This window comes from Gymnogyps californianus, chromosome 1 (genome assembly GCF_018139145.2).
Source record: "Gymnogyps californianus isolate 813 chromosome 1, ASM1813914v2, whole genome shotgun sequence".
Classification (NCBI taxonomy): Eukaryota; Metazoa; Chordata; class Aves; order Accipitriformes; family Cathartidae; genus Gymnogyps; species Gymnogyps californianus.
In genome coordinates this window covers 45,352,546-45,496,724 of record NC_059471.1, presented here as the reverse complement: position 1 = coordinate 45,496,724, position 144,179 = coordinate 45,352,546, and positions in this window count along the sequence as shown.

Below are 144,179 nucleotides of genomic sequence, written 5' to 3'. Positions count from 1 at the left end.
CGATTTCAGGGAGGGACATATATTCATATTTTGAATCTATTTCTCATGAATAATTGAATATTCTCAAGAATGTAATTTCTGAAATAATTAGAAGTAACCTGTAATCAGAGAATCTGAGGAAGAGGAGCAAGACTCCCTCCCATTAAACAATGTTTAACAGCGCTGAACACTGGTCTGCTGTGTCTCAAATCCAAGAGACTGTGTTTTGCCTGTATCATTCCTAATATTCCTCATGCAAAAAGTCAGTTATCTACAAACAATCAATTTGAGACTGCTAATAATTTGAAAAGAAACTAAATCTCTTCCACTTTAGTTAACTTTTTTTTTTTCCTTAGTATATAAACCAGTAGTCATGAGTTTTGGATCCTATTTGTGTTTCTGATACGGACTGGGTGCATGATTTAAAGCTAAACCCTCTCTGTGCCTCATTTTATTCCTTGCAAAAAGAGGATTAATGGGGCATAATGAGGAGACTGTACACTGCAATGGGTGCCTGCAACAGATGTTATGGAAGTGCAGGATATTTGTGATTAATAAAGAAGACGACTCTTGTGTTGCCAACATGTTATTCAAAGTTTTGCTTATCCGATTCAACAACACCTTGAGGGCACACACCACCAAAATGGTGTGCAAAGACCCCCTTCCCAACATAGGCTGCTCCCGAGGTGGATTAAATGGGCATAAAGTCCCGTCTCCTCCATCATCTTCCCTTGGCGACTGGGGAGTATTACTTGCTCTCTTCCGTAAGAAGGTCACAATTTTTCTTGATCCTAAACAGGGATCACACCACAGGAAGGGCTCAGCCAGTTGGTCTGCTCATGCCTCAGACCAAACTGAGCTCCCAACTTCTTATGGAACATGTTGCTTTCCATGCACGATACAACATCCATTACAGTGATATCCTTTCCCCTCTTCTTGATTTTTAATGCAAAATTTAGAAGGAAAATAGCCACGTAACTGTTCATTTTGCACATGGATAGGTTTTCATTGGACAGAGATGAAGCTCAGCAATTTTAATTATTTAGTTTCATTAAGGATTTCATTGTGATTAGCACAACTTCTATTTCAAATAAAGTTGGAATTTACTGCGCAGTGAAAAAGTTTTGAATGATGTGACACTACACATGTATTTTTTATCAAAACATTTAATTGCACATTAAAAATGCATTATATTTGACAGACACAAAATAAACTCTGGAGAATAAACATACTGATTTGTTTAGTGTATCTTAAATGAATGTAAAGCATGACTCCAAAACATTTGTTTCATCTTGGTAAGAGACGGGGAAAGCTACTTCAGTTTCGCAGCTCCCTCTGTAGAATAATTTCGTGACAATTTTGGTGGGTGTGAGGAGGTGCATTCAGGCTGTCTCCTCCTGTTGTGGAGATCCTGGATAGCTGAGGGTTTAAATCACCCTCTGGCACTTGGAATACTTGTCTGTGAGTGTAAGGCTATGTCTATGCTGTCAACTAAAACAGGGCGAGGGAACATTTTTGTGTCCTGAGGACAAGGACCACTGCCTGGCTGCTGTCCAATCTATACAGCGCTTGGCCATAGGTCTCCCCTAGGCCCCATGTGGTGTACATCTGGACCCAGCACATAATTATTTGTTTTTATGTATATTTTTCAGTTCAAATAATATAAGAGGCAACAGTAATATAAGGGCTATGTTGTGGCTTATTAGAACAATGTTTAAGTATCATGAAATTGAGGACATGTGTTGCATATCCTGGTCTGTGATGTGAAGGTACCAAGGGAGCTTTGAGGATGTACATCTTCTGGAATAGCTTGGGAAAACTATCTGAGAAGGATGGAACTAAACCTGGTTCAGTCCTATCCTGACACAGAGAATGGCCCTGGCATGTTGCACTCCTCACAGGTATTGCTTGGAGAAGAGCTTATTCGGTTTGTACCAAAACCATGCCAAGAAGCATGCTAACACTTCAGCCCTGTGGATAGTCAACAAGCACAGTGCTTACTCCAAAGTCCTTTTTTATTTAGCAGGCATAAAGAGAGCCAGTTTAATATGGATTTTGGTCTTCTTCCCTGCAAAGTTCTTACTTCTGTTATATAGACATGCCCATTTGGGTGCAGTAATAGTACTATAAAACTGCTCTGTATCAGCAGAGATAGTCTTGTATATCAAGGGGAAAAGATATACTGATCTAACTGTGTCTGTATTAGGGGCACTGTACTGCTTTAACTGCTTTATCAGTATATTTTAAGAGACATAACAACGTTCCCACTAAGGTTTGTAGCAAGGTAACTTTAACGGCAAAAAAGTCAAATGTTTACTAGATAATAGTCATTACAACTTTCTTAGTGCTGTGCACACTTGCTGCTTGTGAAGTCTTGTGCGCTAAGCTATTCCATGATGCAGCAGCAGACTTTGGCCTATTAAGTCTGGTTTTTTGGTCCATCAGGCTTCTCTCTGGTGGACAAAAAATTATCTGGAGCTTTGTTATCCACCTGGTTTCCACAGTGGCCTCCTGACAAAGTGTATTGGGTTTACATAGCAAGGTTTTGGTAGTGGGGGGGCTACAGGGGTGGCTTCTGTGAGAAGCTGCTAGAAGCTTCCCCTGTGTCCGACAGAGCCAATGCCAGCCGGCTCCAAGACAGACCCACCGCTGGCCAAGGCCGAGCCAGTCAGCAACAGTGGTAGCGCCTCTGGGATAACATATCTAAGAAAGGGAAAAGAAGTTACAGGGGAGTAGCAGTTGCAGCCAGAGAGAGGAGTGAGAAGACGTGAGAGGAACAACTCTGCAGACACCAAGGTCAGGGAAGAAGGAGGGGGAGGAGGTGCTCCAGGCGCCGGAGCAGAGATTCCCCTGCAGCCCATGGTGAAGACCACGGTGAGGCAGGCTGTCCCCCTGCAGCCCATGGAGGTCCATGGTGGAGCAGATATCCACCTGCAGTCCGTGGAGGACCCCATGCCAGAGCAGGTGGATGCCTGAAGGACGCTGTGACCCCATGAGAAGCCCATTCTGGAGCAGGCTCCTGGCAGGACCTGTGGACCCGTGGAGAGAGGAGCCCACGCTGGAGCAGGTTTGCTGGCAGGACTTGTGACCCCATGGGGGACCCACGCTGGAGCAGTCTGTTCCTGAAGGACTGCACCCTGTGGATGGGACCCACGCTGGAACAGTTCGTGAAGAACTGTAGCCCGTGGGAAGGACTCACATTGGAGAAGTTCGTGGAGGACTGTCTCCCATGGGAGGGACCCCATGCTGGAGCAGGGGAAGAGTGTGAGGAGTCCTCCCCCAGAGGAGGAAGGAGCGGCAGAAACACCCTGTGATGAACTGACCGCAACCCCCATTCCCCATCCCCCTGCTGCTGGGGGGAGGAGAGGTAGAAAGTTTGGGAGTAAAGTTAAGCCCGGGAAGAAGGGAGGGGTGGGGGGAAGGTGTTTTTAAGATTTGGTTTTATTTCTCATTATCCTACTCCGATTTGACTAGTAATAAATTAAATTAATTTTTCCCCAAGTTGAGCCTGTTTTGCCCATGACGGTAATTGCTGAGTGATCTCTCCCTGTCCTTATCTCGACCCACGAGCCTTTCATTGTATTTTCTTTCCCCTGTCCAGCTGAGGAGGGAGAGTGATAGAGCGGCTTTGGTGGGCACCTGGCATCCAGCCAGGGTCAACCCATCACACAAAGAAAAGAGATGCTTCATCTTACTTGAAAGGATATTGGCACAAAATACTTATCTTCAAATTCACTGAAGCCAAATGTATCTCTCAACTTCTCATAGAGCGGAGTCTCTATTATAGGCCTGTGAATCTTTTCTCCTCAATCTCAGGGCTTCTGCATGTTTTCATCTTAGGAGAAAGCATATATTCGCAGACTCAAGCAACACAGCACATCATGCCATTTTCATGTATGTCCATAGCAAAGGTTGAAGCACATACCAAAACAAGCCTACTTTTCAGACCCCTCTCCCTTACCTTAAAAAAAGTTTTAATGGTTAACGTTAATATATTACACTGTTTTAAAGAACTGTAAATAGACTTTGGTAAGATTTTTTCCATGTGAGAATCTGTGAAAGAATGTGTTGATTTTAAAAATATTTTCTGACCTCAGAGGAAACTCCCTCAGACTATTACAGAGTCTCTTCTCAGTCAGATGCTGGGAGTTAGTTCAGGCTTTAACCAAGTTTAAGATGTTTCATGCAAACATGCTCTTTAAAGTAAGACTTAATGCTTCTCTTTTTTGTCAACAAAAAATTGTAGATGCCTGAAAGAAATCAGAGCTCTAAACAAGATTTTATCCTGTCAAAAACAGTCACCCCAAATATAAAATGACAAGTTTTTATTGCTCTTTATGAAAAGAACCTTTTCTCTGAGACTAGTGGGTGCTCCACGAAGCAGCAGGAGCTTCAAGGGAGAATGACAGGTACTTTGATTTGAACAAGAAAAATGAAAGATCTTAATGACTCCAGACACTGTAGGGTCCTTACCTCATAAATATGTCTGATTCATATTCATTGCTTTCAGCAGGACTGAATCTTTTCAAGCAAAATGATTGCAGGAAAAAAAAATCTGCTTTTTCTCTTGACTGTTGAGTGGCATCACTCATTCTTGAAAACATTTTTGTGTGAGTAGAAAAATTTTCCAGGAGACCTGTGGAGTTGTGGGCGTGGCTCTCCAAATCATTCTCTGATGATGTTAGGGCTCTGCACATGGACTATATTGCAGAATTGAGATCTAAGGAGTCTTAGTAAATCTTTAATTTCCACTAACGTCATTGAAGGCATGTCATTTCCTGGAGAAGGATTTGTTGGGTCCCGTATAAACCCTGCCTACCAGATATTGTTCTGAGATTTTCAGAAGACTTTTTTCCTCTGTCCATCTCCTCCAGCACCATGGAATCATCCAAAATACTTATTTTAAAAGTTATTCTAGTGGTTGTTCTTTCGATGTACATTGGATGCACATTCTTGCTTAGTTTGTAAGAAATCATTTTCTTGAGAGGAAAATGCTTACTTCAGTCAGAATTTTGTGACTGACAATTGCATTAAGGCTCACATCTTTGATCAGGAAATCCTCATAACAATTTTTCTCTCTGGCAATAATTCTTTTTTTTTTTTTTTTCATTTATCATTGAATCAGAAAGTCTTGGAAATTCTGTTTTCAAAAAATATTCAGAATTTGGGGATGCTGAGTTGTTTTTAAATAATTGTATTTAATTGCTTTTGTGAGGTCCTTATTAAGCAATGCTTCTCTGGGCTGGTCTCATCATTTGGACATTGAAAGGGTCCAAGTGGACCCTTTAGGGTTGATGAGCCTCCCTTCACTAACAATTCCAAACCATGAGAAATTAATAGCTATTATAATAAAATCAGTTATCTAGTTCTCTTTGGTACCAGGTCTTTGTCATACCCCTTTTTCTTCCTTCATGTTTGGAGATTTTCTTAGGGAGATATTATTACTTGAGCAGAAATAAATATTTAATACATATTATTGCACTTTAAGGTTGTTCTTCTCAAACATTATTGATCCCGCAGTAGAATCCATTACAGCTTAAGACAATAATTCATATATCCACACTTAAAGCTTTAGGCCTGTTTAAAACCCATGTTGCTTTACTCGACTGCATGTTATTCTTAATTATATCCATGCTAAATTAGAGCAAGTCTGTTTAAGTCAGCTGAGAATAGAATCTGGATTTCTGTCATCTGTATTCAGGAAGTTTCCTCATTAATTTTTGTCCTTTTCCTTAATGTCAGAGTTCCTTCCCTGTCCCCTCCAATACTTTTAAGAAATGATCACCTATCTGTTTCTCAGGATTGTTCATTGGAACAATGTTTGTCAAAGTGTCATTTTGCAACTTGGATTGCTATTAATCTGTTGAAAATTCTGTATTTTTTTTTAATTGTTGGTTGTAACATTTCCTAATAATGAAGGAGAATGTTGCTGCCAGCCAGAAATGTAAGGATTCTTCTTTGGCCATAACAGATCATTTCCTATTCCATTCAGAAAAGTGATGCAAAGATCCTTTTTCCGTGTTACTAGTAAGGTCACCCCTTCATTTTCCTGCCTTCATGGCTTCCTGGTCTATACTGAGGCAAAAATAAAATAATTTGTTTCTGCTTTAAAGACCACACATGATCTAGCTCCACCCACCTTACTGCTTCTGTCTCCTTCACTACTGTGAGATCATCTACCCCTGCCAATCAGCCAAGTTTGCTAGGCTTCATCATTTGGTTGTTCTCTTTTTCTAAAATACCCTAAGAAACCCCCCCATGCTTAGACTGCTGTCATGTTAGGAAGGTGATTGGTAAAACTGCCCAGATTTGTCTCTTTGGTTCCTTAAACTTGCTTTGTATGTTGTTTTCTCTCATCTATGCTTAGATGATAAGCTGTTTAAAACAGGGATGTTGCCGAAGCAAAGACTCTGGTCCCTGGCTAGATCCATCAGTAAGTAAGTAATAACTCCTCCAGCAGAAGCAAGAAGTTGAATAATATAGTATAGATAAAATGTAGTAAAAACTACTCATTTTATTTAAAAACAGGTCCTTTTCCAGTGTATTCTTTTGATTTCTCTATTAACAATTGTAGTGGAAAATAACTGAAGTCTCCATTTTCCTAAGCAATTTTCTCATACTGGCTGGTTAGCACTCTGTTTCACGCTGACCATTTGTATAATGTATCCTCAAGAACAGTTGCTCACATCACTACATCACTTGTAATTGCTTAGCCTTCCATTTAGTTTTAGCAAAGCTTCCAAGAGACTGCAGAGAAGCGATGCCAAGGAATTTCAGAAAAGCCAGGCTGAAATGCGTCAGGATCTGATCTGGCTAATCTGAGCACAAAACTGAATGGACAAAAAATTTAACAAGGGCTGAAGGATGTCTAGCTCAAGGTGGAATCAGTCCAGTAAGAAATGAAGTCCAGCAGATCCAAACAAAAGATGAAAGACTTCCTAAAGGCAACAAAGCTCAAATGGATCAAGCCAAAACCAATATGCAGATCTTCAAATAAGAGATGACGGAGCTACCTCACGAAGTCTGGCAAGAAGGGAACTGTGTGATTCTTTTGAAGAAGTGAAAAGTGCCCATGATAAGTAGAGCAGAAGGGAAGAGAGTCAGCAGAGGTCCTGTGTTCATAATGAACTACTGTAGCAGGCAGCTGTACTTGAAACTGTGTGGGGACTCATCAACAGCGATATTGGGATGAGAAATGTTAATTACAACTGAACAGCCTCCTGGTTTGGCAGAAATCCCAGGACAAAGCCATGGCACTTGAGCTGCAGATGCAATATTTTATACAATCCCTGCTGTTAAAAATGCTATAGTTTCCTCATTTTCATATATTGGTTACAGAGGAAGTGAAAACAGACTTTGTTTCTTTCAGATAGAATCTCATGTTTTTATAGTGATTACAGTAGCAGGCTAATGGTGAAAAGTGTGGTTTTTTTCTTCTCTGGAGCTTAGAAAATTTAGCTGCTGTTTAAACACCGAGCATACTACCAAGGTGAAAGTCAATTCAGTGATTATCATACTGGGACCATGGTAGATACAAATGACTTCACTAATTTATTGGAGAAAATTCATTACTGTACAGAATTTGTAAGTAGCTTCTAAAGGCAATTATGCCCTGAGCAAGCAAGTTACACACCAGTAGTCCTGAGACACAGAGCCATGCCTATGCCTGAGGAGTACACTCAAAGTTCCCATGGAGACTTGATGACTTGCAAGGGGGACAGGCTGCCACCATGGTTTCAGTAGCAATTGCATTGCTCCATGACTTACAACACGTTTTGTACAGGACACACTGGAACATTTTCCGTGTCGAATTTGAACATATTTGGCAAAGTGCCTGTAGAAACATCAGCTGGGTGGGAAGTACCTATCCTCCGTGAAGTTCATCAAGATTTTAAAAACTTTCAGGTTCCCCATCAAAATATAACAAAACTTTGAGAAGTGGGGAGACATGTTACCTAGAACCATCAGAGTCCTTGGGAACTGCATATTCACAATGGTGATTTTGGTGAATTTAAACCACAGAAGTTTTGCTTGATTGTTTTGTGTTTTTTTTTTAAATTTAGACCTCTGTTCCCTCTCTTATCAAGGGGGCATACCCTACCTCATTCTCAACCTCTACCTCATTTTCTCAGTATGTTCTGTTTGTAAAGATAAAAATTCCTTAAAGAGGTTGGTGATGAAATCAAGAACTTGCTGGAGTATGTGATATGGAGCTATGCAGTTAATAATTAGTGTAAGCAGTTTGAGTCAGGCGTAAGTTTCTCTTTCCTCATCCCTTAGAAAGGCTTTCCTTCAGTATTACATTAACCTACCTGCTTTATCATTAAAAACTCATTGTACTTAAAAGCTTGTCTTCAAATTTCTCCTAAATAATCATCAAGGAATGCAACACTGTTAGAGCTGTTCCACTCTATATAGAATAAAATTAAACATTCATTAAAGTGGAAGAGAGACTGATGACCTTAACTGAATGGTTGGGCAATCACCTTGCTGGGGGAGACCAGGTTCAAATGACTTCATAATTTATTAATGTGGGCATCACTCAGTGTATTGGAACAATATAAATTGGAGCACTGAGGTAACTAAAACTCTAAGAACATAATTTTTATGTCACTAGAGCTCTATGCCAACAGATCTGAGGAGGTACAAATACTTCCAGGACTGGAAAAGGACACCTCAGTTGAATGAGGTTGCCCCATAACTTCATCTTTTCCTAAACCTGTACTAGAATAAATGTAGCAGAATAGAAATTTAGCACAATAGTAAGAAAACAAGAGGTTTTAAGACAAGCAGTGGGAAACAGCAAAAGGAAAGAATGTATGTATAGTAAAACTAAGAATACTCAATAGCACCAAGACTTGAGTTAGCAATTTATTTGCCCATGCAGTTAATTTAAATTGAATAATGTCATCGGTATTACATCAACTATGGAAATGAGTGTGATATTTTAACTGTCCATATTTATTCTGAATTTTGTATTTTGCAGAATTCTTCATTCACTTTTAGGAAATACTTCCTTAGTCTCCAAGTGCAGTTCCCTAACTGGTTCCCTTGTGTTTCTCTTTCCTGTCCTCCATATTAATTTTTCTGTGCCAACAACCATGATCAGCAAACAACGCCATAGCAAAGGGAAAAAAACCTCTCTAAGGCAAATACTGCAGAGTCTCTTTTTGGTCTGTGAAACAGCATTACAGCCAGTTCTCAGATCATTCCCAGCTTACCAGCTGGCTGACTGGCACAGAGCAACTAGGATGGGCTCAGCTGTTGCAGAGCTTGCCAGTAAATTTGTTGCTGTATTAGTGGAGTTGTTGGCTAGGGTTTAAAAGATGGAGGACAATAAAAGGGCAAGAATGAGGTGGAGAACAATGAATATCAGCCAGGTGGTTGTAATGGTGCTAGCCAGGAATAACAGTTCATGAACACTGGTTGATACTAGTTATTACACTGCTGTTGCTCCTACAAATTACTTTACAGTGGATACCTCTCAGTCATGGGTCTTGATTTACAGTGTAAATGCCTAATGTCCTTGACATTAAGAACCATTAGAGAACCTAAGCAGAGAAGTTTGTCATATTAGGAGTCATGGATGAAAGATTGCTGTAAGGATTTGCGTGTACATAATTTTTGTCCTATGTAAACTTTATACAGTTTCTATGGTATTTTTCTACTCAAACATTATGGAGTTACAAAAGTCAGCTTATAAAAGCCAAGAAAGTTTTGTATAAACATATGAACTACATTTGAATGATGTGATCAGAATCACGATGCTGATGCCATTTGCAGCTGGAGCAATTAAGGATTATTTTTAGAGGGTTTAAGAGGGAGTGTGGTGGAAGATACTAAAATATTTTTGGTATTGTGGTTTTTCATCATAAGTCTCATACATTGACTTGGCTAAAACTGTCAGTGCCTTTCCGTAGCAAATTAACTGACCCTGTCAGGATGACCCTTAAACATGCTGATCAGGACAGTTTGATTCTTGACCCATTCCAGGCCATTGGGAGGGCACACATAGCCATAGGATACAATCTAAATTATTTAATTTCACGTTATGCCTAATTTTAGGCATTAGTCTCAAGGCCTTCAAAAGCACCAGTCTATCATCTTCGTTGTTTCTACACAGGGGCTGTAGGCACTCACTTAAGGACATCTTATTCACTAAGTCACTCTGAAGTTGGATGAAAATTAGCTACTAAAATTAGATGCAGCGCGACCTATGCCATTTCATACCATACTAGATATCACATCTACTACAGATAGTTTTTGAATTATATAAAAGCACAACAAAGCTGGCACTCAGAACATGAAGATTATATTCTGATTGTTGCCTCAGGTTAAAATGTCAGGCAGATTGGAACTACTTCATTTTAAACAAGATGATTGAGATTATAAAATGTGATAGAAGTTAGATGAAACTTTGTGGATGCTGGGGCAAGCCTATCATTCACAATAGGTTTAAGATGAGGCATAAAAGGTATATTTCCTTTTACCTGAAACAACAGGATGCCTTACCCAAAACACAGACCAAGGGGAAGATTAAAGGGGAAATAGGTACTAGAAATTCACTGGGTATCATTTGATGTAAGTGTGTTTCAGGAACATCCAAATAACCTTCAAAACCAGAAAAAAAGTAGCAGCCAAAAGACATCAAGCAGAGGTAAGAATTGAAGAGGTGGGAGAATTCTGTGTAGAATGAAACTTGAAACTTTGGGCAAAGAAATAGCCTTTTATTGTTTAACTGTAATGGTGTCTAAAAAAATAGAATTTTGTGTGCATTCTTTGTAAATAAACAGGACTGTATCAAAGAAATATCTCACTACATCACCAAATTACTCCTTGGTGTTGAAATGTTTTGAAAGACCCATGTACTGGCTAACTGCAAATGTCAAAAGAAGCTAAAATGTCATGATTGTTCCATCCCACTTGTTAAACAGCTCATTTAAAAAAAACAAAAACAAAAACAAAAACACAACAAAAAAACCCACAAAAACATTAAGATACCTTGATAAGTCTTTACGTTTACTTCAGAGCTTGAGTTCAGTTTCTCGGACTGCCTTGTATTCCCAAGGAAATACCTAGAATTTGTTTCTATTTGACATGCAATTAAGATTCAATTAAAAAAAAAAAATCTCTCTCTAACCCTGGCTTTGAACTAAGCCACAATTCGCTTTAAATCTCTTAGCCTTTATTTTATTTCAGGCACTTTGGGTGAGAGAATGTGCTTTGTGACAAGATGTGCTAAAACATGGACTGTCTCTGGGATAGACATGATATCTTAGAAACAGATGAACAGTAATCGAGATGAATGCTACTGAGGCCCTTTTGAAAACTTCACAGCTAAATTCAGAGAAAAGATGGATAAATTTTAATATTTGTATTCTAAGTTTTGAACAAGGTGATTCTATGAATGGCTACACAGCTGTCCATATTGAGAAACACAAAGAGTGACTTTGCAATTAAAAATGAAGCAGTTGTTAGTACTGTCTCTGGGGGTGATCTGGAGCTGTGATAAAACTGATTCATACGAGTGACAAACCCACACGTATGATGGGCAATTTCTTCTGACACCTCTATCAGCACCAGAGCAGCCACTGAATAAAGAAATGAAGCTGTCAGAGATGGACAGATTGCAGAAACGTGTGGTGTTCCAATTCCACCCACCAAACCACATATGCAATGTTTTGAGGAAAAAAATTGAGTCACATATGTTACACAAAGTGTACTGTTAAATCTCTTTAACAAAAATGAGGACTGGTGTTACCCAGCCTAAAAGTCAGGGAAAAGAGACCATTTAGCTTATGAATAGAGTCTTAGTAAAGTTTTGTATTGCTAGGATAGAAAGTTCAGCTACGATCTTGACCATCTTCTAAAGATCTCTGTTGCTCCATGGAATAGAGAAGGAACGTAAAATGACGGGGTTACTAAAATGTTAAACATGTGTAGTTAAATTAGCTAATTAAGGCCTGGGTGCCAGAAGAAAGGAGAGAGAGTCTATGTACAAGCCTGGGGAAAAAAAGAGGCTGAGGAGGGGGAATCACAATTGTATTACTTTTCTACCCTTGCAGAATACAAGGGAAAAGGGTGCATACTTTCATAATTCAGTGAGAACTGGTGAAAAGTCTCCCTGACCCAAAACAGAGGGCAAATGAAAAGGATACTCAGCATCACTCTAGAGAAGATAGGGAAAGCCGCAGTGCACAAGAGAGTTTGGGAATACTGTAAAAAGCCTGTCTCGCAAAATATAGGAGATCACTCTGGAAGTATCCAAAGTATCACAAAGCTACATTCAGACTATTCTTAGGTGAAAATTGCTTTACCAAGTTTTCAACATCAGAATACAGGCAGACTTGGCTGTAATTACACTGTAGCCATGCTTCTACTGTTTTTAAAAATCACTGTAATACAAATCTATATGATTTCAATCAAGTTCTGGGATCTGTTGAGCAGTACTTCAAATCAAGCTGTCTTTCTTTCCCAAGACAGATACAAATATTTTCTTCACAGAGACAAGATAGCATGGGACTTCTACATTTCCATGGACTCAGGGCTGTGAGAAACGTACACTTCATTGCAATGTCTGAACAGCATAGGTGCCAGACACTGTCAGCCGTTCACCAAGGGTGCAGAGATGGTTAGCAGGGAAGTAACACAACAGGTTATTTTTCAAAATCTGTTCTAGTAATCTGGCTCAGATCATTGTAAGGGTTTTCAATCATTAATGGCCAGAATGCCTGGAAGAAAGTTCCATTTATTGCTTTTCTCCCCTGTGCTGTGGTTGTTTTTTCATCTTTCTCAGAAATTGACAATAGAATCTCTCCAACCAGCAGCATTGAGAAAAGGGATTTTATTACAAAATTGCTGTACATAAAAGATCTATATTAATTGCATAATTCTATAGGCTGAAACAAGATGTTATATGCATAAAACTAATGATCAGAGATATTCTGGAACTTTCCCAGTCTAATATAATTTTAATATTTCTTGGGGAAAATATTTTTTTTTAAAATACGTATATTATTAATCTGATAGGCACAGTAGTTCTCTTCCTCTGAAGCAGTTATGTGTAAAGGAAGACTTCCACAGGGAAAGGTCTGTTTGCAATTTAAAGCCAGTGCAGCATAATCTTTGTGCATAGCACTGGTGTTCAGAAAACTTGTATTGTATTCCCAGGGCTGGTGTCTCATCACTGGTTGATCTTTGAATACAAATTTTTACAAAGAAAATGATCACTATGCAGTAGTTACATATTAATATGTATGCATTCAATTTTACTATCAATGTTTATGTTTTGGATCACATCATTAATCCAAACTATATGATTCCAATCAAATACCATAACCCTTCATTATGTAGTTAAGCAACATTTGAGATTAAACCATAGGGTTTTTTACAATATTTAGAACATTTTCTTATTAGGGACTGCAATAGCCTCATCTGTTAAATGGGGAAGATGCTGGTACATAATTTGTAAAGTGCTCTGAGTAGTAGAGATCACTACTAATGATTACTATAAATTCAGCTCTGATAAGTATAGCATTAGGAAAGTATCTTCCTCTATTCACTGTGACTTCACACTACGGTAACTATAGATGCATGTTTTAAGCGTACTAGATGATAGCCAGTTTTTATTTCTTGTCCTCTATATAAACATAGAAAGCCTTAGAATACTGTGTTATCCTTACATCTGTTGCAAACTCAATATTTAGTATACCACAAGGAATAAAGGAGAAATGCAGTGACTCCCACTGGCTTAAAATTCATCTTTATAATGTACTGTATTAGTGTATAAGCTTTAAAATATACAGCCTTAATATTTTATGCTGTGTTAGTGTTTAGCATTATTTTCAAGCTACAGCTTCTCCCTACACCTTTAAATAAAACTTGACGTGTTATAGTTGGTAAGGTTGGAATATTTCCTAAATTACTTAATTTTAGTTAATTTCTGCATGAGACAGATATAAAATGCTATAAAATGCTATAATTAATGATTAGGTATTTTATTAACTTGCTTAACAACCAAGCCCTGAATTAAGAAACAGAACCATTTAAAAAACTCTTGTCTCTGATTCAGTGCAATGCCAAGTCTCTCCATTCACTGTTTTGTTCATATTCTACTGTGGTGTGGTAATAATGATGTCTGAACCTGATCATTGTGTTTGCCTTGCAAGTTAAATGAAACTCTCTGTTTCAGCTATTCTCTTGAGACCAGAATCCCTCGCCTGGGACATGTGATGATGAGATGCCTGACAAAAGTACACCTTACAGGGATACTTTTACTTTTGCTTTGAAACCCGAGTGCTTAGCTGATTCAGAGTCCTATTACTCTCACCATTGGGAGCATTGTATAACTAGGCACATGGGACACTCACTGATAATTTGGCACAGCAAATGGAAAAATGGCAGTATTTCAATGGCAAGCTGAAAATAAGCTGGAAGACCAGACTATTCTGAAAAATACTCCTTTAGAAATGTTGTTTGAAGCGTGATCCAGTTTAATCACTTCGTATCACTAAGAAGTTATGTAAAACCAATTACTCACTCATAAAAATCATTTCTCTAAAGGAGTGAATGTCTTTTATGTGAAGAAGAACATGAAAGTTGCAGGTCCTTGTCCAGAGCCAACACATTATCATTCACATGGATTTCAGGCCCCTTTAACTTACTCAGAATCTGTGTTTATACTGCGTAATAGTTACTGGAGTGAACAAGCTTTTGAGAACCTGGTAGGTGGCTGTTATTTAGGAAATTGTTTTAGATACTATTAAAAAAGGCAACTATTCTAGTCCACTAGGTTGCATGTCTATAAAAGAACACACTGCAGATGCACAAAGGCACATAAATTTAGACGTATGATATCAAAAGCAACTAGTTTAGCAGTCATTGAGTCCTGGACGCTTCCCTGCCTGGCCCAAAAGTTTCTCATGCCAACAGGCCTGGAAAGCTGAACTCTCTCTTCCACCTAACCTGCAAAGGAGCCAGAGAAAGAGGTAGTAATATTTCCAAAGTGACATGCTCAGATATGAGTTCAAATGTTCTACCAATCAGAGAGGCTTCATGCCTTGACATAGTGCAGTTGGAGGTGCTTTTTCCCTGTAAAAAGGAATTAGAAGAAGGACACACAGCCACTTGTCTTTTATATAGTACCTTGATGCAGAGCCTTCACCCTGAATGTGGGAGACTCCTCAGTTCAAAGGCATCCAAACTTATCTCTAGGAAGCAGCATCACTACAAGGCTGAAGGATATTTGTCAGAGAATCATAGAATCATAGAATATCTCAAGTTGGAAGTGACCCATAAGGATCATTGAGTCCAACTCCCTGCTCCTCGCAGGACTACCTAACACTAAACCACATGACTAAGAGTGTTGTCCAGACACTCCCTGAACTCAGACAGGCTTGATGCCATGACCACTTCCCTGAGGAGCCTGTTCCAGTGACCAACTGCCCTCAACGATATCTCTCCTATTCCTTAAGCTGGGTCACTGTACACTGGACTGGAAGTTTCCTGGGATGAGAAGGAGAGCTAGAAGGAAAGAGAGAGGTGCTATAACTTGGTGGTGAGAACTCTCACTGGAGCTGGCTATGACAAAACACTAAACCAGAGTATGTATCTGATGTTTGTCAAATTTGGTTGAGACTGGATAGTTGGTTCAACGTTAGTAGAGTCTACTGACAAACACAAGATCGTATATCCCTTGTTTCTCTAGAAACCAAGCTAACTCCAACAACGTAAGTTGTACATGTAATGAATTCTGAGTGTATTTTTTTTAAGCTGGCTTTGCAGGTTCAATTAGACTTTGGCATTTGATGCTATCTGAGAAACAAGACTGAGAAAAAAATCTGTCCTGCACTGAAGTGCCAAACTTGAATATTTTATCATATGTTAATATATTCTGTACTTTGTTTACAATCCTTTTATCAACACTTTATCTGCTATTAGATTCTTTCCTTAGAAGTTATCTTTTTTATGGTGATTGCTCAATTCTAGTCTACCTAAATGATGCAAAATTCCTTCTATTGTTAGCATTAACGGGTTTTGTTCTTACAGGTGTCAGCTTGTTTATTTCTTCAGTTTTGATACCTTATTACAATAGACATCTTAAATTATTTATGTTTGTTTCTTGTCATACAAGGTGGTTTTCCATTCAAAACCTAAGGTTTACTCGTATCTCCAACATATGACTGAATAGATATTAATTAAATGAAAACTCATGAAAAAAATTATAGACCAATATATTATTATTATATTGCTTGCCAAACCTGGGTTTTAATAGGCATATGTCTCTGTTTACTTTGCAGCTAAGCTAAGAAAAGGGACAACAGATTACACAAAGCTGGTGGTAAGGGGAATGTAACGCCCATTTTCATCGTAAGTCCCAGCGGAAAGAAAAATCTCTTGATATATAATGGACAACAGAAAAGGACTACAGTTAAAAAGCCATATGCTACATAAAGAACAAGGAAATCTTGGAAGCATACTTTCAAAGATGTAAAGTCTTTTACCAAAAGTTTGTAAGATACGGGCTATGAAATAAAAATATCTACAACTGGATATCTCAATCATCTTGATTTATAGAACAATAATGGAGAAATACTTTCAAAAGAATGATTTATTGCTGTACCAACTGCATTATAGAAAAAAGAAACTGATTTTTCTAGACTTTATCTGAAAGAAGACCAACCTTCAACCACAAACATGCTTGATCAACCTCATAACCTTCTGTGATGAAATAATTGGCTTTGTAGATGAGGAAAGAGCAGTGGATATTGTCTAATTAGACTTCATTAAGACTTTTGACACTGTCTCCCATAAGATCCTCATAAAGAAGCTCATAAAGTATGGGCTGGATGAGGTGGTTTGAAAACTGGCTGAACCTCCGGGGCCCAGAGGGTGGTGACCAGCAGTGCAAAGTCTAGTTGGAGGCCACAAACTAGTGGTGTACCTCAGGGGTCAATACCGCATCCAATCCTGTTCAACATCCATCAACCTGGATGATAGGGCAGAGTCTACCCTCAGCAAGTTTGACGATGACACCAAACTGGGAGGAGTGGCTGATACGCCAGAGAGTTGTGCTGCCATTCAGCGAGACCTTGACAGGCTAGAGAAAGGGGCTGACAGGAACCTCATGAAGTTCAACAAGGGGAAGTGCAAAGTCCTGCACCTGAACTATACATAGAGAAATAACCCTATGCACCGGTATATGCCAGGAGCTGACCAGCTGGAAAGCAGCTTTGCAGAAAAGGACCTGGGGGTCCTGGTGGACAGCAAGCTGAACATGAGCCAGCACCTGCGCCCTCGCTGCAAAGAAAGCTAATGGTATCCTGGGCTGCATTAGGCAAAGTATTGCCAGCAGGTCGAGGGAGGTGATCCTTCCCCTCTACTCAGCACTGGTGAGGCCACACCGGTGCTCTTCAGTACAAGAGAGACATGGACATACTGGAGAGACTCCAACAAAGGGCCATATGGATGATTAAGAGACTGGAGCATCTCTTCTATGAGGAAAGGCTGAGAGACTTGAGACTGTTCAGCCTGGAGAAGAGAAGGGTCAGGGAGGATCTCATCAATGCATATAAATACCTGAAAGGAAGGTGCAAAGAGGATGAAGTCAGGCTCTTTTCAGTGGTGTCCAGTGACAGGACCAGAGGCACAAGCTGAAACACAGGAGGTTCCATCTGAACACCAGGAAACTCTTTTTCAGTGTGAGACTAACTAAGCACTGGCACAGATTGCCCAAAGAGGTGCCCAAATATTTTTTAAATGAAAATTGAGTATCAGGAGGGTCAGTTCCTATAGGCAAAAGGGAAGAGGGCAAATGATAGTTTAAAATTGACTGTGTGCATGATCTTAGCCCACTAATCTAGAAAGGTTTAAAACTCAGCATATAGGTTCTTTGTAGTCTCACCTATAAGCCGAGTGCTATAGTATCAGAAGGAATAAAAATCCTTTTGGTTTAATTGTATAGATCAATTAATAGAGACTGTTCACAGCCTTCAGCTAGTAAATCAGTGTGTACTTAACTAGAAACCACAATATGATTTTCATGAAAATTGCCTTGAAAAATACAGCAGCCTTTCTGATGATCTCAAGTAATAGCAAAAGCATTCCTCCCACCTGAACCCAGTATATTCATAGGTGATTGTAAAGATGTCAAATCTCCAGCCGACCGATTGTTGCTTATTTGTAAGCCTGATTTGTTTTGGACGGGTCAGAGCCCTGGCCAACCCTAGGAATAGACAAAATGGGCAGCTGCAGAGTGGGTGGAAAGACAGGTATCAAGTGCTCTCCTTCTCTTTCCGTTGCTTCTCTTCATGCTGTTACCACACAAAGAGAGGCTGGGATGTGCGCCCATCCCTAGATGGGTACCATGTGTACCCACCTACCACTGCAGAGGTGGGTTGTTAGTCCAGTCTAGTGGGAACAGAAAGTCTAGCACTACAGGGGACTCTTTTGCCACTCCATCCATTTCCTTACTCAGCCCTGGCTCTAGGCTTAGTATCTGCACCAGGCTCTTCTCCTTTCTTTTCTCAGCAGCCTGGTAGGCAAGGAGGATACACTGGAGCACTAAAGGAGAGGCAAATACTTCTCTAAAGGGAGTGTTTGGAGATAACTATCCATGGAGAAAGGAAAAGGGCTGGAAGTCCTGGTACCCACATGAATGTGGGGAAAGGAGGGAATGGCAGGTGATGGGCTGTAGGAGAGGAACAAAGTCATGAAGCCTTCACTGAGCTTTGCCATTCTTCTCCTGCCCCACTACTCCCATTGCTGGAACTTTCTCACTCCTTTTCTTTTGTCAAGTCACCTCTGGATACCACCCTGCCATCACCACCAAACTACTTTGTAATCTGAAGAAGACTTCTAATGTCTTCTACACTGATTTTTTCCCATTCTCCTGAGAAATCTAAACCTGTCTGTGGTCAGTTCTGGCATAGAGAAATTTAATTGCTAGTGATGGCTTTGGCTAGATCTAACCATACTTTTCCTAAAGGAGTCAAATTGCACTATGCAGAATAAAGGCTGAAAATTCTGTACGTATTATACATACAGCTGATGAGATTCACAATATTAGCAATCTAAAAGGCGTCTAGTTTTCTAGGCTCACTTTATCAACTAGGGAAAGATACACCTCCAGAGTTTGATTTAGCACATTGGTGCGACAAGGAGGTGAAGGATCAGCACACTGTGCTGCTCATCCCTTCTCTCAAGGCCAAACGGTGCTCATTTGGTCATTGTAGGTTTGCCTTGAGGATACGAAGGGTCTTCTGGCCCAGTTCCCAGTTGCCTGTCGTCTTGGGTGAATGTCTGTAATCTGATTTAGGTTTTTTGCCTTGATCACTGAAGCAGTAAGTCATTGCACAAAAGTAAAAAAAAACTGGCAAGGGAGTCCTCGGAATGGGTGAAGGACCAATTGTTTATTAGTTAACATCTGTGCAGAATAACTGGCAAATACAGTTTGATTTGTTTGCATTTTCCACCTCTTTGTGCTGAAAGGACCAAGGTCTGCAAATACCTATTCATGTGTTCAGCTTTACAAGTACAAACAGTATGGTGGGGTATCTCAGACTATGTTTACTGCTTTCTTAGTACACTTTGGTGTATTTGGGAGGAAAAAACCAAAAACAGCAAACATGGATACAGGTTGATGTACTGAATCACAACTCGGGCAGCAATTATTAAGCAATTATTAGAATATATGAAGACAACAGCCATTGTACCATAGCTTATTCTGCACCCACTCCAATGATTTCAGATGTAAAGCAGAGCAAAATCTGACTCAATGTTGCCTAGTAGCATTTTCATCCTTGTTAAAGAACTTCCGTATTATTCTCCCAGTAATAGATTAAAATAGCTCATCTCGGCACACCCAGAAAGAACACAGGTTTCAGCTAGTGCGTGTTACGTGCCTTTGTATTTAAAAGCACAGAAAGGGGATTTTTCAGACATCACAAATGACTGGCCTCATTTGCTTTCACTGTCATTTTGCAGGAAAGAGGGCTAAGTCTGCTGGACCTAATCAAGCTGTGTCAGAGAGCGCCCCATCAAACCCACAGTTCAGAAGACCATAAAACAATACCTTAAGAGGGCTGCATTATCCAGCATGGCTTGCAGTGTCTGCTTGTCCATTTTCAATGTTCTTCATTGACACAACATTTACTGTATTTGGTTGCAAAGGAAGACCAATAACCTTGCGTTTTTCTTGAGTTTTAAAGTGGACTCTCATTCTTACTAGCATAGTTAACAGTCATCCTGTTGTAACTCTAACCAGCCCTTTTTATTACTCCCTGACACTAAATTCATGTCTATCCAGCTTTTTAACTTCCTATGCAGAGATGTAAAATATGTCTCCACAAGTCAATGGTGGTATCATAAATACTCTATTATGGGATATTAACGAAAGGGACTGCCAAGGTACCCATCATACTAGCATAGCAGAGGGCCCATAAAAAGCTAATAAATCAAATAATCTTAACAGCCCATCTACAATAAGCAACGTATAAAAATGTAGTCTTGTCAGATATATTGCTCTGGGTTCTCTTAGTCCTGGAGTTTGCTGACACATATAACAAAAATAGCCAGTATAATGACCTTATCAAGTGTTACCAACCTCTGTTTATATACTACAAGTCCCTGCATGCACAGTACAAATTGTAGGCATCATAAAGGCACATCTGTTAGCTGAGTAATGCCACCTACCATATGTTCCATGAAAAGATATATAGAGGGAGAAGTTAGCAGTGGGGGTTGCTAAAACAGACTGGAGAGACTGCAAGTCACTGCAAACCAGAAGAAACATGCTGCAGAAACACCAACCTCCAGCAGCTCAGGGACTGCTTACATATATTTCCAAGCATGAGCCATGGCTTCTAAACATATTAGCCACTTTTAATGTCTTTTACAAAAAAGAGGATTTTCTGGGGCCATTATTTATTTTTGTACATGCAGGTCTAGACAGTGGATGTTTACCATACACATACCAAGCACAGAGAATCTGTCCCTCATACTGCAAAAATTCTTATTCTATGAGAAGCAGGTTTCTCCAGACCACCAAAAATTCTTTGAGAGTGTGTAACTTCAGAAAAGTTGAATATGGCTTTTCACATGGCACAATTTTACAGTGCAGCTGTGACAACTGGGTGAAACGTAGAAGATAATTGCATTGCATAAAACTGAAACCACATTGATAACATGATGTAATCTTTTAGGGAACAGGAGGGATCTTCTTGATCCATTCAATTTCAAAATCTAGAACACTTTATTTAAAATAGAAATCCATATCTATCCAGAATCTAATGATGTGAATTTTCCTAATAATTGTATACAGAGATTCCTTAGCTGTAATATGTTCCTCCTGTCTTAGACTTGGACTAAGATGTTCTGCTATGTAAGAAAAAGATCTTTCTCATTTTTTCTTAATCCTGAGATAAGCATTATACCCTTTACAACAGCGGAATGTATTTTGACTTTCATCACAATTGTTCACTGGACTCAAAATGAAAAGAAAAAGAGGAGCAGTACTGACTGATATGTTAAAACATTGCCAGGCTGAACAATGTACATTTTCTAATTCATCAAAATGCAGACTAGAATAAGCATCCACGTTTAGGAGGTGGGAATAGATTTCTTCCTCTTTCAGGAAAAAGACAATCTTTGGAAAGTAAGCCTACTACTTTCTAGAAAGAACATAGGCTAAAATACTGCTTTGTGTTTCTTTATAGTCGGTAAAAACACAGTTTAAGAAACGTACTGTGTTGCTCAAACTTTTAAGCTGGTTCTGTTATCATTAAAAATGACCCAACTTTCCCAAAATACAAGCCATGCTGCTTCTAAAGTTTAAAAAAGGTGCTGTGGAACATTTATTTTAGTTGCTCTACTTTAAAGACTTCAGATTTTTAATTTCTGTTTTACATTTTTTCTTGAATTTAAAATGTTTCCTAATTTAAAAGAGTGGAAACACCTATAAACTTCGACTTTTTGTGCTTTCTGCATTTTTTAGTTGTAATGAGGAAAAAACACCAGTCCTTTTAAGCTATAATGATTCCCCCTATCTAGTTTTTTGATTAAGACACCAAATCTATCAGTTAATAAATGAGTAAACTGTGGATATATTCTAACTGAAGTTCACTTTATAGATTGAGAATGTCTGTATTTTTGTTGGGAAATATTGTGCTCATATATGTGTGATGTGGCACAGAGCTCCAACTTGTGGCAAAGACTGGGGTCTAACATAGCATCATTGCCAAGGACGCAAGAGAATTAAATGTGCCGGATACTGTTAATCCAAAGCACAGATTGGTTTACACACAGTATTTATGATGTGCTCCTATCTAATACACATATCTCTAAGAAGAAAGGAAAGTAATGAATGAATAATCAACTTGCTCAACTTCCATAAAGAAAAAAACTTCAGAACGAGTCACTGTCCAGTTTTGAGGATTAAGGATAATTTACTTTTTCTTATATTTACTGTACCTATCTTTACCGTAGACACTAAGATCCTGCTTCTGCTCTCATTTACATGTTGGACTGACTAAAAGGATGTTAGTATCTGAAGCTGATCAAAACAACATAGGTCATACCAAATCTAGGGTTTCAAGGTCAGTTATGCTCTTATAACTAGCTGGTATAATGTCAAAATCAATTCTTATCAACATTAGCATCCTCATTAATTTTATGTGGACTTTTCAAAGTTCCACAGATAACTAAAAGTCATGTGAAGAACTGTCTTGTTTTGTTTGCCTTGAATTTGCTACCTCCCATCTTCAATTAGTACTCCCACAGCTGGTAGAAAACAACAGCTAACAATAAAGATTTAGTCACCTTTTCCATGTTACGTACGATAATGAAGACCTGTACTATTTCCTCCCTTAGTTATCTTTTTTCTGTGACGAAGACTCCTAGCTATATGGACTCTTTTGGCTCTTCCTTTCTTAGTAATTCAAATGCTTTTTGAAAACATCAAGGACTGTTTGAGCTAGAACTGGTGGGTTTTCTGCCCTTTTTGACCACTGCTGAGCACTGAATGGACGTATTCATTGAATTTATATTATAATCCCAGGGTCTCAATCCTAAATACTAAAGAGTCTATTACTATACATGTAAAGTTCAGATAAGTTTTTTTTCCTGACGTATGTTGTTTTACATTTATCTACATTGATTTTCATCCTTTTAACATTCATTTGCTAAAAGTGTCATGTAACATGCTTCTGCAGGTTTTCAGTGCAATTGTTCTCTCTTTATTTCTTTAAATAATTTAGCACCGTCAGCAAACTTATCTCCTCACTATTAACCTAGCTTCAAGACACTTCAACACTTATGAACATGTCGAATGAGATGGTCCCAGCACAGATCTGTGAGAAACTCTTCTGTTGATTTTCCTCCACTGTGAAAACTGTTATTTACTCCTGTCCTCTGTTTTCTACCCTCCAATAGTTTTGAGGCATGATTTAGTTTCACAAAATCCATGTGGATTCTTCCTCTGTCTCTTGTATGTATCCACTACCCTGGCGACACAGGACCTTTCACACTGAAAAAACATTTCAGGTTCTGTCTCTGAGGGGCTCTCTGACTGCAATGTGCAGGACAAAACAGGAGAAAGTGACTCTCTTTGCTTGCTGTGCTTTATTAGCCAAACCATGCCTTCCCTTTGGGCATCCTTGAGCTGCCCGTGGAAGAACGGCTCTTTCAGGTTCAGTGCTACGAAGCGGGCACGCAAGCCCAGTCAGAAGCTGAATGGATAGCTTTATGCTGCCACGGGGAGTCTTTCCTCAGATGTTACCATCAGTTTTTGCCTTGACAGCGCTTTTAAGAGAAGGATGAGAAATACGCATAGTATAAAACAAACATGAAGACCCAGAAATGTGTGACATTAAGTACAGCTATTTTATTCTTTTTCAGCTACGTTCAACTGTGTTATAATGCTTGTATAGGCTGTACACTAGAATTACCTAATAATTATTCATGCTTCTGTAAAATTATATTTAGCATGTTCAACTTAAGGTGCTCGCTTCTCCTCTTACCTTCATTTCAGCCATGGAAAATAGTAAAGAATGAACAAAACGAGTTGAGACACCCCTGAATGTCAAGAAAACCTCAAATGTTACTACTTTGCTCTGCAAGCATTTTTCAAAGTCTCAGAAATATGTCAAGTGCAGGCCTTTGGTGCACAGGTTGAACATCAATGTGTAAAAGGTCCCCAAAGGATGTTAACTGTTTTAATTATTGTTCTCACTAGCTGGGGTCTCCTGAAGTCACTAACTTTGTCAGGTGTCTTCTGTGACTAAATAAATTGTCCTTAAAGAAGGCAGCTAGGTCGCCTCTGCGCATGCCTGGAAAACAAACAGGGATGAATGAGGATAATGTAAGCATGCTCACAGTCCATTTAAGATTATAGGATTACATCCTTCAGGCTGTATATATTATCGCAGTTCTGCTATATGTCTCCATACCTTAGCTATTAATAACAAAAAACAGTAAGTATTGTAACTTTTTTACTGTGGAGATTTATTTGCTGCTTGGTATTTGGTGTTCTTGGTCTCCTAAATCTTAGAAGTTTGAGAACAGCACTATTATTTATGAAAGCGCTGGCGTTTAGTGCAACTTTGGTTCTTTAAATTCAAGCTCTGGTGGGTTTTTTTCCTGCCCACCTGAAAAAAACAAAACAAACCAAAACATTACCGCCAAATCTCGACAAATCCAGAAAAGTAGTAATGCAAGTTGTTTGAGACCTTTCACGTCCCCCCATCCTTCCACACACATTTCTCATTAGGGGAAAAAAACACAAGCCTTTCACTGATTCTTCTTTATTTTACATAATAAGGGTTTTGGAAAATGAAAGAGCAAAGCACCCTTTCTCTTGCATCTCTGTTTCTAGAATAGGTTAGTAGCTACAAAAACTTCAGTGTCCTCTGCTGGCTGTTCAGCCCTTTAGAGTGACCAAGCAGGTCGCTTATAACATATAACATAGCTCGTAACTGTTACTTATATAAAGCTTATACATCAACCGCAATCATTATTTGAAGCACCTGTGCAGCAGCATGCAGGCAGATACCCAGCACATGTTTTTATTCCAAAAGGGGACATGCATATGTAGCGATGTTACCTGTTACATGCAGGAAAAATAACTAATGAATCAAGTTTGCCATGGCAGATGCTCATCTGGTTCCAACTTTTGCATTACTAAAATCATACTCAAGAATCATGGTGGAATTATGAGAAAAGTAAGCCGCAGCCAGCCAGACTTCCTAAATTTCAAATAAAAAGATGTATTAAGGAGGACAGAACTAGCAATCAAATAAAAATACTCTTTGCCCAGGAAGAAAGGGACTGGAAAGAGGAGTAATGGCACAATTTGCTTATAGAATGATTTGAACAAGAAAGCTTACATTGCAGCCATGGGAAGACCAAAGGTGAAACAGCTGAAACCTGAGCTCCTGTGCACTGAGAGCAAGCTTTTGTTTAAGCAGGGCCTGACAAATCGTAGGTAACGAGTGTATTGCCAGGGTGATTTGTACAGAAATCTTTTCTGCTAACAATAAGACCGTTGTGACCTGAAACAAAAATTACACCCGCAGCATGTGCTTCGTGTTACAAGGGAAGTTACATTTAGCAAAGTAAAAATATTAAAAAATATTCCTTTTGCTCCCTCCTGCCCAGCAAGCTGCAGACGGGGCAAACACAGAGCAGGAAGGAGCCATAGCAGTCCTGTTGCCATCAGGCTGTCCTAGCACTCGTTACCAGTTTCCCCCAACTGATTTCCTAGCTCATTTCTATTAGACTCGTGATTTAAGTCTCTAGGCTACGTCAGGGCCAAGATGCCCCGGCCCACAGCCTGACAGAAGACCTAGTTGAGAGCTTGCAATCTTTTTGAGAGCAAGCCTGTGCGAGGCCTGCACTCCTAGAAGAGCAGGTACGAGTTTCTCACAGCCTCAGAATTGCTCTTTTATGAAGACAGGGTTTATCAGAAGCAAAATTCCCACTTTTTTTTCTAGTGATGCATTTGTGAGACTCAAGCACTCGTCCCCTCCTCCTCCTCCTGCAGGCAGGCCACCATGCCAGCCAGCCTCCCTGCAAGTTTCCCCTCCAGCTTTCTTTCTCTCCTCAACACCCATATCCAGAGCTGGCTTGCGGCTTTCCAGGCACCTAGGGCGGGGGGGGGGGGGGGCAGTTGGGCAGTCCCCAGCCACCAGCGCCTGCTCCCCGACCGAGGCCAGCAATGCCGGGGCCACTTGCCCAAGAGGCCCTGGCTGCCGGCCTCCTGCAGCAGGGTGAGGGGGTGGCGGCACCCCAAAACAGGGAGGCCCCGCTGTAGCCCCAGGCCTGGCGAGGCCTCCGAGCAGGGCCTGCCGTGGCAGTGGGGAGCCGGGGAGGTCGAGGAGGGAGGCCGGCTGCCTGACGGCCCAGCCCTGTGGTGACCAGCGGCGCACGGCAACTGGCAGAGTGCCATTTGCAGAGTTCATGGTGGGGTGAGAGGCCTGGATGGGGAGCCCCGGGGCACAGAGACAAAGCCCCCTTGTTCGGCCGGTGGGTGGGTTTCTGGGAGCCACCACTTGCATGTGGATGCGAGGGCTGCCAGGCAGGTGTCTCCTCCCGCTGGCCGGTGCGGGGCTGGGGAGGGGGGAGGCACGGGCACAGGGGCGTTTCTGGGGGTGCTACTGCACCCCGACTTGCCCCGCTGCAGCCATCAGCCATCCTGCTCAGGCAAACAGCACCCGCCTGGCCGGGAGCTCCCCTGAGCACAGACATGGCTGTCTGCACAGCTCTGGGCCCGCTTTTTAGCACTACCCCTCAAATCTTCCGGCAGCAGTTCAGGAGGTGGGCCAGGCCAGCAGCCATTCCCCATCAAGAGCTTTTAGGCCGCCACCCTCTTCTGGAGGGCGAGAGGGTTCCGTAATACAGATGTGCATCTCTCAGCAGCCTGTGCCAGAGGCAGGGCACATTTGTTTTTGATAGTAAAGAGGCAGCTTTTCTCTTGGCGGGACTGGTGAAGGTGCTGTGCTGCCCTCTGGCCTTTGCTGATGTCTTCGGTAGTTGTCTGAGTGATGACGAAGGGAAATGCTTGCTCCTGTCTGTGGTTACCTCCCCGGGGTCTCTCTCCTCCAGCTACTGCTCCAGGAAGATGCTGGGCTCCTACAGATGCTGTACTGCATTTTCCAGCTCTGTGTGGATATCTCAGAAACTGTGGAGCATCTCACAGTGTGCTAGACACCTTCATTTAAGCAGCAGAATCCAACTCTTAAGGGCAAGCCTAAGAATTGTTTTAAAATGGTCTGCCCATCTGAACAGTCATGGGAAAAGTGTTAATGAGCAGTGTGTGCTCATTCAGTAACAGCAGCAAAATCTAATTAAGTAGCTCTTTTGTTTTAGTTTGGCTAAAACAAGCAAATAAGCTTTCTATCACACAAACGCAGCAGTTCAGTGTCATGCTCATAATCCTTTTGGTCCAGAAGAGACAAAACAAATAACAGATATCAGAGATTCCTTTTCAGGAAATCAATTTAAATTCTTAAGCATGCCTTTTATCAGTAAGCTCTTTAATTTATATCTGTATTCATAAACTGTACTCAATTATATATGTTACATCATGCTAGGTATACTGGGTGCATGGTTCACTTACATCACGCACAGCTGTGTTCTAGTACCACCAGATATGCAATATTTTCCTACATTAATTCCACAAATGTGTAAAACATAGTTGGACTTATTAAGATCTAAAGTTGGTTGATGTAAAACTGTCCTTAATTGCTTGGACTGCAAACATTTAAGCAGAACATATACATTCACTACAAGGCTAATTGCTCTTATTACTCCTTTTATGGAACCATGTAACCTTTTCATATTAAGGTAGGCTATTTTATACTTATTTTACTTTTATGTCCAATGTCCAAACACAGTTATGTCTATTAAAGACGCTAACAAACACCTAGTGTTTTTCCAAAGCCTTAATTGATTTTTATTTGCATATGCATTGCTGCAAATACAACACAGCTTTGTACCGTCAATATTTCTTTTTATTCCAATGGGCTGCTGGTACTCCAGTGTATTCTGTATTACTTCCTGATGGCAATAATCACAGTTAACTTGGACACAAGGGTACACAGAAACACCTTGTGCTGGCAAGGGGAGAATTCCTGGAGATGGGTATGGACAGAAGATGATCACCCCCTCTTCTTCCTCCGCATGCTGCAAAATATTGATTGTTTCTCTACAGTAAAGTCACAAAAGATATACCACAGTGTCATGGTTTAACCCCAGCCAGCAACTAAGCACCATGCAGCCGCTCGCTCACTCCCCCCTCACCCAGCGGGATGGGGAAGAGAAATGAAAAAAAACCCTCGTGGGTTGAGATAAAGACAGTTTAATAGGATAGAAAGGAAGAAAATAATAATAATAATAATGATAATGTTAATAATAATAATAATATGACAATAATAATACTAAAAGAATTAGAATAGACAAAACAAGTGATGCACAATGCAATTGCTCACCGCCCACTGACCGATGCCCGAGCAGCGATCCGCCCCTCCTGGCCAACTCCCCCCAGTTTATATACTGGGCATGACTTCACATGGTATGGAATATTCCTTTGGCCAGTTTGGGTCAGCTGTCCTGGCTGTGTCCCCTCCCAGCTTCTTGTGCCCCTCCAGCCTTCTTGCTGGCTGGGCATGAGAAGCTGAAAAATCCTTGACTTAGTATAAACACTACTTAGCAACAACTAAAAACATCAGTGTGGTATCAACATTATTTCCCTACTAAATCCAAAACATAACACTATACCAGCTACTAGGAAGAAAATTAACTCTATAGCCGAAACCAGGACACACAGACAGAGTGAACTCAAACAATCAAGGACATTTCTAGAATGCAGAAATCTATGGGCAATTTAATAAAGACTAGTCATTTCAAAGGGGCCTGAGAGAAGAAAGTTTTATAGTCTTATTCTGACAAACTTTGTGCTAAGCGGATACACTACTGCTAGTATACTTGGGCTAGGCCTATGTCTCATCTGGTTAATGCTAGTAGGTGTTTCTATGATGCACAGTGTTACCCTGTGTAGATGTAGTGCTACCACTTACTGCTTTTCAATGCAAACATCAGAAGTTACATTTACATAACCTGTACATAGTTAGTAGTAGTATTATCTCTTTCTTTTAGATGGGGAAACAGAGGGGAAGAGTGATCCAAAGTACACAGCAAGTAAGAAGTTATATCTGAGTACAGCTGCCCCTCTCTGCCATTTTGTTTTCAATCTCCTGTAATCAGAAAGTGTAACAACAGTGTAATCAGGATAGTCAGATTGAACATAACAGAGCTGAATTTATGTGGACAAGTTAGTCAGTTTTTAAAAATCCTCTCCCTTTTGAAATTATATGCAAAGTCCCAACATGGATAACATTTTCTTTCCCACAAGCATTCTTATCCTTTAAATCTTTTCTAATTATTTTAACACCAGGCATTGTGAAGCTGATGAAGAACTAGAATATAACATTCAGTGTACCTCTAATGATTCTGTGTCAGCTAACCTCTAATTAAAAGTGAATTGCACCTTTAATAAAGACTATGTTAAAAGGATAGAAAAAAAGGCTGTGTGAGAAAGAATAGTACAGTGAGAATTAAATCACTGAAGTCTGTGGGAATTTCCCCACTGTCTGCTTGCCTCTCTATTTTTTTGACCCACAGCTTTGCCTAGCCATTACTTAGGAATTTTCACCTCAGCTCTAACCACAGGTACATTTCATCTAATGTCCGTCAGTGGTACCAGTACTTCAGATAAGAGTGCAAGAAACCCATCTGTAGGCACGTGTGGGATATTCTGTTTCTCTATATAGTTAGAGATGGGTGTAAGCTCTACAGCAACACATGTAATATCCTTTCCATAATTTTTGTCATCTTTAAATACGACTACTCTGAATATCATTGATAGCAGAGAAACAACAAATCCTTTTTGCATTCTTTTCATTTCAGAAGGTTAGGGTGGCCACAGTTTCTACATTTCAAAGACAAATTTTGTGGAAAAAAAAAATTATCAATCATCAGCTTTGTTTCTCTCCTTCTTAATTTCTTAATTTTGTTGAATGGTCTTTGCTCTTGTTTTTTGATAAAGACTGAACATGTTATTCTTTTGTACCCTTTTATTTTTCTTCTTACTCATCTATTTTCTAAACCACAAGAGGAACTTAACATGTCTCCATTTTATTGATAAAACAATTTCTACTTTCAGTTACTTGTAAGTAAAAAAAGAAAAAGTATAATAACATTTAAATGCATGTTTTGATGTTATTGATGATTGTTTTTAGATTTTGGCTGTTCCAGAATACTTCTTTTACCTGAAAAAAGTCTTACACTAGATTCTAATAATATTGGTACATGTGGGAAGATGATCCTCACTAAAGATGATCATGGTGTTAAGGAAGCATATGGTGTGCAATATGTTAGAAACATCTTGATGATGGAAATACAAAAATTGTGAAAGATACACAAAAATGTAAAATATGGATGTCCTATTTTCAGTAAATATTTATTATCTTCAAGATTTGGAATCTGAGGTAACCTTTTAAAAAAGTAATCAGATAAATAAGAATGTTTAGACCTGTGGCCACTACAAACACAGTCAGCTCCATGTTTCCCTTCAGGCAGGCCTTGAGCTGCAGATTACCTAGTGCACTAGAACAGAGAAACCTGTGCTAAATCCGTGCGAGTCCAAGAGAACCTATTAACTGAGACTTTGCAACTCAGGAACAGTATATCTACTGCTTGCAGTACAAAATAAGCTGGAAGCTGTTTAGCTGCTTTTTTTTTTTTTTTGTGGTACAAACCAGGCACATGGCCTCTGCTGCACAAGCCCTGTGTCTCTTTACAACGTTCCCAGAACAGGACCACTTGGCTGCACAGTGCAGAAATGTGAGAACTACTCACAGCCCATTCAGGCCTAATACACCTCCGCCAGACAAGAGGAGTTTCCATGAATGAAGAGTCAGGTGTTTCTGTATGTTACCCAGGTTCTAGGAGACCTTATGGAGTCATGGACACATGAACACTCACAGTAAAATGTTTTCCTTGAAACTGGTGCCACAACAGTTCTGACACCCAAATGGCTCTCTATGGATTTAGCTTGAGTCTGATAGGACTTGCAGTAAGCTATTGCTAATAAACTTTGCTGGATCAAAAACGATTATGGGTACAGACACTATAGACTACAACATTGCCCAGCTTGTACCTAATCTGTTTCAGGCATGCTTCTCTATTAGTCAGTTTGACTCTATTCTTTTTTTAATGGTACAAAAGTGACGCGGCTTTCATGACATACCAGTGGAGTGTAACCAAAGGACTGCCAAAGTAAGGAAGCATGGTTATATAATAGAAGAAGCCATGAGAAGGAAGAAAAACTCTGGTTTACTTTTAGGACTCCAGCTTAAACGTCATTTGAAAACGGTAAGCAAACTGATTATGATAAATAAAAAGGACTTGGGTTTATAGCCTGTAGCAACATGTGTAATAATTTCTAGTCTTGTGTATGAAAAAGTGAACTGTAAGCCCAAAAACCAAAGTAGAAGTCATTTAATGAACATGCTTAAGATCATGGGTCTGCTTCCATCACCGGCTCTTTTCTCCTTGCTGAGCTGAGCACTGGATTGAAGACTTCTAAGGCTAAACATGAATTGAAAGCCTGGAAGACCTCACCCCTGTTTTTCAGGCAGTTGTCCCTTCTACCTGGTCTTTACTCAAGCTTGGACTACTCTCTGTGCTTGAGTGGTAGAAGCTATCATGGCTAGAGAATGGGCCATGCCCAAGTTTAGGACCAAGATGCTTGGCCACAGTCAAAGGGGACATATGTTACTCAAAGGGGAATACACCCTTCCAGTCATGTCCTGGGGATCCTGCACCCTGAAGATGGAATCCAGAAGCCACTAGAGTTTTTCTCTTTTCAAGATGTGACAGGCCTTGTGTTAGACTGGGAAGAGACTTTGCACAAAGTAGGAAGAAACCACATGTCTTCTGTGGAGAGTAAGTACTGAAAAGTACCTCATATTGCTGGGTTAACCCCTAAACAGACATAGCAGGACAGCTAGGATGTGAATGAAGAAATAATAGAAAAATTGTCTAGGTCAGACAATGTGCCAGGAAATGGGTCAGAAAGACCCAAATGAGAACTGAGAGGACAACCAAGTTGCTGAGAATATGGTGGGATAAACCTGCACTCTGCCACTTCCTTGCTCCTGGTGCTTCTCCCTCGCTCTGCTTGTGACAGAATGACAATGAAGGAGCAAGCTCTGTCTGTGACACTGTATGCAGTTAGGTTTTTGTTCAGCTCAACACTCCTTTCACAAGAGCAATGGTAGCCTAAGACCATGTTCTCAATCAAAATGCAACAGACTTTTAAGAACCAAATGCAGATTTTGTGTCCCTACTCATTGCAAATGGTTGACAAGCCTCACTACTTTGCTAAAATCTGAAATCTGTCCAACTTTTTTTTTTTTTTTTTTAACAGTTTTGCAGCATTAGGACTAAATAGTATATGGGTTTGAGATTCAGGAAAATACTCAATGACATATCTCCCAGAGTCTTCCTATGAAAAATAATTGAAACTGGCTTGGCTATAAACATTTTAAATTGAAAAAGAGTCTGGGTGATGGTGGACAGAAGACAATGACAAACAGAAATTCATTACATAGAAGGAGTTGTCCAGCGGGATCTCTGGGGATTAGTGTTTCAACCAGCCCCTACTAACATCTCCATTACTAGTGCAAAAGAGAGAATAATGAAGATGTTAATGATATTTGCGTAAGGTACTTCATATATAGATCAAGATATTTCAAATATATAGTGAAGTGAAAGACTAATGAAAGATCTAAAGAGGTGATAAGTAAGGCATTAATAGGATCAGGAAGAAATAGTGAAATCCTTTCACATATTGCCTGAGGAATCAGTCAGCATGAAAGAAACTGGAATTCCTTTGTAACCAAATCTCAGCTTTCAATGGAAAGTTTAGAGTCCAAATAAAATAATCTGCAAAGACAATTTGTCTTTTGCAGGGATTATTAGGTAGCAAAGATAAGAAAAAGGGAAATATCACACTAATTTCACATCTGCTCTTAATAACTTTTCTTTTCTTCCCCTAAAGAAATGGATTTGTTCAGAGCTTAAGATCTTGATAAACATTGACTATTGGGTATTCAGAAATCTGGCCTGATGATAGCTGCATTTTTGTATTGAGCAAAATTAGTTAAAGATTCTATGCAGTAATATTGTTACACTTCCAAAAGGAAACTGGGAATATTGTTATGACAACATAACTACAAGACAACAAAGGCGAGAGTACAAAGTCACTCTGGAACAAGTGTGATATAACCCTCGAATATATTGCTGCTACTGCTATCACTATATTTTCATATTCACAAGCAGTATTCACATATCAAGGCCAAGCGCACTAGTGAAGACAGGGGCTTTAGATGACCTGTTGGTGTTGGTCTGTGAAACAAGATCTTTACAATAGCATCAGGTGCTGCTATTTTTAGTGCTTTCATTATTATTGCCACCAGTAAGGCTGAAATGCTGGGGCAACAGCTGGAGCAACAGCAAAATTTCTAAGCACGGAAAAAAACCCTTGCTCATGGTGTTCTTAGATTAGCCACCTGAACTTTCTGTCCTTTACTGAGTCAACCCATTTGTAGTGCAAGCACAAGAAATGTACAAAAACATAGCATGCATAGATCAGTGGGCATGCTGGTACACAAAACCACAGCAAATAAACTCATGTTATTTCTATTTACACTAATGTAGTGCATCCCTTGAAATGAACTGTCACAGTCATTCTTGATGAGGATGTCATGCATGAAATGCAAATTATAAACTAGTTCCAAACAGCAAAAATGTAAACCCATGCATTGCAACAGAAGGAAATAATATTGATGAAATTGCTCTCATTGAGTTTATTCTAACATTTTCCATCTAATGGTACAAATTAGTCAAGCAAGTTATATTTAATTTAATTTTATGGTTATTTTCTTTTTGAAATCAGTACTGAATAAGATAACTCTTGACTAAGTTCCTTATTCATAGATGTGTAGTTGAATGCTCCCATTGAGCAAACAGCTTATGAATGTGAAGGAAAATATTTGTGTACTGTATGTCAATATTTTAACAGTAGCAGATTTTTTCTTTGGGCAAATGGTACATAAAATACTCTGGAAGTCCATTCAGTCCAGTAAAGGATAGCAGGGGTTTTTGTGTCTTCTTTAATAGTGTTTAAAATGTATGATTAAAACCCCTTTTGTTAACTTTGCATTGTTTACACTGCAATGGAGTTACTGTATAAAATTCTCCACAATAATGTAAGCAGTATCACTTCTTCATTAGTTATGCTAGATCAACAATATGTGCTGTAAAGAAAAGGAAAACTGAAGGAAATTGTGAAACACTGCAGCATTTATTTGGGAGTCCAGAGAGATGCAACTGACAGAGTAAAATAAGTAGGTTCAGTATTATCTTATCTTGGCTCAAAATGAGAAGCTTTAATCTGAAATGTTATCATTTCCCTTCTTTTCACAAGCAGCAATTCCCTCATAGAAATTTAAAAGGAAATGATAATAAGCTACCAGAAAGAGAGGCTGGAATTCCTGAAGGTGGCTAGCAGGTGAAAGCATAACGAAAGGGGCTGGGAATCCCAGGCTGGTGCTTCTCTATGAATCATTCTCATACAAACTCTCCTTTCCTCACTCCAACATTTGCTGTAAGGTGAACAGAGACAGGATACTGTGGAGAAATATTAAATCATTTTGTGTTGAGAGCAGCAATGTGCCACAGGGCTTGTGTATTTCTACTGACAGTCTCAGGTTTGCTCTGTGTACTCATTTTTCACTTTATTTATTGATCTCATGGCTGGACTAAGACAAATCAAGACACTTATACATGCCTATTATGTCAATTCCACATTGCCATGACCTCTGTTCCTGATTAATGTAGCAGTAGATGGGTTTCCTTTCTCGGTATTTTCTAAGGAGAAGGGGAGACGCAGGAATATCCATGCCCACCTATACCAGCAAGCTTGTTCTGGCTCCCTTTGTTTCTCCTTTTTTTTCAGTAGCTCCTTTGTGGATACTATGAAGATGTAGTGAGCTACTTTAAACCTTCTCCCTGCACAGTACGACAAGACGAGTAGTCAGGAGTTGGTAATTTCGCCATGCAATGTCAGCCCCAGACATTAGGGCAAAATTACAACCTAATTTCTTACACCTTTTCCCAGAACCTTTGGGTTTAGAGGAGCTGTGGAAACACACTCTGCAGTCTCTTCACTACCCAACAGCAGTGAAGCCACTGAGCATCAGCGAGATAAAGAAACTTTTTATGCAGAAGGATTTGCATCCAGAGCAGTAAGATTTGGTCAACTTCTTGTAGTTCATAATGTTTAAAGCAGCCTCAGTAGTAAACTGCACTTTCCTATTACTGGATCTCCTTAGAGAGCTGCATAATGCAAAACAGCTCTCACTGTTGGTCTCATATGTCTACTCAAGGTTCAAGGGAACACTTAAACCAGCAGGAAGTTCTCTGTGCACTCTTCGTTCAACTACATCGTAGACAAAGCAGGGGGTGTTATTAATGGGCCGCCTCTCCCAGAGAAGGGAGAGATTGGTTCCCTCCCTCCCACTACCTTTTGCTTGTGTTTGGTAGCCCTCTTTCATGCAGCGGTCCAGTGTACAGGCTTTAGAGGAGAGGTCACTTGCTCTCACTGGTTCTGACATCTCTCCTTACTGCTGACTGGCAAAGACAGCTAAAGACAGACTCTGTAGGAGAGAGGTGATCTCAGGGATCCAGATGCAAAACAACAAAGCAAACCTTTGGGAGGAGATGCCTTCTCTGTGTTTTGCCTGGGAATAAAGATTTCCTTTCTTCACACCAGTTTCCTAACAGAGCATTAGGAGCTCACTGCATTTCAGAGGGCAACAACTAATATCCCAGGCATTGGCTTGGAGGTGCTGACCATCATGTGCTGGTTATGGGACATGGGGTTTTTCCCAGCAGGCCAGGTCAATGTTAGCATTTCGCACTGGGAAGTTCTACATCACTTTGGTTGTTCCAGACCTGAAGGACAGGAAGACCCTACCTGTTGGTGTCAGTGTCTCTCCTCCAGAACAGGGCACAGAGGTAGAGAGTGCTCGCCTCAGGCAGCAGGGATACTCTGTGATTTTCATTTTTACAGAACCTTAAAAAAGTCCCAAAGTCTAAATGAATATTAAACAACCTCCTGAAGCTCTGCTTCTGTGCTGGCATTTTAAACAAAGTTTTATTTTTTAAAAAAAAGTGCTATGGTGTTGTATAAAACCGTGGTATTTTACAAAAGCAAAACAAAGTACTGGTTTTCAGCCAACTGTTCCAATAATATTATCTTCAGCAAAATATGTAGCATCTTCAACACTTAGTTGCTAATTGAATAAAATTGATTAATTGGCTCTTCTAATTACCGATGAAAATAATGTATCTTTTGTTGTAAAGGATAGGGGGAAAATAAACCTTTGCAAAATTTTGAGAAAAAGGTATTATGTTGGATTTACAAAAAATTCCAGCTGCAAGAGGCTGAGACTATATAGCCCAAAGCCAGTGCCTGTCATTGTATGATATGTGAGCACAACAAAGACTCCAGCTGGCTGCTATCAGGGCTAATAGGGGCATTTTGGCTCATCTACCTGGTAGAGCATTTGTCAGGATGTCACTTGTCTGTCCTTACCTTGAAGCCTGTTTGGTTCTTTTATTTCTCAATGTCTTCATTTTATTATACTGAATTAGACCGAATGTCTATCCAAATCAAATGCCCTAAAATCAACAGGATGCTTGTTAAGATCTATGAAGAATTAAGTTGAGGATAGTGGAAGGGGCAGCATTTTTCTTCCTCCCACATGCATTCTCCCAACACCTGGGGGCTATTAAGATTCAGAAGTACAAGACATTATAAGATTTTTATTAGCTGGTGGCAGTGAGGTGGAAACTTGATGTTAGTGGGTGTACAGCATATCTCTGCTGACTCACTAATGTTCTAAACTATTATGTCAGCTTTCAGATTTAGTTTGTGAACATTTCTGCTAAAAAGAGCGTTCCATCTTAAAATGCTTTAAAAAATCTATTTTTAATCATATGCATAGCTACAAAAGGCATTGTTGTATAGTCTTGTTAGGTAAATAAATATCTGCATTTCTTTTCCTGAGACATATTCACAAACGTAGTCAGATTTACATTGCTGACACCAACAGATTAACATTAGCTATCAGAATCTTTATAATGTCATGAAGATCATTGAAAAGTACTTATTTCTCTGCTGTGTATTTACGTGTGATTGAGCTGTACCAGTTCAAAACCAATGATATTAGTGCGGTCTGTGCTGAAGATTGAGATGCTCTGTCACCTTTAAACTTCCTTGATTTTGATGATGAGATGGCCTCACAACTGACTTAAAGCATGCCAAGAGTTGTTCTAATTACAGATGATTAAAGCATTGCACATGTGATTGAGTATGTCCTCTTGCCCTACTCTACCTACCTTGTGAATACCAGAAGAGGATCACTTCATTAAAGAAAAAAACCCAAATAATTTCATTAGAGCGTTTATCCATATCTTTTCAGCACTACCATGAGTGGGGCCAAAGCTAGGGAACAGAATCTATGCTGTCTATGTTTTAAGTACCATCAGCTTTAAATTCTGCTGCTAATAGATCTTGCACTGCAGCTGCTTACATAGGACATAAAACAAACAGACATTTGCAAAGGAAATTGGATGATCCCACTCCAGATATGGTGAGGGAAAACCAAAATAAAATACAAAGGGAATCTGATATGAATAGATGAATGAATGAATGAGTAGGAGTGACAGGTAAGAATATAATGGGATAACACAGGAGCTGTCTTCTTAATGAGAACAGCTCCCAAGACAGCCTATTCTTCTCTCAACTTTCTCAATTACTTTCACAATAACTATCTTCTTGTAAATAGATAATTGCAGGGATCAATATTTCATGTTTATATTCTTCCTTTTTTTTTACGTAACTGCAGTTGTTCACATGACATTGGCCTGAAGAGCTTCCTTTTAAAAAGTCAGCAGTAAGTAAGGAATCACTGAATCAGATGTTTTTCCTAGGGTATAAAAGCTGAGATATCCCTCATAGATTGCTAAATGCTTGCAAATTAGAGAATAGAACTCAACTAATTATCTGTCATTGAGGAAATCCAATGAAGCAAGAAAGTGAGGTCTTGAAGGTACTGAAAGAAGGTGAGGATTGCTATGAGAATAGTTATCAAAGAAACCAAGACAGTCCCGTGTGGAAGTCACACAGTTTAAACTATTATCTAATTACATAGCTCTCTAGAAACCTACATCATCACAGGCAGAAAGGGGTCATATGTTCGGATACCTCAGTGATAACTTTGTGTGGAAACATTAGGCACTGTAACTCCAACACATTTGCCCCACCAGGAATCTTCATTTTAGGCATCTACAGTGTAAAAGTCTTCACCTGAGCTAGTTATGTAAACTCCTTTCATAGTCAATAGAGAGAAGCAAGAACTTCTAGGGCACAGCCTTTCTCCTCTGTGTCAGAGGTCCACATTAGGATAAGATGGACTGTGCTGAGCCTCCACTGACTGTAGTCACCACAGACTATAAAGGAAACCAAGAGAACCATCTCAGATACGGACCCCTAGGCTGCAGTCCTCCAAAGTCAGGTGAGATGAATCCCACAGTCTGAATTTGGAAAGGGGTAAAGGATGATAAGGGAAAATAGCAATGAGGAAGGTGTTAAAGGAAGTATGATTCCCAGGTGATGTACTTAAGACACCAGCTCGTAGATTTTTCACCTTTCAGTTCTAGAGCAATCAAAATACTTGAGGTGGGGAGAAGAGCAGCTTAACAGCTGTTTTGATCAAAAGGCAGACTTTAAAATGGAAGGAGGATAAGAAAAGACAAAGGGGTTGTGGATATAGGAAATTATTTATTTGTTCCTTGAATGAAAAGATAGTGTCACCTATAACAATGCTGTACAACTGCACAGCTGAAATAATCATTAGAGGAATTGTGTTGGAGAACTTTAGTATCGTCAGTGTTCATAGATCTCCATTGATAAATTCTGTAAAAAAATTAACTCTTGTGTCTGACATCACATATGAACAATGAACAAGTGGTCATTATCCTGAATCCCTCTAAATTTAATTAGATGTTAATTGTACAAATCTTAACATGCTTGCACTAGGTAACTTTAAGGGTATGGAACAACTTCATTTAGACATGATATAGATAAGATTACTTAAGAGAAATATATCATTATAGGAAAGCTAAGGATAAGTCACAACGATACATGAAAACTGATAGCAGCCTAATCACAGCAGAAGATTTTTGTCATGCTTCACTGGAGGGGCGGATACATTGTGGTTGTCTTTTGCAGACAACAAAGGAAGTGTTTGGAATGACCTGTCCTTTTAGGTCAAATAAAAAGACAGCAAAGCAAAATGGTCTAATCTATGGCTTTTGTCTCCAAGGACCTTTAAGAGAGCAAAGGGAAGACAGAAGATAATTTTAACACCTCTTCTCCTATTTTGGAAGACATGACATTTAGGGCCCAGCTTTCTGAACTCTCAATTTTTACTGCAGGAATGTGAATGCCTTCTTGGGCACTTTTGTTGTGATAGCACATGACCTCTTTGTAAATTAAATTCCTGTCCTCTGCTACAGCACTTTGATAATAGAAATTTATAGATAATAAAATCACAATCCTCATATTCCCGTTGAAAATCAGAGCTGAGGGATCTACAGAGAAATGAAGTCCAACATCAGGGTGTTCTCACACATGGTTCCCCAAACTACTCCTTGAGAGCATGAAGCTTAGATTTGGATCAATATTCAACTCTAATGGCACCATTCTGTAGAATATTACAACAAAAGCTGTGTATAGAAAACAGGTGAGATGTGAGGCACTGAATAAAGCAATACTGTGAATTGAGTCAATTTAAACTGCAGTCACTCTGAATATGTATTACGTGAGTTTTCAAGATGATGTGCTTTGTCAGTTAAGTCTTTTCCACAGTCAAAATGGGAAAGCTATTTTTGGCTAAAAATGTTCAGCTAATTGCATGAGGATTAGTAGAAGCTAAGGGAAATTTCACATTGCCATTTGTTTATTTCTAGGCCAATGAAACATAACAATGACTTGTGTTGTTTATTTAAGAAGGGTTTCCTGGCCACATGATTTTCTCTGGTATGAACCAGGGGAATGCTTTCCTCTCTCCTCTAAGCCAACACCCTCACATGCCTCCGTGGTTTTGTACTTAAATCCTAAACCTCTTCTTTGATTAGACTCAGAACCATGACAATTCTGCAGAATACTGCAGGACTCATGTAAGTAACATGTAACTATTTTTAACAGCATAGAAATCTGAAGTGTTCAACCTGGCGGCTGCACTGACAGCTTTTTTAGAGTTGGCTCAGGCTTTATATTCTGTTGTTACTTTGCACAAGTGTCAGCTATGATCTGATTTCTATTGATTTGCTAGGACTCTAAATTAATCCTGCAAGAAAACTTTGATCAAATTAACATCAATAATTTTTTGAATTACAGTTCAGTTAGCAGTAAAGCAATTTGTAATAAAGAGAGAAGTGTACATGTTTTGCGCTGGTTTTAAAGGCCTTATTAAAAACCATGTCTAAGATTCTGTGCAACCCCCTCACCTGAAAAGCAAATAACTGCTTTGTGAAACACTGAGAGAGGTGAAAAGATAAATGATTGACTGTTGTGTAGTTTTGGTGAATTCAACAAAAAAGCCAGTGTATATGGGCTAACTACAAAACATAACTGGAGATGCATATGGTTCCAGTATAAAGGGAGAGATTTCTTTTCACAACCTGCCAGTTCAGCAAGCACTGAACCTAGAGGGTAGGTTTCGCTGCCTCACTTTGTCTAGTGTTGGCTTTATTTGGTTGGAGGGCAGATTTTTGAGACAGAGACAACCAAGGTCTGAAATAGTTATGAGCTTGGCAAACACCATGGAACAAGCAATGCTACAGCAGAAACTTAAGCTACTGGTTGCTGGTGGTAGTGTTTCAAATATATCAGTTACGCAGATAGACATCTATGATGGAGCTCCATCTGTCTTCACTTTTGTTTTGCCCTTATTTAAAATTATTAAAAGAATATTACATTTGGCATCTCAAGTAGTGCTACCTACAAGGAAGATACCTTAGCAGACTAATGCATGCTGGAATATTCTGTCTCTGTTTTAACAGTTGAAATCCTGTCTTGGCATAGCAACCACACGAAACCACTACACCTTTTAAATCACCCAAAGACCTCCAAGGCAGAAATAGCTTCAGGGCAAATGTGGGAAGAGGTCTCTGCAGCTGTGTGGCTGCACCTGCTTTATGTGATGTGAGCTGCAGAAGATGCACTGAATTTGCTAGTGCTAAGGACCGTTCCTCCAGGTTCCTTCCATGCTGGCATGTATCTGTTCTGTAACCCTTTCCTCTGGCCAATTCACACCTGGCAGAATAAAACACAAACTCACTAAAATGCATGTAAGCCTGTGTGCTTTGATTATGTTTCCAAATATAAGCTGTGTTAACAGTCATCACAACCTAAATAGCTCTTTATTAAGAGCAGTATAAGACTTATCAGTAGTATTTACAAAGCCTCCCATTGCCAGGCGACATTAATGTCTAAAGACAGAGCATTAGTTTCCCAGCTGCTGTAAATGGGAGTCATTTCTCAGTGTTTTAGTAGAGATGTATTGATTTACACTGATCGTGGATCTGGCTCAACATATCTACCTGTTACAGTGCTAACAATATTTCATGAGTAAAAATGTTGGCTGGCAGCAGATGATGAAATCCACAGGATTTATATTGGACTCTTCTCTTCCAAAATGACTTGCAGAAGCTGAATGTCTTGTGATTCACATCCTAATCCTCGGAGTTCTCTGTATCATTACAAGGCTCCCAATGCATAATATTTTGTGAAGCAAGTGCTTTTCACAGGGAAGAGACTACCTTTTCTCTATAGTTTTCTCTTAAAATATTGAACTCACTTTTCATCTCTGCAGCACAAAGACAAAAAATCAAGGCTGTTAAGCAGCTTTTGTTGCACCAGGCTCTGCAGTGTCTAAGCTCCATCTAAATTTGCCTGGATTTGAAAGAATGTCTGGGAACAAAGACCTTCATGTTGGCTTTGGTAACTCTTGTACAAGCAGCTTGCTTTGGACACATGTCAAAAAGTGAAACCCTATAGCGGCAACTTTAACACTGAATGTCGCTGCTCTTTTAGGAGCTGTTGGGAAGAATTCTGGGCTCTGACGGTTTAATAATGCAATGTTATGAGTATCTCTCCCTGTGGCTGAGTGCCATCCTTTCACATAGCATCCAGTGAGAACAGAGGTTGCTGGTACTTCCAAGAGATGTAAATACCTTGGAGGATTGGGCTCTAATCCTTAGTCAAGACAAATCACTAGTGGAATTTAATGTGAGTTTGGCCTGAGCAAAGCCATGGGGTGGGGTAGGGACATATTAATCTAGCTGTGATTTAATAAATAGAAGGCCTCAAGCCAGATTTTTCTAGTTTCTTCTTCTTTGTGCTTCTCAGGCATCACAGAGCAGATTTTAAAATCAAGGACCAATTTTCAGCTCTCCTAAGTTTCCCACTCTATGGTATTGTGTGAAGAGTCACGTCTGGAAAAAACCCTGTGCTACTCACTTTTCTGAGAGCACTAGACAGCTAATACTGGGGTCGTCAGTGAGAACATTTTGGTGCAGAATGATGTCTGAGTGTCAAGAGTATACCACAATTATTTTGTGAGAATGAAAGAAGGAGACAGGGACATTTTTGAAAATTTTGAAGTGGATAAAATGTTTATCTACCTGACTTGTGGAAAAGACTGGGATGTGGCCAAGTCATGAGCAGCATACTCTGGTAGTTACACTGGGTTTCAGGGTTGAAGAGTGGATGACATACGAATTTTATTTACTCTGAAACACATGTAGAATAAAAGCTGAGGATGTTATTTTCTACTTGTTTTCTCTCTGCTTTGTGGGCTGGCACTGCATTGCAGACTGAAACATCTGGTGTTTGCTTTGTGGCATGTATGGGAGAAAAAAAGAAAGCAGAGACAGAGTATTAGTATAATCCAGGGGTGTCGTTCAGAGAGCTGGAAGATGTTTCCCAGTCCTTTCTCTCCAATCACTGCTGAAGTATCTATTATCACCAGCCCAGGACAGATCTCAACAGCCATGAGTAGCAGCATCCAGCCCTGAAAGAAGCCCTCGCAGACGTATGTAAATCACAGACTGCAATTTCACATAATCCTCCCTAGTTCGCATTGAATAGCAGATCCCTCAAAAAGCATCAAGAATAAGGTTTTAGTGTCTTAGTGGATGCATAAGAACCAGTATGCCTCTACGAAGATGACAGGAAATCTATATGCAATGGATAACACAGACTGCAGTCCACAATGTGACCCAGAAGCCATAGGTTGGTCCTTTCTCAGGGCAATAAGACACCTTTTAGAAGGCCCAACAGCCAGGGCTGCCAAGCATGCAGGGAGACAGTGCTGGTGCAGGCTGAGGTCAAGCACACCAAAGCAGGACAGCTTGATGCGACATGTTTCAGACTGTATAGTTGCGTAGTTGACCCATGCCTTCTCTGAGCAATTCTGTGTTCCCTGCACAGCATGTGACTGGCCTCACACACTGCACATGCAACATAGGCTTGTTGTGGGCTATTTCTCTGACCGGGAAGGTATAGCCCTCCAAGGAGCTCAGTGTTCCGGCCCTCCAGATTCTTAAGACAGCCTGGCATCTTGCCTCATACAGAAATACAAGAGGGATAGTTTCCTAATTTCATTTTCCCTTCCAAATCTCACTGGATTTCTTTATTTATGCCTCTGATTCTTCTCAAAACCCAAAAATAAAAAGGCACATGTATGTTGAGAGATTAAAACATGTCTTAGTAAACATTATGAAAATTACCTTGGGTTGGGAATTTGATCAATAATAATTATATTGTATTACAGAAATAAAAAAAAAAATTGACTTAATACAGTGTTAAGATAGTACCCTGGAGCAGTTTGGGGTACCCTGCCCCCAAACAGTCATTTTCTTCTCACAGCTTTTCTGATCCAGCCATCTCACTGGTGTCCTTATGTACACAGTGGGCCAGCAGAATAACTAAAGGTTGCTTAGAAGACATGAATTATTGCTAGAAAACAATTTCTTGGCTCAAAAGATTACGACCTACTGGGAATCACTTGTCCAGAAGAAATTGACAGCTGGTAAATGACAATCTGTGATTTTTGGTGGTTATAATTTTATATTTATAAAAGTGTACAAAAATGTTATCCATGTTATCAACCATTATTTTCACTTTAAAGAACAGAATACTTTTCAAATTACAAATGTGTGAGCAATAAGATCTTGCTAAAGAACATATCTCTTCCATCGATTTTAAATGACAGAATAAGTTTCTTAAATTTTAGATTTTAAACAAAAACAAAAACAAAAAAGGGAATGTTTACCCAGACATTTATTTCATTTTCTTTCAGGCTGGAACAGAATTGTGACTGAATCATAGATCCATGAAGGTACAAATTGACAATTAAAAGATTGAAACTGCTTTGCACACAGTTGCTATAAAAGATTAGCTTGAGTGTAGATGTTGAACAAAGGTCATCAAGATTAAGATTCAAGAAAAGTAACTTTAGACATGTAAAAGTTCGCCATCTAGGACTCAATTCAGTTGCACATACATAGATACCTATTGCCATCTGAGTTGTCCTAGAGCATCCAGACACATGGATGGGCTGGCAGATATGGCACAGATCTGGACCTAAAATAAACCCACACTATTGTATGTGGCAGCTGGAGAATAGGTAGGGTGCTTTGGTTGAGGACATCTCGAATGGCACTAAATGCCCATGTATGGGCAAGTGAATTGAGCCCTTGCAAAATTACACTTTAGTACCACTTTCTAAAATGTGGACTAAAGAACTGTAATAGGGGAGAGGACTGGAGCAATTAATTTTATTAGTCACTATTGTTACTGATTTTCTTGTTGCTGGTTACCAATGCACTGCAGCTATCCAAGATAAAAAAATTGTAGATAGGATTCATCTCCTGAGCTGCCTAAATAAAGGTGATGATGCATGAAATAGAAGTCTAAGTCAAAACCTCGGAGTCAATGGAGAGGTATTCAGTCGCTGAAGCGTAGACATCAGTTTTCATTTTCGATTCCGTAGGGTATCCTGCCTAGCCTGCAGGTGTCCTAAGATTGCCAAGATATCTGCATGAGGCTAGTAGGTTTGATAAGTTACTGACAACTGACCTGCGCCTTTCTGAAGTGGCATCTGAAAATTTGGCAGGGTACTCTGAGGTGCCTAAAGTGACTTTTGATGCTCTATTTAGTCACCTGTATCTCAGCTATCAAACCTGGCTTCCAGCTGCCCCTTCAGAAAGACAGAAAGTCTTCAGAGTCTTCCCTGTCATATCTGCCAACCTTGTAAATATGTCTTGAACACTAATGTTGCACCAGATGGCTATGTTTGAGCAACTGAAACAAACTACAGATATTTGCTGACTCTAATGGGAACTTAAAGAAGTAAATAATGTGTAAACATCTACACCGAGATGCCTAAATGGAGCTGTCTACAATCTGCAGCTGACTCCCACTCTGTAGGTTCAGTGAGTTGCCCACACATGGATGTCTAGACCTATTTGAGAAGTCTTAAGGTATCTGAGAGTCTGCACAGAATTAGTAGGTAGGACACAGGACCCATGGAAGAGCCATCTCCTTCTGCAGAGGCAGCTGGGGACCAGAAGGACACTAAGGCATCAACTATTGTATTTGGTTGAATTCAGCCCTGAATGCACTCTCTATGAGTAAACAACAGATAAGTTACCAGTGAACAACTTTACCTGACATTTTGCTCTTTGTAGCTGATCTGGCAACAGCATCGCAACTGTTAATGTGCCTGCATAATTTCAAAAAGCTAAAAAGGCAGAGTAAATAGAAGTCCCGGGCTCCCCGAAAGAAGTCTGCTGGAGTAGTAGGAAAGAAAGAGCCCTCAGGCACAGATTTGTTTGTGTTTGAAGTGCACCAGATGTTGTGCTTATGTCTTTTCATATAGCTGTCTGTTTGTCCCATTTAGTCAAATCAAGACCTTTCTTATATTGGGTGAAAAGTATGTTTGTTAGGAAAGGAGTTAAAACACTGCCATGCAGCTTTTTTTTCATATGTAGAGAATCAGACTCAATACTAAAGAGCAGGTCATTCAGAATTGCATCAGTAAGTGACTGAAGCCATTTTGTGTTCTGGGAAAAAATAGTGAAAGAAAGTGTCAGAGAATCTCAATATTGCGTAAGGGAAGGTGACTCTATGTTACCATACTTTGGTTCATGAGAGAGAGTGGTGACAAGTCTACACGTTTGTATAAGTGAGACACTTCTTTTTTTTTTCTGTCCTGGATTTGACATCAACGACAGAAAACATAAAATAGCCAGGTTCTGAGCAATCAGCATGTTGACTTGGCAGGAATGTTCATCACGCAGAAACTGGTTGTCTTAAAGAGGCCATAGACACAGTACTGATTGGGAGGCATGATAGTCCTGGACAAATAAGTCTCACTAATACAGTTCTGTGCATGTACAAAAAATGACCTCACATCAATGTTTGTTGAGTCTTGCTTTGTATGTGGGGCACCAAATCAGTCTATGTAGGCACAGGAGTCTGGGCATGTCAGGATCAGTGGCCACAGCAGATCAATGGCATAGCACATGCACCATAAACATGACATCTGTGACATCTCCTGCAGTACTCCTATTGCATGTGTGCAATTTATCAGCACCTGTTTAGGCACTTTTTTTTCCACAGCAGTCCAGGGATCCTGGGGAAGCACTGGGATCCTGGGGATCCTGGCAGCTGCAAAATTATGGTAAAAGAAGAGTCCCACATATTTTTCTTCTCCCTTATTGTATAGGAGTGGTTCATGAAAGGGACATGAATGATTCTTGGGACATGAACTCAACAACCTCACCTATTTATGAACAATGAATATTTTATCTGTTTACCTACTACATGCATCTTAGGATATCTGTAGCATATAAAAAAGCAAGTGAAAGCTAGTTACACTCCCTGTAGAGCATCATGAGCTCTTCCTCAAAATTAGGCTTGCTAGATGTAGATATATGCATAGCAAGTCATAGACAGATAAAGATACTGTCTTTAAAAAATATGCAGCCTTTTGTATCCAAATAGTAACATTATTGAATATAAGAGTTATATAATTTAGCTCAATATCTAAGCTGATATGAATTGGTGGGAACAGAAAGTCTATTTTGATTAACTAAAACTTATTAACAGTAAAACAGTTCAGCTTCCTTGAGGTAGAATTCAACATGAACCCTAGCATAGTCAGCTGTAATATCCCTGTCATTTATTTAGCATTGACAAAAATTTTGGTCTTGTATTAATTTGTAATGGTTTCTACTCTTCCATGTGCATGTACAAATCTCTATTTTCCTGTTCTTTTTAAACACTACACAATAATATTTGAGTGCCCTGCATGTTGTTTGCCTTTGGTATTGTACTGAAATCTATCCCTCTCAGCAGTGTTTTGCATCTATAGCAGTTACACCTGACTGTCTGCAGTGTTCCAGATCCATCAGATTGTCAGGAGCCTGAGGCAGAGCAAAAAGGCCCTGGATGCATTGACTAGGCAGCAGCAGCAGCAAATCACAAACAGGCTGGCTTTCTCTCTCCCTAACTGTTTCTAGTTCTTCTTTGTAATTTAACAGCTGTGTACAGTATGGTAAATTTGAATAGGACATGACATATGTAGGAGAAAACAGTTCTAATAAAAGTGCAGAGCTCTTGCAGCTTGAAATCAAATCTAAGGTTCCAGCCTGTATAACTTAGGTAATTAACTTGAATCTATATATCAGGCCTCACGTGAAACGAACCTGCTAAAAGAAGGGTGGTATTCCATCTAAACATTACCTAGCCCACGCTAACCATCTAGATTCCTTCTGTTCTCCAAGCATGAAGGGATGTGGTAAGGAAAGCCAAAACCTATCATCTGACTTGAATCTGCTGAGCGACTTCAAGGACAAAAAGTCAGAAAAAGGAAGTGTAGGGAAAATGTGGGACTGCTTCTGAATGGGGCAGGGAATCTGGTGACAAAGGACATGGAAAAGGCTGAGGCAGCCAATGTCTTCTTTGCTTCAGTCTTTACTGTTAACACTGACCTTCAGGAATCCCAGGCCCCTGAGACCAGAGCCAAGTTCTGGAGCAAGGAACTCCAGTCTGGAGTCTGCCTTACCCTCAGTGGAGGAGGATCAGATTAGGGAACACAGAAATTAATTAGACATACACAAGTGACTTCATGGGAGGCACCTACAAGTGCTAAGGGAGCTGATTGATGTCATTGTGAGGCCAGTCTCTATTATTTTGGAAAGGTCATGGTGATCAGGAGGGCTTCTTAAGGACTGAAAGAAAGCAGTCACTCCTATTCCTTGCCCTAGAAGGGCAAGAAGGAGAATCTGGGGAACTACAGGCTGGCCAGCCTCACCTTGATCCCTGGGAAAGTGATGAAGCAACAAATCCTGGAAACCATTTCTAGGCATATGAAAGACAGGAAGGTGATTGGGAATAGTCATCATGGATTTATGAAGGGGAAATCATGCTTGACCAGCCTGGTTGCCTTCTATGATGAGATGACTGGCTTGGTGGATGAGGGGTAAGCAGTAGGTATGGTTTATCTTGACTTTAGTAAGGCTTTCAAGACCACCTCCCATAACATCCTCATAGACAAACTGATGAAGTACAGGCTAGATAAGCGGACAGTGATGTTGACTGAAAACTGCACCAGCTGCACTGCTGGGTGCAAAGGGTTGTGATCAGGAGCACAAATTCCAGCTGGAGGCCAGTCACTAGTGGAATACCCTGGGTCAATACTGGGTCCAGTACTATTTAACATCTTCATTAATGACCTAGGTGATAAGACAGAGTTGACGCTCAGGAATTTTACAGACAATACGAGACTGGAAGGAGTAGTTGATATGCCAGGTGGTTATGCTGTCATTCAGAGGGACTTTGACAGGCTGGAGAAAGGGGCTGACAGAAATCTCTTTTCAAGGGAAGAGTGAAGTTGTATGTCTGGGGAGGAATAATCCCATGAACCAGTACATAGTGGGGGACTGACCAGCTGGAAAGCAGCTTTGCAGTAAAAGATCTGGGGTTCTGGTGCTAAATAAGTTGGACACAAGCCAGCAATGGGCCCTCATGGCAGAGGGCCAACAGTATCTTGGATGACATTAGAAAGAGGATCACCAGCAGTTCAGGGTAGGTGATCCTTCCCCTTTACTCAGTCCTGGGAAGACCACATCTGGAGTGATGGATCCAGTTCTGGGTTCCCCAGTACAAGAGAGACATGGAGATACTGGAGCAAGATCAGCAAAGGGCCAGAAAGATGATTAAGGGATTGGAGCACTTGACATATGAGGTGAGGCTGAAAGAGCTGGCATTGTTTAGCGTAGAAAAGAGAAGGCTCAGGGGTAAATCTTATCAATGTGTATAAGTATCTGAAGGAGGGTTTTAAAGAAGATGGAGCCAGACTCTTCTCAGTGGTATCTAGTGATAGGATAGGACGCAATGGGCACAAATTGAAATGCAAGAAATTATGTTTAAACTTGAGAAAAAGCTTTTGTGCTATAAAGATGATCAAACACTGGAACAAATTACCCAGAGAACTGTGGAGTCTTCATCCTTGGAGATGTTAAAAACCCAGCTGGACATGGTCCTGGGAAACTTGCTGTAGCTGACCCTGCTTTGAGCATGCGGGTTGGACTAGGTGATCTCCAGAGGCACCTTCCAAGCTCAGCTATTCTGTGAATCTGTGATTCTATATTAAGTGTGAAAAGACACCTTCAAAAAAGTATATACCCCAGCCTACAAGGTAGGACGAACTGCCCTTTGGAGGTGCTTGTCTTTCTCCATAGACTATAGCAAACAGCTTAAATAAGAGGTGGGATTTATTTTCAGATTCAGACATTGGAATTCAGTAGTCTACACTGTAAGTATTAATGTGTGAGCTAAGTATCTGGGCTTAAAGAATTTTAAAGACCTCCTCCTCTAGCTAATCTGTCCCTTTCTTAGAGAGCAAGAAATGGTAGTGAAAGATGAAACCTGAGGAGAGACTGAGCTCTGTGTTCAGACAACTAACTTTATATGACTACAATATGGTTTTAGCTCCCAGTATAGTGAGTGAAGACCTAGGGCTCAATTTGTTTGACTAAACAGAAACCATTTGATTCCCTAAGGTATCTCTCCTAATCTACAGTGGTCACTCGAGAAAGGCAAGGTCTCTTGTATGGCCAGCCCCATGAGGATAAGGATGTCTTAGGTAGTCTGGGGCACCTCAGACAGCAGTAGATGCTTGTCTAGTTGCCTGAATCAAGCCTTAGATCTCCACTGATTACTATAGAGCTTAGACACATACATCACATGAAGGGAGAGATTCAGTCACGTAAACACAACCACGTAGTGCCATTTGAAGTACTACAGGATCTGTCAGTGGCCTGGTCTCTAGCTGCTGTTCCAAAAGGGTGCAGGTTTCCCACAGGTCCTGTGTCTCATCTGCCATGCCCATGCAGTTGTCCTGATTAGGCTAAGTCATCTCAAATAGCAGTAGCTACTGAACTCTGGACCTGAATCCAACTTTTAAAGTCCTGTAGATGATTACAGTCTTTAGATGGTTAAACTTAGGACAGATAAATCCAGATTTAAGTGCATATATTCACTGCTTATTTAATAGAGATAGATAAGTAACTAGAGGCTTCTAAGGACCTGAAGTGCTTTCTGCCTAAATGTAGGTTTCTAAGGCACCTAGTTCTCTCCAGTGACTCTACTGTGAATGTAGGCATCAGTTTTAGGTAGGGACTTAAATTAAATGACTGCCTTAAAGTTCACCAGATTCTCCTAGTTACGCACACATAGGCATGTAGGAGCAATTGAGATTCTCTAGGGTATGCCATCTGGCATCCAGGTCTCATTCCAGAACAGCACTTCTGTATTTCTGTATCTGATGTTGTGGCTGCCAGCCCCATCTGAACGCCCCAGGTATCCTAGAGCATTTCAAATGGCACTAAATGGCATTTAGGCAACTGAATTGACTCCCTACTGTTCTTTTGGTGCTTAATCACAGAGAGATTAAAAACCTACCAGTTTAATCAGAGGCTCATGAACAAAATAAAAGGCAGTTTAATGTATATAAGTGAATGTAACAAAATATTACCTTGTAGACATACAGCAATTGAAGCCATAAGGTGGTTGCTGGAACTGTATAATGTGATGCTGGTGTCCTCTTCTCACTAGATTTTTAGCATGTACATATGAGAATGCCATAGATGCATACATACTTCTAAGTATATATAATGTTGGCATAAATTCTCCTTTTTTTTAATCAATCCAAAAGTAAAAGTGAAGTCTCATTTCAACATGAAGACTGAGAAAGCAGACAGGCAAATGACTCCCACTGTTGTAATGAGCTATAATTGTGTGCACACTTAAAGTATTTCCCAGCACGGCATACTGAAAACCTTCCTCCAGGGGCTCTATCTCTGAACTGAAATACGCTGAGAAATTAAAAGCCAAAGGTAAAACAGCTCTCAATCCTGCCTGGCTATTACAAGAATCTCTTACAACATTTTATGTAACTTGCTGCAAATGAGGCAATATCTTAATGTAGCAAAGGCTGAAAGGTGGAAAAGGTGGAAAAAGGGTAGAGCTGTAGCCCTAAATCATAATTTTTGTGCTTTTGTTGGACCTACCAGAACATTGCTGTTGGGACAGGGGAATAAAGAGTAGTAGGTTAAAATGTTAGATTCCATAAAGCAGTGCCATTTTGAAATGAAATTGTGTTAACACTTAGATATTTCAAAGTCTGCAACTTTTAATGAGGCTATCAATGACTGTTTGTGGCCTGTAAGTAATGCCATAGAAAGTGATATTTTTAAGGACAGAGCTGGGAAAAGAAGTAACGGACATTTGTGGAGGTATTCTGGTAAAGCATTGTAGAGCAGAGTTCCCTTACATGACAATACATATGTCTCTCTTTAAACAGTCTTCTAATTTCACAGATTTCACAAATTCCCCTGTAGTTATAGACTTTGCACAAAATGTTGGAATAGTAATTTAATGTAGATGGTTTGGACTGGTTGCAAAGCACCTGAAGTGTAAACAAAACCTAAAAAACAACAAAACAGATGAGCAACTAAATAACCCCCCCCCCCCCAGTTCTGATCTCTCCAGCAGGTAGCTGAAGAGAAGTTCTAAATAAACTCATACATACTATTTAATCTATCTGTTGCATCCCAGTGTCCTTTGCTGAGCCTATGTCTCTTAGGGCAACATAGCCTGTATGAGGGACTACTGCTGTTCAACTGGAATAATCCTATACAATTCAATGTGGAAGAGACAAAAATATATATAACCCTCTGGGAAAGCTCTTCTTTAGTTTCTGGATTAGGGACACAAGCCCTTTGCAATCCTCAGTGACCAGAAAAGTTTGAAATCTCAACCAATCTCTTTTCTACTCACTGTCTCTCACTGTGACAACATTTTCCTCCTCTCTTTGGATGATCCCTGTTTCAGTGCTGTAAGTCACAGCAGTTTCCAGCTGCTGGCTCTTGCCCAACTGACTAGCAATCAGGAAACAACCTGTTCACTTTCTTACAGTTCAGGGAGATCTCTGAGGAGTGAGACACAGACATTTTTCCTGCTAGTTTGATTAGCCATCTCCAGGGAAGAAAGCCAGCCTCATTATCAAAGGTAATTCCAAGAAGAAAACCTACATCTTTCCAGTGTTTAGTGGGTCCCAGAATCCTTGTGGAACTTCTGCAGGCTAGGAATTACAGTGCCTGGCTCCACTGAATACATCTGAAACAGTTTAACGGAGATTTAAGGCAGGATATTTTAGAACTCTCTCCATCAGTTTGAAGAGAAACCAATCCAATTAATTCTCAGCTGTTCTTCTACTAGTGAAAATACAGGGAATAATCTTAGTTCCACTTCATTTATAATTTAAATGATTACTTGACTGTTTAAATAAAGCTTTATTTTATTTTTGAAAAGGCTTTATTGTCAAGTTAATTGACACTTTAGAATCTGCTGCAAATCCTGGGAAAATGCTATAAAATAAATGGTTTATTAAAATTTAAATAAACCTTAGTTCATAGGAAATTCAACTAGACCATATATGTCAGGGGAAAAATTCAAATCTGAGTGGTTTCAGGCATGAAATGGGGATGGAGCTCTTTAGCCCAACCGCAAGTGTTGGCAGGTCTAGAAAGACCATTTACAGAAATCCAGGAACCTACAGAACTCTATTGCTGAAATACAGCTATTTGCAGCTGTTCAGGCACCTGGAAGGTTTGTGGGTTTTATGGCCAGACCTTAGTATCAAAGTTTCCTCTCAACAGGAACACAGACATATTGAGTGCAGGCCACAGCTTAGGTCAATAGACAGCAAGTGATGGCAAACTTTGTAGTTTGCCTCTGTTCTAGTCCGAACAGTCCTTGCCTCCTGTTGTTTCTGTTACAGGCATATAACAGTATATAAAGACCTGGGAATGAGAGAGAGGATATTCCAGTTGATGCAGCAGCAATGAGCTTTGCTGTCAGCAGTTTTTTCTGGCTTTTCTCACCCTTTAGCCTGGAACAAGATTAGGAATGCATGGACTAGGGAGAGGGGGCAGAAATGGAAGTAGGGGAGTCTGTAGCACCTAGGCTGAAGATTTCAAGGAGGTTTCAAGAAAGAAGAGGTTTGAGGGAGTGGCAGGGAAATGATCTAGGGAAGGAAAGTAGACTAAAAGAAAAGAAAGAGAATAGGGTGCTGCTGCAGCAAATGTAAGTCACAAACTATATCCTGAGATGTCTATGACTACCATTAGCCTGGTTCCCCACCCAATATCCACTTGAGGCTCTCACAACTATTACATACTCATATCATTTAATAAAAAGCCATGCTCCCTGTTTTGTTCACACAGAAGGTGAAACACACCAAGATGTTGACACTGACTCTGCTGATCATGCTTACAATAATGTGATATCTCACACGCTCATGTAGAGGAAGCTGCAAAATATAACAACAACAGTCTTACAGCTGTAAGGCACGTGGATTTCCTGTTTACGTGCTCCAAAACTGAGAAGGGCAATTCTTGCCAGGTTAAGGAAGCTCTGCCTCACCAAGTCTTGTGAGAGTTCTTCGATAAGTCCCACCTTTTACAAATTAAATTTAAACCTCATGTCACAGCCTATTCTGTTCCAATATTGAAAAATACCATTGCTTTACTTCTCGTCTTCCCCCCCCACCTTTGTTACTGAGTTAATTAGTCGTCAATATCTGTCCTACATAATTACTAGAAGGGACCTCATCTGGTTCAAAGCTTCTCTCCCCGAAGGCACCTATGTAAAGAAATATATCCTCCTGTACACCTTGGATATTAAAAGGAAGGTTGCTAATGTTTGTGTAGTTCTTGTGCCTAACTCCCCAATAAGTAACTGGGAACTCAGTACAGAGACTGCAGCATGTGGGCTTTAGTTCCTTTAGTTTCTCTTCACAGGTGATATTTTTGTTTTAGCTGCCCTTCTTTAAATCTGGCTATCTTTTCAGTACCTAAATGTAGTCTGAAGTGCAGGTGCAAGGAAACTATTAGTGCTGATTAAGTGACTTGATAGGTCTGAGGAGTAGCAAAGACAGAGAAAAATTATCTACAGCCTTCGTTTCCCCATGATTCTTGCTTTAGACAATGGTCAGAAATGTGTGTTTTCCTAGATGCTGAGAGCTATAGTCCGTGTTGCTCTAGGTTAAAGCGTGGCTCTGCTATGCTATGGAGGAAGTAAAGACTTTTGACTAAGACAGTAGAAAGCAGTTCCGTTGGTATTTTCTTAAAAAGCTCAAGATACACATATATTAGGATCATGTGGCTAAATGATTCCTGGGTATTACCACACTGCAATAAATAACCTTTGATTTATAGGTGTAGGCATGATCTGAGAATGAAAACATCTGTTTTCAGAAATGGAGACTGTTTTGGTTTATTAAGCTGTAGTAACAACCCAGTATAACGCCAATATTTCAAAGTTCACGATGTAACCTCTAAGAGATAATAAAGACAAGGTGTTGTTAATTTCTTGTAATGAAATACATCATCTTATTTTTGAAAACCTTGACATAAACAGGATATACTCCTTGCCTACCTGTTTTTCTGACCTATCTGAAAAGATTTTGCTGTCAGGAAAAAATCAGACTGCCTCAGTTTTACATATTTCAGCATATATACCTTGTGCTCAGCACACAAAGAATAAGAAGTAGACTTCAGGAACACCCTAGTGACACATACAGTTGAAGAGGTACAGAACTTGTTCTGTGAAGCCTAGAAAAAGGAATAATCATGCTGCCTCTAAGTATGCATTACTACATCCAGGATTTTCAAAAGTGCCTGGTGGTTTGGAGAAAGATCGATTATTAAGTAGCAGACCAGGCATACTTTTAAAAGACTTGATTTTCAATAAAACTTGGAGCAACCTTCCTTTTATAAACAAGTCTTATTAGGGAATTTGACATTAGATGGCCAAGAACTATTTTTTTATGTCTTCTAGACAATAAAGGAGATTAATTACACCTTTTCAAAACAGTAATTTAATCCAGTGATGTTATGATTTGGATGAGACCTATATGTGGCTCACCAAAACCATTTGGCTACTGAATGCAGACTGCAACTCCCAGACACTTCATTGGACCAAAACTTATTCCTCGTCCACTCCTCAATTGTTCTGAGAAAGAAGGCATATGTAGTATGCACTCACATGCACTCACATAGTTGGACATAAAGCCACCTTTTCACAGAATCACAGAATGGTTGAGGTTGGAAGGTCATCTGGAGGTCATCTGGTCCAACCTCCGCTGCTGAAGCCGGGGTTTTGCCACTTTCTTTCCCACTGCTATTTCAGTTCCATACAAATACCGTGGAGTTCACGAATGGTAAACCTAAAGCTACCAGGCAGGCACTGTCAGGCATATTGCAGATGTGACAGTGTGCATAGCCATTCACCTGTATGTGCACATTTGCTCCAGTCATGCAACAGACAAGGGAAACAGCGCAGCCTCTGGTGCCACTAGAAGAAAGTATGGTTGCTACTTCATTCAGTTGGTAAGGGTGTGCACTTGTGTTTAGTCCATTAAATTTAAGGGCTGAAGTAAGATTGCAGTGCCTTGTGCTTATTTGCTGCTGAAGACAGCTTTGAGCTGTGTGCCAGTGTGAGGAACATGCACTTAGAGTAGTCAGAAAAGTTGACAATTAAGGCATCAGTTTATCAAAGTAGAATACATGATTTTCTTGCTTTCCCTTACAATAAGATAAAAGTTCCTCTCCTCTAGTGCAATCCAGCCAAGACTTGGTTCCACTTACTCCCCAGTCCTTCACATCCATTGTTTGAGAAACCAAGCCACTTCCTTGTCCATCTGTTTAACACATCTGTCTCACTTTGTCTGGCTAAATTCCTTGAGGCACTCTTGTGGTGCTCCACAGAGAGAAGAAATAAGTTTTTATGTTAGACAATACCCCACAAATAAGTGAAATTGAGGGGAAAAAAGTAAAAGGATCCTTATGAGACATGAAATCATTGGAATTTTAATCTTCAAATAAAAGGACTCTTTTTTGGTGTTTTCTTTTACTCTGAGTGGAAGCACTAGTAATAATGAAAAACTTTGTAACCCTTCCATCTCTTTAAATCAGATGGTCATTTTCAGAGCTATGGAATTGAGATAACCATTTTTCTACAACATGTGGAATTATTCTCTGCTATGTATTCCCAGTTTTTTTCATTTCTAAGTCATTCAGATAATGGCATTTCTACTACTTCTCCCAAGGAATCTTCCTCGGAGTATTTCAGATCTGGATGTTATTCATATATCATTTTGCTTTGTCTGTTTTTCAATATTTATGTCTGATTGTGCCAACCTGAATTATTTCTCTGAATTATTTCTTTAGCTTTACTTTTTTTCATTTACACCAATAATATACCAGGAGTAAATATGCCAAAAGCCAAACCCACAATTGAGGTGGGACCTCAGCTGTCTGTGTGTTTAAAGTATATGCAATTACAATTGGATAAACTCTGCCATGAACAAGCACGATGGGGTTAACAGCGAGCAGCTAGTTCCCCAGCTGCGGCTCAGTGACTACCTCACAACAGCTGGGATAAAAGGTTGCAGACCAGGCAAAGTGGGGTGACTGCCAGAGCGGTTAGGACTTATTTACCTCAAGGAGACTCTTTAGCTAAAGTTTAGTAGAGAAATGCTTTGCGAGTAGTCTGAGAAAAGCCTTAGGTATGCTGGCCAGGAAAAGGCTGAAGAATATCAGATTTTTTTAAGGCTTCTGTTGTGAGTTACTGAAGGATATCTGATGTGGGCAGCAGGCCAGGAAGCTAGGGTCTTTGCAGAATGAATATCCTTCTTTACTTCTGGAGCAGGCTCGGGGATATTGAACCATTTGGGTACTGCCTATGTTCTTCTGGGGCTTCTTGTAAAAGAAAATGGTGCTTTAAAAGGAAAGTACCAGACAGAGGAAAGATTTTAAGTAGCTCTAGCAAACTGCATAGGGTACCGTATCACTAGAGAGTAGCAAGTGAATTCAAGGAAAGTGAAGCGATCGGGGCATCTGGTTTATGAGTCTGGCCTAAATAGGAAGGAACAAGAGACATCTAAGCAAACAGAATAATGCTAAGCATATGTTCACCAAAGGTGGATGTGGCAAATTGAGCTGACTTGGAAAAAAAGAATGGATTTTTATAGACAGAAGAAATGCAGAGCATCTACGTGACTTCAGCAAAGTGGTTGATATGGAGATTGATGGAACAATTGGAAGGTGGATAAAGTGTGCTTCAAGGAGAAACCAAAATAGCCTGTACTGACAGGAAATTATTAGTGTTCTGTGAGGTTCATCTTATTTACTGTTGTCATTGTCTTGGCACACAAAAGTATGCTGATGTTACAAGGGTAGGAGGCAACACTAACATGAAAGAGGAGCAGGGTATAGTGTGAGAAGAGTTAGACTGGAGTATCAGAAATGGGATATTTTTCTATACTTTCCAAGTGCAAGGCTATAGCTGAGGGAATCTGGAGTATCAGAAGTGGATATTTTTCTATACGTTCCAAGTGCAAGGCTATAGCTGAGGGAATCTCTGCTGCTGAGGGAATTGGAAGAGAAATCAGTAGGAGCTCATCACCAGGAAACTAGAGTCGGGAGAGGATTGATTATATAATGTCTGAGTGTTGTCATAGGGTGGCTGAAATACACTTGTGGAAAAGGTATACAGTTCTGGTGAGATCTTCCCAGTAAAACGCACAGAAATATTCCTGCTGTATGAAAGACGTTACTTGGACCTCATCTTGAATACCATCTACAGTTCTGATTGCCGAACTTCAAGAGAAATTAAACCAGTAAAGGGATTACTAGGATGACTGTGGAAATGGAAAGCAATCTTAGGAGAGGAGACTGAAAAAGATGTGTTTAGTCTAGCAAAGCAAGACTGATTTGAGAAGGGATGTGATTGCTCTCTATAAATACATCAGAGAGGTTAAAGAACTATTTAAGATGAAGTACAGTGCTGGCACAAGAGCAAACAGATATAAAGTAGCCTTGAATAAATTCAGATTGGAATTAAACAGAAGTTTAAACCATCAGAGAAAAGAGCTTCTGAAACTAAATTTCTATAGGAGTATTGGGAGTTAAATTTAATTGATTTTAAAATGAAACTAGTTCGTGTCAAGAAGAGATCATACCACATAATGCTTATGATTGCTTGGGACTGTGTTCCCTTGATAACCAAGAAGATGCCTTGCAGTATCACAAGCTCCCTAAGATTCCCTGGTGTTTGACTGCATTCCCACACTGCGGTTCTGCCATACCAATAATTCTGAGGGGGAAGGAAGGAGCAGGGAGAAATAGTGATCACCAGCACAGGCTTCTATTATTACCAGCCTCCAAACCTGAGTGTCAATAAGTAGTAGCAGATTCTGGTTTTTGGGGGGAATGTTGAAATAGTTGGTGGTTATCTGGGCTTTGTCAGCGTGTGCCAGAACTCTAATTTTAATGATTGACATACCCATAGCAATGGCATTTCCTGATGCTGATCAGTTATATTGAATCACACTCAGTTCAGGCCAAGTTAAAGTAAACACTGATAAAAATAATATGAAAACCTTATAAAACCTCAAATAGGTGACACAGTCACAAAAGTTTCTGTACATCTTCCTTATAGTAGAAATAACAAATACTTGGCTCCAAATTTTTCCTGCTCTCTACAGTGAGAGCTACGCAGCTGACACAGCTTTAGAAGTTCTGGGTTGAAGTTCCAGCTCTCTGGGAAACTGTTTTCAGTTTTCATTTGTGGAACACCAAATTTCTTTCATGCAGCTGACCCATGTTTAGGGCAGAGGTGATGAGTTCAAATTCAAAAAGTTTCCTCTCTATTGCACTCTGTCTTTTCAGTGACTTTTCTTTGGGACTTTGGTGAAAGGAGATTTTTACTTTCATGTCACTGAAAATGTCATGTTCATGGTCTGTACCCCTTTGGTTCAGAAAATACCAAATGTCCTTTAGAATCGCTAAGCGTAGTTATCTACCTGCATGCTAAACCCTAACTGCATGGGAGATTGCTAAGTTAAAAGTGAATTGTTAACCTACAGTATGATACAATGCTGCTTACTACCACAGGAGATTATTACATTCGTGCTTCAGCCACATCATACACAGAACCCTGCTTTTCGCCTAAACATGTTCATTGCCAACCATTGCCTATACAAGCAACTGAATGAGATTAGTGCATGCAGGTCACCACTGGTTTTGATCAAAATGGTACAGTGGTGACCAACCCCTTTGAGCTAATAGCGGATTTGGGGTGAGCTGGCCCCAAACCCTGCCTCTGAGAGTTTTCATGATAATCGATTAAAGTGTTATACATACTTCTTTCATATCTTTTTAAGTTATGAATAAATATTAAAGACTTATTTGAATATGACAGTCTTGTCATATAGAGATGAATAGATATTTAAGGTATGATTTGTTTAAAGAAAACTTCTTAATAACTCTCAGACTCTACAGACATAGAGAAAACATTTTCGATTTCATTGTAGAAAAGGTAAACCATCTTTGGTCTGTGTACTGGTTTAATGCTACTTTTTCTAATTCTAAAAATGTAACAAGTATTCAAAACTGTAAAGAACTGTAGCTCTAACAATCAGCTACAACTGCTACTGCAAATAGCAATTTAGGAAAAGCAGTATTTTCAGGGCACAGAAAACTAGAAAATTAAGGAGGGTGTTTGATTTTGTGCTATTTGTAGTCTAACTTATGCTCTGAAGAGTCCAGCTGGAGATACATTGTGTCATCCGTCCATCTATCTGCCCATCAGCTACTTTCAAACTGCTTTGCTCCAGACAAGCCTGGTTCCATTTTGTATTTGTTTTACTTTCAAATTTAACTTCTTTGACTGCTGATAAAGCATCAAAATGCACTGATTTACAGTTCTTATAAGTCTTTTGAAATAAGCACAGCTACAGAGTTTGTAAATCAAGAAAGTACTTGGCCATCGTCCCCATCGTGGTACATGTGAATTTCTTGTATCCTGCTTGACGAATGGAATTCATAATATGGCTTATTGCTGACAGAACAGTGCGATTTCTCATGCTTCCCATGCTGTTTGCAGCACTTACCAATGGCCAGGACTGTATGTATTATGGTGTAGCTGCAGACAAAGGAGAAAATTGTGCTACAAGCTCCTGCTCCCACATATTTTGTGGAAAATAAGGGTTCAAACTGCAGTGTAGCACAGCCCTATTCTACCAGCAAAAGGTGCTTCTGGTATTGGAAGTAGGGTGGCTGAGGCAGACTCTTCCTGAAGGGCTGTCCTTCTGCTCCAATTGTCTCAGAGACTCAGAGCAAGGTCTTGTAAAACTACACAATATATATATGTTATCCTGAAGTCTTCAGCATGGTATATACTAAGATAAGTGGCATTAAACTACTGGGCAAGCAGTCTCCCTATAGTGTCTGGGGTCAGCATGATTACTGTACAATTCATACTTGCCTTTGTGGTTTGTCTTCCTGGTAAATCACAGACTTAGTTTTTTTCTTAGCTATTTCTTCCTCCTCATAACACACTTCATTCTGAACTCTTTGGGATCATTAACAATGTAGATTGATGCAGACAGCCTACACTGCAAATGGAAAAGGCTGATTAAGTCATCATGCGATGCTTCTGTTAAGCAAGGATTATCCTCTTGAGCTATTCTAGAACACTTTATAATAACATAGTTTTAAATAGATATGGGCCCAAGTGATAAAATTCAGATGAGGATCCAAAGCTTTTCTTCCTGAAGTTTGTAGCATTCAGATCCAGGTTTTCTTCAGGGTCACATTAAGGCAGCCAAGGACACGTATCACACCAGGGTAGGAGGGCTTCACTGAGTCCTTTTACACAACTGTGCCCTTGTCTGAAAAGGATCCCTTCTCTGTTACTAGGGAGAAACATGTAGGAGCATGGTGATGGGAGGAAGAAAAGACCTCAGGAAGAAATATTGAGTCCCCTTCCCAGTGGTGGTGCCCAAAACAATTTCCACCGTTTAATTTGGAAAGATAAATGTTATTTTTAAATCATATATGAATTTTTATTGTTACATATTCCACATGACTTTTGGTGTATTTACTCTGTTTTATTTTGGACACTATTCAGACTGTTCTCATTCATTAATTCTAAACCCTCCCAGCCTGAACTTCTCAAACTAGTCTAAAAACCTGTAAAGGTACTTAAAGATAAGAACATGTTGTCATAACAGAAATGCTTATCAGTATAAGAAAAAATTATTCCTTCCATAAATAAAATTGCTGTGGAAGGAACAAATTATAGAGTATTAACAGAATAAAGAGACATGCTAAACAGCATTGTTAATTAGTTTGCTTAGTCATACTTCTGTATCTTTGGTAATAGTTAATCACATTGCATTACTGTAAAACCATAGCAGTATTTGTAATGTCATTATAGATTTTAATTTCAGAAGGGAGCTTCATGTCTTCCAATTGCCTAATGCAAAATAATTTCTAATTAATAATTCCTTTGGAGTAATTATAATTAGCAATATGAATGTGGGAAAACTAATGAATTAGGAAGAAAACTTACATTTTGTGTTTGGATCTGTATGCTAGAATGATTTACTTTTTTTTCTGCTTACTCTGGTAATGGCTTGTCCTGGTTTTGGCTGGGATAGAGTTAGTTTTCTTCTTAGTAGCTAGTATGGTGTGTTTTGGATTTAGTGTGAGAATAATGTTGATAACACGCTGATGTTTCAGTTGCTGCTAAGTAGCACTTATCCTAAGTCAAGGATTTTTCAGTTTCCCATGCTCTGCCAGCAAGCAGGTGTACAAGAAGCTGGGAGGGAGCATAGCTGGGGCAGCTGACCCGAACTAGCCAAAGGGGTATTCCATACCATGGAACGTCATGCCCAGTATATAAACAGGAGGGAGTTGGCCGGGAGGGGTGGATCACTGCTCGGGCATCGGTCAGTGGGTGGTGAGCAATTGCATTGTGCATCACTTGTCTTTTCTTGGGTTTTATTTCTCTCTTTTTTTAAATTATATTCCTTTTCATTACTATTATTATTATTATATTATTAGAATTATTAGTTAGTATTATATTTTATTTTACTTTAGTTATTAAACTGCTCTTATCTCAACCCACAAGTTTTACTTTTTTTTTCCCGATCCTCCTCCCCATCCCACTGGGAGGGGGGAGGGATGAGCAGCTGCGTGGTGCTTAGTTGCTGGCTGGGGTTAAACCATGACATGGCTATAATTTAATTATGACAACTTCAAGAAAAGCTCCCTTTCCACCTCACTGATTCTATTTTTCCTGCAGCTGTCATTGCATTTACTCTCAGAGACTGAGTTAAAAAAAATAGCTGCAAGAGGTTATGAGAGAAAGGGAGTTAGGTGTTTCACCTTCTGCAGTGGAGCCTATACTGAAGAGCTAACTTCAGTGGTCTGGTCTCTGCAAGATACACTGTGAGCTGCTCATAATGAACATTGCCCCTCTGCCCCTTCTTCGTACTGCGTTTTGATGTGGTGACCCATACAGTCCAGTAATTCATTCATTGAACTATGTTTCCCCAAAAGACCTGAAGGACAGACAGAGGAGCTCATCATCCACTTCAAGGGTCTGGTTCTCAGCACCGGGATACAGAGGACAAGGTCTTTTTCAAAGCCATTGTCCTGGGACCACTTTGCCTCCCTCTGCCATTATTTTCTGTGCCCTCAGGTGTGTCTTAAAAATTCCTTAACTGGAATAGAATACTATAACCCTGAAGACTTTGCACCTTTCTTTTAAGACATGCAAACTTTTGCTTTGAATCTTATTGCAATTGCTGTTGTAGGATGATGGTCATACCTATGCAATGGCTTGGCTACAAACTGGATGTGTCTTAATTCAGGTGCATTCACACATATAAAAAATTTAGTCAGTCCTGGAGTTCTATTTCAGGGAATGTGCAGGCACTGCTCAAAACTAGTACTCTCCTGTCCTGGTTTTGGCTGGGACAGAGTTAACTCTCTTCTTAGTAGCTGGTACAGTGCTGTGTTTGTTTTGGATTTAGTGTGAGAATGATGCTGATAACATGCTGATGTTTTAGTTATTGCTAAGTAGCGCTTATCTTAAGCCAAGGACTTTTCAGTTTCCCATGCTCTGCCAGCAAGCAGGTGTGCAAGAAGCTGGGAGGGAGCATAGTCAGGGCAGCTGACCTGAACTAGCCAAAGGGGTATTCCATACCACAGAACGTCATGCCCAGTATATAAACAGGGGGGAGTTGGCTGGGAGGTGCGGATCGAGGCTCGGGAACTAACTGGGCATCAGTCAGCGGGTGGTGAGCAACTGCATTGTGCATCACTGGTTTTTTTCTCCCCCCCCCCCCCTTCCTTTTTTTGTTAGATTCCTTTTCATTATTATTATTATTATATTTCATTATTACCATTGTTAGTATTATATTTTACTTTAGTTATTAAACTGTTCTTATCTCAACCTACGAGTTTTACTTTTTTTTTCTTCCTTTCCTCCTCCTCACCCCACTGGGAGAGGGAGGGGGAAACAGCTGTGTGGTGCTTAGTTGCTGACTGGGGTTAAACCACGACATCTCCAAACAGAAACAGAAAGAATAGTCAGGATGTGAATCCTGGGCAGATCACCTGATCATGCTCTGTTTCTGTGAAAGGCAGACAGGCTGCTAGCTGCTACCATGCTGCTTTTGGAGCCAGTGCTTGAACATAGTAAAATTTCACATTACCTCAATGCATGCTCTGCTAAATGCTGAAATTATTTTTTTGCGGAGTGTCTCTGATTTTTTAATAGTGTGTGTGTATGTACATGTCTTCTACTTTGAAAAGTCTCCAGTTTACTGTGGAGATGGAAAAGCTAATGAAAGTGGATGTTGGCACTATAACATCACCTGTCATCTGGAAAGACCAAATAGTGAGTAAGATGTAAGGTTTGGATGTCAATTTTGCTGTGCTTGGTCCTAGAGTTAGTATGCAATTGCTGAAAGGCAGAAATAGTTAATGATGTCATCCAGGTGATGTGACCCACATTAGGAGCACAAAAAGCATCCAAACACATTATGGTCTCTAATGCCAACTATGAAATACACTACAAAGGCTCAGCAAACCAGTAACTCCATCCTTTTAAAGAACTAAATTACTCCTATGTGACAATGACCACTCTCAGCTACCATGTCAGCTGGTCTTAACTGACTTTTTTAATCTTAGCCAAGATGCTGTCTGAGTGGTGCTCAGTGCAGGATGGCAGAAGATGTAGGACAGGGCAAGGGGAAGCCAAGGGGACTCAGTGTGATTATGTTTGTCATCTTGTTCCTGGGGCTGCAAGCTGATTTGGCCCTTGAGGCTGCCTGAGTTGCTCTGTGTGGCACCTAGATGCCCATGTCTGCAAGGAATCTTTCAGCACACTGCTAGATCATCTTAAAAGGGGCAGAGCAGTTGCCAGGATCCCTGAATTTAAAGTGAGTTTAAAGATCATTAGCATTTTTTTATAGCATATTTGAGAATGCCTAATGCATTTTGCTTTCTGAGTGCTGAAATATCCTATGTTGGTGTCGAGGGACTTAAAAAAATTTGTCTTGTGGTTTTTTTCATTGTTTTTAAAACAGCGTTTCCTTTCAGCATGGCTACTCTCATCTTTAAATGTATTATTTCTGCTGAGACATCAGTTTTGATTAGAGTTAGATTAGAGCCTTCCTAGCCGAAGGCTCTGAAAAAGCAGTCTGGACTTCCATCGAGGCTGCGATCAGATGTTGTTCTGTCCTACTAGCTACCTTACAGTGTGTCTTTTTGTATTTGTCAGAAGCTTCTAAATCCCAAAGAACATGGTTTTCATATATATCTCCTCAGTAAATGCAGAAATAACATAAGCCTTCACTTGTGTATTCGTAAGTGTATTCACTTTGGTCATCCTATGTTTCCAAACCAGTATTAGAATAGAAAACAGTAGTAGTAATAATGAATTGACGGAGTATTATTCATTTGTCTTCTCTCCCCCATGACCCTCATCTATCTACCCTGACTCGGACACTAGATAGACAATTAAACTCTTTTTTAATCCCTGGAGATTCCACATTTCCCCCCCCTTTTTAAAATCAGAGTAATGTCTGCTACTTTCTTGTCAGTGTGGGAGGTTTCTTCTCCAGTCCTTACAGTAGGACTGGTAGACCTTCACCTGGGAACATCTGGGAGGCAGTACTGGGCCTAGCTGGCAGGTCTGGGGATGCAGAAGCTGCAGGGTGCCCTGTTTGGAGGAGGCTATGAGTTGTCCTGTGATGGTTACAGACAGGTCCAGCCAGCTCCAACACTGACCAAAGTGAGCACCTCATGATGACTCAAAGCTGCAGCCAGGCAGGGGAGCCCCTGGTGCTCTGGCTCATGCGTTTAAGAAAGAGTGGCAGCTGCAGGGGCAGGAGACATATGAGGAGATACGTGAAGAAATGTATTTTGGAAATGGAAGGAGAAAGGAATGTGTGGAAGGGGACATGTGATGGCACAGCTGGAGATGCACTCTTGGAAGAAGGTGAGTTACGCCAGCACAGGGGCATCCCTCAGGGTCTGAAGCTGTGGGCTATCTATGACACCTCTTGGGGACTGCAGCCCATGGAGGAAGCCCAGAGCAAAGGAAACCAATTAAGAAGCAAGAAGCAGCAGATGGAAAACCTTACTTACACAACCCCAATTTCCTGCACCTCTCATCACCTCACCAAAGGAATTGGGAGGGTGTTCTGGTTTTGGCTGGGGTAGAGTTAATTTTCTTCATAGGAGCTAGTATGGGGCTATGTTTTGGATTTGTGCTGAAAACAGTGTTGATTATTGAGGGATGTTTTAGTTACTGCTGAGCAGTGCTTACTCAGTGTCAAGGCCTCTTCTGCTTCTCACTCCAACCCACCAGCGAGTAGGCTAGGGGTGCACAAGAAGCTGGGAGGGGACACAGCCGGGACAGCTGACCCCAACTGACCAAAGGGATATTCCATACCATATGATGTCATGCTCAGCATATAAAGCTGGGGGAAGAAGAAGGAAGGGGGGGACATTCAGAGTGATGGCGTTTGTCTTCCCAAGTCACTGTTAGGCATGATGGAGCCCTGCTTTCCTGGAGATGGCTGAACACCTGCCTGCCGATGGGAAGTAGTAAATGAATTCCTTGTTTTGTTTTGCTTGCGTGCGTAGCTTTTGCTTTGCCTATGCAGCCTCCAAGGAGGCCCTCAAAAATGACCAATGCAATTGCCAACCTATTAAACTGTCTTTATCTCAACCCACAATTATTCTCACTTTTACTCTTCCGATTCTCTCCCCCATCCCACCGGGGGGAGTGAGTGAGCGGCTGTGTGGTGCTTAGTTGCTGGCTAGGGTTAAACCACGACAGAGGGATGAGTGTATTGCATAGCAAAACCAAGGGAAATCAAGGCTAGGAAGTGGGGAGAAGAGGTATTTGACTGAAATGGAGACCGTTTTTCTTTTGACAGAAGCGACACTTTTCGCCAGTCTTATTGGGAAGGAAAAAAAAGGTTCCTTTCTCTTAGCACTAGTTTTATTTTCATTTATTCCCAAAGCCTTTGTCCACTAATAAGGATCTTGCAAGAACAAAAACTAAATTGCATTCTTACCAAGGAATCCCATCAGAGATACTGGCAAAGGTGACACACTTTGGTCAGGGAATCTAGCTCACGGAATAGAAGAGGGCCACAAGGCACAAAAATCTTGTGGATTTTGGGAAAAGTCTTATTTCATTATAAAAATCTTGTGCATTTTTCTTCTGCTCTGTGAAAACCAGAGAAGTCATTTCAATGGAAAATCAGATTTTCACAATTTATTCATTTCCAGGTAGAAAATAGTCAATCAGTCTTGCTTGGAAGTCTCACTCCAGACCATTTATGTAGAATATTAATTAGAGACTTTCCCCAAAGAAGCTCTATGGGAAACCAGACATGGTCCTCTTAGAAATAAAGATGTGGTAGTAAGGAAGGAGAATTAAGTAGTCTATCATTGATTCCCTCCCTCCCATCCAGATGGAAGGATGAAAGGTATAGAGGGCTGAGAACACCACTTTCATAAATGGGCTGATTCTGCATTTACACTCAGAGCAAGATGAGAGTTTGGATAAAAGGCTAAGATATTATTATATATCAGTACATACAGTATTTGATACCTGTTTGGACTGAATAAAATAAGTCTTTCATAAGCAAGTGGAATCATTCCAGATACTGCTTGGTCTTTATACTGTTCTATGTGGTTTAGGTGGGACACCCTGAAGATAATGTTCTAAAAAAAAGGAGGTCAAAAGAAAAATTGATGTACCACATATTAGACATGCAAGAATATTTTCTCACTACAGTGGCTTAATTTCTATTACTTCTCTCAGAACTCTGAGTTTATAGGCATAGTAGTCACAGAGAACACATTTAATTTCTAGTCCAGATTCTCACGAGGACTTGCAGACAGACTACCCTTTCAGGAAAGTGTCCAGATCTTAAAAATTCCTTGAGATTCAGTAGCATATGTTAAGCTGCACAGGAGCATCTCAGAGCTGAGTGTTTTCCACTTCAAAATTTACCTATGTGGGAGCTTTTGAAAATGTAGTCATTATTTAAGGGAATGAACAGGGCAATCTGGTTGTTACATTTCTGAGAAGCCGGCTTTTCTGCTATAACTTTTCCAGCTCTCAAACTCCAAGTGTTTTGGTAGTGGTAAAGTCTGAAAATGAAATGAAATGTCTGAGTAGACATTTCTTCAGACTCTTCCAATATATTACACCTCAGATACATTATAATGCAGTGTGCCATATCCCATAATGTTTCACAGTAATTCAATAACTGCAAAATTAACTTCATGACTAAAGTACTTAAAGCCCCTCTGGTCTCATCTGATGTACATATTTTCAGTACCTAAAAATACTGTCACAAGTGAAGTTTACATTGTAATTTGAGGTCTTCTTATTGAAATCTGACTGTTATAAATAAATCCCTAATTGGAATTGTTTTTTCTTCTCCCAGAAGATTTGGTAAAAGATCCAGATATTTTTAGAAGCAAAGAGTATTCAAATATATTTTAGTCTCCTGTTACAAAGCACAAGTACTCCTCACATGATTATGCACCTTCTGCAATGTCAACTTTCTTTTTCTTGGCAGCTTCAACATATTGCCATGAAATAGAAATTTATAAATAGCTGTTTAAAAAAACCTCCCCTCTGCCCTGATTTCTTCTGGGTTTTTCTCTCTCATTTCTTCTTGAAGAGGCCAGTTTAAACTCACATTTCAAGAGACCTGTGGGAGCTGATTTGTGCTGACCAGACAGAATTTTAGGTACTTAGATAAGAAAGGGAACTTTATAAAGTCATACAAATAACAATCAAAAAAGTAGCTGGTATCCAGTTCTGTGCTTTCCTAATGTCCTCAAGAGATGCCATAAAAATATTAGTGAAGTAGAATGCATTTTAAGATGATGCTTAACCAACCAAAGGAGCTTACTGCTGTTGAATGTTATTAAAGTAAAAAAAAACTTAGTATGATTTCTAAAAGGCATTAGCTACTGATTTGACTAAACAGGCTACTCAGGTTCACTCTGAGAAGAAAGAACTGCACAGCTCGTATAATAGCATTGAGTGGACATGTTTGGTTAGTTTGTTGGCTGGGGTTTTGGGGGTGTCTCTTTTTGCATAGGAGCATCGTTAACACTTTATACAGAAGTTAGGACTGAAATTTTTATTTGCTTATCTGAGTAAACAAATAACACAGTTGAAAACAAATAATGGTAGCAATAAGAGGTGGAACAGTATGAGATTAGCTTCTACTGAACAAAAAGAAAGGTACTCTTTATGGGCAGTAAGTAGCGTACGTCCTCTCTCCACTGTGATGAAAGGTTTTAATGTGATTATAGTTTTTTTGAAACAATAAAGGTTTATTGTTGCACAGGTTGCAGGTGCCCAGGTGCTGGCAGTGGGGGGCTGCAGGGCGGCCTCTGTGAGGAGAGGCCAGGGCTGCCCATGCCAGACACAGCCGGTTCCAGCCTGCTCCAACAGACCCACCACATGGCACAGCCGAGCCCAGCAGCCAAAATGGGGGCACCTCTGGGAAAACGTGTTTAAGAAAAGGCAAAAAACTCCACACGGGAAGTGAGGATTGAGGGGAAAAAAGTGTGAGGAACAGCCCCATGGACACTAAGGTGGGGGAAGAAGGAAGGCAGGAGGTGCTCCAGGTGCTGGAGCCAAGATTCCCCTGCAGCCCATGGAGAGGGCCATGCTGGAGCAGATGTGCACACTGCAGCCCATGGAGGACCTCACGCTGGAGCAAGCGGATATGCCCTGAAGGACTGCAGCCCATGGAGAGGACCCATGCTGGAGCAGGAGATAAGTGTGCGGAGGAAGGAGTGGCAAAGAGGAGCTGTTATGGACTGACCACAGCCCCCGTTCCCCATCCCCCTGTGCTGCTCAGAGGGAGGCAGAGGAGTCTGGAGTGAAGAAATGAAGCTGAGCCTGGGAAATCAGGGAGGAAAGGTGTTGTATTAATTTGTCTTTGTTTCTCACAACCCAAATCTAATTTAATTGGCAATAAATTAAATGAGTTTTCCCCAAGTTGAGTCTGTTTTGCCCACGACAGTAATTGGTAAGTGATATACTGGTCTTTACCTTGACCCACAAGCTTTCTCATCCTATTTTCTTCCCCTGTCCTGCTGATGAGGGGCATCTCCCTGTCCCCTGTCCTGCTAAGGAGCAGCTGGGTGGGCGTCTGGCAGCCAGCCAAGGTCACCTACTCATGCATGCAATAAATTTCTTAATGGATCAATTGGTGTGGTGGAATTTTAAAAAGTTTGCATTCCACAGTCCAGGCTTGCAAGATGTCAGTATTTGGTTGTGATGTTCTACCTGAACTCCTTAAGAAGAAATGCTCAAATTTTCACTGAGAAGGGATACACAGTAGCTTGGATTGGCTTTCCCACTGTTGTAGAAGCTTATTGTTTTAGAACATGAGGCCAAGTTCAGTCAGTGTAGGGAGATGATGACGCCAACTTGGCCTATTAAAATTCCCTTTAAAAGGTTTTGGCATATCTTTAAAACGGTAATAAGCCTGATGATCTAATACAACAACCTCTGATAAAAGTGCTGGAAGACTGTCTTAGGGAAATAAGAAAATGTTACTTCAGCATTTGCAATATTTTCTGTTCTTCTGTAATGTATATTTCCTATGAAGTGGTGAGTAATATTACTTAATCTAAGTCAATTAGCCAAATGGTCTGTATTTCATATTTTTTAAATTTATTTCCCATCAGGGATACAATTTTCTTATCCTCATTATTTCTCATCCTGTACATTTGATTTCTACAGAATTTTAATTTTCTTTTACCTTTATTACCTTAGGGAGAGAGCTGAAGTCTGAATTGGGGGAAACTTGCAAAGGACCAATTTTGCTTTTAGCAAGACCTGAAAAATTACTGTTCCACTCAAAAATATAGGGAAACATGAGTTCTGCATTCACAGTCTTCAGGAAAGAAGATTATTGAGCTGTTCCTCCAGTCACAGCCTATAAATGGAGCTACAGAGAGGAAGAGAATACAGTACAGAACATGATGAGATCCCAAAATTTAATCCGGTTCAGGAACTGTAGCCAAATCTCTCATGCATTTGACTTCTGTGGGACTTATGCTTAAATTAAGAATATTCTTAATTGCTTATGTAACATTTTCTTCGGTCAAGGCCTAAGGAACAGGGCAGAAAAATGAGGCAGTGCCAGGGTGAGCTGCTGCCTTTCTAGCTTCTGTGTTTGCCACAGGAAGGGTGGACTATCAATCCAAAAGCTAATGGGGAGAGTGAAGGGCCAAAATGAGTGAAGAAAGAGGGGCAGACAAAGCTGGAAGAAGAGACCCTTTATAGGAAAGCAAGGCAGATGACAACAGAGACTGATGGTGACAAAGGGAAATGGCTTCTGTTCACAGAGCAGCTAGTCTTCCTGGAGGACCTCTTGATAGCTCACAAAGACCTGTCCTTTGCTTGACGCTTTTTAAATTAATCCAGTGGCAGTAACTAGTACTGCACAATGAACTAGCTGCAGTCAGGCATTTTGCTATGGGCACAACCTGTTGCTTCCAGCATGTTAATTTACCCGACACTATCTGTGAAACTCACTCTGGTATTAAAGGGAAAGCAGGAGAAACAAGTGAAGCTGTGTATTTACTGTTTGATAACTAGTTTTCAAACGTCTCTTCACTTCAGCAGATGATTTATATCATTTAGAAACGTCACCTACTAATATAATTTCTTAAATAACAAGTGTTTATTAGCAATTAACAAACATGAGACGCGTCCTTTTTTCAAATGTCAAAACCTGGTTTAAATAAGCACTTTACATTGTGTTTCTTGAAGCTTGCCAAATGGAGATGGTTAGAACAAGAAAGAGGAAAAAAAAAAGGAGTCCTTTAGCCCCAATATTTGCTCTTAACTGCACAAGCTACAAAACATGTGTGGAGGATGCTCCCGCTAGGTCTCCCCTATGGGGATACAGGGGATACAAACCTCCTTGGTAGAAGAGGGAACTAAAGCTAGGGTGGGATTCGGCCCACTCTGACTTCTGTGTCTATGTTTGGACTAGGTGTCCACACAGCCGTTAGAGTGAGTGGATATCAAGGGCTTGGCGCAGTAGCCTACCCCTTGGCATCATGCGGGTATGAGCTGAGATTCTATAGGTGTCTCCTCTGGCTTCCAGCTGTCCCCTCAGAAGGGCAAGACTGCCAAAGCTCCTGTGTCATATCTGCTAGGCTCTAGGTGCTAGTTTCATTACAGCATCTCAAATGGCATGAAGTTGCCTGTGTGTAGGAAATCAAACTGGGGCCCTAGTCAATACAGTCAGTTAAGTCTAAAGGTGTCCTAAAGGTGTCCACTTTAGGTCGACAGCACGAACAACTTTTTACTCTGCCAACTATAATGGGATCTTAGTAATTTTTTACCATAAATATCTGCAAGATAGCTATCTGTCCTGGTTTCAGCTAGGACAGAGTTAATTTTCTTCCTAGTAGCTGGTATAGTAGCTCTTGAAGAGAAGCTTTTACTACTCTATCGTATGTCAAGGCTGACTAGTAGTGTTCCCAGACTAGATCTCCAGGACTCAGCTGCCGTCTGCAACGGGAAAGAGCAATGTTTTATTTGCAGAGCCTCATGGAGTGGGCTATGGCTGTCCATGCGCAACTGTGACTGAAGTGCTCTTGGAACATCCAGGGAGAAATTTAAGTTCTTGGAGAGATTCTTATCAAAAACTTGGGTGCTGTCAATTTCCTGTGTCACCAGACTGAAGAAGAACATAATGTTTCAAGCAATCGCTTACGCTTACACTTACATGCCAAAACCATATTTACGTCATGCTTCAGGTGACCATTTTCTCCTGTGAATCTGGAACTTGCGTACACAAGCCTTACTGTCCCTGGTGCAGAACGGTAAGAGAGCATCACTGTTCAGGAGGGCTGAACAGGCTGTTCAGGAGGGCGAGGCAGGGCAGGTGAGGGGGGGCAGTTGCACTGTATGCACGGGAGAGGTTTGACTTTACAGCCCTTACCGTTCGGGATGATGTGGTCGAGAGCCTGTGGGTGAGGATTAGGGGGATGGAAAACAAAGAAGATGTCATTGCGGGTGTCTACCATCAGTCACCCAGCCAGGAGGATAGCACTGATGAGGTATTCTATAGGCAATTAGGAGAAATCTCTGGATCGGCAGCCCTTGTCCTTATGGGAGATTTCAATTTCCCGCACATCAGCTGGGAATACCATACTGTCACGGCTGGGACAAGTATGGCTGGGAAATTCCTGAAGTTTGTTGAAGATCATTTCTTTGCACAAGCACTCAGTGAGCCACCTAGGAAAGGTGCCCTCCTAGACTTGCTATTTGTGAATAAAGAAGGACTCGTGGGAGATGTGATGGTAGGAGGCTGTCTCGGCCACAGTGATCACAAAGAGGTGAGTTCAAAATTTTGGGTGTGATGAGAAAAAAGGTCAGCACAATTGCTACCCTGGATATCAAGAGAGCAAACTTTAAGCTACACAGGGAGCTACTTCGCAGTGTCCCCTGGCAAGCTACTTTTGAGGACTTAGGGCTGCATGAGAGCTGGTCAGTTTTAAAGAACCACCTTCTAAAAGCACAGGAGCAGGCAATGCCATTGTGTTGAAAGCCAAGCAAGCGGGGCAGAAGACCAGCTTGCCTGAACAGGGAACTCCTCTTGGAACTCAGGCGGAAAAAGAAATTGTATGAGCTCTAGAAGCACGGCCAGGCTTCGCAGGAAGACGACAGAGCTGTGGTTCACATATGGAGGGAGAAATCTCGAAAGGCCAAAGCTCGACTGGAGTTGAAACTGGCCAGTGTTCTGTCAGACAACAAAAAAACGCTTTTTGAAGTATACTAATAGCAAGAGGAGGTCTAAGGAAAGTATCGGACCCATGCTTGATGAAGATGGTCACCTGATAAATGGGGATGAAGAAAAGAGAGAGGCATTTAATGCTTTTGCTTTGCCTCGATCTTCAGTATTAATGACAGACCTTGGGGTGCCTCGTCCTGTGAGTTGGAAGACCATGGCTGCAGGAGCAGTGATGTTCCATTTGTGGGCACTGAAATTGTAAGGGAGCAGTTGTATCAGCTGGATGTTCCTAAGTCCATGGGGCCTGATGGGATTCATGCCAGAGTCCTGAAGGAGTTAGCAGATGTCACGGCAGGACCCCTCTCAATCATCTACCACAGGTCTTGGGAGTCTGGGGAGGTCCCTGCTGACTGGAAGCTAGCCAACCTTAGTCCAGATATATGTGCGTGTTCCCCTATCTCACTTTTCAGCCGTCCAATACGTCCCCTCTTCAGACATGTATCTTTGCAAGTATACATTGCATGAGGAGGAGGTGGTGCAATCCTGGAAACTCCTAGAGGGCTGACAGAGTTTTCTGCTCACTCTTCCCTTCTTTTCTTTCTCTTTCTTTCTTTTGTTCTTTTTTCCTTCCTTTCTTTCTTTCTTCCCTTCTCTTTCTTTCTCTCTTTCTTTCTTCCCTTCCTCCCTTCCTCCCTTCCTGCGTTCCTCCCTTCCCTCCCTCCCTCCCTCCCTTCCTTTCTTTCCTCCCTCCCTCCCTCCCTCCTCCCTTCCTTCCTCTCTCTCCTCTCTTTCCTCTCTTTCCATCTTTCCTTTCCACAAAAGTCAAGGCAGGCTCACACAACAGCTTGGGGCTCAGTTTTAACTTCTTACTCTGCTTCCTACATTTGGAGCCAAAGAGACAACAGGTCTGGCTCGAGCAGGCAGAAGGATGCTTTTCTTCTCTCTGCCAACCACCTAAAGCATCCCGGGAAGAGTGAGAGGTGGGCAGGATGCGTCTGCAACCCCCTGGGCTGCACTATTCTCGTCTGCTCTGCTTCTTGCAGTTTCCCCCTCCCCGTCCTTGAGACGCCGGGCTTCTGCAGACAGCTGCTCACTCAAGAAGGCAGCTATGCAGCTGCTGTTTCTAGGGCAGCTGGCAAAGCCAAACTCCTCTCCCATTTTCCATGGGAGTGCCAACACCACCTTCTACCTGGACATTAGGTGAAGAAGAACAAAGTTGGCATTAAAGAGTTGGAGTTAAGGAAACTCCGTCTCTGCACTCTGTCACCACGGTGCATCCTCTTTCTCCCTGCCCCATAACAAGAGAGAGCCTTTCCACTTGGACCACTGCTTTGGCTGGAGGAAACGTGCCCTTCTGACCTCCACGGCAGTGGCACCGGGAGACCTGCAGAAAGAGGGTGGGACCGACTGCGGCTGGCACCGGGACGGGCACGAAGCATCCCGGGACACATCCCCACCCACTCATGACCGAAAGCAGCTTGGCAAAGCTGCTGGCGAGCAGCGTGGCAGAAAAGGCCCCGGGGGTCCTGGCGGACACCGGGTTGACCAGGAGCCAGCAAGGTGCCCTTGCCCAAAGGCGGCGGCGAGTGGTACCCGGGGCTGCACTGGGCAAAGCCTTGGCAGCAGCTGGAGGGAGGTGACCCTTCCCCTCTGCTCAGCGCTGGGGAGGCCATGCCTGCAGTGCTGTGCCCGGGTCTGGGCTCCCCAGGACAAGAGAGACACGGGCAGAGTGGGGAGAGCCCCCCAGGGCCCCTCCCCCACCCCCGCCCCCCAGGGCGACCCTTGGGCTCAGAACGGCATGTTGTGTTGACCCGGCGCTGGCCCGGCAACGGCCCCAGTGCCTGCAGGGACGGCGCTGTGCCAGCAGGCTGCGGCGCTGGGGAGAGCCAAGCTCTTGCCCAGCAGCACTGCCCGGCACCAGGACCCCCTTGGCAGCCTTGCTTGAGCCGGCTGGGCACTGTCCTGAGCCCCACCAGCGTGTCCCACGCCAGGCTTCTCCTGCCCTCGGCGCCATGGGCCAGGTGAACTGCTGCCGCGGCTCCAGGTAGGCTCCCCCCGCGGCTCGGGGACACGCCGGCACCGCCGGGCCCCGCAGCAGCCGCCTTTCTCATGCCCGGTGCCGTCTGCTCTGCAGGGACGACCCTGACCCCGAGCAGCAGTGCGCGCCCGTCCCGCCATCACCCGAGCCCCTGCTCCATCAGCGCGTGCGGGTGACCCAGGGCCGTGCGACGAGGAAGAGGGACCTCCTCCTCTTCAGCGACGCCTTGGTCATCGCCAAGCCCCAGTAAGACTCGCAGAGCCCAAGCTGCCTTTCCTCCCAAGCCCTGGCCCTGGCCCCAGGGCAGGGACAGCCAAGGAGCAGCCCCGGGTCCCCGGCACCCTGCTGCTGGATGCACCCATGGCCGTGCCCGTGGCAGGCGGGCGCTGGAGGGGAGCCACCGGCCTCGGCCACCTCCACATCACTCCCTGCTGCTCCTCTCTGCAGACGTGGCAGCGCCCCGCGCCCGCAGCTCTGCCTGGCCCTGGGCCAGCTGCAGGTGCTGAGCAGCGGCAAGGGGGCAGCCGGGGATGCCGCCGAGGAGGAGGAAGGCAAGACCACCAACTCCCTTGTCCTCGTCTGGCCCTGCGGCTCCTGCATCGTCACCTTCCGGTGAGTCTCGGTGCCACGTCCCACGGCAGGGCTGGGCAGCGCCTCTGTCCTGCCCCCGACAGGGCTTCCTCCTGCCGCTGTGCCTGGCCCCACGGGGCAGGGCTGTGCCGGCGCCCGCCTCTGCCCGCAGGCTGGGGAGCAGCGGGCACTCAGGCTGTTTCTCCTCTCTTTCTGCAGCTCCCGGGCGCTGAAGGAGCTCTGGGTCAGCGCGCTCCTGGGGTAAGCCCTGCCTGGCAGTGCAGCCCGGGGGGCCCGTGCTCACATCACGGGGGGATGCTCCAGGCGGAGCCGTACGAGGCGGAAACACCGCTCCCCAGCTGGGGAGAGGTGCCCCCACAGCAGCTCTTGAGCGGGCAGAGCTGGTGGAGCAGCTTCGCCCAGCTCTGTCCAGCCAACACCTGCCCAGCCCCGTCCTCACCACTGCCGCTGCTCTCCGCTCGACTGCCGGGTGGTGCCCGGCTGCTTCGGGGCAGCTTGCAAGTGCTCCCCGGGCTGGCAGGAGCGGGAAAAGGCGGCTTGGGTCTCACACAGCTCTTGCTCTGCCCCTTGCCCCTGCACAGGCCACCAGAAGGAGTGGAGGGAGCCCGGGTGACCCAGCTGCCCTCCATCAAGCTCCTGCTGAAGGAGCTGAGCAGCCGCCGTGCCGTGAGTGTCCCTCCTGTCTCTGCTCTGCCCCCAGATGCTGCTCCAGCCCAGCATCAGGCGCATCGCTTCTCACCTTCCGCTCTTTTCCCCTTGCCCAGGCAACGACACTACACGCCAGCAGCCTGGAGAGGCTGGTCGAGAGCCAGGCAAAGGTGAGGGTCGCTCGGGGTGTCATCTCAGCCGTCCCCTCCTCTCACACATGGCCAAAGGCTGATGCAGCTCGCCGGGGGCCCTTTCTGCTGCGGGGCTGCTGGGTGAGCGCGGCGTGTTGCTTGCAGGCTGGCGCAGAGCAGCGGCCACCACCCGTCCCCTCTGGCAGCCAAGGTGGACCTGGCCGCGCGGCTGGTGAGTTTGGAGAAGACGGGGGCAGGATGGCCCTTCTCTCCTCCTCGCGCAGGCGGGCACTCCTGCTGCACTGGGGCTGCTGCTGCCCTTCCCGCAGGGCACGTCCGTCCCCATTGCTCTGCGGCAGGAGAGAGTTGAGCCCCCGGGGACCCTCGTTCCCAAACGACGCCTCTCCCGTGCGCTCAGCAGCGGGGGGACAGCGCTGAGAGGGTCCAGGAACGCTCGCCTGGCGCTTCTCCTCCATGTCTCTTTGCTCTCTTTTCCTTGGCAGCAGGCGGGACCCACAGCAGGAGGAGGAGGGGGCTGCCCTGGTGCTTTGCATGGCGAGGGACCTCAGCCGCTGCAGAGGCACCCGGGCTGTCGGGCTCTGGCAGCAGGGGGGCTCTCTTCGGCCGGCCCCTGGCAGCTCTCTGCAGCCAGGACGGCACGCTGCCCCAGCCCATCCAGGTAAGCAAGCCTGGCCAGGGGGTCCCCAGCCCGCTGGCTCCTCCGCAGAGGTGGTGTCCCCAGCAGAGGGACCCCGGCTGGGGCTCGGGGACAAAGCCGCCTCCTCCCCACGCACCCACCTCCAGCCCCCCCTCCAGCCTGCCCTAGGGAAAGCAGAGCCCTCCACACGTGCTCCTGCCCTTGAGCAAGGTTCACCTGCCCCAGGGCCTGCCTCCAGCCACGCCACTCTCCTCCTCTGTCCCCTGCAGGACCTGCTGGCTCTCCTGCACGAGCACGGGCCATCCACGGAGGGGATCTTCCGGCTGGCGGCCAGCGAGCGTGCCTCCCGCGAGCTCCGGGAGGCCCTCGACAGCGGAGCGGAGGTCCACCTTGAAAGCCAGCCTGCACACCTGCTGGCCGTCATCTTGAAGGTGAACCCTCCGGACCTGGAGCCCAGCAGCTCCCGGCTCTCTCGCTGCCGGCGACGCTGCCTGCGCTCCCGGCGGCAGTGGTCAAAGCCTCACCCGGAGCCCTTGGCATTGCAGGACTTCCTCCGGAAGATCCCCTCCAAGCTCCTCCAGGCAGAGCTCTACGAGGAGTGGATGAGCGCCCTGCACAAGACCAGCAGGCAGGAGAGGCTGGCAGGACTGAAAGAGTAAGTGCGGCGAGCAGCCTGCCTGCTCCGCAGGGACTGGCAGAGGCCAGGACTTGCCTGCAAAGCCACAGCCTGCCTGCAGAAGCCACGTCTTCTGCCAGCCACCTCTTGCTGCTGTGGGGTGGGGTTTGGGGGGAAGAGGCTCAGAAAAGCCTTTCTCTCCTTGGAGCACTTCCCGCAGGCACTGGGGGTTGCTCCACGAAGGGACTCTGGCCAGAAGGGCAGGGAGGGAGGGAGGTGGCCGTACCTCAGCAAAGGCTGTCCCTCTGCTGGAGACCAGGCGTGGCCAGGGAGCCTTCCCTCGGCTGGGCTTGACAGAGCTCAGCCCGGCAGAGCTGTGTTGACGATGGCTACTTTGTTAATGTTGTGTTGACGATGGCTACTTTGTTAACGTTGTAGAGCTCAGCCCGGCAGAGCTGTGTTGACGATGGCTACTTTGTTAACGTTGCGTTCCTGTTCCCTCAGGGTGGCCAGCAAGTTGCCCAAGCCCAACCTCCTGCTCCTCAAGAGCTTGCTGTCCCTGCTGCAAGACATCAGCAGAAACGCGGCCACCAGCAGGATGAGTGCCGGCAACCTGGCCGTCTGCGTGGGGCCAAACCTGCTGAGCCCAGCCGAGGAGCACACGCTCCCCCTGGACGTCCTGCTGCAGGTGACGGGGAAGGTACGCTGTGGTTACCAGCCGGCTACAGCCTTCTGGGCCCACCCGAGCTCTGCTGTGCAGAGGGACCTGGCTGCCTCCTCTCTGCAGCAAACGCTCGTGGGGGAGCTGCCGGGAAGAGCAGCCCCACAGCTGCAGCTTGCTGCGCAGAAGCGAGGGTCAGGAGTGGCAAAGGCTCTTTGAGCCGTGTTCAGCCACCTAGGGGGAAACCAATGGTTTGCTGTGTGCAGGTGACGCGGCTGGTGGAGTTCCTCATTGAGCACCGCGGGGAACTCTTTGAGGAGGAGGTGGCTGGGCTTGCCGGTGCACGGGCCGAGGAGTCACCGATGATCCCAAAAGACACAGCACCAGGGGCAGAAGCAGAAACCGCAGAGGTATGTCAGGGCCACCAAGAGCGTGACAACCAGAGCCTCCCCCCTCAGAAGGTGGGACTGCTGCCACAGGGACGAGCAAGGTCATCCACCAGCCTGCAGCTCTGCTAAAGTGCAGAGTAAGGCTGATGCAGGTTGGCCATCGCACTGTGTGCAGTGATCCCACCAGAAGTGGCTCAGCCAGGCTGAGCAAACCCATCCAAGAGATCTGCCTTTCAGAGCTAAGGTAGCAATTGGGCAGGTAGGTGCTCACCACCTGGTAACTTCCACATTTCCATTGCAGGTGCCTCCAGTCACTCTGGAAAGCAAACACCTGAAGGGCTCGTCTGGGGAGAGAAGGTAACATGAGCTAGCTTTGATTAAGAGGGAACTGATTCACGGTTATCATGGCTTTACCTGTCTAACAATACTATTGAATGGAAAGGTTGCCAGGCTCTTCGCAGGAAGAGGAAAAACAGTCCAACAGAAAGAGAAAACTAAGCTGCGAAGAGGAGAGGGATGGCCAGGCAGGCAAGAAAAGGCGAAAGCTGGAAAGCAAGATCTCAGGAATGGGCAACTGAGAAAACCCAGGCAGGGCGAGAAGAACAAGGAGCCCAGGTGTGTAACAGACCCTGCTGTCCATCTGTCACATTTTAACGCTGCTCTGAGTATAGGAAATATTTCCAAGGTGCACAGAGATGGCCCCAGAGACGAAGCATGCACCTGCCCTTGGGAGAACATGTATGTCAGGAGAAAAATACCACTCCGGCGCTGGCAGTTTCCATTTTGCACTTGTCAGTGGATGTTACAGCAGGTCCCCTCTCCATCGTCTGCCAAAGGTCTGGGGAATCTGGAGAGTTCCCCGCTGACTGGAAGCTCACCAGCATTGTTCCTATTTACAAGAAGGGTGTGAGGGAAGAGCCAGGAAACTACAGACATGTTAGTCTCACCTCAGTCCCTGGAAAAATTATCAATAAGATCACACTGTGTAGTATTGAAAGGCATTTGACATGACATTTAACTAAAACAAATGCCAGATTCGGCACTTGGGACAAAGTAATGCCGAACGCAGGTATACATTGGGAGAGGAGTGGCTGGAGAGCAGCCCTGCAGAAAGGGATTTGGGGGTGCTGGTTGGTGGGAAGCTCAACAGGAGTCAGCAGCGTGCCCAGGCAGCCAAGAGGGCAAACCGCAGCCTGGGGTGCATCAAACGCAGCATAACCAGCCGGCCAAAAGAGGAGATTATCCCGCTGTATTTTGTGTTGGTGCGGCCTCCCCTTGAGTACTGTGTGCAGTTCTGGGCCCCACAGTGTTAAGGTCCTTGAGTGCATCCAGAGGAGGGCAACAAAGCTGGTGAAGGGGCTGGAAGGCATGTCCTATGAGGAGCAGCTAAGGGCTCTGGGTCTGACTAGTTTGGAGGAGAGGAGGCTGAGGGGCGACCTCATTGCTCTCTACAGCTTCCTGAGGAGGGGAAGTGGAGAGGGAGGTGCTGAGCTCTTCTCCCTGGGATCCACTGATAGGATGGGTGGGAATACTTCAAAGCTGCGCCAGGGGAGGTTTAGACTTGACACTAGGAACCATTTCTTTACTGAGAGGGTGGTCAAACACTGGAACAGGCTTCCTGGAGAGGTGGTCGATGCCCCATGCCTGTCAGTGTTTAAGAGGCATTTGGACCATGCCCTTAATAACATGCTTTAACTTTTGGTCAGCCCTGAAGTGGTCAGGCAGTTGCACTAGGTGATCGTTCTAGGTCCCTTCCAACTGAAATATTCTCTTTGTTCTCCTCTCCTCTCCTCTCCTCTCCTCTCCTCTCCTCTCCTCTCCTCTCCTCTCCTCTCCTCCTCTCCTCTCCTCTCCTCTCCTCTCCTCTCCCTGGATTCAAGAAGAGAGGCTATCACTGTAGCCACGCAGGAATACTACGAATGGGTATTGGATTTCACGTCAAAGCACATGTTGCTTGTTCTCCTCTCACCCTTGTCCCTAATTCTTGTCTTTTTTTTTTCCCCATCTTTCTCAAGGCAGGTTGAAGAGATTACTGAAGAAATGTCTCATATTGGACTTTGTCATTTGACATGAAGAACACTTTAGAGCCACATACCACTTTTGAGCTGCAGCTCAAGTGGCTTGTGACCAGCAAGCTGGAAGAAGCGGTGCTGCTGTATATATGTATTACTTTGTATTACCTTGGCAGTTTTGCTGTGTAAATATGTATGTGATAGGGAGATACATGCTTTATTGTAGAATGAAAATATGTGCTATAAAAAGTTGTTTATGTGAAAAAGCAAGATTCTTCATATTAAACTGTGTTGGTTTCTACGTTCAAGGTGTCGGAGTAACTGGAGGAAATTTGTGTTTCGCCTTCTAATATCTGCGAGCGCAGCCATTCAGGCTTCTATGGGGAAAGTTATGGAAGTTCTAGGCAGGCCCTCTGATATCAAAGAAGGCAGCAGAGGATTACAAAGCATTGCTTTGCTATTAGAGGTGCCTTCAGGAGTTTGTTACAGACAGCATAAAAGTTCTGAACGGAGACTCAGGTATCAGTGATACTCCCTTGCTGCCTGAGTTCACTCATTCAAGGGAAAGTAAGCCTTCCTTGCTGTCTGTCTCTCTTTCCTTCTCTCTCTCTCTCTCTCTCTCTCTCTCTGGTGTCTCTCTTAAAAGAATTAGGTATATACCAGCAGAGGTAACACTCTCCTTAAGCAAGGCTGAGATGATGGATGATAACTAATGCAACTAATTGTCCACATGGTTCCCAACATGAGACATAATCCAGTGCTGTTTCCTCCTGCGTCATCGAATGGGGTTCATATCACCTGGCTTTCACTACCAAAAAATTAATTGTTCACATCTAAGCCTGTCATCCAGACTCTCTTTCTGAGAGTCCGGGCAGTTGGACTAGATGATCGTTGTAGCTCCCTTCCAACTGAAATCTTCTCTTCTCCTCTTCTCTTCTCTTCTCTTCTCTTCTCTTCTCTTCTCTTCTCTTCTCTTCTCTTCTCTTCTCTTCTCTTCTCTTCTCTTCTCTTCTCTTCTCTTCTCTTCTCTTCTCTTCTCTTCTCTTCTCGCTGGATTCATGGAGAGAGGCTATCACTGCCACACTAGAACACAGTCAGGCAATATCTCCAATAATACACGTATCTTAATATTCTGACGGACACTGGAGTACGCAATGATGAAAGCAATTACAGGAGAAGCAGTTAGGTTTGAGAGTGACTTTAACTGCGCTTTGAAGCAACCATTTCATAGAAAGATAGGGGGAACAAAATCTTCTGTAGCAATTGCTGTAACAGTGACTACTTATTAAGGGGAAGAAATCTCATTGCTTTGAGCAGTAAAGATTCCTAATGATGGAAACAAATATTGCAAGTGAATCACAAACGTGAGGTTAGCCAGAAGATGCATTTCAGGTCATCTTTTCCTTCAATTCTTCTTAGCCCAAAGTGTCTGCAGCTCCTTCTGTATTTTTTACTGTTTTTTCACATGCCAGTAGAGCCACAGTTCTTGTCTAAATGATTTAAATTTGTCATAAATATATCTGCATTTTGCTGTTCTATCAGCATTTACAGTGAGGGAACTTATTCACAGGAACTATTTAGTGCAGAATCACTCCTCGGGAAAGGTGAATAGGTAAAACGATGAGGACAAATTTTATTTATATCAGTTTAACTAAGGAGTTGCTTGTGAAGCCAGTACATCTGTGTTAGGGTGAGATTACAATTAGCCCAACTAGAATCAACCAAACAGGACACTTCATTAGACGAGTACCCCGAACACGTTGGACATATTGCCCCAGCAATCGATTGTGCGGACTACATTGGAGAAGGGTTAGAGAGTTCTTTAATCTTCTCAAAGGGAAAAAGCAAACCATCCAGATTCGTTAATATAGGTTTTATAATTGCAAGAAAAAAGGAAGTATGATACCAGTTGCCACAAGACGTCACAAAAATACCAATTGTTTCTGTCCTGCAGGCATCTTCGGTACCGCTGGTCACCTCTATGAGGTGGGCAATGTGTCAGTCTGGTCTGGGAAGAAAGCAAAGCAAAATTTCTGACTTGTTTTTCTCACTTTTAGTGCCACTACAAAGGTATTAGATGTCCTCTGAATATGTTTCATTTTGTTTCGTTTCATTTCATTCCATTCCATTCCATTCCAAAGGCAGCACTTCAGGATAAGTGTTCGTCAGTGAAGGATGCTGCTGTCACATCCTTTTGGGAAAAGTCCACACGAGAGGCCAAAATCTCTTCTTTTTAGAGAGTCTGCAATCTAGAGATTTGAGCATAACGAACGTTTTTTTATCACCTTTACTTGTGTGAACAATTCCGTATTTTCATTCTGGATTGACATCAATGTGAGAAGAACATCTAGGCCACATGTTTTGGTTTGGTTCTTTTCTTCAGGAGTGAGTAAAAATATTTTCCAGGCATGCCATCAGCGTTTACGTAATTTTGCAAAGCAAGTGGACTGGGGAGAAGAGAAACCACTTGTTCAAGGTTACAGAGAATGTAAGGGGAAACTGTGGAGTTAGACCCAGACTTCCGATTCTCTTTCTCCCTCCCTATTAGAAGCCCTGTAGATGTATGTTTGGCTCCCTGTTTTCCTCATGGTTCCCCGTTGGAGTTTTGTCTCTTGTAATGGCAGACCGCTAACTTTCAAGGTTTGTGAATAATATTTGGGCACAGGAAATGTCACAGGAAGAGAAAATACATCTCTGCCTAGGTTTATCTTAACCCTACCTTTCTTTTCACCAGCATTCCCATGCTGCCCAGTATTTTGAAACCCTTTCAGTGTAAATTTTGGCATAGTGTTGCAGCATCCATGACACTCTCATGTGTGCTAATAGGGAGGATTGCTGTTGTTTACCTCCTGCCTCCAATGCATTCCCAGTCCAATTGTTTTCTCTACAAGCACGGTACTGTTGCTTTTCTTGCATTACATTTTTGCTACAAGAGAATTTTTGATGGGTTTAATTTTGTGATAAAACCATGTGCAAGCCATACCCTTCTTCCAACGAAGTGGACAACAGAGAAAGAAAAATTCGATTATGAGACACCGCTAAAGATGTTAGGGGTGAAAGAAAGCAATAGAAGTCATGTTGTTCTATAGGTGGAGTCTGCCCATGCGCACACTGTGTACAGCCTAGCTGACTAGATATCTGCACTGAATTCTTTCACATTGTGCTTCCAAAAAGAGAATTGGGAGATTCTCTCGGTTAAATTAAACAAATGACCAGCTGGCCCTCTGTACAATGACCAGCAGAATAATCCTACTGGTATGAATCAGTGCGTCACTTCCTTACAGCTTTCTTTTAGGGGAAAAATGCCAGAGTGTCGCCATTTTTGTAAGCACAAATACAGGTAACAAACTCTGTGTGTATGTAGAAAAAATACCATAGGAATACTGGAACCTCGGTTCAGCCTTGAACCTCTGTCCTGGATGTGCCAGAACCCACAGAGCCCGCTGTCATCCTCAGTAAATGACTTCTTTTCTGTTTGTGAACTCTCTAAGCAGCAGATAGTGCCTTCATACTCACTCATCCACTGCATTCTTTTTCTTCACAGCATGGTTTAGTGACTTATGCTTAGGCTAGTCATCTTGGGGCTGGGAGGGAGACGTTCACTGCCGATGTTGGGAATCTGAGTTGAGGCATCTGAACCAAGCTGTTTAGTTTTGACTGTAAGTGCTGTCTGTTTCTGTTCTTTGTTCTTTTTCTACATTCGGAAATTTCCTTCTCCGATACGTTGCCCAAACTTACTGTTCAAATGGACGTTCCTGCCATGAAAGAAATTTGTGAGAATTTTCAGAGAAATGGCGATGACAGGGGAACAAAAGCACCTACGGTGACTTTTGCCTCCCACAATATATGTCTAGCCAAGTGCATTGTTTTTGTTTAATATGCCTATTTCAGAAGGCGTAACACGAAAAGTGAAAGTGAAGACTTCCTGAACACACTTAGAAACACCTGGAAGGAGCTGTACATACCCGGGAAACAATGATGAATGATCCTTTGGGCCCCCGTTCTCATTCTGTCATAGCTGCCATTGATTTTAATGGGAGCAAGGTCTGACTGTGAGTTTTGGCTTGGCAGAGTAAGTCCTTCCCTAGGAGTCCAAACCTAGCCATTCAGCCATGTTCGAGCATTCTCCTGCTCTCCCTGCCTCTCTGCAGCTGCCACTGCAATGTAAAGAAGGATTGTGAATGCAGAAATAGTTTTGTGGTCAGTTTTTGGTGTTGGAATGTCTCTTGACATGAAGGAAATCCTTGGCATATTATTAAAACTTCACCATGTGCAGTAAGAAATTGTTTCTGTGATTTGTACACACTTGTTGATTTCTGTTGCTCTTCTTTCCCTTGCTTTACTCATGTTCCGTTTTACCCTCCATTCTTATTGCGGCTCTCTCCAGGCCTGGCCATTTAAGCATAGATTTATACAGCAGCTGAGTCAAAAGCCCTTGTGTTCACTGAAGCCTCCCCGAACTTCCACAATCTAAACGATTAGTATCAGAATGCCAATCCCTATTACCCAGCTATAAGGAATCCTGCAGAGGAATACTACAAATGGGTGTCTACTACGATTTCACGTCGCTTGTTCTCCTCTCACCCTTGTCCCTAATTCCCGTCTTTTTTTTCCCCCCGTCTTTCTCAAGGCACGTTGAAGAGATTACTGAAGAAATGTCTCATATTGGACCCGATTCTTGTATACCTTAATGGCTCATCAGACTATTCTTCCGAGGAAGACAACACTCCGTGAAGTGAAAACCTACCGCACCCTCATGTTGTCACCCTTTTTACTCAGCTGGTAAAAATGGTCTAGAGGAGCTGCAGAGAAACGAGATCACAACTCATTGTTTTTCCAGAACATTCACCAGCACAATATGAAGTCTAATGAATAATATATGCCATAACTGTCAAAATAACTGAACCAAGGACACCTGAGGGAGTTTAATGCATTTTTTTTCACATACCAATTTGCAACTTTCAAAAATGTACAATGTGTTTTTCAGCCACTAGGGCCAATTAGTGAGTTTCTACTGTAAGCAGCTATGTACTGAACAGAGGAGGTCAATATGATGTAATGTTGTGCTGTCACTCATCAACTAGTTGAAGGATAATCTAACCGTTCATGACATCAGTGGGACTCTGGAGGAGTGACATCCTTGAGTTAACTCACTTTTACCCATTGTCTTCTGTGGTGTGATAGGACTGCTGTGGTGGTTTCCTCAAAAGGTTTTCAGAACTTGTATCATCAGAGGCATTTTGATTGTAGTAGACGGCCGTCGTGCTGTCAGTTAGAGACTCAACAGAAGCTGCATTTCTCCAAGATGTTTCACTTTTCCTTTCAAACACTATGTGAATACACAGTCTGTAGGAAGCTGAGATACTTTCCCTCGGAGGCTTAGAATCAATTTAATGTTAACAAGTTACTGTACTGACAAGTACTGGTAGAGATGACCTAAGATATCTTGCGTACATCCGTTCAGAAGCAGTCATTATATATGCTGACTCTCTTTGAATACTCCTTTCTCATTTGACATGAAAAATGAGGCAGTGCCAGGGTGAGCTGCTGCCTTTCTAGCTTCTGTGTTTGCCACAGGAAGGGTGGACTATCAATCCAAAAGCTAATGGGGAGAGTGAAGGGCCAAAATGAGTGAAGAAAGAGGGGCAGACAAAGCTGGAAGAAGAGACCCTTTATAGGAAAGCAAGGCAGATGACAACAGAGACTGATGGTGACAAAGGGAAATGGCTTCTGTTCACAGAGCAGCTAGTCTTCCTGGAGGACCTCTTGATAGCTCACAAAGACCTGTCCTTTGCTTGACGCTTTTTAAATTAATCCAGTGGCAGTAACTAGTACTGCACAATGAACTAGCTGCAGTCAGGCATTTTGCTATGGGCACAACCTGTTGCTTCCAGCATGTTAATTTACCCGACACTATCTGTGAAACTCACTCTGGTATTAAAGGGAAAGCAGGAGAAACAAGTGAAGCTGTGTATTTACTGTTTGATAACTAGTTTTCAAACGTCTCTTCACTTCAGCAGATGATTTATATCATTTAGAAACGTCACCTACTAATATAATTTCTTAAATAACAAGTGTTTATTAGCAATTAACAAACATGAGACGCGTCCTTTTTTCAAATGTCAAAACCTGGTTTAAATAAGTACTTTACATTGTGTTTCTTGAAGCTTGCCAAATGGAGATGGTTAGAACAAGAAAGAGGAAAAAAAAAAAGGAGTCCTTTAGCCCCAATATTTGCTCTTAACTGCACAAGCTACAAAACATGTGTGGAGGATGCTCCCGCTAGGTCTCCCCTATGGGATACAGGGGATACAAACCTCCTTGGTAGAAGAGGGAACTAAAGCTAGGGTGGGATTCGGCCCACTCTGACTTCTGTGTCTATGTTTGGACTAGGTGTCCACACAGCCGTTAGAGTGAGCGGATATCAAGGGCTTGGCGCAGTAGCCTACCCCTTGGCATCATGCGGGTGTGATCTGAGATTCTATAGGTGTCTCCTCTGGCTTCCAGCTGTCCCCTCAGAAGGGCAAGACTGCCAAAGCTCCTGTGTCATATCTGCTAGGCTCTAGGTGCTAGTTTCATTACAGCATCTCAAATGGCATGAAGTTGCCTGTGTGTAGGAAATCAAACTGAGGCCCTAGTCAATACAGTCAGTTAAGTCTAAAGGTGTCCTAAAGGTGTCCACTTTAGGACGACAGCATGAACAACTTTTTACTCTGCTAACTATAATGGGATCTTAGTAATTTTTTACTCTAAATATCTGCAAGATAGCTATCTGTCCTGGTTTCAGCTAGGACAGAGTTAATTTTCTTCCTAGTAGCTGGTATAGTAGCTCTTGAAGAGAAGCTTTTACTACTCTATCGTATGTCAAGGCTGACTAGTAGTGTTCCCAGACTAGATCTCCAGGACTCAGCTGCCGTCTGCAACGGGAAAGAGCAATGTTTTATTTGCAGAGCCTCATGGAGTGGGCTATGGCTGTCCATGCGCAACTGTGACTGAAGTGCTCTTGGAACATCCAGGGAGAAATTTAAGTTCTTGGAGAGATTCTTATCAAAAACTTGGGCGCTGTCAATTTCCTGTGTCACCAGACTGAAGAAGAACATAATGTTTCAAGCAATCGCTTACGCTTACACTTACATGCCAAAACCATATTTACGTCATGCTTCAGGTGACCATTTTCTCCTGTGAATCTGGAACTTGCGTACACAAGCCTTACTGTCCCTGGTGCAGAACGGTAAGAGAGCATCACTGTTCGGGAGGGCTGAACAGGCTGTTCAGGAGGGCGAGGCAGGGCAGGCGAGGGGGGGCAGTTGCACTGTATGCACGGGAGAGGTTTGACTTTACAGCCCTTACCGTTCGGGATGATGTGGTCGAGAGCCTGTGGGTGAGGATTAGGGGGATGGAAAACAAAGAAGATGTCATTGCGGGTGTCTACCATCAGTCACCCAGCCAGGAGGATAGCACTGATGAGGTATTCTATAGGCAATTAGGAGAAATCTCTGGATCGGCAGCCCTTGTCCTTATGGGAGATTTCAATTTCCCGCACATCAGCTGGGAATACCATACTGTCACGGCTGGGACAAGTATGGCTGGGAAATTCCTGAAGTTTGTTGAAGATCATTTCTTTGCACAAGCACTCAGTGAGCCACCTAGGAAAGGTGCCCTCCTAGACTTGCTATTTGTGAATAAAGAAGGACTCGTGGGAGACATGATGGTAGGAGGCTGTCTCGGCCACAGTGATCACAAAGAGGTTGAGTTCAAAATTTTGGGTGTGATGAGAAAAAAGGTCAGCACAATTGCTACCCTAGATATCAAGAGAGCAAACTTTAAGCTACACAGGGAGCTACTTCGCAGTGTCCCCTGGCAAGCTACTTTTGAGGACTTAGGGCTGCATGAGAGCTGGTCAGTTTTAAAGAACCACCTTCTAAAAGCACAGGAGCAGGCAATGCCATTGTGTTGAAAGCCAAGCAAGCGGGGCAGAAGACCAGCTTGCCTGAACAGGGAACTCCTCTTGGAACTCAGGCGGAAAAAGAAATTGTATGAGCTCTAGAAGCACGGCCAGGCTTCGCAGGAAGATGACAGAGCTGTGGTTCACATATGGAGGGAGAAATCTCGAAAGGCCAAAGCTCGACTGGAGTTGAAACTGGCCAGTGTTCTGTCAGACAACAAAAAAAACGCTTTTTGAAGTATACTAATAGCAAGAGGAGGTCTAAGGAAAGTATCGGACCCATGCTTGATGAAGATGGTCACCTGATAAATAGGGATGAAGAAAAGCCGTCCATTTTTCAGCCGTCCAATACGTCCCCTCTTCAGACATGTATCTTTGCAAGTATACATTGCATGAGGAGGAGGTGGTGCAATCCTGGAAACTCCTAGAGGGCTGACAGAGTTTTCCGCTCACTCTTCCTTTCTTTTCTTTCTCTTTCTTTCTTTTGTTCTTTTTTCCTTCCTTTCTTTCTTTCTTCCCTTCTCTTTCTTTCTCTCTTTCTTTCTCTCTTTCTTTCTTGCCTTCCTCCCTTCCTCCCTTCCTCCGTTCCTCCCTTCCCTCCCTCCCTCCCTCCCTCCCTTTCATCCCTCCCTCTCTCCCTCCCTCCCTCCCTTCCTTCCTTCCTGCGTTCCTCCCTTCCTTCCTTCCTTCCTTCCTTCTTTCCTTCCTTCCTTCCTTCCTTCCTTCCTTCCTCTCTCTCCTCTCTTTCCTCTCTTTCCATCTTTCCTTTCCACAAAAGTCAAGGCAGGCTCACACAACAGCTTGGGGCTCAGTTTTAACTTCTTACTCTGCTTCTTACATTTGGAGCCAAAGAGACAACAGGTCTGGCTCGAGCAGGCAGAAGGACGCTTTTCTTCTCTCTGTCAACCACCTAAAGCATCCCGGGAAGAGTGAGAGGTGGGCAGGATGCGTCTGCAACCCCCTGGGCTGCACTATTCTCGTCTGCTCTGCTTCTTGCAGTTTCCCCCCTCCCCGTCCTTGAGACGCCGGGCTTCTGCAGACAGCTGCTCACTCAAGAAGGCAGCTATGCAGCTGCTGTTTCTAGGGCAGCTGGCAAAGCCAAACTCCTCTCCCATTTTCCATGGGAGTGCCAACACCACCTTCTACCTGGACATTAGGTGAAGAAGAACAAAGTTGGCATTAAAGAGTTGGAGTTAAGGAAACTCCGTCTCTGCACTCTGTCACCACGGTGCATCCTCTTTCTCCCTGCCCCATAACAAGAGAGAGCCTTTCCACTTGGACCACTGCTTTGGCTGGAGGAAACGTGCCCTTCTGACCTCCACGGCAGTGGCACCGGGAGACCTGCAGAAAGAGGGTGGGACCGACTGCGGCTGGCACCGGGACGGGCACGAAGCATCCCGGGACACATCCCCACCCACTCATGACCGAAAGCAGCTTGGCAAAGCTGCTGGCGAGCAGCGTGGCAGAAAAGGCCCCGGGGGTCCTGGCGGACACCGGGTTGACCAGGAGCCAGCAAGGTGCCCTTGCCCAAAGGCGGCGGCGAGTGGTACCCGGGGCTGCACTGGGCAAAGCCTTGGCAGCAGCTGGAGGGAGGTGACCCTTCCCCTCTGCTCAGCGCTGGGGAGGCCATGCCTGCAGTGCTGTGCCCGGGTCTGGGCTCCCCAGGACGAGAGAGACATGGGCAGAGTGGGGAGAGCCCCCCAGGGCCCCTCCCCCACCCCCGCCCCCAGGGCGACCCTTGGGCTCAGAACGGCATGTTGTGTTGACCCGGCGCTGGCCCAGCAACGGCCCCAGTGCCTGCAGGGACGGCGCTGTGCCAGCACGTGCTGAGCCAAGCTCTTGCCCAGCAGCACTGCCCGGCACCAGGACCCCCTTGGCAGCCTTGCTCGAGCCGGCTGGGCACTGTCCTGACCCCCACCATCGTGTCCCACGCCAGGCTTCTCCTGCCCTCGGCGCGATGGGCCAGGTGAACTGCTGCCACGGCTCCAGGTAGGCTCCCCCCGCGGCTCGGGGACACGCCGGCACCGCCGGGCCCCGCAGCAGCCGCCTTTCTCATGCCCGGTGCCGTCTGCTCTGCAGGGACGACCCTGACCCCGAGCAGCAGTGTGCGCCCGTCCCGCCATCACCCGAGCCCCTGCTCCATCAGCGCGTGCGGGTGACCCAGGGCCGTGCGACGAGGAAGAGGGACCTCCTCCTCTTCAGCGATGCCTTGGTCATCGCCAAGCCCAAGTAAGACTCACAGAGCCCAGCTGCCTTTCCTCCCAAGCCCTGGCCCTGGCCCCACGGCAGGGACAGCCAAGGAGCAGCCCCGGGTCCCCGGCACCCTGCTGCTGGATGCACCCATGGCCGTGCCCGTGGCAGGCGGGCGCTGGAGGGGAGCCACCGGCCTCGGCCACCTCCACATCACTCCCTGCTGCTCCTCTCTGCAGACGTGGCAGCGCCCCGCGCCCGCAGCTCTGCCTGGCCCTGGGCCAGCTGCAGGTGCTGAGCAGCGGCAAGGGGGCAGCCGGGGATGCCGCTGAGGAGGAGGAAGGCAAGACCACCAACTCCCTTGTCCTCGTCTGGCCCTGCGGCTCCTGCATCGTCACCTTCCGGTGAGTCTCGGTGCCACGTCCCACGGCAGGGCTGGGCAGCGCCTCTGTCCTGCCCCCGACAGGGCTTCCTCCTGCCGCTGTGCCTGGCCCCACGGGGCAGGGCTGTGCCGGCGCCCGCCTCTGCCCGCAGGCTGGGGAGCAGCGGGCACTCAGGCTGTTTCTCCTCTCTTTCTGCAGCTCCCGGGCGCTGAAGGAGCTCTGGGTCAGCGCGCTCCTGGGGTAAGCCCTGCCTGGCAGTGCAGCCTGGGGGGCCCGTGCTCACATCACGGGGGGATGCTCCAGGAGGAGCCGTACGAGGCGGAAACACCGCTCCCCAGCTGGGGAGAGGTGCCCCCACGGCTGCGGGCAGCTCTTGAGCGGGCAGAGCTGGCGCAGCGGCTTCGCCCAGCTCTGTCCAGCCAACACCTGCCCAGCCCTGTCCTCACCACTGCCGCTGCTCTCCGCTCGACTGCCGGGTGGTGCCCGGCTGCTTCGGGGCAGCTTGCAAGTGCTCCCCGGGCTGGCAGGAGCGGGAAAAGGCGGCTTGGGTCTCACACAGCTCTTGCTCTGCCCCTTGCCCCTGCACAGGCCACCAGAAGGAGTGGAGGGAGCCCGGGTGACCCAGCTGCCCTCCATCAAGCTCCTGCTGAAGGAGCTGAGCAGCCGCCGTGCCGTGAGTGTCCCTCCTGTCTCTGCTCTGCCCCCAGATGCTGCTCCAGCCCAGCATCAGGCGCATCGCTTCTCACCTTCCGCTCTTTTCCCCTTGCCCAGGCAACGACACTACACGCCAGCAGCCTGGAGAGGCTGGTCGAGAGCCAGGCAAAGGTGAGGGTCACTCGGGGTGTCATCTCAGCCGTCCCCTCCTCTCACACATGGCCAAAGGCTGATGCAGCTTGCCGGGGGCCCTTTCTGCTGCGGGGCTGCTGGGTGAGCGCGGCGTGTTGCTTGCAGGCTGGCGCAGAGCAGCGGCCACCACCCGTCCCCTCTGGCAGCCAAGGTGGACCTGGCCGCGCGGCTGGTGAGTTTGGAGAAGACGGGGGCAGGATGGCCCTTCTCTCCTCCTCGCGCAGGCGGGCACTCCTGCTGCACTGGGGCTGCTGCTGCCCTTCCCGCAGGGCACGTCCGTCCCCATTGCTCTGCGGCAGGAGAGAGCTGAGCCCCCGGGGACCCTCGTTCCCAAACGACGCCTCTCCCGTGCGCTCAGCAGCGGGGGGACAGCGCTGAGAGGGTCCAGGAACGCTCGCCTGGCGCTTCTCCTCCATGTCTCTTTGCTCTCTTTTCCTTGGCAGCAGGCGGGACCCACAGCAGGAGGAGGAGGGGGCTGCCCTGGTGCTTTGCATGGCGAGGGACCTCAGCCGCTGCAGAGGCACCCGGGCTGTCGGGCTCTGGCAGCAGGGGGGCTCTCTTCGGCCGGCCCCTGGCAGCTCTCTGCAGCCAGGACGGCACGCTGCCCCAGCCCATCCAGGTAAGCAAGCCTGGCCAGGGGGTCCCCAGCCCGCTGGCTCCTCCGCAGAGGCGCTGTCCCCAGCAGAGGGACCCCGGCTGGGGCTCGGGGACAAAGCCGCCTCCTCCCCACGCACCCACCTCCAGCCCCCCCTCCAGCCTGCCCTAGGGAAAGCAGAGCCCTCCACACGTGCTCCTGCCCTTGAGCAAGGTTCACCTGCCCCAGGGCCTGCCTCCAGCCACGCCACTCTCCTCCTCTGTCCCCTGCAGGACCTGCTGGCTCTTCTGCACGAGCACGGGCCATCCACGGAGGGGATCTTCCGGCTGGCGGCCAGCGAGCGTGCCTCCCGCGAGCTCCGGGAGGCCCTCGACAGCGGAGCGGAGGTCCACCTTGAAAGCCAGCCTGCACACCTGCTGGCCGTCATCTTGAAGGTGAACCCTCTGGACCTGGAGCCCAGCAGCTCCCGGCTCTCTCGCTGCCGGCGACGCTGCCTGCGCTCCCGGCGGCAGTGGTCAAAGCCTCACCCGGAGCCCTTGGCATTGCAGGACTTCCTCCGGAAGATCCCCTCCAAGCTCCTCCAGGCAGAGCTCTACGAGGAATGGATGAACGCCCTGCAGAAGACCAGCAGGCAGGACAGGCTGGCAGGACTGAAAGAGTAAGTGCGGCGAGCAGCCTGCCTGCTCCGCAGGGACTGGCAGAGGCTGGGACTTGCCTGCAAAGCCACAGCCTGCCTGCAGAAGCCACGTCTTCTGCCAGCCACCTCTTGCTGCTGTGGGGTGGGGTTTTGGGGGGAAGAGGCTCAGAAAAGCCTTTCTCTCCTTGGAGCACTTCCCGCAGGCACTGGGGGTTGCTCCACGAAGGGACTCTGGCCAGAAGGGCAGGGAGGGAGGGAGGTGGCCGTACCTCAGCAAAGGCTGTCCCTCTGCTGGAGACCAGGCGTGGCCAGGGAGCCTTCCCTCGGCTGGGCTTGGCAGAGCTCAGCCCGGCAGAGCTGTGTTGACGATGGCTACTTTGTTAACGTTGCGTTCCTGTTCCCTCAGGGTGGCCAGCAAGTTGCCCAAGCCCAACCTCCTGCTCCTCAAGAGCTTGCTGTCCCTGCTGCAAGACATCAGCAGAAACGCGGCCACCAGCAGGATGAGTGCCGGCAACCTGGCCGTCTGCGTGGGGCCAAACCTGCTGAGCCCAGCCGAGGAGCACACGCTCCCCCTGGACGTCCTGCTGCAGGTGACGGGGAAGGTACGCTGTGGTTACCAGCCGGCTACAGCCTTCTGGGCCCACCCGAGCTCTGCTGTGCAGAGGGACCTGGCTGCCTCCTCTCTGCAGCAAACGCTCGTGGGGGAGCTGCCGGGAAGAGCAGCCCCACAGCTGCAGCTTGCTGCGCAGAAGCGAGGGTCAGGAGTGGCAAAGGCTCTTTGAGCCGTGTTCAGCCACCTAGGGGGAAACCAATGGTTTGCTGTGTGCAGGTGACGCGGCTGGTGGAGTTCCTCATTGAGCACCGCGGGGAACTCTTTGAGGAGGAGGTGGCTGGGCTTGCCGGTGCACGGGCCGAGGAGTCACCGATGATCCCAAAAGACACAGCACCAGGGGCAGAAGCAGAAACCGCAGAGGTATGTCAGGGCCACCAAAAGCGTGACAACAAAAGCCTCCCCCCTCAGAAGGTGGGACTGCTGCCACAGGGACGAGCAAGGTCACCCACCAGCCTGCAGCTCTGCTAAAGTGCAGAGTAAGGCTGATGCAGGTTGGCCATCGCACTGTGTGCAGTGATCCCACCAGAAGTGGCTCAGCCAGGCTGAGCAAACCCATTCCAAGAGATCTGCCTTTCAGAGCTAAGGTAGCAATTGGGCAGGTAGGTGCTCACCACCTGGTAACTTCCACATTTCCATTGCAGGTGCCTCCAGTCGCTCTGGAAAGCAAACACCTGAAGGGCTCGTCTGGGGAGAGAAGGTAACATGAGCTAGCTTTGATTAAGAGGGAACTGATTCATGGTTATCATGGCTTTACCTGTCTAACAATACTATTGAATGGAAAGGTTGCCAGGCTCTTCGCAGGAAGAGGAAAAACAGTCCAACAGAAAGAGAAAACTAAGCTGCGAAGAGGAGAGGGATGGCCAGGCAGGCAAGAAAAGGCGAAAGCTGGAAAGCAAGATCTCAGAAATGGGCAACTGAGAAAACCCAGGCAGGGCGAGAAGAACAAGGAGCCCAGGTGTGTAACAGACCCTGCTGTCCATCTGTCACATTTTAACGCTGCTCTGAGTATAGGAAATATTTCCAAGGTGCACAGAGATGGCCCCAGAGAGGAAGCATGCACCTGCCCTTGGGAGAACATGTATGTCAGGAGAAAAATACCACTCCGGCGCTGGCAGTTTCCATTTTGCACTTGTCAGTGGATGTTACAGCAGGTCCCCTCTCCATCGTCTGCCAAAGGTCTGGGGAATCTGGAGAGTTCCCCGCTGACTGGAAGCTCACCAGCATTGTTCCTATTTACAAGAAGGGTGTGAGGGAAGAGCCAGGAAACTACAGACATGTTAGTCTCACCTCAGTCCCTGGAAAAAATTATCAATAAGATCACACTGTGTAGTATTGAAAGGCATTTGACATGACATTTAACTAAAACAAATGCCAGATTCGGCACTTGGGACAAAGTTAATGCCGAACGCAGGTATACATTGGGAGAGGAGTGGCTGGAGAGCAGCCCTGCAGAAAGGGATTTGGGGGTGCTGGTTGGTGGGAAGCTCAACAGGAGTCAGCAGCGTTGCCCAGGCAGCCAAGAGGGCAAACCGCAGCCTGGGGTGCATCAAACGCAGCATAACCAGCCGGCCAAAAGAGGAGATTATCCCGCTGTATTTTGTGTTGGTGCGGCCTCCCCTTGAGTACTGTGTGCAGTTCTGGGCCCCACAGTGTTAAGGTCCTTGAGTGCATCCAGAGGAGGGCAACAAAGCTGGTGAAGGGGGCTGGAAGGCATGTCCTATGAGGAGCAGCTAAGGGCTCTGGGTCTGACTAGTTTGGAGGAGAGGAGGCTGAGGGGCGACCTCATTGCTCTCTACCAGCTTCCTGAGGAGGGGAAGTGGAGAGGGAGGTGCTGAGCTCTTCTCCCTGGGATCCACTGATAGGATGGGTGGGAATACTTCAAAGCTGCGCCAGGGGAGGTTTAGACTTGACACTAGGAACCATTTCTTTACTGAGAGGGTGGTCAAAACACTGGAACAGGCTTCCTGGAGAGGTGGTCGATGCCCCATGCCTGTCAGTGTTTAAGAGGCATTTGGACCATGCCCTTAATAACATGCTTTAACTTTTGGTCAGCCCTGAAGTGGTCAGGCAGTTGCACTAGGTGATCGTTCTAGGTCCCTTCCAACTGAAATATTCTCTTTGTTCTCCTCTCCTCTCCTCTCCTCTCCTCTCCTCTCCTCTCCCTGGATTCAAGAAGAGAGGCTATCACTGTAGCCACGCAAGGAATACTACGAATGGGTATTGGATTTCACGTCAAAGCACATGTTGCTTGTTCTCCTCTCACCCTTGTCCCTAATTCTTGTCTTTTTTTTTTCCCCATCTTTCTCAAGGCAGGTTGAAGAGATTACTGAAGAAATGTCTCATATTGGACTTTGTCATTTGACATGAAGAACACTTTAGAGCCACATACCACTTTTGAGCTGCAGCTCAAGTGGCTTGTGACCAGCAAGCTGGAAGAAGCGGTGCTGCTGTATATATGTATTACTTTGTATTACCTTGGCAGTTTTGCTGTGTAAATATGTATGTGATAGGGAGATACATGCTTTATTGTAGAATGAAAATATGTGCTACAAAAAAGTTGTTTATGTGAAAAAGCAAGATTCTTCATATTAAACTGTGTTGGTTTCTACGTTCAAGGTGTCGGAGTAACTGGAGGAAATTTGTGTGTTCGCCTTCTAATATCTGCGAGCGCAGCCATTCAGGCTTCTATGGGGAAAGTTATGGAAGTTCTAGGCAGGCCCTCTGATATCAAAGAAGGCAGCAGAGGATTACAAAGCATTGCTTTGCTATTAGAGGTGCCTTCAGGAGTTTGTTACAGACAGCATAAAAGTTCTGAACGGAGACTCAGGTATCAGTGATACTCCCTTGCTGCCTGAGTTCACTCATTCAAGGGAAAGTAAGCCTTCCTTGCTGTCTGTCTGTCTGTCTGTCTGTCTGTCTCTTTCTCTCTCTTAAAAGAATTAGGTATATACCAGCAGAGGGTAACACTCTCCTTAAGCAAGGCTGAGATGATGGATGATAACTAATGCAACTAATTGTCCACATGGTTCCCAACATGAGACATAATCCAGTGCTGTTTCCTCCTGCGTCATCGAATGGGGTTCATATCACCTGGCTTTCACTACCAAAAAATTAATTGTTCACATCTAAGCCTGTCATCCAGACTCTCTTTCTGAGAGTCCGGGCAGTTGGACTAGATGATCGTTGTAGCTCCCTTCCAACTGAAATCTTCTCTTCTCCTCTTCTCTTCTCTTCTCTTCTCTTCTCTTCTCTTCTCTTCTCTTCTCTTCTCTTCTCTTCTCTTCTCTTCTCTTCTCTTCTCTTCTCTTCTCTTCTCTTCTCTTCTCTTCTCTTCTCTTCTCACTGGATTCATGGAGAGAGGCTATCACTGCCACACTAGAACACAGTCAGGCAATATCTCCAATAATACACGTATCTTAATATTCTGACGGACACTGGAGTACGCAATGATGAAAGCAATTACAGGAGAAGCAGTTAGGTTTGAGAGTGACTTTAACTGCGCTTTGAAGCAACCATTTCATAGAAAGATAGGGGGAACAAAATCTTCTGTAGCAATTGCTGTAACAGTGACTACTTATTAAGGGGAAGAAATCTCATTGCTTTGAGCAGTAAAGATTCCTAATGATGGAAACAAATATTGCAAGTGAATCACAAACGTGAGGTTAGCCAGAAGATGCATTTCAGGTCATCTTTTCCTTCAATTCTTCTTAGCCCAAAGTGTCTGCAGCTCCTTCTGTATTTTTTACTGTTTTTTCACATGCCAGTAGAGCCACAGTTCTTGTCTAAATGATTTAAATTTGTCATAAATATATCTGCATTTTGCTGTTCTATCAGCATTTACAGTGAGGGAACTTATTCACAGGAACTATTTAGTGCAGAATCACTCCTCGGGAAAGGTGAATAGGTAAAACGATGAGGACAAATTTTATTTATATTCAGTTTTAACTAAGGAGTTGCTTGTGAAGCCAGTACATCTGTGTTAGGGTGAGATTACAATTAGCCCAACTAGAATCAACCAAACAGGACACTTCATTAGACGAGTACCCCGAACACGTTGGACATATTGCCCCAGCAATCGATTTGTGGCGACTACATTGGAGAAGGGTTAGAGAGTTCTTTAATCTTCTCAAAGGGAAAAAGCAAACCATCCAGAATTCGTTAATATAGGTTTTATAATTGCAAGAAAAAAGGAAGTAATGATACCAGTTGCCACAAAGACGTCACAAAAATAAAACCAGTTGTTTCTGTCCCTGCAGGCATCTTCGGTACCGCTGGTCACCTCTATGAGGTGGGCAATGTGTCAGTCTGGTCTGGGAAGAAAGCAAAGCAAAATTTCTGACTTGTTTTTCTCACTTTTAGTGCCACTACAAAGGTATTAGATGTCCTCTGAATATGTTTCATTTTGTTTCGTTTCATTTCATTCCATTCCATTCCATTCCAAAGGCAGCACTTCAGGATAAGTGTTCGTCAGTGAAGGATGCTGCTGTCACATCCTTTTGGGAAAAGTCCACACGAGAGGCCAAAATCTCTTCTTTTTAGAGAGTCTGCAATCTAGAGATTTGAGCATAACGAACGTTTTTTTATCACCTTTACTTGTGTGAACAATTCCGTCTTTTCATTCTGGATTGACATCAATGTGAGAAGAACATCTAGGCCACATGTTTTGGTTTTGGTTCTTTTCTTCAGGAGTGAGTAAAAATATTTTCCAGGCATGCCATCAGCGTTTACGTAAATTTTGCAAAGCAAGTGGACTGGGGAGAAGAGAAACCACTTGTTCAAGGTTACAGAGAATGTAAGGGGAAACTGTGGAGTTAGACCCAGACTTCCCGATTCTCTTTCTCCCTCCCTATTAGAAGCCCTGTAGATGTATGTTTGGCTCCCTGTTTTCCTCATGGTTCCCCGTGGAGTTTTGTCTCTTGTAATGGCAGACCGCTAACTTTCAAGGTTTGTGAATAATATTTGGGCACAGGAAATGTCACAGGAAGAGAAAATACATCTCTGCCTAGGTTTATCTTAACCCTACCTTTCTTTTCACCAGCATTCCCATGCTGCCCAGTATTTTGAAACCCTTTCAGTGTAAATTTTGGCATAGTGTTGCAGCATCCATGACACTCTCATGTGTGCTAATAGGGAGGATTGCTGTTGTTTACCTCCTGCCTCCAATGCATTCCCAGTCCAATTGTTTTCTCTACAAGCACGGTACTGTTGCTTTTCTTGCATTACATTTTGCTACAAGAGAATTTTTGATGGGTTTAATTTTGTGATAAAACCATGTGCAAGCCATACCCTTCTTCCAAGACGTGGACAACAGAGAAAGAAAAATTGATATGAGACACCGCTAAAGATGTTAGGGGTGAAAGAAAGCAATAGAAGTCATGTTGTTCTATAGGTGGAGTCTGCCCATGCGCACACTGTGTACAGCCTAGCTGACTAGACATCTGCGCTGATTCTTTCACATTGTGCTTCCAAAAAGAGAATTGGGAGATTCTCTCGGTTAAATTAAACAAATGACCAGCTGGTCCTCTGTACAATGACCTGCAGAATAATACTACTGGTATGAATCGGTTCGTCACTTCCTTACAGCTTTCTTTTAGGGGAAAAATGTCAGAGTGTCGCCATTTTTTAAAGCACAAACAAGGTAACAAACTCTGTGTGTATGTAGAAAAAATACCATAGGAATACTGGAACCTCGGTTCAGCCTTGAACCTCTGTCCTGGATGTGCCAGAACCCACAGAGACCACTGTCATCCTCAGTAAATGACTTCTTTTCTGTTTGTGAACTCTCTAAGCCTTCATACTCACTCATCCACTGCATCTTTTTCTTCACAGCATGGTTTAGTGACTTATGCTTAGGCTAGTCATCTTGGGGCTGGGAGGGAGATGTTCACTGCCGATGTTGGGAATCTGAGTTGAGGTATCTGAACCAAGCTGTTTAGTTTGACTGTAAGTGCTGTCTGTTTCTGTTCTTTGTTCTTTTTCTACATTTGGAAATTTCCTTCTCCGATACGTTACCCAAACTTACTGTTCAAATGGATGTTCCTGCCATGCAATACATTTGCGAGAATTTTCAGAGAAATGGTGATGACAGGGGAACAAAAGCACCTACGGTGACTTTTGCTTCCCACAATATATGTCTAGCCAAGTGCATTGTTTTGTTTAATTGCCTATTTCAGAAGGCGTAACACGAAAAGTGAAAATGAAGACTTCCTGAACACACTTAGAAACACCTGGAAGGAGCTGTACATACCCGGGAAACAATGATGAATGATCCTTTGGGCCCCCGTTCTCATTCTGTCATAGCTGCCATTGATTTTAATGGGAGCAAGGTCTGACTGTGAGTTTTGGCTTGGCAGAGTAAGTCCTTCCCTAGGAGTCCAAACCTAGCCATTCAGCCATGTTTGAGCATTCTCCTGCTCTCCCTGCCTCTCTGCAGCTGCCACTGAAGTGTAAAGAAGGATTGTGAATGCAGAAATAGTTTTGTGGTCAGTTTTTGGTGTTGGAATGTCTCTTGACATGAAGGAAATCCTTGGCATATTATTAAAACTTCACCATTTGCAGTAAGAAATTGTTTCTGTCATTTGTACACACTTGCTGATTTCTGTTGCTATTCTTTCCTTGCTTTACTCATGTTCCGTTTTACCCTCCATTCTTATTGCGGCTCTCCAGGCCTGGCCATTTAAGCATAGATTTATACAGCAGTTGAGTCAAAAGCCCTTGTGTTCACTGAAGCCTCCCCGAACTTCCACAACCTAAACGATTAGTATCATAATGCCAATCCCTAATACCCAGCTATAAGGAATCCTGCAGAGGAATACTACAAATGGGTGTCTACTACGATTTCACGTGCTTGTTCTCCTCTCACCCTTGTCCCTAATTCCCGTCTTTTTTTTTCCCCCTGTCTTTCTCAAGGCAGGTTGAAGAGATTACTGAAGAAATGTCTCATATTGGACCTGATTCTTGTATACCTTAATAGCTCATCAGACTATTCTTCCGAGGAAGACAACACTCCGTGAAGTGAAAACCTACCGCACCCTCATGTTGTCACCCTTTTTACTCAGCTGGTAAAAATGGTCTAGAGGAGCTGCAGAGAAACGAGATCACAACTCATTGTTTTTCCAGAACATTCACCAGCACAATATGAAATCTAAGGAAAATATATGCCATAACTGTCAAAATAACTGAACAAAGGACACTGAGGGAGTTTAATGCATTTTTTTTCACATACCAATTTGCAACTTTCAAAAATGTACAATGTGTTTTTCAGCCACTAGGGCCAATTAGTGAGTTTCTACTGTAAGCAGCTATGTACTGAACAGAGGAGGTCAATATGATGTAATGTTGTGCTGTCACTCATCAACTAGTTGAAGGATAATCTAACCGTTCATGACATCAGTGGGACTTTGGAGGAGTGACATCCTTGAGTTAACTCACTTTTACCCATTGTCTTCTGTGGTGTGATAGGACTGCTGTGGTGTTTCCTCAAAAGGTTTTCAGAACTTGTATCATCAGAGGCATTTTGATTGTAGTAGACGGCCGTCGTGCTGTCAGTTAGAGACTCAACAGAAGCTGCGTTTCTCCAAGATGTTTCACTTTTCCTTTCAAACACTATGGAATACACAGTCTGTAGGAAGCTGAGATACTTTCCCTCAAAGGCTTAGAATCAATTTAATGTTAACAAGTTACTGTACTGACAAGTACTGGTAGAGATGACCTAAGATATCTTGCGTACATCCGTTCAGAAGCAGTCATTATATATGCTGACTCTCTTTGGATACTCCTTTCTCATTTGACATGAAAAATGAGGCAGTGCCAGGGTGAGCTGCTGCCTTTCTAGCTTCTGTGTTTGCCACAGGAAGGGTGGACTATCAATCCAAAAGCTAATGGGGAGAGTGAAGGGCCAAATGAGTGAAGAAAGAGGGGCAGACAAAGCTGGAAGAAGAGACCCTTTATAGGAAAGCAAGGCAGATGACAACAGAGACTGATGGTGACAAAGGGAAATGGCTTCTGTTCACAGAGCAGCTAGTCTTCCTGGAGGACCTCTTGATAGCTCACAAAGACCTGTCCTTTGCTTGATGCTTTTAAATTAATCCAGTGGCAGTAACTAGTACTGCACAATGAACTAGCTGCAGTCAGGCATTTTGCTATGGGCACAACCTGTTGCTTCCAGCATGTTAATTTACCCGACACTATCTGTGAAACTCACTCTGGTATTAAAGGGAAAGCAGGAGAAACAAGTGAAGCTGTGTATTTACTGTTTGATAACTAGTTTTCAAAAGTCTCTTCACTTCAGCAGATGATTTATATCATTTAGAAACGTCACCTACTAATATAATTTCTTAAATAACAAGTGTTTATTAGCAATTAACAAACATGAGACGCGTCCTTTTTTCAAATGTCAAAACCTGGTTTAAATAAGTACTTTACATTGTGTTTCTTGAAGCTTGCCAAATGGAGATGGTTAGAACAAGAGAGAGGAAAAAAAAAAGGAGTCCTTTAGCCCCAATATTTGCTCTTAACTGCACAAGCTACAAAACATGTGTGGAGGATGCTCCCGCTAGGTCTCCCCTATGGGGATACAGGGGATACAAACCTCCTTGGTAGAAGAGGGAACTAAAGCTAGGGTGGGATTCGGCCCACTCTGACTTCTGTGTCTATGTTTGGACTAGGTGTCCACACAGCCGTTAGAGTGAGGATATCAAGGGCTTGGCACAGTAGCCTACCCCTTGGCATCATGCGGGTGTGATCTGAGATTCTATAGGTGTGTCCTCTGGCTTCCAGCTGTCCCCTCAGAAGGGCAAGACCGTCCCTAGGTCCTGTGTCATATCTGCTAGGCTCTAGGTGCTAGTTTCATTACAGCATCTAAATGGCATGAAGTTGCCTGTGTGTAGGAAATCGAACTGAGGCCCTAGTCAATACAGTCAGTTAAGTCTAAAGGTGTCCTAAAGATGTCCACTTTAGGACGACAGCGTGAATAACTTTTTACTCCGCTAACTATAATGGGATCTTAGCAATTTTTTACTATAAATATCTGCAATATAGCTATCTGTCCTGTTTCAAGCTGGACGAGTTAATTGTCTCCAGTAGCTGGCTAGCTCTTGAAGACAAGCTTTTACTACTCTATCGTATGTCAAAGCTGACTAGTAGTGTTCCCAGACTAGATCTCCAGGATGCAGCTGCCGTCTGCAACGGGAAAGAGCAACGTTTTATTTGCAGAGCCTCATGGAGTGGGCTATGGCTGTCCACGCGCAACTGTGACTGAAGTGCTTTTCGAACATCCAGGGAGAAATTTAAGTTCTTGGAGAGATTCTTATCAAAAACTTGGGTGCTGTCAATTTTCCTGTGTCACCAGACTGAAGAAGAACATAATTTTCAAGCAGTCGCTTACACTTACATGCCAAAACCATATTTACGTCATGCTTCAGGTGACCATTTTCTCCTGTGAATCTGGAACTTGGTACACAAGCCTTACTGTCCCTGGTGCAGAAGGTAAGAGAGCATCACTGTTCGGGAGGGCTGAACAGGCTGTTCAGGAGGGCGAGGCAGGGCAGGCGAGGGGGGGAGTTGCACTGTATGCACGGGAGAGGTTTGACTTTACAGCCCTTACCGTTCGGGATGATGTGGTCGAGAGCCTGTGGGTGAGGATTAGGGGGATGGAAAACAAAGAAGATGTCATTGCGGGTGTCTACCATCAGTCACCCAGCCAGGAGGATAGCACTGATGAGGTATTCTATAGGCAATTAGGAGAAATCTCTGGATCGGCAGCCCTTGTCCTTATGGGAGATTTCAATTTCCCGCACATCAGCTGGGAATACCATACTGTCACGGCTGGGACAAGTACGGCTGGGAAATTCCTGAAGTTTGTTGAAGATCATTTCTTTGCACAAGCACTCAGTGAGCCAGCTAGGAAAGGTGCCCTCCTAGACTTGCTATTTGTGAATAAAGAAGGACTCGTGGGAGATGTGATGGTAGGAGGCTGTCTCGGCCACAGTGATCACAAAGAGGTGAGTTCAAAATTTTGGGTGTAATGAGAAAAAAGGTCAGCATAATTGCTACCCTAGATATCAAGAGAGCAAACTTTAAGCTACACAGGGAGCTACTTCGCAGTGTCCCCTGGGAAGCTACTTTTGAGGACTTAGGGCTGCATGAGAGCTGGTCAGTTTTAAAGAACCACCTTCTAAAAGCACAGGAGCAGGCAATGCCATTGTGTTGAAAGCCAAGCAAGCGGGGCAGAAGACCAGCTTGCCTGAACAGGGAACTCCTCTTGGAACTCAGGCGGAAAAAGAAATTGTATGAGCTCTAGAAGCACGGCCAGGCTTCGCAGGAAGATGACAGAGCTGTGGTTCACATATGGGGGAGAAATCTCGAAAGGCCAAAGCTCGACTGGAGTTGAAACTGGCCAGTGTTCTGTCAGACAACAAAAAAAACGCTTTTTGAAGTATACTAATAGCAAGAGGAGGTCTAAGGAAAGTATCGGACCCATGCTTGATGAAGATGGTCACCTGATAAATAGGGATGAAGAAAAGCCGTCCATTTTTCAGCCGTCCAATACGTCCCCTCTTCAGACATGTATCTTTGCAAGTATACATTGCATGAGGAGGAGGTGGTGCAATCCTGGAAACTCCTAGAGGGCTGACAGAGTTTTCCGCTCACTCTTCCTTTCTTTTCTTCTCTTTCTTCTTTTGTTCTTTTTTCCTTCCTTTCTTTCTTTCTTCCCTTCTCTTTCTTTCTTCTCTCTTTCCTTTCTCTTCTTGTCTTTCTGCCCTTCCTCCCTTCCTCCTTCCTCCTCCTCCCTTCCCTCCTCCTCCCTCCCCTCCCTCCCTCCTCTCTTCCTCGCTCCCTCCCTTCCTTCCTTCTGCGTTCCTCCCTTCCTCCTTCCTTCCTTCCTTCTTTCCTTTCCTTCCTTCCTCCTTCCTTCCTTCCTCTCTCTCCTCTCTTTCCTCTCTTTCCATCTTTCCTTTCCACAAAAGTCAAGGCAGGCTCACACAACAGCTTGGGGCTCAGTTTTAACTTCTTACTCTGCTTCTTACATTTGGAGCCAAAGAGACAACAGGTCTGGCTCGAGCAGGCAGAAGGACGCTTTTCTTCTCTCTGTCAACCACCTAAAGCATCCCGGGAAGAGTGAGAGGTGGGCAGGATGCGTCTGCAACCCCCTGGGCTGCACTATTCTCGTCTGCTCTGCTTCTTGCAGTTTCCCCCTCCCCGTCCTTGAGACGCCGGGCTTCTGCAGACAGCTGCTCACTCAAGAAGGCAGCTATGCAGCTGCTGTTTCTAGGGCAGCTGGCAAAGCCAAACTCCTCTCCCATTTTCCATGGGAGTGCCAACACCACCTTCTACCTGGACATTAGGTGAAGAAGAACAAAGTTGGCATTAAAGAGTTGGAGTTAAGGAAACTCCGTCTCTGCACTCTGTCACCACGGTGCATCCTCTTTCTCCCTGCCCCATAACAAGAGAGAGCCTTTCCACTTGGACCACTGCTTTGGCTGGAGGAAACGTGCCCTTCTGACCTCCACGGCAGTGGCACCGGGAGACCTGCAGAAAGAGGGTGGGACCGACTGCGGCTGGCACCGGGACGGGCACGAAGCATCCCGGGACACATCCCCACCCACTCATGACCGAAAGCAGCTTGGCAAAGCTGCTGGCGAGCAGCGTGGCAGAAAAGGCCCCGGGGGTCCTGGCGGACACCGGGTTGACCAGGAGCCAGCAAGGTGCCCTTGCCCAAAGGCGGCGGCGAGTGGTACCCGGGCTGCACTGGGCAAGCCTTGGCAGCAGCTGGAGGGAGGTGACCCTTCCCCTCTGCTCAGCGCTGGGAGGCCATGCCTGCAGTGCTGTGCCCGGGTCTGGGCTCCCCAGGACGAGAGAGACATGGGCAGAGTGGGAGAGCCCCCCAGGGCCCCTCCCCCACCCCCGCCCCCAGGGCGACCCTTGGGCTCAGAACGGCATGTTGTGTTGACCCGGCGCTGGCCCGGCAACGGCCCCAGTGCCTGCAGGGACGGCGCTGTGCCAGCACGTGCTGAGCCAAGCTCTTGCCCAGCAGCACTGCCCGGCACCAGGACCCCCTTGGCAGCCTTGCTCGAGCCGGCTGGGCACTGTCCTGAGCCCACCAGCGTGTCCCACGCCAGGCTTCTCCTGCCCTCGCGCATGGGCCAGGTGAACTGCTGCCCGGCTCCAGGTAGGCTCCCCCGCGGCTCGGGGACACGCCGGCACCGCCGGGCCCCGCAGCAGCCGCCTTTCTCATGCCCGGTGCCGTCTGCTCTGCAGGGACGACCCTGACCCGAGCAGCAGTGCGCGCCCGTCCCGCCATCACCCGAGCCCCTGCTCCATCAGCGCGTGCGGGTGACCCAGGGCCGTGCGACGAGGAAGAGGGACCTCCTCCTCTTCAGCGACGCCTTGGTCATCGCCAAGCCCAAGTAAGACTCGCAGAGCCCAGCTGCCTTTCCTCCCAAGCCCTGGCCCTGGCCAGGGCAGGGACAGCCAAGGAGCACCCCGGGTCCCCGGCACCCTGCTGCTGGATGCACCCATGGCCGTGCCCGTGGCAGGCGGGCGCTGGAGGGGAGCCACCGGCCTCGGCCACCTCCACATCACTCCCTGCTGCTCCTCTCTGCAGACGTGGCAGCGCCCCGCGCGCCCGCAGCTCTGCCTGGCCCTGGGCCAGCTGCAGGTGCTGAGCAGCGGCAAGGGGGCAGCCGGGGATGCCGCTGAGGAGGAGGAAGGCAAGACCACCAACTCCCTTGTCCTCGTCTGGCCCTGCGGCTCCTGCATCGTCACCTTCCGGTGAGTCTCGGTGCCACGTCCCACGGCAGGGCTGGGCAGCGCCTCTGTCCTGCCCCCCGACAGGGCTTCCTCCTGCCGCTGTGCCTGGCCCCACGGGCAGGGCTGTGCCGGCGCCCGCCTCTGCCCGCAGGCTGGGGAGCAGCGGGCACTCAGGCTGTTTCTCCTCTCTTTCTGCAGCTCCCGGGCGCTGAAGGAGCTCTGGGTCAGCGCGCTCCTGGGGTAAGCCCTGCCTGGCAGTGCAGCCTGGGGGGCCCGTGCTCACATCACGGGGGGATGCTCCAGGCGGAGCCGTACGAGGCGGAAACACCGCTCCCCAGCTGGGAGAGGTGCCCCCACGGCTGCGGGCAGCTCTTGAGCGGGCAGAGCTGGCGCAGCGGCTTCGCCCAGCTCTGTCCAGCCAACACCTGCCCAGCCCCGTCCTCACCACTGCCGCTGCTCTCCGCTCGACTGCCGGGTGGTGCCCGGCTGCTTCGGGGCAGCTTGCAAGTGCTCCCCGGGCTGGCAGGAGCGGGAAAAGGCGGCTTGGGTCTCACACAGCTCTTGCTCTGCCCCTTGCCCCTGCACAGGCCACCAGAAGGAGTGGAGGGAGCCCGGGTGACCCAGCTGCCCTCCATCAAGCTCCTGCTGAAGGAGCTGAGCAGCCGCCATGCCGTGAGTGTCCCTCCTGTCTCTCTCTGCCCCAGATGCTGCTCCAGCCCAGCATCAGGCGCATCGCTTCTCACCTTCTGCTCTTTTCCCCTTGCCCAGGCAACGACACTACAACGCCAGCAGCCTGGAGAGGCTGGTCGAGAGCCAGGCAAAGGTGAGGGTCACTCGGGTGTCATCTCAGCCGTCCCCTCCTCTCACACATGGCCAAAGGCTGATGCAGCTTGCCGGGGGCCCTTTCTGCTGCGGGGCTGCTGGGTGAGCGCGGCGTGTTGCTTGCAGGCTGGCGCAGAGCAGCGGCCACCACCCGTCCCCTCTGGCAGCCAAGGTGGACCTGCCGCGCGGCTGGTGAGTTTGGAGAAGACGGGGGCAGGATGGCCCTTCTCTCCTCCTCGCGCAGGCGGGCACTCCTGCTGCACTGGGGCTGCTGCTGCCCTTCCCGCAGGGCACGTCCGTCCCCATTGCTCTGCGGCAGGAGAGAGCTGAGCCCCCGGGGACCCTCGTTCCCAAACGACGCCTCTCCCGTGCGCTCAGCAGCGGGGGACAGCGCTGAGAGGGTCCAGGAACGCTCGCCTGGCGCTTCTCCTCCATGTCTCTTTGCTCTCTTTTCCTTGGCAGCAGGCGGGACCCACAGCAGGAGGAGGAGGGGGCTGCCCTGGTGCTTTGCATGGCGCGGGACCTCAGCCGCTGCAGAGGCACCCGGGCTGTCGGGCTCTGGCAGCAGGGGGCTCTCTTCGGCCGGCCCTGGCAGCTCTCTGCAGCCAGGACGGCACGCTGCCCCAGCCCATCCAGGTAAGCAAGCCTGGCCAGGGGTCCCCAGCCCGCTGGCTCCTCCGCAGAGGGTGTCCCCAGCAGAGGAGGACCCGCTGGGGCTCGGGGACAAAGCCGCCTCCTCCCCACGCACCCACCTCCAGCCCCCCCCTCCAGCCTGCCCTAGGGAAAGCAGAGCCCTCCACACGTGCTCCTGCCCTTGAGCAAGGTTCACCTGCCCCAGGGCCTGCCTCCAGCCACGCCACTCCTCCTCTGTCCCCTGCAGGACCTGCTGGCTCTTCCTGCACGAGCACGGGCCATCCACGGAGGGGATCTTCCGGCTGGCGGCCAGCGAGCGTGCCTCCCGCGAGCTCCGGGAGGCCCTCGACAGCGGAGCGGAGGTCCACCTTGAAAGCCAGCCTGCACACCTGCTGGCCGTCATCTTGAAGGTGAACCCTCTGGACCTGGAGCCCAGCAGCTCCCGGCTCTCTCGCTGCGGGCGATGCGCTGCCTGCGCTCCCGGCGGCAGTGGTCAAAGCCTCACCCGGAGCCCTTGGCATTGCAGGACTTCCTCCGGAAGATCCCCTCCAAGCTCCTCCAGGCAGAGCTCTACGAGGATGGATGAACGCCCTGCAGAAGACCAGCAGGCAGGAAGGCTGGCAGGACTGAAAGAGTAAGTGCGGCGAGCAGCCTGCCTGCTCCGCAGGGACTGGCAGAGGCTGGGACTTGCCTGCAAAGCCACAGCCTGCCTGCAGAAGCCACGTCTTCTGCCAGCCACCTCTTGCTGCTGTGGGGTGGGGTTTGGGGGAAGAGGCTCAGAAAAGCCTTTCTCTCCTTGGAGCACTTCCCGCAGGCACTGGGGTTGCTCCACAAAGGGACTCTGGCCAGAAGGGCAGGGAGGGAGGGAGGTGGCCGTACCTCAGCAAAGGCTGTCCCTCTGCTGGAGACCAGGCGTGGCCAGGGAGCCTTCCCTCGGCTGGGCTGGCAGAGCTCAGCCCGGCAGAGCTGTGTTGACGATGGCTACTTTGTTAACGTTGCGTTCCTGTTCCCTCAGGGTGGCCAGCAAGTTGCCCAAGGCCAACCTCCTGCTCCTCAAGAGCTTGCTGTCCCTGCTGCAAGACATCAGCAGAAACGCGGCCACCAGCAGGATGACTGCCGGCAACCTGGCCGTCTGCGTGGGGCCAAACCTGCTGAGCCCAGCCGAGGAGCACACGCTCCCCTGGACGTCCTGCTGCAGGTGACGGGGAAGGTACGCTGTGGTTACCAGCCGGCTACAGCCTTCTGGGCCCACCCGAGCTCTGCTGTGCAGAGGGACCTGGCTGCCTCCTCTCTGCAGCAAACGCTCGTGGGGGAGCTGCCGGGAAGAGCAGCCCCACAGCTGCAGCTTGCTGCGCAGAAGCGAGGGTCAGGAGTGGCAAAGGCTCTTTGAGCCGTGTTCAGCCACCTAGGGGGAAACCAATGGTTTGCTGTGTGCAGGTGACGCGGCTGGTGGAGTTCCTCATTGAGCACCGCGGGGAACTCTTTGAGGAGGAGGTGGCTGGGCTTGCCGGTGCACGGGCCGAGGAGTCACCGATGATCCCAAAAGACACAGCACCAGGGGCAGAAGCAGAAACCGCAGAGGTATGTCAGGGCCACCAAGCGTGACAACAAAAGCCTCCCCCTCAGAAGGTGGGACTGCTGCCACAGGGACGAGCAAGGTCACCCACCAGCCTGCAGCTCTGCTAAAGTGCAGAGTAAGGCTGATGCAGGTTGGCCATCGCACTGTGTGCAGTGATCCCACCAGAAGTGGCTCAGCCAGGCTGAGCAAACCCATCCAAGAGATCTGCCTTTCAGAGCTAAGGTAGCAATTGGGCAGGTAGGTGCTCACCACCTGGTAACTTCCACATTTCCATTGCAGGTGCCTCCAGTCGCTCTGGAAAGCAAACACCTGAAGGGCTCGTCTGGGGAGAGAAGGTAACATGAGCTAGCTTTGATTAAGAGGGAACTGATTCATGGTTATCATGGCTTTACCTGTCTAACAATACTATTGAATGGAAAGGTTGCCAGGCTCTTCGCAGGAAGAGGAAAAACAGTCCAACAGAAAGAGAAAACTAAGCTGCGAAGAGGAGAGGGATGGCCAGGCAGGCAAGAAAAGGCGAAAGCTGGAAAGCAAGATCTCAGGAATGGGCAACTGAGAAAACCCAGGCAGGGCGAGAAGAACAAGGAGCCCAGGTGTGTAACAGACCCTGCTGTCCATCTGTCACATTTTAACGCTGCTCTGAGTATAGGAAATATTTCCAAGGTGCACAGAGATGGCCCCAGAGAGGAAGCATGCACCTGCCCTTGGGAGAACATGTATGTCAGGAGAAAAATACCACTCCGGCGCTGGCAGTTTCCATTTTGCACTTGTCAGTGGATGTTACAGCAGGTCCCCTCTCCATCGTCTGCCAAAGGTCTGGGGAATCTGGAGAGTTCCCCGCTGACTGGAAGCTCACCAGCATTGTTCCTATTTACAAGAAGGGTGTGAGGGAAGAGCCAGGAAACTACAGACATGTTAGTCTCACCTCAGTCCCTGGAAAAATTATCAATAAGATCACACTGTGTAGTATTGAAAGGCATTTGACATGACATTTAACTAAAACAAATGCCAGATTCGGCACTTGGGACAAAGTAATGCCGAACGCAGGTATACATTGGGAGAGGAGTGGCTGGAGAGCAGCCCTGCAGAAAGGGATTTGGGGGTGCTGGTTGGTGGGAAGCTCAACAGGAGTCAGCAGCGTGCCCAGGCAGCCAAGAGGGCAAACCGCAGCCTGGGGTGCATCAAACGCAGCATAACCAGCCGGCCAAAAGAGGAGATTATCCCGCTGTATTTTGTGTTGGTGCGGCCTCCCCTTGAGTACTGTGTGCAGTTCTGGGCCCCACAGTGTTAAGGTCCTTGAGTGCATCCAGAGGAGGGCAACAAAGCTGGTGAAGGGGCTGGAAGGCATGTCCTATGAGGAGCAGCTAAGGGCTCTGGGTCTGACTAGTTTGGAGGAGAGGAGGCTGAGGGGCGACCTCATTGCTCTCTACAGCTTCCTGAGGAGGGGAAGTGGAGAGGGAGGTGCTGAGCTCTTCTCCCTGGGATCCACTGATAGGATGGGTGGGAATACTTCAAAGCTGCGCCAGGGGAGGTTTAGACTTGACACTAGGAACCATTTCTTTACTGAGAGGGTGGTCAAACACTGGAACAGGCTTCCTGGAGAGGTGGTCGATGCCCCATGCCTGTCAGTGTTTAAGAGGCATTTGGACCATGCCCTTAATAACATGCTTTAACTTTTGGTCAGCCCTGAAGTGGTCAGGCAGTTGCACTAGGTGATCGTTCTAGGTCCCTTCCAACTGAAATATTCTCTTTGTTCTCCTCTCCTCTCTCTCCTCTCCTCTCCTCTCCTCTCCTCTCCCTGGATTCAAGAAGAGAGGCTATCACTGTAGCCACGCAGGAATACTACGAATGGGTATTGGATTTCACGTCAAAGCACATGTTGCTTGTTCTCCTCTCACCCTTGTCCCTAATTCTTGTCTTTTTTTTTTCCCCATCTTTCTCAAGGCAGGTTGAAGAGATTACTGAAGAAATGTCTCATATTGGACTTTGTCATTTGACATGAAGAACACTTTAGAGCCACATACCACTTTGAGCTGCAGCTCAAGTGGCTTGTGACCAGCAAGCTGGAAGAAGCGGTGCTGCTGTATATATGTATTACTTTGTATTACCTTGGCAGTTTTGCTGTGTAAATATGTATGTGATAGGGAGATACATGCTTTATTGTAGAATGAAAATATGTGCTATAAAAGTTGTTTATGTGAAAAAGCAAGATTCTTCATATTAAACTGTGTTGGTTTCTACGTTCAAGGTGTCGGAGTAACTGGAGGAAATTTGTGTTTCGCCTTCTAATATCTGCGAGCGCAGCCATTCAGGCTTCTATGGGGAAAGTTATGGAAGTTCTAGGCAGGCCCTCTGATATCAAAGAAGGCAGCAGAGGATTACAAAGCATTGCTTTGCTATTAGAGGTGCCTTCAGGAGTTTGTTACAGACAGCATAAAAGTTCTGAACGGAGACTCAGGTATCAGTGATACTCCCTTGCTGCCTGAGTTCACTCATTCAAGGGAAAGTAAGCCTTCCTTGCTGTCTGTCTGTCTGTCTGTCTGTCTCTTTCTCTCTCTTAAAAGAATTAGGTATATACCAGCAGAGGTAACACTCTCCTTAAGCAAGGCTGAGATGATGGATGATAACTAATGCAACTAATTGTCCACATGGTTCCCAACATGAGACATAATCCAGTCCAGTGCTGTTTCCTCCTGCGTCATCGAATGGGGTTCATATCACCTGGCTTTCACTACCAAAAAATTATTGTTCACATCTAAGCCTGTCATCCAGACTCTCTTTCTGAGAGTCCGGGCAGTTGGACTAGATGATCGTTGTAGCTCCCTTCCAACTGAAATCTTCTCTTCTCTCTTCTCTTCTTCTCTTCTCTTCTCTTCTTCTTCTCTTCTCTTCTCTCTTCTTCTTTCTCTTCTCTTCTCTTCTCTTCTCTCTTTCTCTCTTCTCTTCTCTTCTCTCTTCTCTCTCTCTTCTCTTCTCTTCTCTTCTCTTCTCTTCTCTTCTCTTCTCACTGGATTCATGGAGAGAGGCTATCACTGCACACTAGAACACAGTCAGGCAATATCTCCAATAATACATATATTTAATATTCTGACGGACACTGGAGTATGCAGTGATGGAAGCAATTACGGAGAAGCAGTTAGGTTTGAGAGTGACTTTAACTGCACTTTGAAGCAAACATTTCATAGAAAGATAGGGGGAACAAAATCTTCTGTAGCAATTGCTGTAACAGTGACTACTTATTAAGGGGAAGAAATCTCATTGCTTTGAGCAGTAAAGATTCCTAATGATGGAAACAAATATTGCAAGTGAATCACAAATGTGAGGTTAGCCAGAAGATGCATTTCAGGTCATCTTTTCCTTCAATTCTTCTTAGCCCAAAGTGTCTGCAGCTCCTTCTGTATTTTTTACTGTTTTTTCACATGCCAGTAGAGCCACAGTTCTTGTCTAAATGATTTAAATTTGTCATAAGTATATCTGCATTTTGCTGTTCTATCAGCATTTACAGTGAGGGAACTTATTCACAGGAACTATTTAGTGCAGAATCACTCCTCAGGAAAGGTGAATAGGTAAAACGATGAGGACAAATTTTATTTTATCAGTTTAACTAAGGAGTTTCTTGTGAAGACAGTACATCTGTGTTAGGGTGAGATTAGAAATTAGCCCAACTAGAATCAGCCAAACAGGACACTTCATTAGATGAGTACCCCGAACACGTTGGACATATTGCCCGAGCAATCGATTGTGCAGACTACATTGGAGAAGGGTTAGAGAGTTCTTTAATCTTCTCAAAGGGAAAAAGCAAGCCATCCAGATTCGTTAATATAGTTTTTATAATTGCAAGAAAAAAGGAAGTATGATACCGTTGCCACAAGAGTCCCAAAAATACCAATTGTTTCTGTCCTGCAGGCATCTTCGGTACCGCTGGTCACCTCTATGAGGTGGGCAATGTGTCAGTCTGGTCTGGGAAGAAAGCAAAGCAAAATTTCTGACTTGTTTTTCTCACTTTTAGTGCCACTACAAAGGTATTAGATGTCCTCTGAATATATTTCATTTTTTTCATTTCATTTCATTCCATTCATTTCATCCAAAGGCAGCACTTCGGATAAATGTTCGTCAGTCAAGGATGCTGCTGTCACATCCTTTTGGGAAAAGTCCACACGAGAGGCCAAAATCTCTTCTTTTTAGAGAGTCTCAATCTAGAGATTTGAGCATAACGAACGTTTTTTTATCACCTTTACTTGTGTGAACAATTCCGTATTTTCATTCTGGATTGACATCAATGTGAGAAGAACATCTAGGCCACATGTTTTGGTTTGGTTCTTTTCTTCAGGAGTGAGTAAAAATATTTTCCAGGCATGCCATCAGCATTTACGTAATTTTGCAAAGCAAGTGGACTGGGGAGAAGAGAAACCACTTGTCAAGGTTACAGAGAATGTAAGGGGAAACTGTGGAGTTAGACCCAGACTTCCCGATTCTCTTTCTCCCTCCCTATTAGAAGCCCTGTAGATGTATGTTTGGCTCCCTGTTTTCCTCATGGTTCCCCGTTGGAGTTTTGTCTCTTGTAATGGCAGACCGCTAACTTTCAAGGTTTGTGAAATATATTGGACACAGGAAATGTCACAGGAAGAGAAAATACATCTCTGCCTAGGTTTATCTTAACCCTACCTTTCTTTTCACCAGCATTCCCATGCTGCCCAGTATTTTGAAACCCTTTCAGTGTAAATTTTGGCATAGTGTTGCAGCATCTATGACACTCTCATGTGTGCTAATAGGGAGGATTGCTGTTGTTTACCTCCTGCCTCCAATGCATTCCCAGTCCAATTGTTTTCTCTACAAGCAGGATACCGTTGCTTTTCTTGCATTAGATTTTTGCTACGAGAGAATTTTTGATGGGTTTAATTTTGTGATAAAACCATGTGCAAGCCATACCCTTCTTCCAATGAAGTGGACAACAGAGAAAGAAAAATTCGATTATGAGACACCGCTAAAGATGTTAGGGGTGAAAGAAAGCAATAGAAGTCATGTTGTTCTATAGGTGGAGTCTGCCCATGCGCACACTGTGTACAGCCTAGCTGACTAGACATCTGCGCTGAGTTCTTTCACATTGTGCTTCCAAAAAGAGAATTGGGAGATTCTCTCGGTTAAATTAAACAAATGACCAGCTGGCCTCTGTACAATGACCTGCAGAATAATACTACTGGTATGAATCGGTTCGTCACTTCCTTACAGCTTTCTTTTAGGGGAAAAATGTCAGAGTGTCGCCATTTTTAAAGCACAAACAGAGGTAACAAACTCTGTGTGTATGTAGAAAAAATACCATAGGAATACTGGAACCTCGGTTCAGCCTTGAACCTCTGTCCTGGATGTGCCAGAACCCACAGAGACCACTGTCATCCTCAGTAAATGACTTCTTTTCTGTTTGTGAACTCTCTAAGCCTTCTTCATACTCACTCATCCACTGCATTCTTTTTCTTCACAGCATGGTTTAGTGACTTATGCTTAGGCTAGTCATCTTGGGGCTGGGAGGGAGATGTTCACTGCCGATGTTGGGAATCTGAGTTGAGGTATCTGAACCAAGCTGTTTAGTTTGACTGTAAGTGCTGTCTGTTTCTGTTCTTTGTTCTTTTTCTACATTTGAAATTTCCTTCTCCGATACGTTACCCAAACTTACTGTTCAAATGGATGTTCCTGCCATGCAATAATTTGCGAGAATTTTCAGAGAAATGGTGATGACAGGGGAACAAAAGCACCTACGGTGACTTTTGCTTCCCACAATATATGTCTAGCCAAGTGCATTGCTTTTGTTTAATGTGCCTATTTCAGAAGGCGTAACACGAAAAGTGAAAATGAAGACTTCCTGAACACACTTAGAAACACCTGGAAGGAGCTGTACATACCCGGGAAACAATGATGAATGATCCTTTGGGCCCCCGTTCTCATTCTGTCATAGCTGCCATTGATTTTAATGGGAGCAAGGTCTGACTGTGAGTTTTGGCTTGGCAGAGTAAGTCCTTCCCTAGGAGTCCAAACCTAGCCATTCAGCCATGTTTGAGCATTCTCCTGCTCTCCCTGCCTCTCTGCAGCTGCCACTGAAGTGTAAAGAAGGATTGTGAATGCAGAAATAGTTTTGTGGTCAGTTTTTGGTGTTGGAATGTCTCTTGACATGAAGGAAATCCTTGGCATATTATTAAAACTTCACCATTTGCAGTAAGAAATTGTTTCTGTCATTTGTACACACTTGCTGATTTCTGTTGCTATTCTTTCCTTGCTTTACTCATGTTCCGTTTTACCCTCCATTCTTATTGCGGCTCTCTCCAGGCCTGGCCATTTAAGCATAGATTTATACAGCAGTTGAGTCAAAAGCCCTTGTGTTCACTGAAGCCTCCCCGAACTTCCACAACTAAACGATTAGTATCATAATGCCAATCCCTATACCCAGCTATAAGGAATCCTGCAGAGGAATACTACAATGGGTGTCTACTACGATTTCACGTCACACGTTGCTTGTTCTCCTCTTCACCCTTGTCCCTAATTCCCGTCTTTTTTTTCCCCCCGTCTTTCTCAAGGCACGTTGAAGAGATTACTGAAGAAATGTCTCATATTGGACCGATTCTTGTATACCTTAATGGCTCATCAGACTATTCTTCCGAGGAAGACAACACTCCGTGAAGTGAAAACCTACCGCACCCTCATGTTGTCACCCTTTTTACTCAGCTGGTAAAAATGGTCTAGAGGAGCTGCAGAGAAACGAGATCACAACTCATTGTTTTTCCAGAACATTCACCAGCACAATATGAAGTCTAATGAATAATATATGCCATAACTGTCAAAATAACTGAACAAGGACCTGAGGGAGTTTAATGCATTTTTTTTCACATACCAATTTGCAACTTTCAAAAATGTACAATGTGTTTTTCAGCCACTAGGGCCAATTAGTGAGTTTCTACTGTAAGCAGCTATGTACTGAACAGAGGAGGTCAATATGATGTAATGTTGTGCTGTCACTCATCAACTAGTTGAAGGATAATCTAACCGTTCATGACATCAGTGGGACTTTGGAGGAGTGACATCCTTGAGTTAACTCACTTTTACCCATTGTCTTCTGTGGTGTGATAGGACTGCTGTGTGGTTCCTCAAAAGGTTTTCAGAACTTGTATCATCAGAGGCATTTTGATTGTAGTAGACGGCCGTCGTGCTGTCAGTTAGAGACTCAACAGAAGCTGCATTTCTCCAAGATGTTTCACTTTTCCTTTCAAACACTATGGAATACACAGTCTGTAGGAAGCTGAGATACTTTCCCTCGGAGGCTTAGAATCAATTTAATGTTAACAAGTTACTGTACTGACAAGTACTGGTAGAGATGACCTAAGATATCTTGCGTACATCCGTTCAGAAGCAGTCATTATATATGCTGACTCTCTTTGGATACTCCTTTCTCATTTGACATGAAAAATGAGGCAGTGCCAGGGTGAGCTGCTGCCTTTCTAGCTTCTGTGTTTGCCACAGGAAGGGTGGACTATCAATCCAAAAGCTAATGGGGAGAGTGAAGGGCCAAAATGAGTGAAGAAAGAGGGGCAGACAAAGCTGGAAGAAGAGACCCTTTATAGGAAAGCAAGGCAGATGACAACAGAGACTGATGGTGACAAAGGGAAATGGCTTCTGTTCACAGAGCAGCTAGTCTTCCTGGAGGACCTCTTGATAGCTCACAAAGACCTGTCCTTTGCTTGACGCTTTTTAAATTAATCCAGTGGCAGTAACTAGTACTGCACAATGAACTAGCTGCAGTCAGGCATTTTGCTATGGGCACAACCTGTTGCTTCCAGCATGTTAATTTACCCGACACTATCTGTGAAACTCACTCTGGTATTAAAGGGAAAGCAGGAGAAACAAGTGAAGCTGTGTATTTACTGTTTGATAACTAGTTTTCAAACGTCTCTTCACTTCAGCAGATGATTTATATCATTTAGAAACGTCACCTACTAATATAATTTCTTAAATAACAAGTGTTTATTAGCAATTAACAAACATGAGACGCGTCCTTTTTTCAAATGTCAAAACCTGGTTTAAATAAGTACTTTACATTGTGTTTCTTGAAGCTTGCCAAATGGAGATGGTTAGAACAAGAAGAGGAAAAAAAAAAGGAGTCCTTTAGCCCCAATATTTGCTCTTAACTGCACAAGCTACAAAACATGTGTGGAGGATGCTCCCGCTAGGTCTCCCCTATGGGGATACAGGGGATACAAACCTCCTTGGTAGAAGAGGGAACTAAAGCTAGGGTGGGATTCGGCCCACTCTGACTTCTGTGTCTATGTTTGGACTAGGTGTCCACACAGCCGTTAGAGTGAGCGGATATCAAGGGCTTGGCGCAGTAGCCTACCCCTTGGCATCATGCGGGTGTGATCTGAGATTCTATAGGTGTCTCCTCTGGCTTCCAGCTGTCCCCTCAGAAGGGCAAGACTGCCAAAGCTCCTGTGTCATATCTGCTAGGCTCTAGGTGCTAGTTTCATTACAGCATCTCAAATGGCATGAAGTTGCCTGTGTGTAGGAAATCAAACTGAGGCCCTAGTCAATACAGTCAGTTAAGTCTAAAGGTGTCCTAAAGGTGTCCACTTTAGGACGACAGCATGAACAACTTTTTACTCTGCTAACTATAATGGGATCTTAGTAATTTTTACTATAAATATCTGCAAGATAGCTATCTGTCCTGGTTTCAGCTAGGACAGAGTTAATTTTCTTCCTAGTAGCTGGTATAGTAGCTCTTGAAGAGAAGCTTTTACTACTCTATCGTATGTCAAGGCTGACTAGTAGTGTTCCCAGACTAGATCTCCAGGATGCAGCTGCCGTCTGCAACGGGAAAGAGCAATGTTTTATTTGCAGAGCCTCATGGAGTGGGCTATGGCTGTCCATGCGCAACTGTGACTGAAGTGCTCTTGGAACATCCAGGGAGAAATTTAAGTTCTTGGAGAGATTCTTATCAAAAACTTGGGTGCTGTCAATTTCCTGTGTCACCAGACTGAAGAAGAACATAATGTTTCAAGCAATCGCTTACGCTTACACTTACATGCCAAAACCATATTTACGTCATGCTTCAGGTGACCATTTTCTCCTGTGAATCTGGAACTTGCGTACACAAGCCTTACTGTCCCTGGTGCAGAACGGTAAGAGAGCATCACTGTTCAGGAGGGCTGAACAGGCTGTTCAGGAGGGCTAGGCAGGGCAGGCGAGGGGGGGCAGTTGCACTGTATGCACGGGAGAGGTTTGACTTTACAGCCCTTACCGTTCGGGATGATGTGGTCGAGAGCCTGTGGGTGAGGATTAGGGGGATGGAAAACAAAGAAGATGTCATTGCGGGTGTCTACCATCAGTCACCCAGCCAGGAGGATAGCACTGATGAGGTATTCTATAGGCAATTAGGAGAAATCTCTGGATCGGCAGCCCTTGTCCTTATGGGAGATTTCAATTTCCCGCACATCAGCTGGGAATACCATACTGTCACGGCTGGGACAAGTATGGCTGGGAAATTCCTGAAGTTTGTTGAAGATCATTTCTTTGCACAAGCACTCAGTGAGCCACCTAGGAAAGGTGCCCTCCTAGACTTGCTATTTGTGAATAAAGAAGGACTCGTGGGAGACGTGATGGTAGGAGGCTGTCTCGGCCACAGTGATCACAAAGAGGGTGAGTTCAAAATTTTGGGTGTGATGAAAAAAGGTCAGCATAATTGCTACCCTAGATATCAAGAGAGCAAACTTTAAGCTACACAGGGAGCTACTTCGCAGTGTCCCTGGCAAGCTACTTTTGAGGACTTAGGGCTGCATGAGAGCTGGTCAGTTTTAAAGAACCACCTTCTAAAAGCACAGGAGCAGGCAATGCCGTTGTGTTGAAAGCCAAGCAAGCGGGGCAGAAGACCAGCTTGCCTGAACAGGGAACTCCTCTTGGAACTCAGGCGGAAAAAGAAATTGTATGAGCTCTAGAAGCACGGCCAGGCTTCGCAGGAAGATGACAGAGCTGTGGTTCACATATGGAGGGAGAAATCTCGAAAGGCCAAAGCTCGACTGGAGTTGAAACTGCGCCAGGTTCTGTCAGACAACAAAAAAACGCTTTTTGAAGTATACTAATAGCAAGAGGAGGTCTAAGGAAAGTATCGGACCCATGCTTGATGAAGATGGTCACCTGATAAATGGGATGAAGAAAAGCCGTCCATTTTTCAGCCGTCCAATACGTCCCCTCTTCAGACATGTATCTTTGCAAGTATACATTGCATGAGGAGGAGGTGGTGCAATCCTGGAAACTCCTAGAGGGCTGACAGAGTTTTCCGCTCACTCTTCCTTTCTTTTCTTTCTCTTTCTTTCTTTTGTTCTTTTTCCTTCCTTTCTTTCTTTTTCCCTTCTCTTTCTTCTCTCTTTCTTTCTCTCTTTCTTTTGCCTTCCTCCCTTCCTCCCTTCCTGTGTTCCTCCCTTCCTCTCCTCTCCTCCCTCCCTCCTTTCTCCCTCCCCTCCCTCCCTCCTCCCTCCCTCCTTCCTTCCTGCGTTCCTCCTTCCTTCTCCTTCCTCCCTCCTCCTCCTCCCTTCTTCCTTCCTTCCTCTCTCTCCTCTCTTTCCTCTCTTTCCATCTTTCCTTTCCACAAAAGTCAAGGCAGGCTCACACAACAGCTTGGGGCTCAGTTTTAACTTCTTACTCTGCTTCTACATTTGGAGCCAAAGAGACAACAGGTCTGGCTCGAGCAGGCAGAAGGACGCTTTTCTTCTCTCTGTCAACCACCTAAAGCATCCCGGGAAGAGTGAGAGGTGGGCAGGATGCGTCTGCAACCCCCTGGGCTGCACTATTCTCGTCTGCTGCTGCTTCTTGCAGTTTCCCCCCTCCCCGTCCTTGAGACGCCGGGCTTCTGCAGACAGCTGCTCACTCAAGAAGGCAGCTATGCAGCTGCTGTTTCTAGGGCAGCTGGCAAAGCCAAACTCCTCTCCCATTTTCCATGGGAGTGCCAACACCACCTTCTACCTGGACATTAGGTGAAGAAGAACAAAGTTGGCATTAAAGAGTTGGAGTTAAGGAAACTCCGTCTCTGCACTCTGTCACCACGGTGCATCCTCTTTCTCCCTGCCCCATAACAAGAGAGAGCCTTTCCACTTGGACCACTGCTTTGGCTGGAGGAAACGTGCCCTTCTGACCTCCACGGCAGTGGCACCGGGAGACCTGCAGAAAGAGGGTGGGACCGACTGCGGCTGGCACCGGGACGGGCACGAAGCATCCCGGGACACATCCCCACCTACTCATGACCGAAAGCAGCTTGGCAAAGCTGCTGGCGAGCAGCGTGGCAGAAAAGGCCCGGGGTCCTGGCGGACACCGGGTTGACCAGGAGCCAGCAAGGTGCCCTTGCCCAAAGGCGGCGGCGAGTGGTACCCGGGGCTGCACTGGGCAAAGCCTTGGCAGCAGCTGGAGGGAGGTGACCCTTCCCCTCTGCTCAGCGCTGGGGAGGCCATGCCTGCAGTGCTGTGCCCGGGTCTGGGCTCCCCAGGAGAGAGACATGGGCAGAGTGGGGAGAGCCCCCAGGGCCCCTCCCCCCCCCCGCCCCCAGGGCGACCCTTGGGCTCAGAACGGCATGTTGTGTTGACCCGGCGCTGGCCCGGCAACGGCCCCAGTGCCTGCAGGGACGGCGCTGTGCCAGCACGTGCTGAGCCAAGCTCTTGCCCAGCAGCACTGCCCGGCACCAGGACCCCCTTGGCAGCCTTGCTCGAGCCGGCTGGGCACTGTCCTGAGCCCCACCAGCGTGTCCCACGCCAGGCTTCTCCTGCCCTCGGCGCCATGGGCCAGGTGAACTGCTGCCACGGCTCCAGGTAGGCCCCCCGCGGCTCGGGGACACGCCGGCACCGCCGGGCCCCGCAGCAGCCGCCTTTCTCATGCCCGGTGCCGTCTGCTCTGCAGGGACGACCCTGACCCCGAGCAGCAGTGCGCGCCCGTCCGCCATCACCCGAGCCCCTGCTCCATCAGCGCGTGCGGGTGACCCAGGGCCGTGCGACGAGGAAGAGGACCTCCTCCTCTTCAGCGACGCCTTGGTCATCGCCAAGCCCAGTAAGACTCACAGAGCCCAGCTGCCTTTCCTCCCAAGCCCTGGCCCTGGCCCAGGGCAGGGACAGCCAAGGAGCAGCCCCGGGTCCCCGGCACCCTGCTGCTGGATGCACCCATGGCCGTGCCCGTGGCAGGCGGGCGCTGGAGGGGAGCCACCGGCCTCGGCCACCTCCACATCACTCCCTGCTGCTCCTCTCTGCAGACGTGGCAGCGCCCCGCGCCGCAGCTCTGCCTGGCCCTGGGCCAGCTGCAGGTGCTGAGCAGCGGCAAGGGGGCAGCCGGGGATGCCGCTGAGGAGGAGGAAGGCAAGACCACCAACTCCCTTGTCCTCGTCTGGCCCTGCGGCTCCTGCATCGTCACCTTCCGGTGAGTCTCGGTGCCACGTCCCACGGCAGGGCTGGGCAGCGCCTCTGTCCTGCCCCCGACAGGGCTTCCTCCTGCCGCTGTGCCTGGCCCCACGGGGCAGGGCTGTGCCGGCGCCCGCCTCTGCCCGCAGGCTGGGAGCAGCGGGCACTCAGGCTGTTTCTCCTCTCTTTCTGCAGCTCCCGGGCGCTGAAGGAGCTCTGGGTCAGCGCGCTCCTGGGGTAAGCCCTGCCTGGCAGTGCAGCCTGGGGGCCCGTGCTCACATCACGGGGGATGCTCCAGGAGGAGCCGTACGAGGCGGAAACACCGCTCCCCAGCTGGGGAGAGGTGCCCCACGGCTGCGGGCTCTTGAGCGGGCAGAGCTGGTGGAGCAGCTTCGCCCAGCTCTGTCCAGCCAACACCTGCCCAGCCCCGTCCTCACCACTGCCGCTGCTCTCCGCTCGACTGCCGGGTGGTGCCCGGCTGCTTCGGGGCAGCTTGCAAGTGCTCCCCGGGCTGGCAGGAGCGGGAAAAGGCGGCTTGGGTCTCACACAGCTCTTGCTCTGCCCCTTGCCCCTGCACAGGCCACCAGAAGGAGTGGAGGGAGCCCGGGTGACCCAGCTGCCCTCCATCAAGCTCCTGCTGAAGGAGCTGAGCAGCCGCCATGCCGTGAGTGTCCCTCCTGTCCGCTCTGCCCCAGATGCTGCTCCAGCCCAGCATGGGGGCATCGCTTCTCACCTTCGCTCTTTTCCCCTTGCCCAGGCAACGACACTACACGCCAGCAGCCTGGAGAGGCTGGTCGAGAGCCAGGCAAAGGTGAGGGTCACTCGGGGTGTCATCTCAGCCGTCCCCTCCTCTCACACATGGCCAAAGGCTGATGCAGCTCGCCGGGGGCCCTTTCTGCTGCGGGGCTGCTGGGTGAGCGCGGCGTGTTGCTTGCAGGCTGGCGCAGAGCAGCGGCCACCACCCGTCCCCTCTGGCAGCCAAGGTGGACCTGGCCGCGCGGCTGGTGAGTTTGGAGAAGACGGGGGCAGGATGGCCCTTCTCTCCTCCTCGCGCAGGCGGGCACTCCTGCTGCACTGGGGCTGCTGCTGCCCTTCCCGCAGGGCACGTCCGTCCCCATTGCTCTGCGGCAGGAGAGAGCTGAGCCCCCGGGACCCTCGTTCCCAAACGACGCCTCTCCCGTGCGCTCAGCAGCGGGGGACAGCGCTGAGAGGGTCCAGGAACGCTCGCCTGGCGCTTCTCCTCCATGTCTCTTTGCTCTCTTTTCCTTGGCAGCAGGCGGGACCCAGCAGAGGAGGAGGGGGCTGCCCTGGTGCTTTGCATGGCGAGGGACCTCAGCCGCTGCAGAGGCACCCGGGCTGTCGGGCTCTGGCAGCAGGGGGGCTCTCTTCGGCCGGCCCCTGGCAGCTCTCTGCAGCCAGGACGGCACGCTGCCCCAGCCCATCCAGGTAAGCAAGCCTGGCCAGGGGGTCCCCAGCCCGCTGGCTCCGCAGAGGTGGTGTCCCCAGCAGAGGGACCCCGGCTGGGGCTCGGGGACAAAGCCGCCTCCTCCCACGCACCCACCTCCAGCCCCCCCTCCAGCCTGCCCTAGGGAAAGCAGAGCCCTCCACACGTGCTCCTGCCCTTGAGCAAGGTTCACCTGCCCCAGGGCCTGCCTCCAGCCACGCCACTCTCCTCCTCTGTCCCTGCAGGACCTGCTGCTCTTCTGCACGAGCACGGGCCATCCACGGAGGGGATCTTCCGGCTGGCGGCCAGCGAGCGCCTCCCGCGAGCTCCGGGAGGCCCTCGACAGCGGAGCGGAGGTCCACCTTGAAAGCCAGCCTGCACACCTGCTGGCCGTCATCTTGAAGGTGAACCCTGGACCTGGAGCCCAGCAGCTCCCGGCTCTCTCGCTGCCGGCGACGCTGCCTGCGCTCCCGGCGGCAGTGGTCAAAGCCTCACCCGGAGCCCTTGGCATTGCAGGACTTCCTCCGGAAGATCCCCTCCAAGCTCCTCCAGGCAGAGCTCTACGAGGATGGATGACGCCCTGCAGAAGACCAGCAGGCAGGAGAGGCTGGCAGGACTGAAAGAGTAAGTGCGGCGAGCAGCCTGCCTGCTCCGCAGGGACTGGCAGAGGCTGGGACTTGCCTGCAAAGCCACAGCCTGCCTGCAGAAGCCACGTCTTCTGCCAGCCACCTCTTGCTGCTGTGGGGTGGGGTTTGGGGGGAAGAGGCTCAGAAAAGCCTTTCTCTCCTTGGAGCACTTCCCGCAGGCACTGGGGTTGCTCCACGAAGGGACTCTGGCCAGAAGGGCAGGGAGGGAGGGAGGTGGCCGTACCTCAGCAAAGGCTGTCCCTCTGCTGGAGACCAGGCGTGGCCAGGGAGCCTTCCCTCGGCTGGGCTTGGCAGAGCTCAGCCCGGGAGAGCTGTGTTGACGATGGCTACTTTGTTAATGTTGTGTTGACGATGGCTACTTTGTTAACGTTGTAGAGCTCAGCCCGGGAGAGCTGTGTTGACGATGGCTACTTTGTTAACGTTGCGTTCCTGTTCCCTCAGGGTGGCCAGCAAGTTGCCCAAGGCAACCTCCTGCTCCTCAAGAGCTTGCTGTCCCTGCTGCAAGACATCAGCAGAAACGCGGCCACCAGCAGGATGACTGCCGGCAACCTGGCCGTCTGCGTGGGGCCAAACCTGCTGAGCCCAGCCGAGGAGCACACGCTCCCCCTGGACGTCCTGCTGCAGGTGACGGGGAAGGTACGCTGTGGTTACCAGCCGGCTACAGCCTTCTGGGCCCACCCGAGCTCTGCTGTGCAGAGGGACCTGGCTGCCTCCTCTCTGCAGCAAACGCTCGTGGGGGAGCTGCCGGGAAGAGCAGCCCCACAGCTGCAGCTTGCTGCGCAGAAGCGAGGGTCAGGAGTGGCAAAGGCTCTTTGAGCCGTGTTCAGCCACCTAGGGGGAAACCAATGGTTTGCTGTGTGCAGGTGACGCGGCTGGTGGAGTTCCTCATTGAGCGCGGGGAACTCTTTGAGGAGGAGGTGGCTGGGCTTGCCGGTGCACGGGCCGAGGAGTCACCGATGATCCCAAAAGACACAGCACCAGGGGCAGAAGCAGAAACCGCAGAGGTATGTCAGGGCCACCAAAGCGTGACAACAAAAGCCCCCCTCAGAAGGTGGGACTGCTGCCACAGGGACGAGCAAGGTCATCCACCAGCCTGCAGCTCTGCTAAAGTGCAGAGTAAGGCTGATGCAGGTTGGCCATCGCACTGTGTGCAGTGATCCCACCAGAAGTGGCTCAGCCAGGCTGAGCAAACCCATCCAAGAGATCTGCCTTTCAGAGCTAAGGTAGCAATTGGGCAGGTAGGTGCTCACCACCTGGTAACTTCCACATTTCCATTGCAGGTGCCTCCAGTCGCTCTGGAAAGCAAACACCTGAAGGGCTCGTCTGGGGAGAGAAGGTAACATGAGCTAGCTTTGATTAAGAGGGAACTGATTCATGGTTATCATGGCTTTACCTGTCTAACAATACTATTGAATGGAAAGGTTGCCAGGCTCTTCGCAGGAAGAGGAAAAACAGTCCAACAGAAAGAGAAAACTAAGCTGCGAAGAGGAGAGGGATGGCCAGGCAGGCAAGAAAAGGCGAAAGCTGGAAAGCAAGATCTCAGGAATGGGCAACTGAGAAAACCCAGGCAGGGCGAGAAGAACAAGGAGCCCAGGTGTGTAACAGACCCTGCTGTCCATCTGTCACATTTTAACGCTGCTCTGAGTATAGGAAATATTTCCAAGGTGCACAGAGATGGCCCCAGAGAGGAAGCATGCACCTGCCCTTGGGAGAACATGTATGTCAGGAGAAAAATACCACTCCGGCGCTGGCAGTTTCCATTTTGCACTTGTCAGTGGATGTTACAGCAGGTCCCCTCTCCATCGTCTGCCAAAGGTCTGGGGAATCTGGAGAGTTCCCCGCTGACTGGAAGCTCACCAGCATTGTTCCTATTTACAAGAAGGGTGTGAGGGAAGAGCCAGGAAACTACAGACATGTTAGTCTCACCTCAGTCCCTGGAAAAATTATCAATAAGATCACACTGTGTAGTATTGAAAGGCATTTGACATGACATTTAACTAAAACAAATGCCAGATTCGGCACTTGGGACAAAGTAATGCCGAACGCAGGTATACATTGGGAGAGGAGTGGCTGGAGAGCAGCCCTGCAGAAAGGGATTTGGGGGTGCTGGTTGGTGGGAAGCTCAACAGGAGTCAGCAGCGTGCCCAGGCAGCCAAGAGGGCAAACCGCAGCCTGGGGTGCATCAAACGCAGCATAACCAGCCGGCCAAAAGAGGAGATTATCCCGCTGTATTTTGTGTTGGTGCGGCCTCCCCTTGAGTACTGTGTGCAGTTCTGGGCCCCACAGTGTTAAGGTCCTTGAGTGCATCCAGAGGAGGGCAACAAAGCTGGTGAAGGGGCTGGAAGGCATGTCCTATGAGGAGCAGCTAAGGGCTCTGGGTCTGACTAGTTTGGAGGAGAGGAGGCTGAGGGGCGACCTCATTGCTCTCTACAGCTTCCTGAGGAGGGGAAGTGGAGAGGGAGGTGCTGAGCTCTTCTCCCTGGGATCCACTGATAGGATGGGTGGGAATACTTCAAAGCTGCGCCAGGGGAGGTTTAGACTTGACACTAGGAACCATTTCTTTACTGAGAGGGTGGTCAAACACTGGAACAGGCTTCCTGGAGAGGTGGTCGATGCCCCATGCCTGTCAGTGTTTAAGAGGCATTTGGACCATGCCCTTAATAACATGCTTTAACTTTTGGTCAGCCCTGAAGTGGTCAGGCAGTTGCACTAGGTGATCGTTCTAGGTCCCTTCCAACTGAAATATTCTCTTTGTTCTCCTCTCCTCTCCTCTCCTCTCCTCTCCTCTCCTCTCCTCTCCTCTCTCCTCTCCTGGATTCAAGAAGAGAGGCTATCACTGTAGCCACGCAGGAATACTACGAATGGGTATTGGATTTCACGTCAAAGCACATGTTGCTTGTTCTCCTCTCACCCTTGTCCCTAATTCTTGTCTTTTTTTTTTCCCCATCTTTCTCAAGGCAGGTTGAAGAGATTACTGAAGAAATGTCTCATATTGGACTTTGTCATTTGACATGAAGAACACTTTAGAGCCACATACCACTTTTGAGCTGCAGCTCAAGTGGCTTGTGACCAGCAAGCTGGAAGAAGCGGTGCTGCTGTATATATGTATTACTTTGTATTACCTTGGCAGTTTTGCTGTGTAAATATGTATGTGATAGGGAGATACATGCTTTATTGTAGAATGAAAATATGTGCTATAAAAGTTGTTTATGTGAAAAAGCAAGATTCTTCATATTAAACTGTGTTGGTTTCTACGTTCAAGGTGTCGGAGTAACTGGAGGAAATTTGTGTTTCGCCTTCTAATATCTGCGAGCGCAGCCATTCAGGCTTCTATGGGGAAAGTTATGGAAGTTCTAGGCAGGCCCTCTGATATCAAAGAAGGCAGCAGAGGATTACAAAGCATTGCTTTGCTATTAGAGGTGCCTTCAGGAGTTTGTTACAGACAGCATAAAAGTTCTGAACGGAGACTCAGGTATCAGTGATACTCCCTTGCTGCCTGAGTTCACTCATTCAAGGGAAAGTAAGCCTTCCTTGCTGTCTGTCTCTCTCTCTCTCTCTCTCTCTCTCTCTCTCTCTCTCTTAAAAGAATTAGGTATATACCAGCAGAGGTAACACTCTCCTTAAGCAAGGCTGAGATGATGGATGATAACTAATGCAACTAATTGTCCACATGGTTCCCAACATGAGACATAATCCAGTGCTGTTTCCTCCTGCGTCATCGAATGGGGTTCATATCACCTGGCTTTCACTACCAAAAAATTAATTGTTCACATCTAAGCCTGTCATCCAGACTCTCTTTCTGAGAGTCCGGGCAGTTGGACTAGATGATCGTTGTAGCTCCCTTCCAACTGAAATCTTCTCTTCTTCTCTCTTTCTTTCTTTTCTCTTCTCTTCTCTTCTCTTCTCTTCTCTTCTCTTCTCTTCTCTTCTCTTCTCTTCTCTTCTCTTCTCTTCTCTTCTCTTCTCTTCTCTTCTCTTCTCTTCTCACTGGATTCATGGAGAGAGGCTATCACTGCCACACTAGAACACAGTCAGGCAATATCTCCAATAATACACGTATTAATATTCTGACGGACACTGGAGTACGCAATGATGAAAGCAATTACGGAGAAGCAGTTAGGTTTGAGAGTGACTTTAACTGCGCTTTGAAGCAACCATTTCATAGAAAGATAGGGGGAACAAAATCTTCTGTAGCAATTGCTGTAACAGTGACTACTTATTAAGGGGAAGAAATCTCATTGCTTTGAGCAGTAAAGATTCCTAATGATGGAAACAAATATTGCAAGTGAATCACAAACGTGAGGTTAGCCAGAAGATGCATTTCAGGTCTTTTCCTTCAATTCTTCTTAGCCCAAAGTGTCTGCAGCTCCTTCTGTATTTTTTACTGTTTTTTCACATGCCAGTAGAGCCACAGTTCTTGTCTAAATGATTTAAATTTGTCATAAATATATCTGCATTTTGCTGTTCTATCAGCATTTACAGTGAGGGAACTTATTCACAGGAACTATTTAGTGCAGAATCACTCCTCGGGAAAGGTGAATAGGTAAAACGATGAGGACAAATTTTATTTATATCAGTTTAACTAAGGAGTTGCTTGTGAAGCCAGTACATCTGTGTTAGGGTGAGATTACAATTAGCCCAACTAGAATCAACCAAACAGGACACTTCATTAGACGAGTACCCGAACACGTTGGACATATTGCCCAGCAATCGATTGTGCGGACTACATTGGAGAAGGGTTAGAGAGTTCTTTAATCTTCTCAAAGGGAAAAAGCAAACCATCCAGATTCGTTAATATAGGTTTTATAATTGCAAGAAAAAAGGAAGTATGATACCAGTTGCCACAAGACGTCACAAAAATACCAATTGTTTCTGTCCTGCAGGCATCTTCGGTACCGCTGGTCACCTCTATGAGGTGGGCAATGTGTCAGTCTGGTCTGGGAAGAAAGCAAAGCAAAATTTCTGACTTGTTTTTCTCACTTTTAGTGCCACTACAAAGGTATTAGATGTCCTCTGAATATGTTTCATTTTGTTTCGTTTCATTTCATTCATTCCATTCCATTCCAAAGGCAGCACTTCAGGATAAGTGTTCGTCAGTGAAGGATGCTGCTGTCACATCCTTTTGGGAAAAGTCCACACGAGAGGCCAAAATCTCTTCTTTTTAGAGAGTCTGCAATCTAGAGATTTGAGCATAACGAACGTTTTTTTATCACCTTTACTTGTGTGAACAATTCCGTATTTTCATTCTGGATTGACATCAATGTGAGAAGAACATCTAGGCCACATGTTTTGGTTTGGTTCTTTTCTTCAGGAGTGAGTAAAAATATTTTCCAGGCATGCCATCAGCGTTTACGTAATTTTGCAAAGCAAGTGGACTGGGGAGAAGAGAAACCACTTGTTCAAGGTTACAGAGAATGTAAGGGGAAACTGTGGAGTTAGACCCAGACTTCCCGATTCTCTTTCTCCCTCCCTATTAGAAGCCCTGTAGATGTATGTTTGGCTCCCTGTTTTCCTCATGGTTCCCCGTTGGAGTTTTGTCTCTTGTAATGGCAGACCGCTAACTTTCAAGGTTTGTGAATAATATTTGGGCACAGGAAATGTCACAGGAAGAGAAAATACATCTCTGCCTAGGTTTATCTTAACCCTACCTTTCTTTTCACCAGCATTCCCATGCTGCCCAGTATTTTGAAACCCTTTCAGTGTAAATTTTGGCATAGTGTTGCAGCATCCATGACACTCTCATGTGTGCTAATAGGGAGGATTGCTGTTGTTTACCTCCTGCCTCCAATGCATTCCCAGTCCAATTGTTTTCTCTACAAGCACGGTACTGTTGCTTTTCTTGCATTACATTTTTGCTACAAGAGAATTTTTGATGGGTTTAATTTTGTGATAAAACCATGTGCAAGCCATACCCTTCTTCCAATGAGTGGACAACAGAGAAAGAAAAATTCGATTATGAGACACCGCTAAAGATGTTAGGGGTGAAAGAAAGCAATAGAAGTCATGTTGTTCTATAGGTGGAGTCTGCCCATGCGCACACTGTGTACAGCCTAGCTGACTAGATATCTGCACTGATTCTTTCACATTGTGCTTCCAAAAAGAGAATTGGGAGATTCTCTCGGTTAAATTAAACAAATGACCAGCTGGCCCTCTGTACAATGACCAGCAGAATAATCCTACTGGTATGAATCAGTGCGTCACTTCCTTACAGCTTTCTTTTAGGGGAAAAATGCCAGAGTGTCGCCATTTTTGTAAGCACAATACAGGTAACAAACTCTGTGTGTATGTAGAAAAAATACCATAGGAATACTGGAACCTCGGTTCAGCCTTGAACCTCTGTCCTGGATGTGCCAGAACCCACAGAGCCCGCTGTCATCCTCAGTAAATGACTTCTTTTCTGTTTGTGAACTCTCTAAGCAGCAGATAGTGCCTTCTCACTCATCCACTGCATTCTTTTTCTTCACAGCATGGTTTAGTGACTTATGCTTAGGCTAGTCATCTTGGGGCTGGGAGGGAGACGTTCACTGCCGATGTTGGGAATCTGAGTTGAGGCATCTGAACCAAGCTGTTTAGTTTTGACTGTAAGTGCTGTCTGTTTCTGTTCTTTGTTCTTTTTCTACATTCGGAAATTTCCTTCTCCGATACGTTGCCCAAACTTACTGTTCAAATGGACGTTCCTGCCATGAAATAAATTTGTGAGAATTTTCAGAGAAATGGCGATGACAGGGGAACAAAAGCACCTACGGTGACTTTTGCCTCCCACAATATATGTCTAGCCAAGTGCATTGTTTTTGTTTAATATGCCTATTTCAGAAGGCGTAACACGAAAAGTGAAAGTGAAGACTTCCTGAACACACTTAGAAACACCTGGAAGGAGCTGTACATACCCGGGAAACAATGATGAATGATCCTTTGGGCCCCCGTTCTCATTCTGTCATAGCTGCCATTGATTTTAATGGGAGCAAGGTCTGACTGTGAGTTTTGGCTTGGCAGAGTAAGTCCTTCCCTAGGAGTCCAAACCTAGCCATTCAGCCATGTTCGAGCATTCTCCTGCTCTCCCTGCCTCTCTGCAGCTGCCACTGCAATGTAAAGAAGGATTGTGAATGCAGAAATAGTTTTGTGGTCAGTTTTTGGTGTTGGAATGTCTCTTGACATGAAGGAAATCCTTGGCATATTATTAAAACTTCACCATGTGCAGTAAGAAATTGTTTCTGTGATTTGTACACACTTGTTGATTTCTGTTGCTCTTCTTTCCCTTGCTTTACTCATGTTCCGTTTTACCCTCCATTCTTATTGCGGCTCTCTCCAGGCCTGGCCATTTAAGCATAGATTTATACAGCAGCTGAGTCAAAAGCCCTTGTGTTCACTGAGCTCCCCGAACTTCCACATCTAAACGATAGTATCAGAATGCCAATCCCTATTACCCAGCTATAGGAATCCTGCAGAGGAATACTACAAAGGGAACACTAGATTTCACGTCGCTTGTTCTCCTCTCACCCTTGTCCCTAATTCCCGTTTTTTTTCCCCCCGTCTTCTCAAGGCACGTTGAAGAGATTACTGAAGAAATTCTCATATTGGACCCGATTCTTGTATACCTTAATGGCTCATCAGACTATTCTTCCGAGGAAGACAACACTCCGTGAAGTGAAAACCTACCGCACCCTCATGTTGTCACCCTTTTTACTCAGCTGGTAAAAATGGTCTAGAGGAGCTGCAGAGAAACGAGATCACAACTCATTGTTTTTCCAGAACATTCACCAGCACAATATGAAGTCTAATGAATAATATATGCCATAACTGTCAAAATAACTGAACCAAGGACACCTGAGGGAGTTTTAATGCATTTTTTTTCACATACCAATTTGCAACTTTCAAAAATGTACAATGTGTTTTTCAGCCACTAGGGCCAATTAGTGAGTTTCTACTGTAAGCAGCTATGTACTGAACGAGGAGGTCAATATGATGTAATGTTGTGCTGTCACTCATCAACTAGTTGAAGGATAATCTAACCGTTCATGACATCAGTGGGACTTTGGAGGAGTGACATCCTTGAGTTAACTCATTTTACCCATTGTCTTCTGTGGTGTGATAGGACTGCTGTGGTGGTTTCCTCAAAAGGTTTTCGGAACTTGTATCATCAGAGGCATTTGATTGTAGTAGACGGCGTCGTGCTGTCAGTTAGAGACTCAACAGAAGCTGCATTTCTCCAAGATGTTTCACTTTCCTTTCAAACACTATGGAATACACAGTCTGTAGGAAGCTGAGATACTTTCCCTCGGAGGCTTAGAATCAATTTAATGTTAACAAGTTACTGTATGACAAGTACTGGTAGAGATGACCTAAGATATCTTGCGTACATCCGTTCAGAAGCAGTCATTATATATGCTGACTCTCTTTGGATACTCCTTTTCATTTGACATGAAAAATGAGGCAGTGCCAGGGTGAGCTGCTGCTTTCTAGCTTCTGTGTTGCCACAGGAAGGGTGGGACTATCAATCCAAAAGCTAATGGGGAGAGTGAAGGGCCAAAATGAGTGAAGAAAGAGGGGCAGACAAAGCTGGAAGAAGAGACCTTTATAGAAGCAAGGCAGATGACAACAGAGACTGATGGTGACAAAGGGAAATGGCTTCTGTTCACAGAGCAGCTAGTCTTCCTGGAGGACCTCTTGATAGCTCACAAAGACCTGTCCTTTGCTTGACGCTTTTTAAATTAATCCAGTGGCAGTAACTAGTACTGCACAATGAACTAGCTGCAGTCAGGCATTTTGCTATGGGCACAACCTGTTGCTTCCAGCATGTTAATTTACCCGACACTATCTGTGAAACTCACTCTGGTATTAAAGGGAAAGCAGGAGAAACAAGTGAAGCTGTGTATTTACTGTTTGATAACTAGTTTTCAAACGTCTCTTCACTTCAGCAGATGATTTATATCATTTAGAAACGTCACCTACTAATATAATTTCTTAAATAACAAGTGTTTATTAGCAATTAACAAACATGAGACGCGTCCTTTTTTCAAATGTCAAAACCTGGTTTAAATAAGTACTTTACATTGTGTTTCTTGAAGCTTGCCAAATGGAGATGGTTAGAACAAGAAAGAGGAAAAAAAAAAGGAGTCCTTTAGCCCCAATATTTGCTCTTAACTGCACAAGCTACAAAACATGTGTGGAGGATGCTCCCGCTAGGTCTCCCCTATGGGGATACAGGGGATACAAACCTCCTTGGTAGAAGAGGGAACTAAAGCTAGGGTGGGATTCGGCCCACTCTGACTTCTGTGTCTATGTTTGGACTAGGTGTCCACACAGCCGTTAGAGTGAGCGGATATCAAGGGCTTGGCGCAGTAGCCTACCCCTTGGCATCATGCGGGTGTGATCTGAGATTCTATAGGTGTCTCCTCTGGCTTCCAGCTGTCCCCTCAGAAGGGCAAGACTGCCAAAGCTCCTGTGTCATATCTGCTAGGCTCTAGGTGCTAGTTTCATTACAGCATCTCAAATGGCATGAAGTTGCCTGTGTGTAGGAAATCAAACTGAGGCCCTAGTCAATACAGTCAGTTAAGTCTAAAGGTGTCCTAAAGGTGTCCACTTTAGGACGACAGCATGAACAACTTTTTACTCTGCTAACTATAATGGGATCTTAGTAATTTTTTACTATAAATATCTGCAAGATAGCTATCTGTCCTGGTTTCAGCTAGGACAGAGTTAATTTTCTTCCTAGTAGCTGGTATAGTAGCTCTTGAAGAGAAGCTTTTACTACTCTATCGTATGTCAAGGCTGACTAGTAGTGTTCCCAGACTAGATCTCCAGGATGCAGCTGCCGTCTGCAACGGGAAAGAGCAATGTTTTATTTGCAGAGCCTCATGGAGTGGGCTATGGCTGTCCATGCGCAACTGTGACTGAAGTGCTCTTGGAACATCCAGGGAGAAATTTAAGTTCTTGGAGAGATTCTTATCAAAAACTTGGGTGCTGTCAATTTCCTGTGTCACCAGACTGAAGAAGAACATAATGTTTCAAGCAATCGCTTACGCTTACACTGCCAAAACCATATTTACGTCATGCTTCAGGTGACCATTTTCTCCTGTGAATCTGGAACTTGCGTACACAAGCCTTACTGTCCCTGGTGCAGAACGGTAAGAGAGCATCACTGTTCAGGAGGGCTGAACAGGCTGTTCAGGAGGGCGAGGCAGGGCAGGCGAGGGGGGCAGTTGCACTGTATGCACGGGAGAGGTTTGACTTTACAGCCCTTACCGTTCGGGATGATGTGGTCGAGAGCCTGTGGGTGAGGATTAGGGGGATGGAAAACAAAGAAGATGTCATTGCGGGTGTCTACCATCAGTCACCCAGCCAGGAGGATAGCACTGATGAGGTATTCTATAGGCAATTAGGAGAAATCTCTGGATCGGCAGCCCTTGTCCTTATGGGAGATTTCAATTTCCCGCACATCAGCTGGGAATACCATACTGTCACGGCTGGGACAAGTATGGCTGGGAAATTCCTGAAGTTTGTTGAAGATCATTTCTTTGCACAAGCACTCAGTGAGCCACCTAGGAAAGGTGCCCTCCTAGACTTGCTATTTGTGAATAAAGAAGGACTCGTGGGAGACGTGATGGTAGGAGGCTGTCTCGGCCACAGTGATCACAAAGAGGGTGAGTTCAAAATTTTGGGTGTGATGAGAAAAAAGGTCAGCATAATTGCTACCCTAGATATCAAGAGAGCAAACTTTAAGCTACACAGGGAGCTACTTCGCAGTGTCCCCTGGCAAGCTACTTTTGAGGACTTAGGGCTGCATGAGAGCTGGTCAGTTTTAAAGAACCACCTTCTAAAAGCACAGGAGCAGGCAATGCCATTGTGTTGAAAGCCAAGCAAGCGGGGCAGAAGACCAGCTTGCCTGAACAGGGAACTCCTCTTGGAACTCAGGCGGAAAAAGAAATTGTATGAGCTCTAGAAGCACGGCCAGGCTTCGCAGGAAGATGACAGAGCTGTGGTTCACATATGGAGGGAGAAATCTCGAAAGGCCAAAGCTCGACTGGAGTTGAAACTGGCCAGTGTTCTGTCAGACAAAAAAAAACGCTTTTTGAAGTATACTAATAGCAAGAGGAGGTCTAAGGAAAGTATCGGACCCATGCTTGATGAAGATGGTCACCTGATAAATAGGGATGAAGAAAAGCCGTCCATTTTTCAGCCGTCCAATACGTCCCCTCTTCAGACATGTATCTTTGCAAGTATACATTGCATGAGGAGGAGGTGGTGCAATCCTGGAAACTCCTAGAGGGCTGACAGAGTTTTCCGCTCACTCTTCCTTTCTTTTCTTTCTCTTTCTTTCTTTTGTTCTTTTTCCTTCTTTCTTTCTTTCTTCCCTTCTCTTTCTTTCTTCTTTCTTTCTCTCTTTCTTTCTTGCCTTCCTCCCTTCCTCCCTTCCTCCGTTCTCCTCCCTCCCTCCTCCCTCCCTTCCTTCCTTCTCTTCCTTCTTCCTTCCTCCTTCCTTCCTTCCTTCTTCCTTCCTTCCTTCCTTCCTTCCTTCCTTCTCTCTCTCCTCTCTTTCCTCTCTTTCCATCTTTCCTTTCCACAAAAGTCAAGGCAGGCTCACACAACAGCTTGGGGCTCAGTTTTAACTTCTTACTCTGCTTCTACATTTGGAGCCAAAGAGACAACAGGTCTGGCTCGAGCAGGCAGAAGGACGCTTTTCTTCTCTCTGTCAACCACCTAAAGCATCCCGGGAAGAGTGAGAGGTGGGCAGGATGCGTCTGCAACCCCCTGGGCTGCACTATTCTCGTCTGCTCTGCTTCTTGCAGTTTCCCCTCCCCGTCCTTGAGACGCCGGGCTTCTGCAGACAGCTGCTCACTCAAGAAGGCAGCTATGCAGCTGCTGTTTCTAGGGCAGCTGGCAAAGCCAAACTCCTCTCCCATTTTCCATGGGAGTGCCAACACCACCTTCTACCTGGACATTAGGTGAAGAAGAACAAAGTTGGCATTAAAGAGTTGGAGTTAAGGAAACTCCGTCTCTGCACTCTGTCACCACGGTGCATCCTCTTTCTCCCTGCCCCATAACAAGAGAGAGCCTTTCCACTTGGACCACTGCTTTGGCTGGAGGAAACGTGCCCTTCTGACCTCCACGGCAGTGGCACCGGGAGACCTGCAGAAAGAGGGTGGGACCGACTGCGGCTGGCACCGGGACGGGCACGAAGCATCCCGGGACACATCCCCACCTACTCATGACCGAAAGCAGCTTGGCAAAGCTGCTGGCGAGCAGCGTGGCAGAAAAGGCCCCGGGGGTCCTGGCGGACACCGGGTTGACCAGGAGCCAGCAAGGTGCCCTTGCCCAAAGGCGGCGGCAGTGGTACCCGGGGCTGCACTGGGCAAAGCCTTGGCAGCAGCTGGAGGGAGGTGACCCTTCCCCTCTGCTCAGCGCTGGGGAGGCCATGCCTGCAGTGCTGTGCCCGGGTCTGGGCTCCCCAGGACGAGAGAGACATGGGCAGAGTGGGGAGAGCCCCCCAGGGCCCCTCCCCACCCCCGCCCCCAGGGCGACCCTTGGGCTCAGAACGGCATGTTGTGTTGACCCGGCGCTGGCCCGGCAACGGCCCCAGTGCCTGCAGGGACGGCGCTGTGCCAGCACGTGCTGAGCCAAGCTCTTGCCCAGCAGCACTGCCCGGCACCAGGACCCCTTGGCAGCCTTGCTCGAGCCGGCTGGGCACTGTCCTGAGCCCCACCAGCGTGTCCCACGCCAGGCTTCTCCTGCCCTCGGCGCATGGGCCAGGTGAACTGCTGCCGCGGCTCCAGGTAGGCTCCCCCGCGGCTCGGGGACACGCCGGCACCGCCGGGCCCCGCAGCAGCCGCCTTTCTCATGCCCGGTGCCGTCTGCTCTGCAGGGACGACCCTGACCCGAGCAGCAGTGCGCGCCCGTCCCGCCATCACCCGAGCCCCTGCTCCATCAGCGCGTGCGGGTGACCCAGGGCCGTGCGACGAGGAAGAGGGACCTCCTCCTCTTCAGCGATGCCTTGGTCATCGCCAAGCCCAGTAAGACTCACAGAGCCCAGCTGCCTTTCCTCCCAAGCCCTGGCCCTGGCCCCAGGGCAGGGACAGCCAAGGAGCAGCCCCGGGTCCCCGGCACCCTGCTGCTGGATGCACCCATGGCCGTGCCCGTGGCAGGCGGGCGCTGGAGGGGAGCCACCGGCCTCGGCCACCTCCACATCACTCCCTGCTGCTCCTCTCTGCAGACGTGGCAGCGCCCCGCGCCCGCAGCTCTGCCTGGCCCTGGGCCAGCTGCAGGTGCTGAGCAGCGGCAAGGGGGCAGCCGGGGATGCCGCTGAGGAGGAGGAAGGCAAGACCACCAACTCCCTTGTCCTCGTCTGGCCCTGCGGCTCCTGCATCGTCACCTTCCGGTGAGTCTCGGTGCCACGTCCCACGGCAGGGCTGGGCAGCGCCTCTGTCCTGCCCCCGACAGGGCTTCCTCCTGCCGCTGTGCCTGGCCCCACGGGGCAGGGCTGTGCCGGCGCCCGCCTCTGCCCGCAGGCTGGGGAGCAGCGGGCACTCAGGCTGTTTCTCCTCTCTTTCTGCAGCTCCCGGGCGCTGAAGGAGCTCTGGGTCAGCGCGCTCCTGGGGTAAGCCCTGCCTGGCAGTGCAGCCTGGGGGGCCCGTGCTCACATCACGGGGGGATGCTCCAGGAGGAGCCGTACGAGGCGGAAACACCGCTCCCCAGCTGGGGAGAGGTGCCCCACGGCTGCGGGCAGCTCTTGAGCGGGCAGAGCTGGAGCGCTTCGCCCAGCTCTGTCCAGCCAACACCTGCCCAGCCCCGTCCTCACCACTGCCGCTGCTCTCCGCTCGACTGCCGGGTGGTGCCCGGCTGCTTCGGGGCAGCTTGCAAGTGCTCCCCGGGCTGGCAGGAGCGGGAAAAGGCGGCTTGGGTCTCACACAGCTCTTGCTCTGCCCCTTGCCCCTGCACAGGCCACCAGAAGGAGTGGAGGGAGCCCGGGTGACCCAGCTGCCCTCCATCAAGCTCCTGCTGAAGGAGCTGAGCAGCCGCCATGCCGTGAGTGTCCCTCCTGTCTCCTTTGCCCCCAGATGCTGCTCCAGCCCAGCATCAGGTTCATCGCTTCTCACCTTCTGCTCTTTTCCCCTTGCCCAGGCAACGACACTACACGCCAGCAGCCTGGAGAGGCTGGTCGAGAGCCAGGCAAAGGTGAGGGTCACTCGGGGTGTCATCTCAGCCGTCCCCTCCTCTCACACATGGCCAAAGGCTGATGCAGCTCGCCGGGGGCCCTTTCTGCTGCGGGGCTGCTGGGTGAGCGCGGCGTGTTGCTTGCAGGCTGGCGCAGAGCAGCGGCCACCACCCGTCCCCTCTGGCAGCCAAGGTGGACCTGGCCGCGCGGCTGGTGAGTTTGGAGAAGACGGGGGCAGGATGGCCCTTCTCTCCTCCTCGCGCAGGCGGGCACTCCTGCTGCACTGGGGCTGCTGCTGCCCTTCCCGCAGGGCACGTCCGTCCCCATTGCTCTGCGGCAGGAGAGAGCTGAGCCCCGGGGACCCTCGTTCCCAAACGACGCCTCTCCCGTGCGCTCAGCAGCGGGGGGACAGCGCTGAGAGGGTCCAGGAACGCTCGCCTGGCGCTTCTCCTCCATGTCTCTTTGCTCTCTTTTCCTTGGCAGCAGGCGGGACCCAGCAGGAGGAGGGGGCTGCCCTGGTGCTTTGCATGGCGAGGGACCTCAGCCGCTGCAGAGGCACCCGGGCTGTCGGGCTCTGGCAGCAGGGGGGCTCTCTTCGGCCGGCCCCTGGCAGCTCTCTGCAGCCAGGACGGCACGCTGCCCCAGCCCATCCAGGTAAGCAAGCCTGGCCAGGGGGTCCCCAGCCCGCTGGCTCCTCCGCAGAGGCGCTGTCCCCAGCAGAGGGACCCCGGCTGGGGCTCGGGGACAAAGCCGCCTCCTCCCACGCACCCACCTCCAGCCCCCCTCCAGCCTGCCCTAGGGAAAGCAGAGCCCTCCACACGTGCTCCTGCCCTTGAGCAAGGTTCACCTGCCCAGGGCCTGCCTCCAGCCACGCCACTCTCCTCCTCTGTCCCCTGCAGGACCTGCTGGCTCTTCTGCACGAGCACGGGCCATCCACGGAGGGGATCTTCCGGCTGGCGGCCAGCGAGCGCGTGCCTCCCGCGAGCTCCGGGAGGCCCTCGACAGCGGAGCGGAGGTCCACCTCGAAAGCCAGCCTGCACACCTGCTGGCCGTCATCTTGAAGGTGAACCCTCTGGACCTGGAGCCCAGCAGCTCCCGGCTCTCGCTGCCGGCGATGCTGCCTGCGCTCCCGGCGGCAGTGGTCAAAGCCTCACCCGGAGCCCTTGGCATTGCAGGACTTCCTCCGGAAGATCCCCTCCAAGCTCCTCCAGGCAGAGCTCTACGAGGAATGGATGAACGCGCCTGCAGAAGACCAGCAGGCAGGAGAGGCTGGCAGGACTGAAAGAGTAAGTGCGGCGAGCAGCCTGCCTGCTCCGCAGGGACTGGCAGAGGCTGGGACTTGCCTGCAAAGCCACAGCCTGCCTGCAGAAGCCACGTCTTCTGCCAGCCACCTCTTGCTGCTGTGGGGTGGGGTTTTGGGGGGAAGAGGCTCAGAAAAGCCTTTCTCTCCTTGGAGCACTTCCCGCAGGCACTGGGGGTTGCTCCACGAAGGGACTCTGGCCAGAAGGGCAGGGAGGGAGGTGGCCGTACCTCAGCAAAGGCTGTCCCTCTGCTGGAGACCAGGCGTGGCCAGGGAGCCTTCCCTCGGCTGGGCTTGGCAGAGCTCAGCTCGGCAGAGCTGTGTTGACGATGGCTACTTTGTTAACGTTGCGTTCCTGTTCCCTCAGGGTGGCCAGCAAGTTGCCCAAGGGCAACCTCCTGCTCCTCAAGAGCTTGCTGTCCCTGCTGCAAGACATCAGCAGAAACGCGGCCACCAGCAGGATGACTGCCGGCAACCTGGCCGTCTGCGTGGGGCCAAACCTGCTGAGCCCAGCCGAGGAGCACACGCTCCCCCTGGACGTCCTGCTGCAGGTGACGGGGAAGGTACGCTGTGGTTACCAGCCGGCTACAGCCTTCTGGGCCCACCCGAGCTCTGCTGTGCAGAGGGACCTGGCTGCCTCCTCTCTGCAGCAAACGCTCGTGGGGAGCTGCCGGGAAGAGCAGCCCCACAGCTGCAGCTTGCTGCGCAGAAGCGAGGGTCAGGAGTGGCAAAGGCTCTTTGAGCCGTGTTCAGCCACCTAGGGGGAAACCAATGGTTTGCTGTGTGCAGGTGACGCGGCTGGTGGAGTTCCTCATTGAGCACCGCGGGAACTCTTTGAGGAGGAGGTGGCTGGGCTTGCCGGTGCACGGGCCGAGGAGTCACCGATGATCCCAAAAGACACAGCACCAGGGGCAGAAGCAGAAACCGCAGAGGTATGTCAGGGCCACCAAAGCGTGACAACAAAAGCCTCCCCCTCAGAAGGTGGGACTGCTGCCACAGGGACGAGCAAGGTCACCCACCAGCCTGCAGCTCTGCTAAAGTGCAGAGTAAGGCTGATGCAGGTTGGCCATCGCACTGTGTGCAGTGATCCCACCAGAAGTGGCTCAGCCAGGCTGAGCAAACCCATCCAAGAGATGCCTTTCAGAGCTAAGGTAGCAATTGGGCAGGTAGGCGCTCACCACCTGGTAACTTCCACATTTCCATTGCAGGTGCCTCCAGTCGCTCTGGAAAGCAAACACCTGAAGGCTCGCTGGGGAGAAGGTAACATGAGCTAGCTTTGATTAAGAGGAACTGATTCATGGTCATGGCTTTACCTGTCTAACAATACTATTGAATGGAAAGGTTGCCAGGCTCTTCGCAGGAAAAGGAAAAACAATCCAACAGAAAGAGAAAACTAAGCTGCGAAGAGGAGAGGATGGCCAGGCAGGCAAGAAAAGGCGAAAGCTGGAAAGCAAGATCTCAGGAATGGGCAACTGAGAAAACCCAGGCAGGGCGAGAAGAACAAGGAGCCCAGGTGTGTAACAGACCCTGCTGTCCATCTGTCACATTTTAATGCTGCTCTGAGTATAGGAAATATTTCCAAGGTGCACAGAGATGGCCCCAGAGAGGAAGCATGCACCTGCCCTTGGGAGAACATATGTCAGGAGAAAAATACCACTCCGGCGCTGGCAGTTTCCATTTTGCACTTGTCAGTGGGTGTTACAGCAGGTCCCCTCTCCATCGTCTGCCAAAGGTCTGGGGAATCTGGAGAGTTCCCCGCTGACTGGAAGCTCACCAGCATTGTTCCTATTTACAAGAAGGGTGTGAGGGAAGAGCCAGGAAACTACAGACATGTTAGTCTCACCTCAGTCCCTGGAAAAATTATCAATAAGATCACACTGTGTAGTATTGAAAGGCATTTGACATGACATTTAACTAAAACAAATGCCAGATTCGGCACTTGGGACAAAGTAATGCCGAACGCAGGTATACATTGGGAGAGGAGTGGCTGGAGAGCAGCCCTGCAGAAAGGGATTTGGGGTGCTGGTTGGTGGGAAGCTCAACAGGAGTCAGCAGCGTGCCCAGGCAGCCAAGAGGGCAAACCGCAGCCTGGGGTGCATCAAACGCAGCATAACCAGCCGGCCAAAAGAGGAGATTATCCCGCTGTATTTTGTGTTGGTGCGGCCTCCCCTTGAGTACTGTGTGCAGTTCTGGGCCCCACAGTGTTAAGGTCCTTGAGTGCATCCAGAGGAGGGCAACAAAGCTGGTGAAGGGGCTGGAAGGCATGTCCTATGAGGAGCAGCTAAGGGCTCTGGGTCTGACTAGTTTGGAGGAGAGGAGGCTGAGGGGCGACCTCATTGCTCTCTACAGCTTCCTGAGGAGGGGAAGTGGAGAGGGAGGTGCTGAGCTCTTCTCCCTGGGATCCACTGATAGGATGGGTGGGAATACTTCAAAGCTGCGCCAGGGGAGGTTTAGACTTGACACTAGGAACCATTTCTTTACTGAGAGGGTGGTCAAACACTGGAACAGGCTTCCTGGAGAGGTGGTCGATGCCCCATGCCTGTCAGTGTTTAAGAGGCATTTGGACCATGCCCTTAATAACATGCTTTAACTTTTGGTCAGCCCTGAAGTGGTCAGGCAGTTGCACTAGGTGATCGTTCTAGGTCCCTTCCAACTGAAATATTCTCTTTGTTCTCCTCTCCTCTCCTCTCCTCTCCTCTCCTCTCCTCTCCTCTCCTGGATTCAAGAAGAGAGGCTATCACTGTAGCCACGCAGGAATACTACGAATGGGTATTGGATTTCACGTCAAAGCACATGTTGCTTGTTCTCCTCTCACCCTTGTCCCTAATTCTTGTCTTTTTTTTTTCCCCATCTTTCTCAAGGCAGGTTGAAGAGATTACTGAAGAAATGTCTCATATTGGACTTTGTCATTTGACATGAAGAACACTTTAGAGCCACATACCACTTTTGAGCTGCAGCTCAAGTGGCTTGTGACCAGCAAGCTGGAAGAAGCGGTGCTGCTGTATATATGTATTACTTTGTATTACCTTGGCAGTTTTGCTGTGTAAATATGTATGTGATAGGGAGATACATGCTTTATTGTAGAATGAAAATATGTGCTATAAAAAGTTGTTTATGTGAAAAAGCAAGATTCTTCATATTAAACTGTGTTGGTTTCTACGTTCAAGGTGTCGGAGTAACTGGAGGAAATTTGTGTTTCGCCTTCTAATATCTGCGAGCGCAGCCATTCAGGCTTCTATGGGGAAAGTTATGGAAGTTCTAGGCAGGCCCTCTGATATCAAAGAAGGCAGCAGAGGATTACAAAGCATTGCTTTGCTATTAGAGGTGCCTCAGGAGTTTGTTACAGACAGCATAAAAGTTCTGAACGGAGACTCAGGTATCAGTGATACTCCCTTGCTGCCTGAGTTCACTCATTCAAGGGAAAGTAAGCCTTCCTTGCTGTCTGTCTGTCTGTCTGTCTGTCTCTTCTCTCTTTAAAAGAATTAGGTATATACCAGCAGAGGTAACACTCTCCTTAAG